The sequence below is a fragment of the Halichoerus grypus genome, chromosome 13 (assembly GCF_964656455.1).
Source record: "Halichoerus grypus chromosome 13, mHalGry1.hap1.1, whole genome shotgun sequence".
NCBI classification, from domain to species: Eukaryota; Metazoa; Chordata; class Mammalia; order Carnivora; family Phocidae; genus Halichoerus; species Halichoerus grypus.
Genome location: NC_135724.1, coordinates 77,585,208 through 77,717,282, shown reverse-complemented (window position 1 = coordinate 77,717,282; position 132,075 = coordinate 77,585,208). Strand labels below are relative to the sequence as shown.

Sequence of the window (132,075 nt, the reverse complement as noted above, 5' to 3'; positions counted from 1 at the left end):
GGCATCTCTGAAACATCCAAACATCTAGACGCCACCATCAACTGACAGATTATTTCTTTACCTGCAGGGTGGGTAATTTACAATAACTAAAGTTGATTTTCTCACCACAATCAGGAAGTAGATGGCGGGGGGAAAACAACCTAGCTGCATTGTAGGCGCTCAACATAAATTTCATTCAACTCTTGTAGCCATGGTAGAGAATTATCAGGCAAGGGGAGTGTGCAAGGGAACAGAGAGAAAGGCGTTCTGCTTTATTCTGGTTCTTTAAAGACTGTAGGATAGTGGTCACTGGTTCAATGCAATTCAACTGAAATCCACAACACTTTTTTTTTTTAATTTTATTTATTTATCTGAGAGAGAGAGAGAGAGAGAGAGCACGCACACATGAGCAGTGGGAGAGGAGCAGAGGGAGAGGGAGAAGCAGACTTCCCACTGAGCAGGGAGCCCGATGCGGGGCTCGATCCCAGGACCCTGAGATCATGACCTGAGCCGAAGGCAGACGTTCAACTGACTGAGCCACCCAGGCGTCCCTGCAACACTTACTGAGTACCTGTTATATGGCAGGTTTACTGGTGAGCATTGGAATTCTGTCTTTCCCTCAGTGCCTCCCTGGAGAAGACTCAGAAGCCATCCCTACGTGGTCGGGAGTGGAGAGACCTTATGTTTGAACAGAGGCAAAGACAAAAAAAAAAAAAAGCTGATCAAGACAAGTAATCAAAGCTAAATTAAATCCACATGCTAAGGAGGAGCTCCACCGCCTCTGCCAAGTGATTAGGATTGAATAGAAATATCTGTTTTCTTTTGCCCTCTCTTCAACCTTTTTCCAGTGTTGTTTTTTTTCCCCCTCTGAAAGTAAAGAGAAGTCTTAACAAGCGCCTCAGTGAATGATGTGGAGTTCTCTTGGAGTTTTCAATTTGGCTGTATTGATTTATAAGGTCTTTTCAATTACTGAATTCTTCTTGGTGGCAGTGCATAGGGCCCAAGTACGTGAGAATCATGCTCTATTGATCCCAGGTACTTAGAAAGACAGCATTTATGTGTCCGCTTTAGATTGATGAAGTTGCAAATAATGAAGCTTCCCACACAACATTTATTAAATGAAAATCTAGAATTCATTAACACCAGAACTTGTCTTGTATTAGAAAGGAAGTGGGGGGGGGTGTTAAGAAAAAATAGGGACTACAGTAGTTATCATGAACATAATATATGAAGCAATTTGAATTCAAGGAAGGCAATTTGGAATCTTATTAAATTTTCTTCTCTCCTTTTATTGTGCAGGCACGGTTGGGTGGCTTCTGGGGAGTCATCGATCAAAACACAGGTACATGGGGAGGTGGGGACTGGAAAAAGAGACCAGTTACCAAATCCTTGCTCTAGTTAAAATGGGGTTGCTATTCCGTACCTAGTATCTGGCCCAAGTCAGGAACTCAAGAAATATGAATGCTCAATGATGAGCGAATGAATGGATCAGGATTGGGAGAGAACGTTGAACATTAGCTGTGGTTGCCAAAGAGGCTAGCACAGGTGTTTAGCTAAGCCCTGTCAGACTCCTTCTCCAATTCATTTCACTCATTCTCTCACACACTCACTCAACAAACATTTATCGAGAATCGACCATGGGCAAGGTACGATGTTAGCACTCTCTTAGTTTCCTAGGGCTGTGCTAACAATCACCCCAAACTAGGTGGCTTGGAACAACAGAAATTTATTTCCTTACAGTTCTGGAGGCCAGAAGTCAAAAATTGAGGTGGTGATAGGGCCACGCCCCCCTCTGAAGGCTTGAAGGTAGGGTCCTTCCTTGCCTCTTCCAGCTTCTGGTGGCGCTGGCGTTCCTTGGTTTGTGACCACATCCCTCCAGTCTCGGCCTCTGTCTTTCTTGTCCGTCTGTGTCCCTGCATCTCCCTTTCCTTATAAAGACATCAATTGTTGGATTTGGGGCCCACTGTAACCTAGCGTGACCTCATCTTAACTCTGCAGCATCTGCAAAGACCCCATGTCCAAATAAGGTCACACATTCACAGGTGCTGGGTAGACAGGACATTCGGGGGACACTATTCAACCCAAGACAAGCACTATCAGGAAACCACTGTGTGGATTGGTGCCTGCTCCTCGGGGGCTAGCAGCAAGTAGGGGAGATAAGAGAAACAAATATATTCAGCATATAAACACAAATATATAGGCGCCTCCCACCTTATAGCATATGCGGCTGGTGAGCTGATACAGCCCCTGAATCCTCCCTGCCACTTGCTGACGTAGGGAGGATGGTGCTCATTTTTAGAGATGAGGAAGCAGAGGTTCAGAAAGTGGAAGTCATGCATCTGGGTAAATGGTGCAGCCAGACCTGGCTGGTTCCTTTTACATGCTTGCTGTGGGGACGTGAGAAACTGCAGCGTAAAGAAGAAAAAGTTATAATCCAACCACACATAGGTAAAACACTGTTAAGTTTTGGTGTGTAAGTCTTCTGGAATTTTCAGTGGGTTTTTTTTTTTTTTTTTTTGGTCTGCCAAGTGGTACCATTCCCATCCTAGCAACTGGCCATCTTCCTATCCATGTTGCTCCACAGCAGGCTCCCGGAAGCTCTGCCTGGGGAGCATGACCCCAGTCCCGGCTGTGATGGATTAAGTTAGGCGTGGGCACCTGACCCACACCGAGTCAGTGCCTTGCCTGGGAACATGGAATAGAGGTCAAGCAGTTCCAGCCTCAAACTGGCCAGTCCCTGAGGTGGAGCAGGTGCGTGTCTAGAATGGGCAAAGGTGCACTGTGGTGTAGGCTTGGAAGCTGAGGAGAGTGGTCTGCAGTGAGAGAGTAGAGGAGATGACTCAGATAATCCAGCCTATCGTGCCCTTGTGTTCTCTGACTATCCTGATGACAAACCTACCTTTTTTAGTGCTTGAAAGGGTTTCTGTTACTTGCAGCCAAGAATCCTGCAGCAAGGGGCAGGAAAAAACAAACAAACAAACAACCCAGACATCTAACAGTAACTTAAAACATAAAGACATTTATTTATTTACCCAGAGGGCTGGGGGAAAGTAATTCTGGGATGGTTCATTGCCATTAAAGGCATAGGTATTTACTATATTTTTTCCTGCCTTCCCTGGAGTATGGGCAGTAACTCCCCTCATGGTCACAAGATGGCTGTGGCAGCTCCAAGAATCACATCTTCAGACGATAGTGTCCTAACCCAGGACGAGCAGACAACTAGAGCAGGAAAGGAGTTTTTCTCACATGTACCTCTCTTATTGGGAGGCAGAGGGAGGATTACTTCCTGAAAGCCTCTCAGCAGATTTCCCTTATGTCTGATTGGTCAGATCTGGGCGACCTGCCCACGTCCAGACCAATCGCTGGAAGAGGGGGAATGGGCATGCTGTGATTGGTTTAGACAAATCTTATCTCATCCTCTGGAGCCGAACATACTTGTTCAATAGTGCGAAATCAGAGTAAGGAAGGAAGGAGTAGGGAAGAAGGGGATGGATGGAATGGTACTGGGAAGGTCACAAACTACTCCATGAATCCTAACTAATAAACTATCCATGGCGTTTTTTTCAACCTATGATAAGCCTCAGTTTCTTAAAATATTGCGACCATCTTTCTCTTTTGATAAGTATACAAAGTGCAGAATTTTCCCCATCACGCTATAGAACAGTGATTCTCAACATAGGTGGCACAGCCAGTGATGTCTGCTGTCTGATGCCCTGTTGCCCTGGCAACAGCCCATCCTCTGACCCAGGTGTCAAGGACAATTGTGTCTCTGTCTTCCTTTTCCACTTCTTTGTTAGAGACTACTTTTCTCGCTCAGATAAGACTCAAGTTTCCAGAGAGAATCCTCTGCTTCCTCCCTCCTCACAATACCCCCTCCTAACCATTTCTGAGGCCCCTGAGGAGGGACAGCCAACACCAAAGTCTTGGCCAGGGGAGTCGGGGACCACGGAGAGGGAGGATGCATGGGGCTTTGGCGGGGGGGAACCTAAACCTGGTGACACTGGGTACTGATTAGGGGATCCTTGGCCTTAAAGTGACTGAAGTAAGTGCCTAGCACAAGCTGACCAGAGCATTGCTCCTTTGAACTCCGTGTTCCTGCCAGCCTCGGGAAGGCAGTATGACATCATGGTTGAGCACAGACTTTGGACTTGGGATGATCTAGGTTTGAATCCTGCTCTGCTGCGTAGAAGCAGGTTGCTTAAACTCCAAGATTCTCCGTTTCCTCGCTTGTAGAATGGGTGTGATCATGTCTGTTCCCCAGGGTATGGTGCAGATGGAGACGATGTACGTAAAGTGATTGGTAGAGAGGCTGGCACGTGGAAGGTGGCCACGAAAGGCTACTGCTGCTTGTGTTGTAAGAGTTAAAGCCTAAAGACGTTCTCCCAGTGACTGGTTCCTCTCCTCACCCCTGATTCTCTGTGTGGGGGAAGGATGATAGACAACTGCCCTTCAACTTCCTTGTCTGTAAGGAGGAAAAATAAGCACACGGGACAGTGTATGGGAAACATCCAGCACGTTGTAAGTACTTGGTAAACAGGAGCAATTATAATTAGTATTACCACTACCTGCACTAGTCTGATGTTTCTGTTTTTTTAAGATTTTATTTATTTAGAGAGAGAGCGCGTGCTTGCGAGTAGGAGAGGGGCAGGCGGAGAGGGAGAGAGAGAATCTCAAGCTGACTCTGCGCTGAGATCATGACCTGAGCCGAAATTAAGAGACGTTTAACTGACTGGCGCCCCTAGTCTGATGGTTCTTTATGCAATGATTTGTTTAGTGCCTCTTAGGAGCCTCACCCCGTGCTTAGTTCTGAGGGTTTAGCAGTGACCCCGACAGGCCACAGGGATGTGCCATCCCAGCTAGGGGCTGAGACATTCACCTCTGACTAGGGCATAGACATCTGTGTGCTAGTCCCTTTACAGAGCTCTCCCTTCAGCACCCTCTGAATTGTGGAGCTGGGAAGGGAGCAAGGATTGGGATGGGTGAGTGGGTAGGAATAATGATTCTGTCAGGAAGAAGCGAGAGCCACCAAATGCAAAGGGATGTCGGGACGTTGAGTTCACGCTGTTGCGGCGGCAGCAAGGAGCAGAAGCTCTTTCGGGCAAGCCTTCCACAGCCCCGAGTGATGGTTAAATGCATCCAGTTCAGTGGGCGAAAGAAGCCCAGGACTGCCCTTCTGAGAATGCAGCTCTTTGGGCCAGGACACGTGAGCAGTGTTCAGAGAACTCTGGAAGCCAGGACCCACCGGAGTCTCCCTGGCTGCCTCACTTGACCAAAATAGGCAGGCCAGGCGGGAAGGATGCCGGAGAAATTCAGGAAAAGAGAGCACTGGATTCTAGCTTAGTCCTCTAAGCATGGCTCTGGAGCCAGAGTGGCTTTGAGTCCCTGCTCCTCCCCTAACCAGCTCTGCAGCCTTAGGAAAACCACTTGACCTCTCTGAGCCTCAGTTTCTTTGCCTGCCAAATGAGGATGAGAATTGTACTTACCTCACAGGGTTACCACAAGGATTAAATGAGGCAATGCACGTGTATACTGGTTATCTCGTTAGATCTGTTCAACAAGCCTACGAGGCAACGCAGGATCTCCATGCCCATTTCACAGATGGGAAAACTGAGGCTCAGAGAACTCCTTAAGGGCAGATGCTGGGTGATTGCTGTCTTTATCTGTCTGGTACCTATTAAGTCTTCAATAAGTGGTGATATCACATATTCTAGGTATGTGACCATTGATTGCATTCATTCAATAAACACTGAAAAATCTTGACTCCAAACCTCATGTTCCATGTGAATGACTCAGTGGAGATGGGGAATGTCAGGTGGGTTAGAAATATGCTTGTCCCTTAAGTGGTGAAGATGCAGGTAAGAATCACTGCTATGGATTGAGCCCTGCTTATGTGCTAGACACTGCACCAAATGTTACATGCATTCTCATGGAATGCTCAAAGTCACCCTATGAATGAGTCTGATTATTTACTACCATTTCATAGATGAATAAACTGAGCCTAGTAAAGGTTAAAGAGCCTGCGCAAGGTCATCCATTTGGTGGTACCAGAGCTGGGATTCCCACTGGTCTTGTTAGGCACCAAAGTCTGAGCACCTGGCTACACCACATTGCCCAGAGAAGGTGAATGACTCATCCAAGGTCACACAGCAAGCAGCGGTGCACTGAGGCAGGACTAGGACTCAGGGTGCCTTCCCTCAGTCCTGACTTCGCCGCCGCTCAGCCCTCCCTTGTGCAGACTGAAGCCCATCTCACTGCGCCTGGAATCCCTTCAAAGCCCCAGGGAAGAACAAAAGGAGGAGTCGGGGTGGGGGTTTCAGCTGTTCCCTTCAGACCCCTGCGGTGGTCGAGTAATCTTCCAGATTGGATCCAATTTCCAGCCAGAGCTGAAATGTGTCAGGCACTCAGCAGCAACAAGCCAAGTCTGACTGCGTGCGGCGGGAATGGAGGGGGTTGATGATTTGCCAGTGGCGTCCAATTACCAACAAATTGTCAGAACATGCCAGCTTTGGAAGGTGGTGTCAATGATGGCTCTATGTCCAGGCCAGATAGCTGGAATGGAGTGTGTGTGGGGGGCATTCCCCTGAAACCCCTTTGATTGCCCCAAGTGGGGACTGGCATGCCTTTCCATCTCAGACACGGAAGGCAGCAAAAGAAATGGGGAAAAAAGGTGCATTTGGTGTCTCTGTGGGCTTGTGGCCCATGGGATCCTGGAACAGAATGATCGTATGCACACACGAGTCAGGAAAAGTCATGGTTAGGAGCGGGGCTTTGGAGGCAGAGCTGGGTTGACGTAGCTGGGCGACCTGAGATTATTTATTTAAAAAATAAGAATTTGTTTCTTTGTGTATAGAATAATAATAATGCTCATCTTTCTTGTAGACTTGTCAGGTAATCTAAACGAGTGAATGCTGATAACAGCCTTAGAAAGGTGCCCAGCGCTGCGTAAATGCTCAATACACAGCAGCCATGGGGGCCTGGGGCCACTTCTGCCCTCTCCCCACTCCCCTCTTGCTCATCCCTGACCCCCCCATTCCTGGCCACTCAACAGATACTTACTGAACAATTTCAACAGGATGGCTATTTAGTTCAGTCTCCCAACAGAAGCTCTTTGAATTACTGAATTGTAACAGAGCTTTGTTGCTTGACTAACTGGGTCCTTATGTTCTTCCCATGTTTTCAAGAGCAATAAAGGGTGGTGGTGAATTCTTCTTCCACCACTTGTAAGCTGCATGTGACCTTGGGCAAGTAACTTGCCTCAGTTTACTGTTTACTCAAAGTAATTCCTCTCCCTAAGGGCTGCTGTGAAGTTTACGTATTTATTTATTCTTAAAGATTTATTCATTTATTTTAGAGAGAGTGTGTGCGCACATGCAGGGGAAGGGGCAGAGGGAGAGGGAGAGAGAATTCTCAAGCAGACTTCCCGCTGAGTGCAGAGCCCGATGTGGGGCTCCATCTCACGACCCTGAGATCATGACCTGAGCTGAAATTAAGAGTCAGCTGCTTAACCAGCTTCGCCACCCAGGTGCCCCCGCTGTGAAGTTTAAATGAAGTTTACACTGATTTAACTGTGTGTGTGTGTGTACACGTATATGTGTACATACATACGTATTCATGGGTACATGTACATACATGTATGTTTATGTGCATGGCGTATAAGTAAATGCAAAAACAGTGCATGGCAGACCGTTCCTACCTAGTGTGGGCTGCTATCATGACAACAGGCCAAAATCTGCTTCCCTGTTTTTCTCACCCACTGGGCTACCCTGCACTGTCTGGACGGAATGAGTGTTCACTTAGTCTACAGTCAACATCCAGCAATAGAGCTGAGTACCTATTGTGTGCTAGACATTGTGCGGGCTTTCCGTGGTCGCTGCAGGGCCTCGCCTCTCAGACCTCCCTCGGAGGGAGCGCCGTTGACCTACAGCCTTCCACTGCTGCGTCTGTGGGTCCTCCATGATGTGTGTGCCAGGCCGTGCTTCTCCCCAGTGCTCCCAGCCAAAGACTGAGCACGCGGGTAATAGAGCCCGGCCAGTCCTGCTCAACATGGGACGCTCTGCATTCATTTCCTGAGGCTGCCAACAAATTGCCACGAACTGGTGGCATCAAACAACCAACATGTATTCCCGCACAATCCTGGAGGTCAGAAGTCCGAAGTCGAGGTGTTGGCTATCCTCCCTCAGGAGGCTCTAGGGGAGAAGCCTTTCTTGCCTCTCTGGTTTCTGATGGCTGTCGGCGTTCCTTGTGCTCACATAACTCCATGCTCTGCCCGCATCTTCACATCTCCGTCTCTTCTTTCTGTGTCTGCTCCTCTTCTGTCTATTTTGAACCTCCCTCTATCTTTCCCTTATAAGGACACTTGTCATTGGATTTCGGGCCCCCCTGGAGATCCAGGATAAGCTCCCCCCCCAGTCTCAAGATCCTGAATCACATTTCCAAAGACCCCTTTTCCAAGTAAGATCATGTTCACAGATTCCAGGGATTTGATGTGGACATTTTTGGGGGGCTGTTTTCCAGTCTCCCACATCCTGCAGGGGGCAACTTTTGCTCAAGGACTCCCCATTTTTTTCTGGCTAAGACGGTTTTGGCACAGGCATCTGCCGATCCAGTCCTTGCTGTCCTGCCTCCTCCGACAGGCACCAGACCTGGAGTTCGGCCAGAAGTCTCTCCTGTCTGCCTTGCTCTCCCTTCCCTCAGCCTTGACAGGCATTTCCTTCAATAATCACACATTGAATCCTTTCTTGGCATCTGCTTCTTGGAAGACCCAAAGCCGAGTGCTTTCTCTTCCACTTCTCATGGGGTCCTGGGACCCCCTGCCCAGAGAGAGAGAGAGAGAGAGATCACTTGCATGGCAGCTTAGCTTGTTGGCTCATTGATTTGGTGACCAGGTAGGATACAGTCAAGATCAGAGGTTTGAGGCCCAACCGGGTACATTAACTTTGTCTGGTTCTTTGGCCATGGTGTCTGCACCCTCTTGTAGCGGACGTTTATTCCTTTGTCCGACTAGCGTTCTTTTTCTCCAGACAGAGGCTTCTGGGGGCTTTTGTTCCTCCTCCTCCCTGACTCCACCCACTGACATGGAGTTGACAAGGGGGAGGTCATCTTCTTCCATCCTCAGCCGATGATCGGTCTGGGAGTGGGCACATGACCCAGGCCAGTGAATCAGAGCTCTTTCCTTGGAACCGGTGTGGGGGGCAGGAAAGGATGAGAAGAACCTAGCCCTCCATGGTTCACAGCCACAGGGGCTGTGCACCCAAGAGCTGCTGGTGGCCTGCTGTGAATGTGATGGAGAGAGCCAGTCCGAGAGAATTCAACTGTCAGTACAGAGGCAATCAGAGATGGAAGGGGGAGGGGGGGGAGAGAGAGAGAGAGAGAGAGTGCGCGTGCGCACTCACGCGCACTGAGCACTGAGCTTCATGAAGGCAGCCCCTCCCCTGCCCTTCCCACCAGAGGGACATATGGGCCAGTTAATTCCCTTAGAGCTTACACTGGTTTTGTGACTTGCTTCCGGAGGAGGCCCTAACCAGTATAGTCTCCTTAGCAATTCCTGTCTTTGACCCCCCCCCCCCAAAGGAGGGGGTGAGAGTGTGGGTATCTCAAGAACAGATTTATTGAGATACAATCGATAATTAATTGCTCATATTTAAGGTGTACAATTTCATGAACTTTGACACTTTTACACCCACAAATCCATCACTACAACCAAGATAGTGAGCCTATCCATCACCCTCAAAAGTGTCTTTGTGCCCCTTTGTCCTCTCTCTTTGCCCTCCCTAAGGAGGGCTCCCCACTTCCTCCCAAGGAGCCACCTGGTTTGCTTTTTGCCACTATTGGCTGATTTGCATTTTCTAGAACGCTGTGTGAATAGAATGATACAGTATGTGCTTCTTTTGTTTGCCTCCTTTCACCCCACGTTAATTATTTGAGATTCACCCATGCTGCTGTGTGTAATAACGCCAACACTCTTTCACAGGGTTTATTTTTGTGAGGTTCAAATGAAGTAAATAGGCATGAAAAATACTTTTTTAAATAAGAAAGGCACATAGTTGCTACACAGGATAATTCTTAAGCTACCTTCTGCCTGAAATATCTATCCCCCTTCCCGGTTCTTTGCCTGGTAAACCCCTTTCCATCGCCTCCCTGGGTATACTCATTCCCAGCCGCTGTGAGTGTTTGCACCTGATGGCTCACAGCTGCCCCATGTTCCAATGAATTACCTTTGTTGGATGAGAGCTGCCTCCCCTGGGAGGTTAGCCTCTGACCATGGAGTCAGCTGGCAGCCAGTCATGAAGTGACCAAGGCGGGACGAAGGCTGTGGTTCAACTCATGCTCTCAGGCTCCCCATGGGATAGCGTGAAGCTAGACCCCAGCTGAGACCACATCTTTGCTTAACTCCCCCGCACCCTGCCCTATGCTGCCTCCCTCACTCCCTTTACTTCCTTAACAAATCCCTTGCACAAACGCCTGGCTCAGGCTCCGCTTCTAAAGAGTCCACTCTAGGATAGTTGGGACTAGAAGTGGCCCTAGGAAACCAATTCTAAGCATGGGATTCTGGACTTGGAGCACTTGCCGCCTTAAGGGACAAGAGGAACCCATCACTGGCGGTAGGAGGAGTATTGATGGTTTCTGGCTTGGTGTCTAGCAAGATAGTTGCCAAGATGCACCTGTGGTGACCTGGGATGGGTTATGGCAGGAGGAGATGCGGTAACTTGTGAAGTTCCCTGGCATTTGAAAGACATGGGGGAGGGGTGCCCGGCTGGCTCAATAGGTAGAACATGTGACTCTTGATCTTGGGGTTGTGAGTTAGAGCCCCATGTTGGGTGTAGGGATTACTTAAAAATAAAATCTTAAAAAAAAAAAAAGACATGGGGAAAATAACTATAAGAATTATAAGGGTGGGTGGCTATTGATAAGTTCCACTGAATCGATGGATTCATGGAACAGAGAAAACAACAGGCTCTGATCTATTCATTGTAATTTAAAGCCAAGCATGAGAGTCAGAGCAGCTCCTTAGGAACATTTAAAAGGACCGAGCTGAAGACCAGGCAAAAGACTCACTCGTGAAAGTTACTGAACCTCAGAGAAAGGTGACCTTTCAGCATTGGCAGGTCTGCGACGCCAAAGTCCGTGCCCTGGTAGGGAGGGTGGGAGACCCTGGGAACTGGGGTGAGGATATTTGGGAAGATGCACTGGAGAGCCTCAAATCCCGATTTTCCTGAGCTCTCTGAGCCTGCAAAAGCAGCCACCTCCCTTTCTTAGAAGATATCAGCTTTCCTTTGCTTGAAAATTATGTAGAACTCAAACAAGACAGATAACTATAGGATAGTGCATTCCCTTCCCAGCATATGCCTGTCCTCCCCATTTGGACATCAGACCTGTAAGAAAGGTTAAGTACCAGCATGGTTTCACCACAAACGTGCTGCTGGATCTGCTGAGGGATGAGAGATAATAAACTCCAATGGAATTGCAGAACCTGGAATTGGGAGAGAGGTTTGGAGCAGCTCCTGAGGGTGCTGGATCAAGGGGGCAAGATAGAGAGTTTGTTAGTATGGGGCATTCTTCCTGGCCTGTTAAATAGAATCTAACTTCCTGTTAAGTGCCTCAGGCGCCAGTCCTGGTTTGCTACTGGGAGGCTTAGAAAACTGGCTTATGTTGAATGAAGTAGAGGTAACAGACTAGAGGAAGGGATCAAGAGGCTCAGAGAAGTGGAAATGCTAGAGGGGATCTATTAAGACCAGAAAGTCACCAGCTGATGAGATTCCTTGGAAGGGTCTGGTGGACCCTCCTTTACCAAGGCCATAAGGAATATGCTGATGAGGGAGCACCGGTGTCATTGGGAAGCTCTGTGGTGGTGGCGTCCTCTAAGAATGGGGCTGGCAGAGATGCTGCCTCAACTGGTATCCTGGTAAAAATGGGAATGATGGGATTTGGGTGTGGCAGAGGCCACATGGCAGCATTTAGCTATCAGACACAAGGAGGGCACAATGACTGTCATGGGCAGCAAGCCAGAATAGCAGCCAGGGTGCCTTGATCTTTTGGGGTCTATGGAGATGGCTGATGGAGCATGGTGTTCCTGGGCAGCACAGAGAGTCAGCCAACAAGTGTGTTGCTATATATTCGTAATCAAAGAAGATCAAGAATGGATGAGCAGAAGACTGAAGTCAGCTATCCCCAAGGAAAACCATGATCCTCATTTCCATGCTTGAAACTGGTTCCCAAACTAGTTCCCATAGACTGAGAAAGAGGACAGAGTCTCTCTGAGAAAGGACATACAACATCATGGCAGTGTGTACAGTAGTGATTTACCTAGTTCTTCGCCAGAAGAATGACCTGTGGCTATTTACTCAGGTATTTGTGTACTGGGATGGTAGGCAGAATAATGGCCTCCCCCAATCCCCCAAAGATGTCCATGCCATAATCCCTGGATCCTAGGAATACATTACATTACATTAAAAAAAGGACTTTAAAGATGTAATTAAGATTCCAGATTTTAAGATAGGGAGATTATCTGGATTATCCAAGTGGGTCCAAACTAATCACATAAACCCTTGAAAGCAGACAACTTTCTCTAGCTGGAGGCAGAAGCGAAGGCAGAAGGAAATGTCAGAGAGATTCAAAGCATGTGGCCCCCTTCTGCCATTGCTAGAAAGGGGCTACATGAAAGCATGAGAAAAAATGTAGGTGGCCTCCAGGAGTGACAAATGACATCCAGCAAGTAAATAGGACCTCAGTTGTACAACCACAAGGAACTGAGTTTGTCCAAAAACTTGAATCAACTTGGAAGCAGATCCATTCCCAGTCTCCAGAAAGAAATCCAGCCCAGCCAACACTTGATTTCACCCTTATGAGACTCTAAGCAGAAGACCTGTTGAATTATACCACACCCAGACTTCTGACCTACAGAACGTAAGAAATACGTGGATGTTATTCCAAGTCATCAAGTTTGTGGCACTTTGTCCTGGCAGTGTTTAATTAATACAGAACATTAATACAGGGCCATTGAGGTTGTTGGATATAGGATATGAGTTGATGCTGATATGCAAAGACCCAAAGCACTGCTCTGCCTCCCATGTTAGAGTGGTGGCATATGAGGGCCAGGTAATACGTGGAGTCCTCTACCAGCTTCATCTCTTAGAGTTTACATAGGAGATGGACCAATGTGATGTCTTACAGACCATCAGTTGGTCATTTCTATTTCCAAAAGTACAATGGGAATGAATGTACTCAATTGTTGGCATGATTCTCACACTCACATTGGTTTTTTGACCAGCGAAATAAGAGCTATTGTAGTAGGAGAGGCCAGGTGAAGGCACCTGAAACTGCTCTCTCCCAGCCAAGAGAGTAAGTAAAAAATATTCCAATCTAGGGGGAAGATGACAATAAATACCACCCCCATGGATTTATAGAAAGCACAAGTGTGGGTCTCATCAATTCTTTTCTAATTAATTAGTCTGGCCCCTGCAAAGACCAGGTAGTCATGGTAGATGACAGTGGATAATCTCAAATGCAATCAAGTAGCAGCCCCAATCTTATTGCTGGGCTGGTTGCAGGATCTTTGCTGGAGGAGAGTATCCCAGCCTCTGCTGTGAAGATGTGCAGCTGTTGATCTGGTGAATGCCTTCTTTTCAATACCTGTCAGGAATGAGAATTCAAAGCAGTCTCCACTTACATGGGACAGATAACAGATAGATTCCTTTCCCTGGGGCTACATTAAGTCTCCAATTATCTGCCTCAATATAGTCCAAAGGGACTCGGAACACCTAGAAATTCTGCAGAACGTCACATTGGTCTACTATATTGATGACTTTGGGTTAGTTCATCTGATCTGATGAACAAAAAGTGGTAAATACCCTGGATGCCTTGGTAAGACAGATTTGCTCCAGAAGGTGGGAGAGAAAGCCTATTAAAATTCAGGAGCTTGCCATATCAGTGAAGCTTTCAGGCAGGGATCCAATGATCCAAGACGGGCCAGTAGTTTCCCTCATAAGTTGAGGACAAGTAATTGCACTTTACACCTTCTACCACTGAAAAAGGAGCACAATGCTTGGTGGGCCTCTTTGGGTATTTGAAGACAGGATATTCTGCCCTTGGAAATAATTCTCCAGCACATTTATTGCATGACATAGAAGGCTGCTAGTTTTTTAGGGGAGTCCAGGGCAAGAAAGGGCTCTGGAGTTGGTCCAGGTTGCTGTATGAGCAACCGTGCTGTTTGAGCCATATGATCTGGCAGATATCATTGAACTACAGGCATCTTTGGTAGAGAAGGATGCTGGAGTGTGGAGTAAGGCCTTGCTATTGGTAGTAGGTTGAACTGGATCCCTCAAAAAGATATGCTGCAGTCCTAAACCCTGGTACCTGTGAATGTGACCTTATTTGGAAATATGAACTTTTCAGAAGTCATCAAGTTAAAATGAGGCCATATTGGACTAGGGTGCACCTTAAATCCAATGACTTGTGTCCCTATAAGGAGAGGCATATTTGGAGGCACCCCCACAAACACACAGGGAGAGAATACCATGTGAAGACAGAGGCAGAAATTGGAGGGATGCATCTACAAGCCTAGGAATACCAGGGACTACTAGCAACCACCAGACACTGGCAGACACATAGGAATGGTTTTTCCCTCAGAGCCTCCAGAAGGAACAAACTGTACTGACACCTTGATTTTGGGTTCCTAGCTTCCAGAACAGTGAAAGAATACATTTCTGCTGTTTGAAGACCCCAGTTTGCAGTACTTTGTTGTGACAGCCCTTGGAAACAAATACACCATCTAAAATCTAGGCCTGTACCCCATCTAAAACATGGAAATGTACACCATTTGCAAAGCAGCACCTAGCATGCTGCTGGGCTCTGGTGACAACCGAGTGTCTGGCCACGTGATACCAAATGACCATGCCGTCAGAAGCTCTAGGCTCATCACGAACTGGGTACTGTCAGACCCACAAGGGCCCAAGGTTAGGTGGATCCAGTAGCAGTTCATTGTAAAGTGGAGGTCGTACATACTGGATTGGGCTCACACAGGTCTAGGGGACACAAGCTGCATGGGCATGTGGCCAGGACTCCCATTTATCCACTACCATTGTACCAGCACCTGTCCCTCAGCTCTTGTCTGTGACCTCATGGAGAGCTTCCAATTGACGGAAGAGGAATAAGCTTAGCTCACAAATGGGTTCACCTAGTCTGTGTGTGCAAGCCAAAAATGGACAGTTGGCAGCATTACTACCATTTTCAGGGTTGGTTCTAAAAGGCCAGTGAGAGGAACTTCTCCCAGTGGGCAATCTTCAGGCATGCACCATGCCATTCACTCTGGGTGGAGACAGAAATGGCCCAAGTGGAGAATATGCATGTGATCATAGAAAATGAGGAATAATTTGGTTGATTGGTCAAGGGCCCAGGAGGAGAAATTTTGGAAAATGGGGTAAAGAGTTTTATGAATAAGGCATGTAGATAGAGGTATGAGAGCAGGCACCAGGCATGAGGGTTCTTATATTGTATGTTGACATTAACTGTTGCAAAAAAGACACTAAAAAAATCATACGGACAGGGTGACTCAGTCAGTAGATGACAGCTCTCCTCAATCCCTGGCCAGCCTGATGCTTGCACAGTGGAATAGTCATGGTGGCAGAGATAGGGATTGCACACAGACCAAATAGCATGGATTCCTCTTGCCAAGGACCTGCCCACAACAGAGAATGATGCTATGTCCCCAGTATAGTATCACCCTTCAGGACATAAACCACATCACTTTGTAACGAAGTGATTATATCAGACCCTTACATCCTGGACGTCATGGTTGGAATTGACATGTATTCTAGGTATGTGTTTGCCTTCCCTGCTCTCAGGACCTCAGCCAGCAGCACTATTTAAGGATTCATATATATGTACCATCATATGATACTCCAAAATAGAACTCTGGGCAAAATGATGCAGCAGTGGGCACAGAATCCACTGGTCTTACCATACTCTACATGACCCGGCAATGGTTGTATCTGTTAGAGCAGTGGAATGGATCTGGAAGGCATAGCTGATATGTCAGTGTGGAGATGATACCCGGCAAGGTTGTCACACTATCCTTAGGATGCAGAATATTTCTTAAATCAATGGCCATTATATGTTGCTATGTCACTAAGAGGTAGAATATATGGGTCTAGAATCAAGAGGTAAAAATAGGAATTGCTTACTCTCCATAACTCCCAGTGATCTACTTGGAGGATTTGTGCATTTGTCCCCGGGTGCGGTGACTCTAGAGGTCCTAGTTTCTCAGCTTCCATCAGGGGACACAGTAAGAGTCTCAATAAACATAAAACAATGCCTGCCACCTGGGCATTTTGGGTAAACCAGAAGGCAAAATCACCATCCCAGCAGAGGTAGTTGACCTGATCTCCATGGGGAGGTAGGGCTGCAGCTACCTAGTGAAGCATATTCTTGTTGCTCGGCTGGATCACCCGGGCCATCTCTTGATGCCCTCATGCCTAACTGTAATTGAAAATGGGCAGTAAGCAGCCACTGCCTGCTAAGGGCTTGGTAACCAGGGGTTCAGACTCTTCAGGGTGAAGGTCTGGTCACCCCATTATGTTGGCCACTTGGCCCAGCAGAAGTGCTAACAGGGGAGGACAACCTAGAATGAGGGGTGGAGGAGAGAGACGATGAGTATTAGCTTGGCCTCAAGACCAGCTTCAGTAGTGGGGGTTCTAGTTCATCCTACTAATCTTACTCTTGTTAAAATTTCTCCCAAATTGTGACCAACCAGAGTTCTATAGAGGCTGTGCCTACATGGAGTGAACTTAATGTGACAAGCAATGAATCAGAACAGTTCAAAGGGGTGGACTGCAATAGGCAGGGTTGCTGTCCATCTCAGATCCTTTTAATGGGCTGGTGAACCCATCTTCCAGGTGCTGTGAGGGCTGGCTGCATGGCTCATGGCCGCCTCATTATCTGGTGAACTGACTCCAGCCAATAGGAACCCCTGTGGCACCTGGGAACAGTTGATAGCTAATGATAGACTGACACAGGGGAATAAAATCCAGGATCGTTGCCTCTAGGCGGGACCATTTCTGTGACATAATTCATGCTCCACAGCACCCTGTGCAATCAGACCATCAGATGGAGGCTAGCCTTGTAGCTGAGACCACATCCTTGCTTAGTTTTTATCCCTGCCCTGCCTCCCTCACGCCCTTTCTCCTGAGAGTACTCACTCAAAAAGTCACTTGTATAGAAATAGCACCAAAAAAGCAAAAGAGGGGCACCTGGGTGGCTCAGTCGGTTAAGCATCTGACTCTTGATTACAGCTCAGGTCATGATCTCAGGGTCATGGGATTGAGTCCCACGTTGGGCTCCGAGCTGAGCGTGGAGCCTGCTTGGGATTCTCTCCTTCTCCCTCTGCCCCTCCCTGCTCGTGCACCCTCTTTTGCTCTCAATCTCTCTCTCAAAAAAAAAAAAAAAAAAAAAAAAAAAAAAAAGGCAAAAGAAATCTAGGAATTAGGGGGCGCCTGGGTGGCTCAGATGGTTAAGCATCTGCCTTCGGCTCAGGTCATGATCTCAGGGTCCTGGGATCGAGTCCCGCATCGGGCTCCCTGCTCAGTGCAGAGCCTGCTTCTCCCTCTCCCTCTGCTTGTGCTCTTCTATCTCTCTGTCAAATAAATAAATGAAATCTTTAAAAAAAAAAAAAAAAAAGAAATCTAGGAATTAGTTTAACCAGAGACATGAAATATCATGATCACATCAATTAATTTTTTAGTATTATCAAAGAATTCCTTATCTCATATAACTTCTTAAAATCATCAAATATCCAGTCCATGTGAAAATTTTCCGAATAATTATAATTCTTAATATATAGTTGACTTTTTGGATCTGTATTAGTTTTTTTTTTTTTATTGCTTCAACTATAACAAATCACCGTAAAGTTGGTGGTTTAACAGTATAAATTAATTATCTCATAGTTCCGGAGGTCAGAAGTTGGACACAGATCTCACAGGGTTAAAATCAAGGCCTTGGCAGAATTGTATTCCTTTCTGGAAGCTCTAGGGGTGAATCTGTTTCCTTGCCTATTTCCATGACCTTTCTCCTGTTTTCACATCTCATTCTGACTATAGCCCGAAAAGACTCCCCTTTCAAAGACTCATGATTAGATGGCACCCACCTGTATAAGCCAGACTACTCTCTCCATCTCAAAGGCTTTAGCCTTAATCACGTCTGCGAAGCCTCTTTTGCTGTATAAGGTAACATATTCACAGGACACAGGGATCAGGGAATGGACATCTTTGGAGGCCATGATTCTGCCACTGCAGGGTCCGAATAAAGTCCATATATTGTGGTTGGTTGATACATCTCTTAAGTCGTTTTAAAACCATAGATCTCTCTGCTATAACTTTTTTTTATCCTTGCAGTTTATTATTGAAGAAACTCAGTTCTTTTTCCTATGGGGTTCTCCCTGTCTTGATTTTGCTGTACTTTTATGGTTCTTTAAAGTATCCTTCTGCTCTCTGTTTTCTCTGTGCATTGGGTGGTTGGATCTAGAGGCTTTATCAGATTTATGTTCATTTCTTTTTGTAAGCCTACTTCATAGCAGTTATGTGTGTGTGTGTGTGTGTGTGTGTGAGAGAGAGAGAGAGAGAGAGAATAGTAGTTATTGGTGCTCAGTACCTAGATATATTAATTCTATAGGGGTTGCAAAAGGGTGATACTCTAATTCTGTAATTCTGTGCCCATTTATTGTCTGGAATATATCTATGGAGTATCATCTGTTATTTGGCTAGTGTGAGGTACAGTTCTTTTAGGAGAAGCGGGATAGATGCTTATTTCTTTCTCTTGATTTTCTGTTTCCACAATGGATAGTTTGTTCACCAGCATTTTCCATCCATAACTGGTGAGTTTCCTTTTGAATATCATTACAAAGTCAAGGATTTAGGCCTATCTGATGTCACAGCTAGATCTACATTCTGGTCTTAGAACACTGGCATCCAAATTTCCTGTCACTAAGAATCCTACTAGTCCATCCCCAAATATTTTGCTCAGTAAATCCACTGCATACAATAAGATTTAATTAGTTGCCCAAATTGTAATAAATTAAGGCCATAAGCAAGAGTCGAATAAGGTTATGATCAGACAGCAAGCGCCAATGCTTGGGGTTGCCAGCATTCCAGCCAAAACAAGAGATTCATTCATCAACCTGCTCTTATTCCGTGCCATTAGCCTCTCTATGTTGAGAATAGCTTGAATAGTCTTGCTCCCACTGTTCGCCCCAAGAATCTCTTGTTTAAAACCATCAGCTTCATCTTAGCAGCCAACCTTATTGAGCTCTTACTATGGGATAGGTAGTGTGCTAAGTACTTGATGGATTGACTCATTTAATTGTTATAATCACCCGAAGAGGTAGGCATTATTACAATCATCTCCATTTTGTGGAAGAGAAAATTGAGTCACAGAAATGTTAGGTGACTAGACTTAGGTCACACAGCTGGGAAGGGATGGAGCTGAGACTGACAGCCCCGGGCCCAGAATGCCCCTTCCCCCCAAGTGGCAATTATTGGCCGATTAGTAGTGATGTCCTCTAGAGGACGCATGGGCCCTTTGGTTTGCTATAGTACCGCCTGGAAGTCCTCATTCAATGCTCTTACTCGCCTGGCCTCTGCTGGCATTTGAGTTTGAGATCTCTGACATGCCTCGCTGCCCCTTCATAAGTCTTGTGATGGCAGGGAGCTTTAATTGGGTTGCTAATAAGAATGGATGCCTCATCTGAACCTGTCCAGGGAATAGAGTTTTATTTGTTCTGGATCCCACGCTGGGCTGGATTTATAAACGCAGAATCCCAATGCCAGATTTAGCAGAGTGAATTATTTTGTTTCCCAAATGTAGGGCACAGCATCTAATTTGAGCTGTAACTTAGTAACTTGTGTGAGCAATTACCCAGCGAGGTGATGGGTGATGGACACATTCAAGATGGGATCTGGAGCACTGGACCAAATAATTTCCTCTTTTCTTTCTCCTGCCACAAGAAACAATTTTCTGTTTGTTGACTGTTGACTGTCTCGGTGGTTTCGGCGCTTCCTTTGGTCCCTAGAGACAACATTGGAGGTGTGGCTCCAAGACCAGCCAGGTAGCAAGAGACCATGAAAGGTAAGCTGTGCACCACAGTTGTTTGCTGTGTGATCTGGGGCTATTTCTTGAGGCTCTCTGGGTCTGGCTTCTTAGCTACATACAGAGCCAGGAGTGTCTCCCTTGTCAAAGACTTTTGATTCTAGGCCGTAAGTGGTGGCTCTGGGACTAGGTAGATTTCATTTCCATACAAGTTATGGTAACTGCCTTTAATCGTGCACTCACGACGTGCAAAGCATTGTAAATACATGATCTCATTTAGAACACACTGCAGTATAACACACACAAACTGAGGCTCAGAGGAGTTAAGTGGTTTGTCCAAAAACACAGCTGGTAAGCAGCAGAGCTGGTCAAAATCCATTAAAGCAGATTCATCGGGAGGCCGAGGACTTGCCACTAGAGGGCTGGACGATGACTTGGCAGGTACTACAGGATTAATCTAGCAGGGAGGGAGCTGGTCAGTAAAACCCCCTCTCCTCACATGCTATGAGTTCAAAGCCCTGGGACAATGGAAGGAAAGCCTTTTTGGCTACTCTACTGCTTTGTTAGGAGGCCCTGGCTTATGAAGTACTAGACACCGTGTCATCGGGCTCCTGGCTAGCTTGGGCAAAAACTGATTGATAGGAAGAACTCATAGAACCAAGCAATAGGTGAGCAGCAGTTTCCAGGAATGAAAAGAGCTTTGAGGGGGCGGCTGGGTGACTCAGCCGTTTGAGCGTCTGACTTGGTTTCAGCTCTGGTTGTGATCTCAGGCTCAAGAGATTGAACCCCACTTTGGGCTCTGTGCTCAGCGGGGATTCTGCTTCTCTCCCGCTCCGTTGACCCCTGTCCCCACTCGCGTGCGTGCACGTTCTCTCTCTCAAATAAAAATAAATAAATCTTTAAAAAATATATTTAAAAAAAAAGAGTTTTGGCACCCAAGGGATCCAGGCAGCAGCAGAAACCAATACAGACAGGGCTTGGTGGTAATTATGTATCAGCTCTACCTTCTTCCAATGTGCCTTCACTCTGCTTCAGATTCAGATCCCTAGGAGAGGGCTGACTGGTCCAGATTGGGTCACATGCCTGCCCCTCAGCCAAGAGAAGATATAGTACTTTGATCTACAGCTCCCAAAGAACTGCATTCACTGGGGATGGGGCAGGGAGAGATCCCGGTATAAAAATGAAGATGCAGGGGCGCCTGGGTGGCTCATTTGATTAAGTGTCCAGCTCTTGATTTCAGTTCAGGTCATGATCTCAGGGTCATGAGATCGAGCCCCACGACAGGCTCCGCGCTCGCTGTGGAGTCTGCTTGAGATTCTCTCTCTTCCTCTGCCCCTCCCCTCCCCCTACCCCACGTACTCTCTCACTCACCCTCAAAATAAATAAATAAAATCTTTTTAAAAAATGAAGATGCTGGTAGTAGATGAAGAGGAAAGGTGCCACCTGGGCAAAACCCAGCAGAAGTCCACCATAGAGGCCTTCCTGGGATGGACAGGATGCCCTGGGGGTCTGGGGCAGCTATTTTAGGAGCGTGGGTAGTGATTGCTGATTCTCCCCATCTGCAGAATGACCATGTTAGAGTACATAGACTCTGTCCCATCCCCGACTCTTGCCACTAAGGCCCTCTGGCTCCTTCACGGAATGCTCCACACCCCACGGAGGAGTGCTGGTTTTCTGGACTTCTGCCAGGGGTAGTCCTGGGAAACATGGCTACAGCTGTCACCTAGGACTTCCCCTCTCCCTTTGTTTCCTAAACATCTTGATGAGATGCAGGAAGAGGATCTTTAACATTGGGCATTTAGTGACTATAATTATATGCCCATAGAAATCCTCCTCCCAATTTCCCTCCATTATTACATCCCCATCTTAATCCTTGTCAGGCTCCATTATGCACAGATAATAAAGAGACGTTGGGATTATACAATGATGATGTTGATGAGCCCGGGAGAGTGGCTTCTGGAATCAGGCTGGGCTGGCAACTGCCTTTTTGGCCACATTACACCTCTCTCGTGTTGGCTGCCTCTCTGCTGGGTTCTTTGGCCCTTTGTACCTTCTCCGTGAGCAGTCAGAGCCCAGGCTGTAAGCCAACGATGCTCTTCCTCGGCTGCAAATTGGAAATGCTTTGGGGAGCTTAAAATACTGAGATCTGGGGTCCCTCCCCCAGAGATTCCAATTTAATTGGTCTGTGGTCAGCTTGGGGCATTGATATGTTTAAAAGTCCCCTCAAGTAATTATAATGTGCAGCCAGGAATGAAAACCCCGGACAGGTTAGCACTTGAGGCTACTGGGTCCCCCCTCCACATACTAAAATGGAAGATTCCAGGAGAGAAACCTTATCATGGGCCTTTGGAAGACTTTCACAGTGGGGTATGCATATAGAGCTCGGAGACAGCTTGGGGTTCAAATCTCGGATCTTCCTCTCACTAGCCGTGTGCCTTTGGGCAAATGTCTTAAACTCCCTGAGGTGTAGCTTCTTTGTGTATAAAGTCAGGTTCATAATAGAACCTCCCTTATGAGGGTGCCATTAGGATTAAAGCAGCTAGGGATTATGAAGCGCTTGGCATGATGCCTGGTACAGAATAAGCCTCCAATAAATGTTAGTTGTGGTCGATGTTATCAGGAATATTATCCAGGAAGTAACCTCCAGATAATCCCCTCTTCCCACTCTAGGGGAAGGGGAAGGTGGCTACTCTGCATTCCCCCCCTTCCTTCTGCACTCTTTCCAGCTGGAGTGGGAACGTGCCAATTAGAGGCACTCCCAGCAGTTCTGCTCCAGTGTCGTACAGAAATGGCTTGATTATGATGATCTTCTCTCCTCCCCATAAAGCTAATAGACATTCACATCCAGGCTTGATCCTCACGAGCGTGCAGGCTGAGTGGGTGTGAGAGCTGACAAGAGCACAGCAGAGATGGAACAGAAGTGCTCCCCAAAGCCCAAGTGCAGTCGTGTCTCCACCGATCTTTAAGCAAAGAATAACAACCTCAGGCCATTTCAGCAGAAGGGCTAAAGAGTCCTTTAAAGTACAGGGAGTATGTATAGTGAGTGGTCCCAGCTCCTTCAAAGGGGGCTAACATTATAAGCAGAACCCATACCAGATGAAAACAGTGGAAGAGACAAAACAAAACAAAACAAAAACCCCAAACCAAAAAAAAAAAAAAAAACCTATGCCAGGTGGTAGAAGGAGTTGGGGGCCATGAGGAGCAGTGCCCTGTCCCCTGCTGTTAGGAGGAAAGCACATGATCCTGAGCAGAGCAGTGAAGTAGATGGATCTTGATGAGGAGGAGGTTGCTGGGCATCATGTGAGTTCTTTATGAGTACCATCCTATTGCATTATCTAGACCTGTACCTTTCAATATGGCAGCCATTAGCCACATGTGGCTCTTTAAATTTAGGATTATATTAACTAAAATTAAAATTAAGTACTACAATTACTCTAGTCACATTTCAAGTTTTCAATAGCTACGTGTGGCTAGTGGCTACCATATTGGACAGTGAAGAAATAGCATGTTCTTACCAATGCAGAACATTCTGTTGGACAGTGCAGGTTTAGACCCTGTCCACTCAAAGTGTGGACAGACCATCACTATCAACTAGGAGATATTTTCTGTTAGAAAGACAGAATCTCAGCTCTTTCTATAGCTCTACTGAATCACCCATTTGGGAAGATTTTGGACATTATTTCGTCAAAATCTTCCCAAATGGGTGATTCAGTAGAGCTATAGAAAGAGCTGAGATTCTGTCATATATATATATATATATATTTTTTTTTTTTTTTTTCCTGCCTTAATTTCTCTTTCTTTTCCTTCTGGGATTCCAATTACCCTTATTTTAAATCTTTTCATTTTGTTCTACTGGCCCCTGAGGGCTGTTCATTTTCTTTCTATCTTTTTTTCCTCTTCTTAAGATGGATAATTTCTGTTTATCTATCTTCAAATTCACTGCCTCTTTTTTGTGTATTCCAGTTTTTACATTTCCTTTTGGTTCTTTCTCATATTTTCTACTTCTCCACTGAGATCCCCCAACTTTTCATTCATTATGAGCATATTTTTCTTTACATGCGAGTACCTAGTTATAATAATTGCTTTAACTCCTTGTCACATCATTATTTGGGTCATCTCAGGGCTGGTTTTTATTGATTATCTCTTTCCTTGAAAATGGGTCACATCTTCTTGGTTCTCTGCACGTCGAATCATTTTGGATTTTACCCTGCATGTTGTGAATATTTTGTTGTGAGATTATGGATTCTGTTATATTGCTCCAAAGAGTGTTGCTGTTTTTGTTTTAGCAGGTAAGTAAGTGTGTTACGCAGCAAACTATCTCACCTGTGTGGGCAGCAGTTAAAATCTTAGTTGAGGTCTTTAATCTTTAGCTATAAGCTGCTATCAGTCTCTCTTGTGCATGCATAGTCTGGGGGTCTGCTAGAGATTTGGACTGAGCCTATACTCAGAACTTGGGGTTCCCCTTCTCTGCTCTCTCCTTTCTAGCATTGTCCCTCATTATGACTATGGCTGCTTTGTCCTGCATCTGCCAGTTCCTCAGGTCAGAAAATTGGCAAGATTTCTATGAGAGTTTTAGCTCCCCTGCAGTGGACCACAGCTGTGGCCTACCTTCAGACAAGAATAGCAAAAATGAGAAACTCATCCAATGCTAGTCCCTTTTTTCCCCAGGATTTGACTTCCCTCTGAAATCTACCTGTTTTCCCCCTACTCTCCAGAGACCTAAGGTAATTGCTTTTTGTATTTGGTTCAGAGTTTATAGTTGTTGTTTGTGGCATGGTTAGATCTAGCTCTGCCACACCAGAAATAGAGCTCTGGGCTTATTGAATTAGAATCTTCATTTAACAAGGTCCCCAAATGATTCAGGTGCAGTTGAGAAATACCACTCTATACCCCCAGAGAGGAAGGTACTTCTCTCTCTTATTCTCATTTTATGGATGAGGAAACTGAGGCTTAAGAAAGTTTCTTAAAATGGCTAAGGCCACAGAGTGAGTGAGGAGAGATGGGACTCAAACCCGTCAGGAGTCTGACTCCAGAGCTTACCCACAATGTTGTAAACCTTCTCCTCCCTGGATACAGGTGGGCTTCATACCACTTTGAAGTGTGGTGGGAATTGAGAGATCAAAGAGGCAACAAGGAGGCTATAAGTTACTGTCTCTGGTCATGCACTGGGAGACAGATGACCCATCGCAAAATTGGAATGAGACTGATCTCATTCACTCATCAATCTTTGCTTGGTCCTGGATTATTGGCATTTGGTATTTTTGAGTCACAAAAACAGGCATAAGGCAATATCAGTCCTGGGATCTTGAAAACCTTGAGTTGGAGATCTACTTCATTTATTAGTTGATGCAAGTGACTCGCTCACAAAATAGAACATTAAGCACTAATTGAACTGAATTAAGCTGCATTCTCATCATTTCAAGAAACTCTAACATGACCCCTGCCTTCCAATCTAAGAGGACTTTTGTATTCTAGATGATCCCCCTCTTCTTTTGCATTCCACATCCTGACTGTCAGCCGTAAAGAGGGCTTGTTGTTCGCAGTTTTCTGTGTAGTGGGCCAATCCATCAGCCAAAGAATGTTTAGAGGGCATGAAATATATGTCAGCAGCCATGTTATCTCTTTTCTCCAGCCCTACTCGAAGTTTCTTTCCTCAACAGAAGGGCAATATTTACAGGCCATCTGCATTGGTATTTAAGTAACTTCTAGAATTTATGGAAAAAGACAAGTTGTAGAACTGGCCTGGCAATGACTTTAGAAAGTATCTGCTCCAACCCCATCTCAATTTGTAGATGAGGCATGGAGGCCAAGAGAAGGTAAATGTCTTCATTCAGATCACACAGCCATTGATGGGTAGAGCCAGATGTTCAATCCAGGTCCTGATCCAACCAACATAAATTGGATGAATCAGAGCTTAGAAGAAGATGTGGTGGTTTGGGTGAGGGTCAGAACTAATTCTTGCTGTTGGCAGGAAGACTCCATTGCTATGGGTTTTAGAGCAAATGACCTAGCAAAGGGTAGGAAATGGGCATCTGAGTGGTTTCCAGCAGCTGAGGAAAAAGTCAGGAGCATCTGGAGAAACCTGGAAATGATCTTCCCCCTAGAAGGCTCCAGGACACAGACCTGGCCGTATGGATAGTGCCAGGGATCATTCGGACCACAGAGAACAGATGGACATTTGGTCTGGAGACTGCTGTTAAAACAGACCAAGACCCCTAATGTCAGTGGCTCCTTGTGTTCATGTGTGTGGCAAATGTATCCTCTAGATGGAGCTTTCCTTGGGGACTCAGATACCCCATGGACTCAAGGGGTCTTAGTTCTTCTTAGTCTCCTTATTGAGGGTGGTGGTCTATAGTCTGGGGCTTCCTCCTCACTTATTTCCCTTGGTGTCTTACAAAGCGCTAAATTGTGTGCAGATTTCTCAATCTCTTCCAGAGGTCAGAATTGTGCATTTCAGGTTTTCTCAAACATATGCTCTCATGAACTTACTTCCCATTATTCACAGTAGTTATGTTCTGTAAGTCATTACGAACACTCAGACACTGAACCATCGCTCCTGGAGGAAATACAGGATTAGGTTCCTGCAAGCCCCTGGTCACAAAATTTTCATTAATCAGTTAGTACATAACCTTCTCTTATGTGTATTTCTGTTTAATGATACCTCATTTAATATATGTTGTTAATTCATTCACATTGAACTCATGACCAACAACACTATAACTCACACCTGAGCGAAGCTTATCTAACACGTGTGTTTCTTCCTGGGGCACATCACACCTTCTTGCACTGAGGCACGCTGCCCAGCACTTCAACACTACACTTGAGGGCCATTCGGAACAGCAAAATCACCAACAAAAAGCACAATGCAAAAATGTCACAGTAAACAGACTGTGAAAAGGATACTTGTTTGCAACACAAGACCTGAAACAAGAAGGCAGAGTGTCGCCTTGTTCAACTCAGCTGGCGACATGCATGCATGTTGGGTGACTCAATTTTTTTGCTACTCTGCATGCCCACAGAAGCACTGCAAATATTGATTTTAGGGCTACAAATACATTTTAGCAAGTAGGCAAATTCTCAAATACAGAATCTATGAATAATGAGGATCCACTATGATAGTGCTTGGCATAATTAAGTACTCAATAAAGGTTTCTTATAATTATTAACAGCTGGAAAGTAGATGGCTCATGGGGCTCATGAACGAGTGTCTCCGTGGGAAGAGAAATGGCAAAGTGGAGAAAACCTCACCCCACACTTCCCAACACCCTGAGGGAGGTGTTCCTCCATGACTTTTACTGGAGTCACCCCATATATTTAACCTTCAGAAATTCAACTCTTCATATGGACAGGCTAGGCATCTTGATTACGGGAGACAGAAGTTGATGTTTGTTACCTTAAACAGAAAATAAATTTATTGGAAGGGCATTGGGCTGCTCCCTGAATTGGTGGGAAGGTTGCAGGTCCAGACGAGAAGAGAGACAGTGGACAGCCAAAGATCAGCTACTGAGATGACCTGTTTGGGGGTGCCCACACGTGGCACAAATACCATGGATACACGATGCCAACCAATGGGCTCTTGACCCAACTGCCTCTTGGGACAGTTGTGCCTCTCTCCCAAGATTCAAAGCCGAGGCAAGGCCAGATGATCCGTCAAGTCAAGTCCCGAGGCCATGCTCTAGGTGTCCTGAGGCCATGCTCTAGGTGTGTGCTGGTGGGAGGGGAACTGTCCTCCATCTGTAAGTTTTTATAGTGGGAGGTATGGCTCAGCCACCGCTTCTTGGTGTTTCCTCAAACAGGAATAGTGCCTAGACGCCTGGATGGCACGTGCTCATTACGTGTGGATTGGGGTGAGGAGGGAGAAAGGAAGGGAGGGAGAGAAGGAGATGAGGGAGAGAGGGAGACAGACATAGAGACAGAGAAAGAAATCGAAATCCACTCACAGAGCAAATGCTCCATGGTGAGGAAGGGATGGAGATAGGGCATGGCTGTTCCTTCAGGCCCTATGATACTCTCAGAGTAAGAGCTCACCTTGTGAGCAGATAATTAAGTTCACACTCCAACCAGTTCCCTTATTGGGCTTCATGCCCTGGGGTTACCATGCACCTGCCCTGATCATGCCAGGGCCAGGTACCAGACAACTAGGGACCACCTCTATGCCCCAGAGCCCACAAAATTACTCAAATCAGACAACCCACAGGGAGCCTGGAAACTAGCTACCTTCAACCCTCCTTGCTACACATACGCTCCTATAGCTCCAGCCTACTGTTACCCTGCCTCTGGGTGCAACTCCCCACGTAGCCCTATGTGACAGCTTCTCCCCATTTGGAGATGTAGTAACAAAGACTTCTGCCTTTCATCTATCCGACCGTCAGTGTGTTGTGCACCCCCCCCCATCCAAAAGACCTTTAAATCTTAGAAAACAGTGACATACTCCACCCTCCAACTTGCTGGTTACTGGAGTGAGCACAGTCTAAACAGAGTGATCAGAGATAGGTTATCAACTGAAGACGCTCCTCTCTAGCTCATGGGCTGTGCACAGAGGTGCTGTGTCTGTCCTCATCACCGTTGTTCACCCAGCACCCAGGACAGTACCTGCTCCCTAAATACCAGTTTAACTGAATTGACTTCAGTGAGTATTTGCTGCCTACCTGGGGCTGTGTTAGATGCATAGATGCCGTCACGGTCGTGTCTGAGCTGACAATACCATGAGGCAATAGCCCATGTATAAGAACTGTAAAGATGTGATGGGTGCCTGGGTGGCTTAGTCGGTGAAGCATCTGACTCTTGATTTCCGCTCAGGTCATGATCTCAGGGTTATGAGATCAAGCCCCGTGTTGGGCTCCACGCTCAGCAGGGAGTCTGCTTGAATTGTCTCTCTCCCTCTCCCTCTGCCCCTCCCCCTTGCTCTCTCTAAAATCAATCAATCAATCTTAAAAAAAAAAATTTAAAAAGAACCGTAAAGACAGAGCAGCACCGAGCATTACCCATGGGCTCCCATGCATCTGGCTTTGCTTGACCTCGGGATTCATTCTATAGTAACTCCAGGTCCATGGCAACTTGTCATCACTGTGTTTTGTGACAAATTCCACATGCTCTCCCCAAATGTTAATATTTTCCCATACTAGCTTTATCACTCTCTCTCTAAAGGTATACATGTATATGTAAATATACACATATGTACAGTATTACTTTACTTTTTTTTTAAAGGCCCCAACGCAGGGCCTGAACTCATGACCATGAGATCAAGACCTGAGCTGAGATCAAGAGTCAGACACTTAACCAAGCGAGCCACGCAGGTGCCCCTATGTACAATATTACTTTCCTGATGCTTCTTTGGGCTCCTTCAGTCTGGTACGGTTTCTCAGTCTTTCACTGTCTTTCATGACCTTGACATTTTGGAAGATTTCAGGCCAATTACTTTGCAAAATGTCCCTCCGGGTGGATTTGTCTGTTGTTTCCTTGTGATTAGATTCAAGTTGTTGTACGTTTTGGGGGAAAATATCATAGAATGACATTGTATCCTTCTCAGTACATCGTATCAGGACGTACATGATGCTGACTTGTCCCTAAATTAATGTTGAGCACTTGGTGTCTGCAAAGTACACAGAAGTGCTAGGTGCTATTTTTGCAATTGTTATGTATGTCTGGAATTATTATTTTTCTAAACTTAAAACAGTAATATAATAGTCAAAAAACTGTGAGTCATAGCTGGACATTTCCTTTGTAAAAGCTGTTTTCTTTTTTTTTATTCTTATTACATTCCAGGCCCTGGGCTAGCACTTTCTGTACCTCTTCTCCTTCTGTTCTCACAGAAGCTCCTTGGAGTGGGCACTATTGTCCCATTTCACAGACAAAAAGACTAAGGACCAAAGACTTCAAGAACTTGCCTGGAGTCACTCAGCTTGTGGGCAGCAGATCTAGGATTCCACCTGGCATCGCAGGGTTTGGGGGTGGGGGTCAGTCCCTTCCTGATGGGGAGGGAAGGAGGGGTCAGCAGCAGTACGTTAGAATAGTGGTTCCCAAAATGTGGTTCCTGGACCAGCAGCAGTATCAACACCACCTGGGAACTGGTTAGAACTGTGACTTTTTGAGTGTCACCCCAGACTTCCTGAATGGACACCCTGAAGGTGTCATCATAAGAAATTCTACAGGCGATTCCCACACTCAAGTTTGAGAACCCCTGCTCCAAGGGCCAGGACTTGTTTGCTGCCTGGTGGCAAGCATCAACTCTGCTTGTCATCTTCTGCATTATTTATGAGGTTTTATTAATATGCAAATGTCTGCCAGTTGATTGGCTTGCCTGGTATGGTTCCATGCATCTCATAAATCAGAGGCTGCTGTGCTTTCTTGTTTAGTAATTCTCCAACTGTGGACCATTCTGTAGCTGCAATGAGATCAATAAACCCTCCACTCAGAGGGAAATGAGCCAAGCTGACTCACATATGCCCAGAATTCCTGCTGCCTTGAACTTCCTCTGGGGCCCATGGAATTGCACAGGGGCCCTGTAACCTTGGGCTCTGGAGTCAGTGACTTGAGGTTAGCATTTCAGCTTTGCCAATTACTGGCTGTGTGAGGAGAACAAGTCATGGGACCTCGCAGCCCAATTCCTCATTTGTGAGATGGAGATGGTAGAGTCTTAAGATACAGTAGTATAAAAGTGCTTGCTTCTTGCTTTCTCCCAGTCTTGGCCTCTGAGAAGTCCAGTGACATGACCAAGGTCACACAACTCTTTTGGGGTGGAATCAGGCTAGAAGCCAGGTGTCCTGGGTCCTCGTCCAGCTTTCTTTCTCCCATACAAGGGCTCCTGACCCTTCATTAATCCATCGGAGGCTGGTGCTGTATGGAGCATTGCCAATTCATTTGTGTTGTCATTGCTGCTGGCTGTCTGGGGAGAGGGGTCAGTTTCAGGATTCTGGACACATGGCCACTAGCATGGCCCTCTTTGGAGGCTGAGGGACAGGGCAGGCAGGAGACAAAGCTAGTTGATGAATGTAACTACTGCCCCTACCTTGAAATACAAGCCCTGGTCATCTGCCTTGTTCTCAGCTTGTCTACAAATCACCTAGTTGGAGGGGGGTAGTCAAAACCCCGCCTCTGCCCTCCCTATTTTGTCTAGGGAGATGCTTCTGAGCTGGTGAATTGGCAGTTAAAGAGCACATGTGTTGAAGTCAGGCAGAATAGAGTCATAGGTGTCTCTGTGTGTGCTTGGGGAAATTGCTTCTCATCTCAGACTCAGCTTCCTCCTCTGTAAAGTAGGACTAATCATAGTACCCACCTCACAGAGTGGTAGTCAGAAGGGACTGAGACAACCCTTGGCACAGGGCCCTGCACAGACTGCCCACTTATAACATTCAGATGGGGGCCCACCCTCTCAAGTATTTTCCAAGGGGCAGGATATACTCCACAGGTGGGAGGAGTTGAGACGCAGAGGCAAATATTCAGTCACACAGAGTATCTGTCAGGGTTCAACCAGGGAAACAGCCAGTGGGAGATCTCCAACAAGGGCTTTATTGCAACGAATTGGTCATGTGATTGTGGGGACTGGCTAGGTGAGTCTGAACTCCATAGAGCAGGCCATTGGGAAGAGCAGGCTGGAACCCTCCAGAAAGAGCTGAAGCTGCCATCCATGGGTAGAATTTCTTCTTCTGGGAAACCTCAGTTTTCCTCTGAAAACCTTTCAGTTCATTCAATCAGGCCCACCTAGACTATGTAGGCTAATCCCCTTTACTTAAAATCAACTGACTATGAACTTCAGTGACATCTACAAAATACCTTCCTAGCAACAGGCTGAGCTTGGGACACCTGCCACCCTGGAGCCTAGGGAGGGGAAGGTCTCTTAATTGACACGCTCCCCACAGGATCCAAAATGGGGAGAACCATTTTGAAAAACAAAGGCTGACACGGGGTTCCACATAAGATTAAATTTGGAGCAACAAACAAATAAAAAAGAGTTCTGCTGCTAAAAGAAAAAATTTTATTCTCAGAGCCCTTATTTTGTTATGGATAAATAGAGTAAGGAGAAAAATAAAACAAACAAGCAAATGCCTTCACAAGAGCACCTAGATTGCTGCCAGGTTTGGTTTTGAATAACAAGGTAGTGTAGCCTGGCCAAACTGACCCAGAAAACTGCTCTTGTATATCACAATATTGTATATGTATAGATTATGTGCACACACATATGTAATGGATTTACTGTATTGTCAGACAACTTGCCTTCATAAAAAAAATCAACAACGCGGTTTGGCCGTATCTCCTCATTCTTTCCACACCAGCACCACCTTGTTCTTTCTACAGCAGAGTCCTCTTCCTTGAGAAAGTGACCTATCCTCACTGAGCCTCGGTATTCTCATCTGCAAAATGGGGATAATGACAGGTCCTGTCTGAAAGTTTTGCTGTGATCTTGCTGTTGTTACTGCTATTCCATTGTTCAGACACCAAGGTGTTTGTTTGTCCCCCGTGGGCGGATTTCTAGATTGTCTCCACTCTTTGCCAGTACAGGTCCAAATCCCTTATCCAAACCCTCCGGGGCTACCCGTGCTTTGGGACTCAGGAGTTTTGGATTTCAGACAAATTACAGGGTACATATAGCACACACACTACGTGATACCACTAGCAGGGCTCGGGGCGGCACCTTAAAATCAAACACACTAATAAATTCTTCAGTGAAACCCATAAATATCCCCACTAAGTGGGACACAGTGAGCACCGTAGATGGCCTCCCGTTAGTTCAGGGCCTATTTCGCTGTCAAGCAAGTGTTGGCTCCAAACTTTCGGAAACACGTTCAGTTTTCAAAGCCTCTTGGATTTTTGAGTTACAGATACATGATTGTACAAGGGCAAATATTTCTGTGAGAGACATTTCTGGAAAAGATGTTCCTGGGATGAGGAGCTTGCACATTTCTAAACCGTTTATAATTGTTTCTCAATTCCTGTCCCAAATTGTCCTCTGAGCAGCATTAGTTCTGAACTAGGTCTGCAGAGGAAGTGGCGGCTGTGGTTCCTGGATCTTGGGGCGGATGGAGGTCTGCGGGGTAGGGTGGGGGGAGGGCAGCGGGGCCTTGTCCACATCCTGAAGTCCTTGGAGAAAGAGCTGAGTCGAGGCTTCTCCGTGCACCTGCCAGGGAGATGGTGCTGTGCCAGCAAAAGGAGGAGCCGGGCTTGGAGCAATCAGAGCTCAAGGAAATGAAATCTGAGCTCCCATGGCCTGCAGAGAGGCAGGAAAAGTCTCCAGGGAGCTGGCCTTGGAACCTGGAGCCCAAGTGAGGCAGCTGGTGTTGGAATTAGCTCTGGCTCTCCTCCCATCCCAGAGCCATGAGCTCCAGGGTGGGGGCTGGGCTATGTTTCCTTCCAAGTCTCTCCATCTGTTTTCATCAGAGGGAAAAATGATCCCAGACTGGAGACGGAAGGCCTGCTGTGGCCACAGCTGTTGGAGCGGGTGGCACGGGGCTGGCATTAGGTGGGAGTCCTGGGTGAGTTTGGCAGGTGCAGGGTACCCCCTGTATTCGGGGCACAATGCAGGGACATGAAAGAAGCAGGTGATGTTCAGTGATCTTCCTCCAGTGATGGGGCTGGAATCGGCACAGTGCCTAGCGCTTAGTGGGGATTTTGTATGCCATTAGATGGAAGGAAGAACACAAAGAAAAAGAAAGAAGCCAAGTGATTTTAGCAGGTCAGAGCTAAAATGGTCTTTGATGATCACCCTATGTCCGCATTTTACAGATAGGGAAGTGGAGGCCCAGAGGGGTCAAGGAGCTTGCCCAAGGCCACCCAGTTGGTGTGGCCCCTCCAAATCCTCCCATCCTGAGTCAGCCTATCTCTTTGGCCTCAGGTTCTTCATCTGTCAAATGTGTGTCCTGCTCCGGACCTTCTGTTTCTGCTGGGTTGGGTAAGAATCAAAGTTGGTTACATCCCTCCCTTGCTGAAAACCCTTCTGTGGCTCCCTATTGCTCTCAGAATAAAGACATATGTCCCTGACACAACCCACACATCCTGAGTGGTCTGGCCCCAACTTCCACCAGCTCTCCTCCTAGCATCAGCTTGTATCCTGCCCCTCCCCCCATCTCTGCCCTCCAGTCCCCTGCCTCCTGGCAGTTCTTCTACCACTCACCCTCCTTCCCACCGTAGGGCCTTTGTACAGCCCTCTGCCAGGTGGTGACTAGGCATCTGGATACTAGAGCCGGAGCATCGGCTTCAAATCCTAGCTCTGCCACTTCCCTGCTAGGTGACCTTGAGGAAGTCACTTCCTCTCTCTGGGCCTCAATTTCCTCATCTGCAAAATGGAACTGCCAATAATAAAACCTGCCACATGGGGTTGTTGTAATGATTAAATGAGTTAAAATGTGTGCATACTAGGCACTCGGTCTCCTCCTCACGGCCCTGGGAAATCTCCCTTGCCGCTTGGCCATGATTATTTCATCTCGTGTGTGATCCTTTGGCTGTGACGTCTGTCACTCTGCTAGAATGTAATCTCCAGGAGGGCAGAGACAAGTCTGTCTTACAGCTGTGTCCCCAGGGCCAGGCATAGTGCCTGGCCCCTAGTGGGAGCTCTGGAAAGACTCCGTAGATCTTGGTGAACTATGGTATGACTTTGTAACTGAGTCCGTGGAAATCTGATTTCTCTCTGTTGCATGTGCCCAACAAACCCCAGCCACCCTACCCCTGCCTCTTTCAAGAAAGACAATTATCTTGGCAGAGGTTGGTCTGCCTTGTGCTTGGGTACCCAGGCATCCAGCTGTGGCCTCGGTCTGCCGGGCCAGTCCATTTAGCACAATTGCTGCTTGTCTAATTAGATCCATCGAGATGAAAACAGAGCAGCAGCTCATCCCATGTGCTCTCAATTAACTCAGGAGCACCTCCAGCCGCTGGGGCTGCCCCGCCTCTGGGTCTTCCTCATCTGGGTCGGCTGCCTTGGGGAGCAGATGAATGCAATTATTTCCTGGCCATGTGGCTGGAGAGAGTTGGGTGACCCAGGCCAGCCTGTCCCCTGGGCCTCTCCAGGTAGAGCCCTGGGAGGAGGGGGAACACAAGAAAATCGACATAAGGCCAAAGTCCCCAATTCCAACCTCCCCTTTACTTATGCTTTCATTTATAAAAACAATTACAGCGAAGAATTTTTTTTTTTTTAAAGGTTTTATTTATTTGACAGAGAGAAAGACAACCAGAGAGGGAACACAAGCAGGGGGAGTGGTAGAGGGAGAAGCAGGCTTCCCGCGGAGCAGGGAGCCTGATGCGGGGCTCGATCCCAGGACCCTGGGATCATGACCTGAGCTGAAGGCAGATGCTTAATGACTGAGCCACCCAGGTGCCCCTACAGCCAAGAATTTAATTGATTCTCCCTCTATGGCTGTTGAAGGCAGGATCCTCTGTCCACCTTGCCATACCATTCCAGCCATTCACCCTTCCAAGCTGACCACATTTACCTGGTCATGCTGGGTCTATACTGTTCTCCCCCACCCCCAACCATGCTCCACACTGCCACCAGTGTGGCCTTCCTAAGATGCGCATCTATCTCTCCTCTGTTTAGTCTCTTCCATGGCTCCCCACTGCCCTGGATAAAGCCCAGACTTCTGCTAAAGGTCTACGAGGCCCTTCAGGATCTGGCTCCTCCTCTCTCCACCTCTGTGCAACCCCTTATGCTCTCTGATTCAGGCAGAGTGTCTTCACTTTCACTAAGCTTTGCCCACTGTCACCTCAAGGTTTTTGCACATGCTGTTCCCTCTGCCAGGAACAGTGTTAATGATTTGATGAGTGAGTGCATGCAAGAATAAATGATAAGTCAGAGGGAAGGGGGTGCTTCTTATATAGTAGCAGAGAGTTTAGTATGATGCTTTCCCCTGGGGTAACACGGAAATTGGATAATGTATGTAATCTACTGGGTGATCTAGATAAGGAGATTTCCAGGCAGAATGTTGCAGATGACATCTATTTCTTCTTGACACTTATAGTGATGTGCAAGAGGAGAATGATTCGTCTTGTATTGTTCGAGGGCAAAGCTCCTTTCTAGTAATAATAACATTGGGTATTTATTTTATTAAGCCTCAGTTTGTTCCAAGAAATGAGTTACATGCTTTGGGAAATTTGTATTAGTTCTCTATTGTCACTCCATAAATTATCCCAAAACTTAGCCTTAAAATGATGATAAACATTGGGGCACCTGGGTGGGTCAGTAGGTTAAGTGTCTGACTTTGGCTCAGGTCATGATCTCAGGGTCCTGAGATTGAGCCCCATGTTGGACTCCCTGCTTAGTGGGGAGTCTGCTTGTCTCCCTCTCCCTCTGCCCCTCCCCCACTCATGCTCTCTCACTCAAAAAAATAAATAAAATCTTTTAAAAAATGATGATAAACATTTATTATCTTGCAGCTTCTGTGGGTTGGAAATTTAGGAGCAGTTTAGCTGGGTGGTTCTGGATTGGGGTCTCTCATGAAGTTGCAGTCATGATGTCAGCTGGGGCTGGCAGTCATCTGAAGGCTTGACTGGGGCAGGAGGGTTTAGTTCCAAAATGGCTCATTCATGTCCCTGGCAAGTTGGTGTTGGCAGTTTGCAGAAGACCTCAGCTCCTTGCCATCTGTACTTCTCCACAGGATTGCCTCAGGACCCTTACCACAGAATAGCTTGCCTTCCCCCAAGAGTGATCTAGGAGAGAGCAAGGTGGAAACTGCATTTTTTAAAATGGCCTAACCTTAGAACTCACACATTGTCATTTCTGCAGTATCCTGGTAGTTACACAGGTCAGCCCTATTCAGCACAGGAGAGGACTACACAAGAGCCATCTTGGAGAGTGGCTAGCACAGTTTGCCACTGGGGGAAGAGACAAAGATCCAGGCAGGAAAACTAAATTATGTGGTCATATATCCTCAGGAAATTATTATTTTGCCTTTCCTTCCCCACACCCTACCATCTTACTAAGTTACAAGATGCTCTCAAACGCTTACTAACAACTTAGGATCTACGGCAAGATATATGCTTAAGGGTGGGCAAACCTTGTTCCCCGGATGTTGTGGAATGTGCTGCATCTCCTTGATCTAGAAATATGGGGACCTTTCATAAGTGGTAGAAACACTACTAGTGGGGCATCTGGGTGGCTCAGTCAGTTAAATGTCTGCTTTCGGCTCAGTTCATGATCTCAGGGTCCTGGGATCAAGCCCTGTGTCAGGCTCCCTGCTCAGTGGGGAGCCTGCTTCTCCCTTTCCTGCTCCCCCTGCTTGTGTTCTCTCTCTCTCTGTCAAATAAATAAATAAAATCTTTTAAAAGAAAAAAAGAAACACTGCTAGTTTTCGGAAGAGAAGAGGGGGAATAAAAGCCTGAAGAGCAGTCCAACAGATATCGGCCTCACCTTCAGCTGCAAATGTGGGCTGGGCCTACAGCTCTTGTGGCTGTCCACAGTGGAGAAAGCCTGAGGTTTATGTCTATGAGTTTTAGGACACAGGGGCAGGTGGGGGAGCCTTTCATTAGAAACTTAGGTTTTTTCCCAAGGATTTAGTTTAAAATACAACCTGCTTGCCAAGACTCTGAATGGTCAGATCCTTGTCTCCTGCTCATGCCTCATTACCTCCTATTCCCCTCACCTCACACTGCTCCAACCACACTGGCCTCCTTACAATTTCTCAAACAGGACAGGCTCTTTCCAACATCTGAGCTGTTGGTTTTTCTGTTTCCTCTGCCTGGAATGCACTTCTCCACATAGTCCTACAGGTGGTTCCTTCTCATCCTTCAGATGTCAGTTCAGGTGTCACCTCCTCAGAGAAGCCCCTCCCAACCACCTTATTTAAAGTGATACATGTTCTCCCATTATCTTTTTCTTTCTCATGATAACTTTAAGGATCTACTCTCTTAGCAACTTTTGAACACACAATACAGTTTTATTAACTATAGTCACTATGCTGTATATCACATCCCCATGACTTTATTTCATGACTGGGAGTTTGTACATTTTGACCCCCTGTATTCACTCATTTCTCCTACCACCCTCCACCCCCCATCTCTGGCAATCACCCATCTATTCTCTGTATCCATGAACTTATTTTTTATTTTGTTTTTAGACTCCATATATAAGTGAGACCACACAATGTTTGTCATTCTGTGTCTCTTAGTATTATACCCTCACTTAGTATTATACCCCCAAGGTCCATCATGCTGTCGCAAATGGCAAGATTTCATTCTTTTAATGGCTGAATAATAATTTATTTTATTTATACATAAAAAATTTTCTTATCCACACTTTATTATCTATTCATCCATTGATGGACCCTTAGGTTATTTCCATGTCTTGGCTCTTGTAAATAATGCTGCAATGAACATGGGGGTGTGTATATCTTTTCAAGTTAGTGTTTTCACTTTCTTCGGATAAATACCCAGAAGTGGAATTGCTGGGTCATATGGTAGCTCTTTTTAATTTTTTTGAGGAACCTCCAGACTGTTTTCCGCAGTGGCTGCACCAGGTTGCTTTCCCACCGACAGTGTAAGAGGCTTCCCTTGTCTAATGCACATGTTCTCTCATTATCTTTTGATCACATCCCCTGTTTTTTTTTTTTTCATGGCACTTATTACAGTCTTTATTTTATTTACTTATTTTACTTGCTTACCTGTTTTTTAACCCATTTACCGCTTCCTACCAGAAGAGAGAAGAGGGCTCTTTAAGTCCTGTTTGAGGCAGTTTGAGGATTGGGACTATGAGTGTAGTCTCAGATGTACATGGATGTACGCTGTACAACTCCAGGGAGTGCTATTCACTTAGATCAGTGGTTCTCAAGAAGGGATGAGTTTGTCCCCTTGTGGACATCAGGCAATGGCTGGTGATATTTTTTATTGTCACAACTTGGGGGTGGAGTGGGTAGAGCCCAGGGATGCTTCTAAACACCCTACATTGTGCAGGACAGCCCTCCACAATTATCTGGCCCAAAATGTCAATAGTGCCAAGGTTGGGGAAGCCTGACTTAGACTACAATGTGAATGTTACTATTATATATACCTTGGTCCTCACACAGATTCAAAGAATTTTACCCCAGAGAAGCACTGCTGCTTGGCGCTGTCTGTGGTGCTGAAGTGGACCTGCCCTCCTAGCTCGGTCCTACAGCTTGTCCAAATTCCAGCCTTTCTTGATCCCATTTTGAGCCCTGTTCCTGATTTCACCTCAGACTGTTGTAATTAGCATTATACAACATCAGAGTGGGAAGATCAAACTGAGGCCCAGAGCTCAGGTTTGCCGTTGTAATAAAAGATGACCTTGCAACAGAACATCATTTACCTGCAACTTATGAGGTGCAGGTGTTATTTACCTGGGGCCCTCCCTGCCCAGGAAAACATGGCCAATGACGTTTTGCCATCTGAGGATTGTTAATGGAGTTGCCCCCTGATTGAAAAGCTCTGTGACGCATCTTGTCCTTAATCACGCCGGCACTAGAAAGAGAAGGACTTAGAAGATTTGCTCCCACGGCGCTCAGGGCAATTGGGGTGGGCAGGCCCTCGCTGGGTGCCCTGGGGTTAGACGGCCTGTCTGCCAGGGAGTTAATTGATTCTTTAGGTTAACACTATTTTGTGTGCACAGACAAATCTGGGCATCCGTTCTGCTTAGTGTGATGTCGGAGAGTTTCCTGTGAGTTCTGCAGTCCCTGGCTCTCACTTCTGACTTCATGGAACATTGCTCTGTGAAACCATTGGTTCAGAAAAATGGATTCCAGGAGGGTATTTTGTTGGTGGTGGTCTTCATTGAAAGCATTATTTTTAATCTATCTTGGAGGGGGCGCCTGGGTGGCTCAGTCGATTGAACGTCCAACTCTTGATTTCAGCGCGGGTCATGCTCTCAGGGTTGTGAAATTGAACCCCGTGTCCGGCTCTGCGCTGGAGTGTGAAATCTGCTTAAGATTCTCTCTCTCCCTCTACCCCTCCCCCCACCCCCGATTCATGCTCTCTCTAAAAAAAAAAAAATCTATCTTGAGGAAACTGTCACCTGGGGTGTCCTTCTATTGAGGGCCTACTAAGTATCAGTGTTTATTGCCCCTGATCTTAACTCTGCCAAGTGGACATTATTTACCCCATTTTAAAATGAAGAAACTGGGTCTCAGAGAGGCCCAGGAGATCGTGTGAGGTCACACTGCCAGGAAATGGCAAGGCTATAATTTTAACTCCGTTTTTCTTGTCTTTCATCCACATTTGTTGTTCTCAAAGTGGGGTCACCAGAGCAGCAACATCACTAGGAACTTGTTGGAAATGCACATTTTCAGGTACTTCCCCACACTTATTGAATCAGAAACTCTGAGGTGGACCCGGCAATCTGTGTTTTACAAAGCCCTCCATGCGATTCTGATGTTTATTTAAGTTTGAGAACCATTGATCTAGAGCTTCCTTCCTTTTACTCCTCACCAGAACTTTCTGCTAGGGAGAGGAGGAGCTAGTAATGAGGAATTATCTGGTATTTCCCGAGGAGGGAGGGTTTGATCATTCTGGACTCTTTCTTCCCAGGAGATCATTGGGAGTCTTAGCTTTCTCCACCTTGTCCTGAGAGAGAAGCCTTAGAGCCACTGAGCTGCCTTGGTTTCCCCAAAGTGATTAGCTTCTTCTTTTTTTAAAGATTTACTTTATTTATTTTAGAGAGAGAGCATGAGCAGGGGGTGGGGAGGAGCAGAAGGAGAGGGACAAGCAGACTTCTCGCTGAGCGCAGAGCCCAATACGGGGCTCATTCCCAGGACCCTGAGATCATGGATCATGACCTGAGCCAAAATCAAGTCAGACACTTAACCTTCTGAGCCACTCAGGCACCCCAAAGTGATTAGCTTCTGAACAAAAGAAACCCATGCCTGAGCCCCGTGGTGGCTGGGAACTTCCTTGTCTAACTTGTCCTGGGTCTGGCTCACCCTCAATGTTCAATAAGTAGCTAATGGATACAGGGGGAATAGACCAGCCCTGGGGGCTCAGGGGGCTGCAACCACAAGGATATTTGTCCCCTATCAGAATAGCTTCTGACTCAGAAATCCTGAAAGTGCCACCCAGTGCATTATCCACTCATGTGACCCATTGCCAGGACTGGGTGAGCATCCCTCAGGCCCTTGCAGTGTTGCATAAATCAAGAAGTTCCCTACTGTTTTCCACCTGCAAAGAGCCCAGAGGGTTGGTGTTGGTAGCTCACCCCTTCCTGGAGGTCACAAATCTTTTCTAGGTTGGGGAGAAGGGAGCTGGGCGGACCTCCCTATTTCTCAGGCCAGCTCTTCATCTTCCAAGATCCTTTGCAAACATGATGGTGGCAGACAGGAATTTCTGGGAGTGATGCTAATGGCAGCCCTTATTCAGGTGCCTGGCCCTGGGCTCAGGCCCTTTCCTATATTACCTCATGGGATCCTCAGCACCACCCTATGAGGTTGGGACTATGAGTCCCCCATTTTACAGATGGGGAAACTGAGGCTCAGAGAAGTCAGCATGTCCAAGGTTCTGCAGCTGGTAAGTGGCAGTCTAGGGTCACTCTCTGTCACCCAAATTTGCTCTTGATCCCCATGTAATTGATCATTTCATCCTATTTCACAGCCCAGAAAGCTGAGGTGAAGGACCCTGTTCCAGTCACACAACTGGGGAGTGGCAGATGGGGGATTTGAATCCAGGTCATTCTTTTGAAAGGAAAGTCTGTATTTGGGGGTTCTGTTTGGCCTATAGGCTATGGGACTCAGTCTCAACAGCTTCATAAAGGGAGCGGAGGTGGGTCTGAGGACAGAGCAGTGTCTTTTTTTTAATCTCCTTTTTATTTTTTAAAATTTATTTATTTATTATTTTTATTTATTTATTTTAAAGATTTTATTTATTTATTTGAGAGAGAGAGCATGAGCAGGGACAGAGGGAGAAGGAGTAGCAGGCTCGCCGCTGAGCAGGGAGCCTGACATGGGGCTCGATCCCAGGGCCCTGGGATCATGACCTGAGCCAAAGACAGACGATTAATCAACTGAACCACCCAGGCGCCCTAGTGTCTTTTTTTTTTTTTAAGATATTAATGAATTAATTTATTTATCTGAAAAAGAGAGAGAGAGAGCGGGGTGGGGAGGGGCAGAGGGAGAGAGAATCTTAAACAGACTCCCCGTTGAGCACAGAGCCCAATGTGGGGCTCGATCGCATGACCTTAAGATCATGACCTGAACTCAGAGTCGGGTGTTGAACCAACTGAGCCACCCAGACGCCCCCTGAGCAGTGTCTTTCAGGTTAATGTGTATGGCCTTGGGCAAGCCACTTTACCTGTCTGTGCCTCAGTCTCCTCAACTATGATTACACAGTGCCATCAACCCCATGTGTTTGTTGTCTTACTCAAACCAGATAATGACCCTGAGAGATATTTTAATAATAACAATAGCAGAAGATATGTTTTCCTGAGCACCTCCTGCATGCCAGGGATCTGTGAGATCTATCTCCTCAAATCCTCATCCTATGAGATAGGTGCTTTGATTTCTTGGGAAAAGCTCTGGGCCTCAGTTCTTTCATCTGTATGATGGGGGCGATGTCATACTACATAGGGATGTTTGAGTATTAAATGAGTTAATATATGTAAGTGATCAGGACAGGACTGGGCACAAAGTAAGTACCATGTAAATGTCCTATCCTCATGACATCTTGTAGCCAGAGAAACTGAGGCTCACAGACGTGAATGACTTGCTCAGGACCACCCAGCTGAGAAGTGGCTCACCCAGATCTTAAGCCTTGCGACTCCAGTGCCCACTCTTTCTCCCCACTGTTTAGAGGCCCCCCACTTGGCCTCACCCCTGCTTTGGGTCTATTGTCCTGCCCCAGACATGAGGGTGGGATACCCCAGCTCTATGGCTTTGGCCCATCCTCTCTTGATCCACGGAAGTCCCATGCCCACTCTCTGAGCCTCCAGGAGCATGAAAATAAACTGCAGAGCCTGAGAAATAAAAAAATTTAGCTTCACGCTCCCAGTGTCCAGAGGCGTTGAATTATTCAGGCTGTTTGGGTGTGAGCTGTTAGTTTTCTGCTGTTCTTGCCTTGACGGCCGCCCTGACAGATTGATGGATGAGCCAGTAAAACACTCAGAGGCCAGGAGGAAAATTCTTAATCATAAGTCACTGACGGGAGCGAGTGTTTTTTTCTGCACTGGCACTCCAGAGGCTCAGCCCGGCCTGGGCCTTCCCTCCCCTTCCCCTAATGAGGCCGGAGACCCCAGCTGCAGTCATCCTTGGCGGCCAGCTCAGGGCTTGAAGCAGAGCTTTTAAGAATCGAGCTCCTCATTCGTATTATTTTATATTTTTAGAAGGTGTGTACTTTACATAAAAGGCACAAAATCTTAAGTGTATGAATTTTTACCTTTGTGAGCATGGTGTGACCAATCACTCAGATCAAGATATGAAACATTCCTAATCTGGAAGTTTTCCCTTCATTTCCCTTTCCAGCCAGTACCATCTCTGCTCCCAGTCAATGCCTATCCTGACCTCCAGCATCGTGGATTAGTTGTGTCTTCCCCAGAGTTTCCCATAGATGGAATCATCCAGTTGGTGTCTGGCTTCTTCCAGGAGCATTCTTCGTTTTTTGAGATTCATCCGCGTTGTCGCATGTGTTAATCATTTGTTCATTTTTATGGTTGAGTAGTGTCCCGTTGAATATGAATATGCCACCATTTCTTTATCCATTCCCCTGCTGAGGGACATCTGGGATGTCTCCAGTCTCTGTCTAGTATAAACAGAGCCGCAACAAACGTTTGCGTACCAGTCTTCATGTGGACGTGTTTTTATATTTCTTGAGTATATACCTAAGAGAGCGACGGCTGCACCTTAGAGGAACTGCTTGATTAGTTTGATAAGAAACAGACCGATATTTTCGCAAAGTGGTTGTACCATTCTCACAACTCCCAGCAGGAGTGGATAAGAGTTCCAGTCATCCCACGTCCTCACTAACACTTGGCATTATCAGCCTGCTCCGCTTTAGCCATTCTGGCGGGTAGGCCATGTTCTCTCATTGTGGTTTTATTGGTGTGTGGCTAATGCTGTTGAGCATCTTTCACGTATTCGTTGGCCCTTTGTCCATCCTCTTTTGTGGTATCTTTTCCATTCCACCTGCAGCCCATGCAACTCTGCTCTTCTGAGTGAGATCTTCCTCCCAGACTTGGGAGCTTGCAGGTGCAGTCTGGAGGTGTGAGAGAGTTAACACCCCAGGGGCACCCCTCAAACAAGGGAGATGGAATTGAGTAGATAAATGACATAGCTTCTTATTCATTCCTCCAGTGCGTTGACTCTGAGGTAAGTTTCCCAAGGATTCTCAGAAAAGCTCCAGTGGGACTGAGCCTAGTTGCCCGTCAAGGTCACTCACACACCCTTTCTTAGCTTGTATCCCTTCCCCATCTCACTTCCCCACTCCCTCCCCTACTTGTTTTCCGGAACCACCTCCCAAATAAACTGCATACACCCCAGTCTTTGTTTCAGGATCTGCCTTGAGGGTAACCCAAACAAAGACAGGAGACACCCCAGAGATTAGCAAGAGCAGGAAGCTGCTATCTCCCCCCCGGGGCTGGAGAAACAAGGGAGGGTGTGGTGTTACGAGCACCCTGGGGCCTGGGGGCACCTGGCAGAAGTTGGAATTACAGTGGGCTTATCCAGGAGAAACTGATGCCACCAAGGAGTCCAACACTGTCAAACTCACACCCAGATCAGAGGACCGGGGAGAAATGCCCTGGCTCCTCCCTTTCCCCCACATCTGCAAATCTCCTGCCCAAGCTCTCATTGGTGGAATCCAGACAGAATCCAGCTGACCCAGAAGCCTGGGAAACATAGCCCCTGAGACGCAGAGCTGAGGCAGGGAAGGAAGAGGCACTGTTATGAGGACAGACAGGCCCAGTGGGAAGCAAGACAGCAGGAGGTTCTTCCCAGGTACCTAGGGATGACCCACCCTCCTCCTCCAGTGGGCAGACAGACGGGATCCAGGAACTGCCCTCTCTGCTTCTGCTTCTCCCCACCCCCAGAGGCTCTGTGTGGGATGTTCTGTCTCTCAGTCACTTGGATCCTGAGCATGACAGCCCCTTTGTGCCCAGGCACAGAGCATAGCCCTCAGCCCCTTCTTCCTGGGCCACTTTGAGCTTTTGTTTTCCCCAGGGTGGTGGGATGCTTAGATATCTGTTGTCTGCAAGATTAAAACCCACCCAGGTGGAAAATGGCAGGTGGAATGCCAAGCAAAAGGATTCCTTCCCACCATAGTGGGAAGGCAGCCCTTTGAGCTGGTGCCAGAGATGCCAGATGCCTCTGGCTGGCAAGCCCCCTCCTGGCAGATGGAATTTACAGACCTCTGTGCCCTGCAAGGGAACAGTTAACACAGGATAAAGAGATCCAGACTGGGGCCTGCGTGCTCATTCCAGCGCATCCACTAACAGGTCAAGTGGCCTTGGACAAATTGTCTCCACGTCCCCAGCCTCTGCTTGGCCATCTGTGAAATGGGATTCTGATACTGTTTTTTAACTTTTTTTATGGGGTGTTGAGTAGATTCATGTACAAAGAACCTGTTAACAGGACAAAGGTAAAAAACTTAAAGATTTGCCCCTTGTGTGTTCTCCTGCTCAGAAAAGGCGACACTGAGGAGGTGGACCAGAAAGTCCAGTTTGTCTTTAGGACAGTCCCTTGGGTGGCCCCCAGTGATTATTGACCAATTAAGTAGGTACTTAACAAATGTTTGTTAAACGCATGACTATATCAACATCAGCCTCTTACCACTTATTAAATCAGATCTAAATTAATATTTGGTAGTCAAAACTCTTACGTCCTGTCCCAGCCCTGCTCACCTAATCTCCTTTCCCACTGCTCTCCAAGATGCAGCTTACACCCTACTGATGTCTGTCTGCTTGCTGTTCTGCTGGGTGGTGGCTTGGCCAGCAGCAGGGCTGTTCCACAGTCCGCTCTGAGTTCTGTGACCAGTTCCCCCACACCCCCGACTTCTTCAGGTCTTGCCCAGGCCAACTCACGCCTCTGATTCCGTTTATTCCATCCTTGGTGCCTGATCACTGGGCGGGATTTGGCTAAGTGGAAAGATTAAAGGGAGCATTCTAGAAAGGGGGCACAGCATGAGCGAGGGCCCAGGGGTGGGGGTGAGTCGGGCCTAAACAGAGAGCAGGGAGAAAATGAACCTGATTTAGGGTAGGCTGGGGTAGGTTCCTAAGACCTGTTCTGTGCCTGGCAATGTGGTAAGCAGGTTGCACACAGTCTCATTTAAGCTGCTCATGTGGTTGTAACGGCTCCCGAGTCACAGTAGCTAAGATCCTCGGCTCTGGAGTCAGACAGCCTGGGCTCAGATCCTAGCTCTTCCAAGTCCTGGGAGAGTGACCTCTTGAGAACTTAATCTCGTTGTGCCTCAGTGTCTCCAGAGAGAAAAAAGGTGATATAGTACCTACTCATGGGGTTCTTACACAAAACTAGGAGTTAACAATACATGGATGTGCTTAGGATAGGCTCTGCCGCATAGTCATTGCTCCATGAACGTTAGTTATCAGGGTCTCTAGACTTGTGATCTCCAATGTGGCAGCCAACTAGCCACGTGCCACTATGTAAATGTAAATGAACTCAAATCCAGCAAAACCCAGAATTTAGTTCTTCATCCCATTAACCACATTTCAAATGCTCAGTAGCCAGGGTTTTGGAGATTGCAGGTGTGGAACGTCTCCATCACTGGAAAGTTCCATTTGGGCTGCTGGAGAGGGATGCATAAGAAACTGGTAAGGGTGGTTACATCTGGGGAGGAGAATGTGGAAGATGGTGAGGACAGGGGTTCGAGAAAGGCTTTCCTCTTCTGTATGTTTGGAACTTTTTTTTTTTTTAAATCATGAGCGTTTATGACTTAGCAGAACATGAAAACAAGCACACCTTGCTTGACATTTTTATAGAGGAGAACAGGCTCAGAGAAGTTCCAAGGTCATAGTGCTGGAAACTGGGGGGGGCCTGAGGCTGAAACCTCCTGCCTGACCCGGAGTATGAGCTCTCCACCACCGGGCAGCTGAGACAGGGGCTCGAATGGGAATGGGGAGCCCCAAAGGCAGGGTATGTTTCAAAGGGTTCAGGCCCTGGAGACTACCAAGGCTTACTTTCCTCATTTAGTCCTGACCACAGACCATCTTGTACCTCCCCTAAGGAAGGGTCAGTCAGGTTCGTGGAGCACCTATTATAGGGACTGTGGTGAAGAGTTCAGGCTCTGGTGTCAGACAGTGCTGGTTCAAGTCCAGGCTCCTCCACTAAATTGCTATGGGATCTTGTGCCTCAGCTTTCTCATCTGCAAAATGGGGATAATAACCGTTTCATTCTCATAGGGCTGATGCCAAGATGAAGTGAGATGAATGAAGGGCTTGGCTCTTAGGGAGCCCCCAATATAGGTGACTTAATGTATTATTATTATTAATTTATTAAATCTTTAAAGCTGGTCTCAGAAGAAATTGACCTGTGGCCCCCCTGAAGTATCTTCTCTTCCCACATCCCTGGGAAGGACAAATGGAGAGGGGAGGAGGGAGGAGACTGAAATTCCTCTTAACTATACAATCGGGCCTATCCACTGGCCTGTTCCCCTTAGCCTTGCAAAGCACGGGCAGGAAAATACTGCATTCTGATCACAAAAGGTGTAGCACAAGGCAGGAGTGACCTCGAGGAATATTTATAGGACTGTCACACAGGTGTCTCCAGATTTCCCTGACTGTCCCAAAGTGAAGAAGCAATTTTGTATTTGCCATTAATCTTGCAAATAAATGCACAGAGTGGCCCCAGCTGGGAGTTTTCCTATTAACTGATAGAGGCCTCAGATCTGAGTTGAGAGCTCATTAGACAGGGCTGCGAGCCATGGACCCACTGTGCTGGTTTTGTGGTGGTGGTCATCTTGTGGCACGTGTAGCCTGCTGCGCCTGGCCTGATGATGGGGGATGCTCGGGGCTCCCCACTGGCACCTGGATGGGCATCCAGAACCCCAAGGGGAGGGAGAAGGAGCCGTGGGGGTGGAGAAGGGCAGGCTGTGGAGGACCCGTTATGGTTCCAATACCCGAGCGATCTTGGGGCTGTGAAAGAGTGTGGTGCTTGTCCTTGGGGGGCAGGGTTCAAGTCTGGGCCCCCCACTCTCCACCTGTTGGAACTTAGGTCACTGCCCCTCTCTGAGTCTCAGGTTCTTCATCTTTGAAATGGAGATTATAGTGATGCTTAGTATGGAAGTTTACCATGAGGGTTACATGACCTATACCATTATCTTTCATCTGAGTAAGTGCTGTTCATGAGATGTGACCACCGAGTCCTAGAAGAATCTTTCCTTCCAATCCCAATGCCATCTGCTGTAGGATGGCTGAAATACTCCCATGAATGCTCCTTCTCTCAAAAATATATATATTCAAACACACTGAGCTGTTACCCATCACCGATACCACAGGGTAGTAAAGGATTGAAGAGCAGGGTTGCTTGGGGGTAAAGAGGTGGAGGGGGTGGAGGAAACCAGGGGGCACTGGGAGCCCTGAGAGAGTGGAAGGGGCCCGCTGACCTGTGTACTGGGCTTTACAGTTTATATAGGGCACTCATATTCATTGGCTCAGCCACTCACCTCCCAGGTCAAGAAGTGGACAAACCAGCTCTGGAGACAGCAACTTCGCTACTTTTACTGAGGTCTGTGAGTGCATCTCACTCTTCCCTCCATGTCTCGCCATCTGCTTGGTGCCTTTTCCATCAGATATGCGCCTCATGTCTCAGAGCCTTCTCCAAAACACTACTGTAGGCGATCACTAATGCAACCACTCACTCATTTGTTCAACCAGACAGTTAAGAAACAATGAACCATGTAATTGACTAGCTAGCCAGTCAGTGAACTGACCATCCAACTAGCCAACTAACCGCTCAGTCAAGTAACTGAATACCAACTAACCATGAACCAACCAACTAACCAACTAATAATCCAACTAGCCAGCTAATCTACTACCCAGTCAACCAGCCAAATAACTACTCAACCATTCAGTGAGCAACTAATAAATCACCCAACCAAAACACAGACCAACTAACCAATCAAATAACCACGAACTAACAAAGCAACCGAAATATACTGGTTTGGGGGCAAATCCACAGAAGCAGATTCTGACTTGGCTGAGGGAAAGGGCTGTCTGCCTCCTGTTTGGGCTTTCAGCAGCCCTCCTGGAAGGGCCTCACCCTTGCACTATGTCCTTGGGTAACCCTGGCCATGCATTTTCCCTTCTGGGCCCATTTCCCCATCTGACTAAGCAGTGGTTTACAAACTGGGTTCCTTGAGGCCCAGGGTTCTGTGGCAGGCCCTGGGGCTGCCTTGGGAGGCAAGAGGCAGACAGGTGGGTGGGGACTGGGATAGTCATCAACTGTGTTCTCCCTTTATCTATTCTGCATAATTGGGAATTTGAGTAAGATTTTGTTTGAAGAAAGGCTTTGATGTCTTAAAAACCATTTTTAAATATTGAAAATCCATCACACTGGGTCATCTTTTTAGCTCTAAGGACCAATGATTTTGCCCTTATGGGAGGCATGAAGGAGACCCTGGGCTCTGGGCAGAGTGTTGTGAAAGCTCAGAGGTGGCTATCTGTGTCTCCTAGGACATGGGACCCCTGACTTCTGAGGCAGAGCCGTCGGGAGCCTAATATGCTTAGAAGCTCTCAGAGACCCCACGTCAGTGAAAGGCCCAGTATAAGTAGTCCCTAACTGCAATTCCTCACCTCTGTCCAAGCAGAGCCTGCTTCCCATGACCCAGGGTCGGCTAGAATTTCCCAACAGCTCCTGGCAGGGCGTGGGTTGTCCTTAGATATGGTACCCACTAGAAACTGACTCCAAAGGATTTTCAGCCTGGCCTGGGGCTGCCCACCTGCCTGTTTCTCGGAGTTGCCAAAGGGGATGGAATGCAGAGCCTGGGGGTGTGTAGGAAGACCACGGTCCTCACACCATCCCACTGCCGCTGGCTCTCAGAGGCACCCGGATGCGGGGTGCAGCTGGGCTCTCCTTGTGGGTTTCAGCTCCCCAAAGTGGAAAGGCAGTCAGATAGGACCCAGGGTTCCCACTGCAGGAAAGAAGGCCCAGAGTTGGGGGGTGAGGCCTTGGACTGAACCCCTATTCTCTACAAGACCTCTCAGGCAAGTCACTTCACTGTTTTGAGCCTATTTCCTTTTCTGTATGAAATGGGGCCAGAAAAGGAAATAGGGTCCAAAAAGTGCAAGGTCAAGAGTAGGACATGTTGGGGCACCTGGCTGGCCCAGTTGGTTAAGTGTCTGACTCTTGATCTCAGCTCAGGTCTTGATCTCAGGGTCATGAGTTCAAGCCCTGCATTACTGAGCTCCACGCTGGACATAGCGCTTACTTAAAAAAAAAAAAAAAAAAAAAGGAGTAGGACATGTCCCGATTTACTGGGATCCCCATTTTATAGATGGGAAAACTGGCCAAGCAGGGGATTTTCAAAAGAGCAGGGATTCTTTTTTAAAGATTTTTTTTTTTTTCCACTTGACACAGAGAGAGAGAGACACAGTGAGAGAGGGAACATAAACAGAGGGAGAGGGAGAAGCAGGCTTCCTGCCAAGCAGAGAGCCCACAGAGAGACCGATGTGGGGCTTGATCCCAGGACCCCGGGATCATGACCTGAGCCAAAGGCAGATGCTTAACCACAGAGCCACCCAGGAGCCCCTAAAAGAGCAGGGATTCTAATTGAGGTTTGGCATCTCTTTAACCCTGGGACATCTTTTCTCCCCTCTCTCTGGAGGACGTTTTCCTTTCAGGCAAGACAGAGCCAGCTCTGACTGGAAAGGCTAAGGTCTGGTTCTGCCCAAACACCCAGGGGTGACTCTGGGGGCTTCTTGATCTCACCACACTCCCTGTCTTCTCTGCAATGTCTCCCCACCCAAGCAGGATGCAGGTTTAAATCTCTCCCAAGACACCTTAAACATCCTCAGCCCACCTGCCCACCGATCTGAGGGACTACCATTTATTCAGAAGCATCACCGAGAGCTTCTGATTTATTGGTGATGGGTCAGCTATGTTCTCTAGGCAGCTTCTGGTCGTGCCACTAAATTTGCAGAGATTAAGAGCATGATGGGGAAGGTAAATGGAGTGATTCTGGAAATCCTGGGGGAGCAGCTCCCGGGAGGTGCCCCATACCCTTCCATGCTCTCACCTGGCAAGAAGCGAGCTCCTCTCTGCTGCTTTGCGCCATGGAAAGCATCCCAGAATGAGGAGATTTGCCCCCGGAACGGGAGGATGTCCATTCCTGGAGTCACAGGCTATTCTCATGCTGGAATCATAGAATATGTGAACTGGAGAGTCACAGAGTTAGACGGGTTCTTGAAATCCTGCAGAGCAGCCCTCTCAACCTCCCGACTGAGAAATTAGGCCCAGAGAAATGACCTCATCAGGGGCACTCAGCCCAAGGCCACATCCTGACTCTCTTTCCAGTGCTCATTTTGTGGCTCCAGGATGCCTTTCTTTCTCTCTCTCTCTCTTTTTTTTTTAAGATTTTATTTATTTATTTGAGAGAGAGAGTGGGGCCGGGGGGAGAGAGCACAAAGAGGGGGAGGAGCAGAAGGAGAGGGAGAAGCAGACTCTCCGCTGAGCAGGGAACCTGACGTGGGGCTCGATCCCAGGACCCTGGGATCAAGACCTGAGCTGAAGGCAGACGCTTAACCAACTGAGCCACCCAGGAGCCCCATCCAGGATGCCTTTCAGCTAGAGGTGGGGATTAGGACTTTGCAGGCGATCTTGCATCTTCATACAAGAGAAAGAGGTTGAGGTTCAGAGAGGACACCTGACCTCCTGACGGTCTCACAGGGATTTCACAGGGACCCCTCAGCTTTGCGCTGATTCTCTAGCACCCACGTCAGTGTTGAGAACATAACACATGCAATACATATTTGTCGAATGAATGAATGAATGTTTATCAGCAGATCCGGAACTTAAACCAGGTGACTTCAAGCCGGCATTCGGCTCAGCCGCCAGTGTCCGCTGTTACCAGAACTGTCTGCTGAGCCTGTCCCGTTTCGTGAGCTTCCCACAGGGTAACAAGGAGCCGGTGGGAACTGGAATTCCCACAGGGTAACGAGTTCTGCCTTCCAGACAGTGGGAATTTTCTTCTAGGGGCTTTACAAGTCCCAGGACAGGGAAAGGTTAAACAGTCCCCCACAGGGCTTAGCTTTGGGGGGATAACCCTGTCCTCCCCTTCCAGGTGCACCGCATTGCATGAGATGGTCCTCTGAGGACTGTAACACTAAGACAGGTTCTGAAATAGGTCCCAGGAGGGACGCATGAGCCGGAGAGCTGGGCGAGGACGGAAGGCAACCAGACAGACAAAAGCCGGAAGCTGCAGAGTCCCGGGAGGAAGGGGAGCAGGGGCTGGGGGCTCCTCCTCTTTGTAGACAGTGCCTGGGTGATTTAGCGTTGAACACGATGATGAGGACATTACCTGGGTGAGGACGCAGCCCCAGCGGAAACCATGAGTCAGTTCTTGAAAGAGCACCCCAAATCGGTTGAAATCATAGCATCAGATTCTGGTGGATCTAATTCACAGAGGCTTTGTTTCAACATAGCAGACATTTCCAGAGCACCTGCTCTGTGCCGTGGGAATTAAGGCATTGTGGGAATTAAGAGAGGCAGGGCTGCATGCATTGTGGGCATTGTGGGAATTAAGGCATTGTGGGAATTAAGAGAGGCAGGGCTGCATGCAATGAAGAGAATGGGTTCTGGAGCCAGACTGCCCAGGTCAGTTTCCTCATCTGTAAAGCTGGGGTAACAGGGTAATAGTAACACCCCACAGGGTTGTTGCAAGGATGAAATGAGTTAATACACATAAAGCACTTAGCACAGTACCAGCATATAATACATGCTCAGTAAGTGCTATTAAGATGTAATGGGAGTGAATGCCTCTGGCATTATATACATGGGGCTGCAGGGACACGCTCTTGCCCTAATTACAAAGGCTGTCAGCCCCTACTTGTAGGACCTACTCCCCTTTTAATATCTTCCCCTGGGATTTCCAGAGGGCTTCAGGGACACCTCCCTTGTGTTCAGGAAGTTGTCTACCCATGTTCTCCTCCTCTAGGCCCCTGAGGAAGTCCCTGCCCACAGGCCATTTAATTTTCCAGGTCATTCCTCCAGTCCAGTCTCTATTTCAGACCTCACAGATTGGCAGCCTGTGCTGCATACGTGGTTCTCAGACAGATTTTAATGGATGGCATGGCGTTTCAAAACAATTTGAGCTGACTTCTGTAAGCCAGGAGATTTCATATTTAAAGAACTCATATCTGCAGGCATTTCCAAGCTTTGTTTGTTTGTTTAGAGCACAAGTTGGAGGGGCAGAGGGAGATGGGGAGAGAATCTCAAGCGGACTCTCTGCTGAGCATAGAGCTCAATCTCACCACCCTGAGGTCACTATCCCAAGATCACCACCTGAGCCGAAACCAAGATTTGGATGCCCAACCAACTGTGCCATCGAGGCACCCCCTTTTCAGGCAAAACAAAAAGGAAGATCTGGCAAATCTTCCAGAAATGCAGAAACGGGTCTGCATTTCTGCTGGGCAGTGAGGGAGTAGGAGTGACCAGTCGCCACCCTGTGGGGTCAGAGCACACAGTCTCCGTTTGGCCCCAGTCCCCCGGGCTTCCTCTGCTAACCCCCACCCCGCTCATCAGTTCCTGTGAGCAGCCTGGCCTCTGCAAGCGTTCGTGTCTCCTGATCTGTTCTCTTCCTGACCCTGCTGAACAGGTCAGGGCTGACCTAAGCGTCCCCTCCCCAAGAATTCACCGCCCTGAGCGTCAGCTCCAAAGACTTTCTTGCTTCCAGCTGCCACCCTATCCCTTGCCCTGGGAGCACAGATTTTAACACAGGCGCAATTGATTTGCCAAGGATGAGTGATTAATTAGAAGTGAAGACTCGCTGCAGGAGAGCCTCAGAGGCCTTTTTGATCTCTGATGCCTCTTGAATTTTGCTGCCTTTGTTCTGGCCCCAGATGGGGGACTCCTTAGGCAGCGGGGGCGTGCAGATGGTTTGCTATTTATGACAACCACCTACTCAGCACCCCATCTTCCATCCCAGCCCCTTCGCTTTCTTCCTGAGATCTGCTCCATGCTCTATGGGTGTGTGTAGGGTGGGAACGGAGCGCTGCCCTGGGGCTTTGGAGCCTGGAGGAAACACAGGTGCACACCTGGCTGGCTGCCAGGGTGCATTTTGTTCTTTCCTTACACTTTGTTATCACGTCCAGGCGATGCTCGGGACTGTCAGAGGGGTGGGGAAATGGTGGGAAGAAGCAGCCCTGGTCTGAGAGGTTTCCTGCAGAACCTTGCCATCCCATGCAAATCTTGGCCCTGCATTGACACTGGGAGCTTGTTAGAAATGCAGACTCTTTAGTATCCATGCAGACCTGCTGAGATCCCCCAGGCAATTCATGGGACCGAAGCACTTTTCATCTTTACCTGGGCTCCAATACATTCACTGAGAGCAGGTGCAGCCTTCTGCAGTGATTCTTAAATGATGGTGGGATCTTATGCTCACCACCCCTGCCCCCAGCCTGCTGCCTGGCACAGAGTAGGTGCTCAGTAAGTTTTTGTAGACTTGACTCTTCCATCAAGGTTAGAGTCCCTATGTAGTTCCCAGCCTTGGCCATACATTGCACTCCTCTGAGGAGCTTTAAACATTACTAGTCACCGGCCCCACCTCCAGAGAGCCTAACTTAATGGTTGGTTGTGGTCTTGGTGCAGCCTGGACACTGAGGCTCGAAAGCTCCCCAGAGTCCTAAGTGTGGTCCCTGGCTGAGGACCTCTACGTTGGTGCCTATGACAAAAGCTAATGGTCAAAATCGGTCTTTCAAATCCCACGGGAGGCTGATGTTGGAGACCCCCCACCATCTGTTTTCCCTCAGTGTTGGGATTGGATAGCTATATACCCATTGAAGAATGGATACCCGTGCTGGCTTGCATTTAGGGACCAAGACATATGAAATACGTAGTTTTGAATGCAAAGATCACACTTGGGGGATGGCACCAGGGTGGCTCACTTTATGAGAGGTGCACGAGACATGAGAGCCCATCTACCTAGGTGGATGTCCCTGCCTTTTTACTTCCTCCTCTCCCACCTCCTCTGCTTAATTCCTTTTATTTCTTTAGCTCTCAAACTTGATGGTCACTTCCTCCGGGAAGCTTTCTCTGACCACCCCCAGGTAGGCAGGTTGCTTTGTTAGGAGTTTTCAAAGAATGGTGCTCTTTCCAGAGCCCAGTTGGCAGGCAATTGGCCATGAGGTTGGGCATGATGTCTGGCGCCCCCTTCTGGACTGGAGGCCAGCCGGAGTCCATTGTATTTCCAGTGCACGTGACCGTGCTCAATAAAATAAACATCGTGAGGAATGATTGAATGAGTGAACGGATGAATATATGCAATTCTGCATTCACATGTGGTTGAGGGTGCCACAGGTGGGGAAAGGTTCTTCCTTTCCACACGTCTTCTGTGTAGACGTGGTTTATCCAATTACCGTGAGGTGTTCTGTCAGCCCTGTAGTGCGCAGTGAAGCATAGCTGTATTTCTTAGGTCTGTAATTTTCCAATAATTAGATCTTCAGGCACGTATGTCTTGCGGTTCAAATATGATTCAGTTATATCTCTGTTGCTAAAGTAACTGCATACGTAAACCCTCAAAAATGTGCTTTAATAGCGATGGTCTACTGTGAATGTGTGCTCTTTAGGTAACTTGCAATATACTTCCAGGACAATATAATTACATGGCTGGGTTATTTTTAATTTCATCGGGCAGCATTTCTCAAGGCTTGGTCATTCCAGCGCCACTTTTTTTTTTTTTTTGCCCTGCTTATATACCACCTCTATGGTGTCATGAATTTAACATTTTTCTTGAAATCTACTCATTAAAAGTGTCAGTAAATGTACTCCTTAAATATCAGTAAATGTAGCTCAGAAGGGAAATCTACATGACCACAGTAAATAGGAAATCAATTTTCACTTTCCTCAAATAGAATATACCCACCAAACACCACTCTCAATAAACAATGAAAATAAACAATGTTACTAAATATTAGCCGGATGCTGTTAGCTAGATACCAAGGCTCTGAGCCTGATGCTTGCTCTTTCTTTGTTATAAAGGAAGATCTGCAAGTATTGGAGAACATGGTAAAGATCTGTTAGCACCAAATCAAGACCTTTTCTTGGGTGTAATTATAAGGATTGGGAAAAAAATTGAAAAGAGAATAATTTTCTCATGTTATGACTCATTACATAATAGTGTCTTGTCCATATTAAAGGGTATTGTTTTATCATATAAATTCATTTGTATGAGCTCATAGTTTGCTCTTATAAAGTCAATGTCAAGTTTGATGTTTCAGTATCAAGTTTACAACAACTTAATTTTGTTTTTCTACAGTTCTTTCTTACAGACAAATCAAAAAGGGTAGAAATTGGGTGGATCTTGAGGTCTTTTGTTATGTCTAAACTGTAAAGTTAAGAACCACTGACAAATCACAGGTGACTTGGAAGAGTCACTGATGGGGTCTGGAATCCCGATTTTACCACTTGTTTGCTCTGTGACCTTGGGTACCTACTTCTCTTAGTCTACAATTTCTCAGCTGTAAAATGTGAATAATGGCATCAGCCTTAAAGTACTGATGTGTGGCTTATAAAAAAGTAACGTAGGGGCGCCTGGGTGGCTCAGTCGGTTAAGCATCTGCCTTCGTTCGGCTCAGGTCATGATCCCAGGGTCCTGGGATCAAGCCCCGTGTCAGGCTCCCTACTCAGCGGGGAGCCTGCTTCTCCCTCTCCCACTGCCACATACCCCCACTCGTGCGTGCTCTCTCTCTCTCTCTCAAATAAACAAAATCTTTTTTTTTAAAAAAGTAGTGTATGTGAATTCCCCCTGTCAAACAGGACAGGTGGTCTGTATTAGTAGTTATTGTTGATCCCGTAAGCTCCGAGAAAGCAGGACGGTGTCTTACTTGTACCACAATATGAGTGGCTGGTCCCTGGTCAATGCTCAGTAAATATCCTCACGCTCAACCAGGTTCAGGGGTGCAGAGGTTGGGGAATGCTGTTTGCTCACGCTGCCTTCTTCAGAAAGTCTTCTCTGATTAGGTGGGTCGAAAAGTGTCACATGTCAATTTAGACATTACTTTTGGGCAGAATGGCTCTTGAGATTCTGGGGGCCGGGGCTGTGTTGGCGGTCAGTATGAAGAGCTACAAACTGTTACATGGATGGTGGAAACAAAAGCAGCAGATGTGAGATCACAGAATCAAAAACCATCAGAAATAGAAGGACCGAGTGCCCTCATTTCGGAGGGGGAAACTAAGGCCTGAGAAAGGGTGTGATTTGACTAAGGTCATCCTGCTGGCTGGGAGCAAAGCAGAGGCTTGAGCCCACGTCTCCTGATGCCCACCCAGTCCAGAGCCCTATCCCCCATGTCATATCCAGCCCTTATTCGCTGTTGTCATATAGTGATGATCTGCTTGTCTTTCTTCCTGCAACTTTGCAAAGCCTCTGGCCTCATCGCCCCTCTGGGGATAAATCTACATTCTCCACCAGCACCCACAGAAAGCAGGGGATGCTGGGAGCCTCCGTGTGCACACATGTCCTTCCACTTAGGGCCCAGCTGTGATCCCAGGGGCGTGAGCATGCTCACACCACAGGGAGGGCCGCGCTAAGTCATCTCCAGAAAAACATTGCCCGATGTCTTCCCTCCTGGCTCTCCTCTTTTGGACCAAAAAATGTTTATTCTTTAATATTATGCAACATTCTTTAAAAATATGGAAAAGGAAAAAAAGCATCAGAAATTTAAAAAAAATCACAATCCCACAACCTAAAGATAACTACTGATAATCTCTTGGCATATATCTCTTTAGTCTTTTTGCTCTGGGTATATATGTAATTTCCTTTCCTTGCCCCCACCCACCCCCTGGTAGACTCACATCCTGCAAACAGAGCTTTATACCTGCTTATCATTATGTTATATTCACTTACTATTATGTTATGGCCATTTCCCCTAGTTAGTAAATATTTTTTTTCTTTTTTCTTCTTTTTTCTTAGAGTATCAATTTAATTCATGGATTTGGAGAAAATAAATCTTTTTATATTAAAATTAACATGGCCGTATTTTGAAATGGAAGGCAAAATGTGCCTGAGTTTTGTAACTAAAGCATGAAGCTTCAAAGAAAAATGTTGCTCATGATTTAGGCTCCATCCCAGACCCTCAGAGTTACGCATTCATTCTTTACCATTTAGTGGGTAGGTATGAGAAGTATTAGTCTGTTTTGAGAGATTTTTAAAATATAATACTCATTGGGCATCATTTATTATATAGATCTATTCTATATAACATATATGATAGTATATATACACAATGTATATAACATGTTACATATATCTATACTTAATATATACATATATTTATATTATATAATGTATTTATATATAATATACTTAATATGTAACATTTGTTTTATAATAATATATATATAATAGCTTTATTGACATATAATTTACACCATACAATTCACCTATTTAAAGTGTACATTTCCCTGGCTTTTAATATGTTCTCAAAAGTGTGCAACTATCAGCACAACCAATTTTAGAGCATTTTCTTTGCCTCAAAAATAAATCCTGTATGCATCAGCAGCCACTCTTTGTTTCCTTCCAACCCCGGACAAGCACGAATCTATTTTCTGTCTCTGTAGATTTGCTGCTTCTTGATCTTCCATATAAATGGAATTACACAATATGTGGTCTTTTGTGTCTGGCTTCTCTCACTTAGCATCATGTTTTCAAGGTTCATCCTTGTAGTTTGTGTCAGTACTTCTTTTCTTTTTTTTTTTAAGATTTTATGTATTTATTTGAGAGAGAGTGAGAGAGCGAGAGAGAGAGAGAGAGAGCACAAGCTGGGGGAGAGGTGGAGGGAGAGGGAGAAGCAGGCTTCCCACTGAGCAGGGAGCCTGATGCGGGGCTCGATTCCACGACCCCGAGATCATGACTTGAGCCGAAGGCAAATGCTTAACTGACTGAGCCACCCAGGTGCCCTTCTTTTCTTTTCTATAGCCAAATAATCTGTTACATGACTGTACCAAATTTTGTTTATTCTACTTCTCGGCCATTATGAGTAATGGTGCTGTGAACATTGGCGTATACGTTTTTGCGTGGACGTGTATTTTCATTTCTCTCGGGTGTGTACTCAGAGTGGAATGCTGGGTCATATGGTAACTCTGTTTGCTTCTTTTGAGGAACTGCCAGACTGTTTTTCCAGAGTGGCTGCGTCATTTTACATTCCCGCCAGCAGTGTATAAGGGCTCTTATTGCTCCACATTCTCTCCGACACTTGCTATTACAGCTGTCCTAGTAGGTGTGAAGTGTATTTCACTGTGGTTTTGATTTGCATTTCCCTAATGACAAATGATGTTGAGCATCTTTTCATGTGCTTATTGGCCATGTGTATATCTTCTTTGGAGAAATGTCTGTTTAGATCATTTGCCTGCTTTAAAAAATTTTTTTTAATTTTTTTAAAGATTTATTTATTTATTTGAGAGAGAGAGAAAGAGAGCATGAGCAGGGGGAGGGGCAGAGGGAGAGGGAGAGGGAGAGGGAGAGAGAGAATACTCAAGCAGACTCCCCATTGAGCATGGAGCCCAACATGGGGCTCGATCCCAGGACTCTGAGATCATGACCTGAGCCGAAATCGAGTCAGATGCTTAACCAACTGAGCCACCGAGGTGCCCCTCATTTGCCCACTTTTTTTTTTTTGTCATTTGCCTACTTTTAAATGAGTTATTGAATTGCTTTTTTTATATTGAGTTACAAAAGTTCTTTTTATATTCTAGATACAAGCCCCTCATCAGATATGTGACTTGCAAATCTTTTCTCCCATTCTATGGGTGTCTTTTCACTTTCTTAATGATACCCTTTGAAGCACAAACGTTTTTAAATGTTTATGAAGTCTTTTTTTTTTTATGAAGACTATCTTCAAGGAATGATTTTATGGTATGATTTAATGTTTCATATGGGTGTGCCATGAATTTCTTACCTAATACCTGTTGTTGAACCCTCGAAATGTTTTCAGCTTCTTTGCTATTATCCATCATGTGAAGCTATATATCTGTAGGAATAAATCTTTGTGCATAATTCTTATGGTCTCCTTAGAACAGACTTCTAGAAGTGTAACTACTCTGCACAAGTGAGTGCTTTTATGACTCTTGGGCAGTTTGCTTTCCAAAAACTCCTGCCCCCTCGTGCCCTCCTCTCCCCACTACCCTCTCCTATAGTGCATTTAAGTGCCTGTTCACTGTGTCCTCTGGTACTATTATTTACGAAGGAAAACTCCTTTACTGAAGTCAACGAATGTCACTGAATTGTGAGATGTGTGTGTTTTCTAGCTGGTCTGGGCTCTGCTATGCTTGTCTGGGGAGAGCATTTTAAGGTCTGTGAGCAGGAAGTCCAGGTAGAAGGAATCCCAGAATATCTTCCAGGAAAAGCAGTTTCAGTCCTTTTGGGTACAGACAACAGCGGTATGGGAGAAGAAAACCTCTCCTCTGTGCGGTTCCTTGGGGAGGCTGCTTCAGTGCCCACAGCAGGAAAGGCCACTGCTGGCCAGTGTGGACACCCTCCACGGCCGGCGGCCGCTCATTCTTGTTTGTACCATTCATGTACCACTCCCTTCCTGCTGACAAAAAAAAAAAGAATCCATTCACGTTATCCCCAAATTCCAGATGAGTGCGTTTCAGCCGTCCAGGAAAGCTGATCATCAGGCAGCTTGGTGGTTTGTAGCTTCAAATTCAGTGATCGATTCATCCAGCAAACCTTTCTTGAGAACCTCTCACGCACCCACCATTGTATTAGGCATTGGGGACGCAGATAGGGTTCAGATTTGGGGTCTCATGTTTATAAACCATTTGCGGTTCTGGAGGTCATCTGATGAAAATGTTGGACCCCCTCCCCAGAAAACCTTGTGCGCTCACATCTATAATGTCCTGTGTTTATAGCCTCCTCACAAACCATCAGTGGATTTCCCGGGGGCGGGGGGCTCAGAATCATTGCATATTCTAACAAATGAAAGAAAGATGCCATCCTCATGTTCGCGTCATTACAATTGCATAACACCTTGGAGCTCGACTCCTAACAGGATTTCCTTCCTCCCACAGCCGCATTTGTAGACTTAGACGTTTGCGCATCACTTCCTATGTGTGGGCTGTTTGGAGATTTGCAGCTTCAGCAGAGACCCTGACAGGCCTGGTCTCAGCCCTCACGGAGCTCGCAATCCAGGGAGGAACTGCTGTTCTCACCTGATCCGGCCTGGATCTCCCTGACGGCGTGTCGGGAAGAAACAAGAGTGAACGAACTGAAGAGACAGGGCAGGCGGTGGTGATGTCAGGGTCCCTGGACGTCACCAGTCAAGACAGGGACTGCGGGTGGCTGAGTCCAGCCTGGTCTTTCAGGGGACGTCAAGGCCCAATTCGGGTTTTGGGAACCAATACTCCTGGAATAGTGGAAACCATGGGACAAAGCCAAGGAGCATGGCCACCAGGATCCTTAGAATCTGGGAGGTCCACAAATACCTTTTTGTGCTGTGTTGCATCCCCACAACCCAAATCCCATTAGGCCAATAAGCCAGGGCAGATTCTCCTGCCGAAGGAGGGAGAGAACCAGATGGGAAGACATCTTTCTGGGGTGGATAATTCACAGGTTTCCTTTGCTGAATTCCCGATAAGCTCTTGGGCACACCCCCACGCCCATGGCCTTTCTCTCGCCCCAACATCACACAAAAAGAATGTGAAGCGTCCCGCACCAGGAGGCAGCCAGCTGCTGGGCGTGGGTGCTAAAGCAGCACGGAGAGAAAGCTCATCAATGACCCCTCGGTGTCTGGGGGCCCTGGAGTGCGACTGTCTGAGAGAACCAGCAAGCCCAGGAAAACGGTGGAGGGCACTGATTTGGATGCAGGCCTGCTCCTCCAGGGTTTATGCTCCTGCGCTTGTGGACTTCTCGTGGGTCACGGGTGCCTCTGGGAAGCCAAGGAAGGCTACAGACCCCCTCTCCGCACACTACTGTTGTGAATCATTTGAGGAAGCTTTGGGACCATTGGAGCTCAACTGTGGGTTGCTAGGGCTTCCTGGAAAGCAAATCTTAACTTGTGTGGTCTCCTGAGGGAGATGAAATGTCCCTGTACTGCAATTATTGCCATTAAAGGTCAAAATGATAAAAACCAGGCAAACTTTCTCTTCAAAGGCCAGATAGTCAATATTTTAGGCTTTGCGCGCCACACAGTGACTCATCAAAACTCCTCAGCCCTGCTGTTGTAGCAAGAAAGCAGTCATGGCCAATACGTAAATGAATGGGCATGGCTGTGTTCCAATAAAACTTTATTTACAAAAACAAGCAGTGGGCCAGATTTGGCTCATGGGCTATCGTTTTCCGACCCCTGGTAATAATAACAGTCAGTGTTTAGGAACACTTACCACGAGCCCTGAGCTGAGCTATGTGTTTGTATTATTATCCTCATTTTACAGATGAGAAATCAGCATGAGGGACGTTTTGTAACTTGCCCAAGGTCACTCAGCTGGTAACTGATGGAACCTGGATTCTGATTTCATTGTTTTGATTGCATAAGATGGTCACCAAAAGTGTTACGAAGGATTGGGGATAGGAGATGATGATAAACCTTTATTGAGGGGCGCCTGGGTGGCTCAGATGGTTAAGCATCTGCCTTCGGCTCAGGTCATGATCCCAGGGTCCCGGGATCGAGCTTCACATCTGGCTCCTGACTCGGCGGGGAGCCTGCTTCTCCCTCGCCCTCTGCCTCTCCCCTGCTCATGCTCTCGCTCTCTCTCTGTATCTCTCTGTTTCAAATGAATAAATAAAATCTTTAAAAAAAAAAAATAAATAAATAAATAAATAAATAAACCTTTATTGAGATTCTGCTCTGGGCCAGGGGCTATCAGAAGTGCCTCATATGGGTTAACACTCGTCATGCCCACCACAACTCATGGTTACTAATAATACTTATGAGAGGGAGCTGAGGCACAGAGAGGTTAAGGCGCTTGCCTTAGGTCATACAGCTGGTAAGTGGTGGGGCAGGATTCGAACCCACACTGTGCTCTCAAAACCACCCCCACCACAGCCACCTCCAGCTGCTATGTTGAAGCCCACGGGCTGCGGTAACATCCCCTTTACCATCTGACAGGACGTCCCCGATTAGGAAGCAGTCCTGAGTCAGACTCCTGGGCCCCCTACTTGTCGGTTGTTACTCCATTAGCCCCTGGATCATGGCATGGTCCTAGGAGAGAGTCTTGTTTAGCTGGGGTTTACCAGCTGGTTAGATATTTACAGAGCTGGTCTGAGTGCCCCAGCGGGGCCCCTATAAGGTGGGGCTGTTCTGCAGAGGCACGTCGGGTGGGAATATGTGGGTGAGCACAGAGTGGGTGGCCCGCGTGGTGACCAGAAACGCCAGGGGCACCAGGGTGCCTGGAGGACATTTCAGTTGAGGGGAATCAGAAGCTTGGGGCCCTTGGGCATCACCTGCCCTCATCTGGGGCCATGACCCCCATGCCTCCTGTCTCTCCTCAGGGGCGGCTGACTGAGTTCTGGGCTCGCCTCTGAGTCAGAGGCCCCAGCAGGAAAATAAACTTTCTGTACTAAGACGAGGAGAGACCAGCTCACTTTTCAAAAATAGGAGAGGCAGCTCTGTTGCTATGACGAATTTCTTGTGTTGCTCCGTGTTTTTGAAATTTTTTTACATTTTTTTTATGACCCACATAAAAAGGTACATACAGCCTCCTTATAAAAATACATGGAAAAATCTCCATCTTATGCCTGATCTGAGTGAGATTCAAGGGGCTTTGGGGCCAAGAGAGCTTGTCGTAAAGCCTTTGAAGGCTCCGGGATCTCTGACATTTGGGGGACCCCACCCCACATCGTGGCAAACCTCAAAATGTCCCTACAGATCCCATTACACATATGCATTTCTTATAAAAATATCTGAAAAGGTTTTAAAAGAATTCATACAACCAGGGTTTTTTTTTTTTTTTGAAGAATAAATTATTCAGCGTGTTCTTGTGATTTGGGCTTTTCTATTTCTAAACACACGAGCACTGTGGACTAGCAGCTGACTCACCAGTGTACTGTAGACAGTTCATCAGACATTTATTTATTTTGAGTTTTCAGCTGCCTTTCCATGTTCTGGGGTCGGTTTGCTTGCGATTTCAGGTTCCAAATATCTCCAGAGGCCTTTGACGAACTTGTGGACTACAGGTTCTGGGCCTCAGTTTTCCTGTATGCAAAATGGGAGCGGTTTAGGAAGAGGCGTGCAGAAAGGGGAGGGGCGGAGAGGAAGAGGATGATAGAGCAAATGGGACAAAATAGCAATAATCAGTGACTTTGGGCGAAGGTTTAAGAAGTTCCTTGTCCTATGGTTGCTACCTTTCTGTGAGTTTAAAATGATATCAAAATGAAAAAAGAAAACGTTCTCCCTCCATCTAAGGTAGTGGTGGTGGGTGAGGGGTCAGTGGATTAATGGGAAGTTTGCCGAGCCTGGGAGGGGCAGCAGGGGCACCAGGGGCTTAAGGGGTGTGGCACCGTGTTCCCTTGTCCTCTCTAGATGAGCAGGTGCTTTTTCATATGCCTTTATATTTGGGGGATCCCTACAGATCCTTCTGGAAGAAAGGGGGCTTCTAAAAAGGAAGCTAAAGACCTGTGGCCATGGAATCTGAAGACTCTGAGTCCATTGATCTTGGAGGCCTTGGGTTTTTCTAACAGCGAAGGCAAAAGAGGCCAAGTCCCTGGTTGTAAATTGGTGGGTGGGGCAGTGGGAGGAGAAAGAGGGCGGAGGAAGAAGTGGCCCAGATGGCGAATTCGAGTCTTCCGATGAGCACCTTGCAAGCCAGCACTCAGCATTTGCCCCCTGCTGCCCTCGGAGCTTTACAAGCACGAACGCTAATTCTATGATACCCTGCCGGGCAGGTGCTGTTGCTATCGGCATGCTACAGAGGAAGAAACGGAAACTCAGAGAAGTGAAGTCGCTTTCTCGAGGTCACACAGCCAGCGCGGTGGCAGAGCTGGGATGCCCATCTGGGCACCTGGTTAGTGGGGCTTAACTTACTCCGTGTTAACAACGCAGCCAGAACAGGGACTTCGGTGAATGATGCAGGGCCAGAGCCAGGAGGCAGGGTGGGGAGCGATGGGCTTTCAGAAATGACTCACAGAGTTAGGGCAACACCGTATATAAAGCACTTACTCTGAGCCTTGTGTCATACACCCCACATGCATCATCTCAGAGAATCCTGCAAAGCAGCTCTGCAAGGTTGAAATTAGCATCTCCATTTTGCAGAAAGGGTAAGGGAAGCCCAGAGAGGGCAAGTATCTTACTCAAGGTCACACAGCAAGGAAGTGGCAGGGCTGGGATTCAAACCCAGGTTTTTCTGACCTTGAAAGTCTGTGTTGTTGTTGTTGTTGTTTTAAGATTTTATTTATTTATTTGAGAGAGAGAGAGAGAGAGAGAGCACACACGAGCCAGGAAAAATGGGCAGAGGGAGAGGGAGAAGCAGACTCCCCGCTGAGCAGGGAGCCCAATGCGGGGCTCGATCCCAGGACCCAGGGATCATGACCTGAGCCAAAGGCAGATGTAAACGTCTGTGTTCTTGACCATTAGGCTACACTGCCCTAAAATGCAATGGCTTTGGTGCTTCTGATCTGTTTCCAGGAGTTCACAGTAACAGTTGGCCCTGGGAAGGGAGATGCAGGCATGAAGCCTGGCTCAGTTCGTCCAACTTTTCCAGTATGGGTCAGGTCCAGTGCTGGTAGCTGGTACAACAGCAGTCCAGGGGTGGAGACAGATGTGTGCGTGACAAAATGAAGAGGCAGTGTGATTTGAGAAAGGATGAATGTGTTGGCCAAGTACAGACCCCCACCCCAGGCAGATCAACCTTCCCAGGAAGGTGGGAAGAGGACGGGCAGCCCTGGGAGACTGACTGGAGGAGAGGACGTCTGCATTTGAAAGATGACCAGGTTACTGTGGCTGGATGCACGGTGGCGAGACAGGGTATTCCTGGCAGAGAGGGCAGCTCGAGCAAAGGCGCAGAGATTTGAAACCACATGATGGGGTCAGAGTAGAAGGAGGGGAAGGGGTGGGCCATGTAGCTGGAGAGATGGGCAGGGCAAGGCCACTGAATACATCTGTGTGTGTGTGTGTGTGTGTGTGTAGCAGGAGTGGAGGAGTTCTCTGAGAACTGGAAGGATTGGCTGCTCAGGACTTGCTGTGTGGCTTTGAGCAGCTGCTAACCCTCTCTGGGCCTCTGTTCTGGAACATGGAAGCTTTCCCAGACCCAGGAACAGCTAGCTTGGGTTTGAGAAGGGGTCTCAAACATGCTCCAAGCTCCTCCCATCCCCATCCTGGAACAATGGGCTGGAACAACCCTGCTGGTACCCCCCACTCCTCTCAGGCATCCAGGGTGGTCTCCCCCTACCCCTGCAAATCTCTCTGTTCCAGTGGGAGGAGCTGGGCTGGATGGGCAGGGTCCTGCTCACGGGAGGGGGTGGTAATCAATGGGCCTCATCCACCCCCACCAGGAAGCCCCATCCCCTGTTAGGGCTTCCTCACTCCTGGTCGCACCCTCCCAACACTCCCTCTCAGTGCTGTTAACCCTTCCCAGCCGGGACCAGAGGCCAGGGGCCTGGATTCTTGCCAAGCAGACAAAATTGACTGGGCTGTCAGCACCCTCCTACCTCCTACCTCTTCCTTCTCAGTCCCCAAAAGTTGACTTCTCACCTCTGTACTCCTTCCCTCCACCTTGGACCTCCAGGAGCACGAGGAATCCTCCTTCCCCTCCCTCCCTGAGCCTGGTCTGCAGGACGGTGGGGGGGTGGAATTAAGTCCCCCCGCTACCTGAACACATACCGCACAGACACACATCATGTTTCCAATAACATTTTTGGCTGCAGGAGTTACAAATGTCTGATGACGCTTGGCACAGTGTTCCATTCTCCCATCTTGGTAACCCCGCAGGCCCCTCCGTGAAGAGCGGTGAAGAGCGAGAACTTGGCCATCAGGAAGAAGTCTTTGGGAACATGGCCCAGCTGGTCCGAGGAGGTTGGTCATCCATCTGTTCATTCATTTAACAAATATTTATGGAACAGGTACTATGGGCCTAGCAGCAGTCCCAACCCCCGGGGAGCTTTATGTGTGGATACGGGATGGATGGTATATTCACAATACGAATGATCATTGCATTACAATTGAGGTTGGTGCTGTAGCGCAGGAAGGGGTGCCGTGGGGATGAATGACAGGGGCACTGACCTAGCTTGGGAGTGCAAAGAGAGTGACATTTTAATCAACCTGGGAGGGTTTGGGTCCTCCAGCCCTCTTTCAGCTTTGCCATCCATTTAATTTTTTCCTTCCTGGGAGATGAGGTTATGTACTAGGGAGCCATGGAATGTTGTTGAGCAGTGGTGTGACCTTGAACAAAGTGGAACATCAGGAAGGTGGCTCAAGTAGTGCCCCGGGGATGGTTAGAGGGCCTGCATTGGGGAATGCCAACCTTCTAGTGCCCAACAGGACAGGAAAGTGATCCAACATTCATTGAGTGCAGTGTGTCAGACTCTGTTCTGAGCACGTCGTGGGTATCAACTTCTTTCATCTTTCCAACGGTCTGAGGTAGGTCTTTTATTACTGCCGTGTGCGGAGGAGAAAGAAAGTCTCCCTCTCTGAGACTCAGAGAGGTTAGGAAATTGTGCAAGGTCACACAGCTAGCAGGGGAAGCAGGGACTCAAACCCAGATGTGTCCGCCACCAAGGTCAGTGTTCTGGTCTCTAGAACAGCCCTTGTGTTAATTTCCTACTTCTGCTCTACAAATCACAAATATTGTGGCTTAAAACAATACATACTTACAGTCCTACAGTTCTGGAGCTGAGAAGTCCAAAATGAGTCTGAAGGGGCTAACATCAGGATGTCGTCGGCAGGGCTGGTTCCTGTTGGAGGCTTCAGGGGGAATCCACTCCTTGCACCTTCCAAGGGTGGGGGCTGTTTGTCTTCCTTGACTTGTGGCCACATCACAAATGTCTGCTTCCTTCCTCATCCTACTGCCTTCTCCCCCCAACGCCCCCGAGTCCTTGCCTTCCGCTTCTGAGGACCCTTGGATTACCCTGGGCTCACCTGGATAATCCGGGATAATTTCCCCATCTCAAGAGGCACAGTTTCATCACATCCATAACTTAATCACACAAGCATCAAATGAACCAGAGATGAGAAATGACTTGCCAAGGCCACACAGCCAGTCAGCGGCTGACATGAAGCTCTCATTCCAGTGCGGTCTGTCCACATCTTAAACAAAGTCCGAAGCGGGCACAGTTTGGATTTATAGGGAATCCTTCATGTCACAGAAAGTATCTTCCCAGGCTTCCTGTGGTTTGAGAGCCTCTCTGGTGAACCTAGTTTCGCAACTGATAATCAGGGAGAATGAGGAAACCATTTGCTTTAACTAGAGTGTTGGGGATCCATGAACACTAATATGCATATACCATATATATCCAGACATATACCAAGGGGTGTGGGAGTTAAGATATAAGTTTATCTACACTAGGGTTGGCCAATCCATGGGACAGGATGAAGCAGAGCCAGCCCCCCAGCCTCCTAGGCCAATGGGTTGGACTTTTGTTGGAGGACAGAGTGGGATGAGAGAGGCAAGGCTCCTCCTTTAGGTCCAAGGCAGGCATTGCTCATGGGTCACTGTGCTCTTTCCAGCCTGACCTGGATGTGGCCTCAGATTTCCTTTAACACAGAGCTCCAGGGTTCCAGAGCCAACCAACTAGATTTGGGTATAAGAGAAAGCTTGGTCCGCCATCTTGAAACTACATAGCATTCTCGAGGGAATAAACAGAGTCTTCTTTGCCACCACCTCTCTTGCGGGTCCCAATACCCCAATGTTAGGCCTCGGGTTTCAGAATCCTATTTGAAAACAACAACAAACAACCCCCCCACCCTACCTGCAACCCTTTTTATTCCAAGGAAGAAAAAGCCAAACTTCTCAGCCATGTTCAGAATGGTGACCAAAGACCTCTGGCTTTTGATTGGCCAGGGCAGCCGGATTCTTGCTCTTCCTCACTGGGGGTCCAGGTGGGGTTGTGTGCTCTGACCTCTACCTTGGGCATCCAGGGGCCCTGCTGGCCTGGGCCTGGAGTCCTCACTCTGTCAGATCTCCTAGCCGATAAAACCCAACAATCATTACAGTCTTGGGTTGGCTTTGGAGGCTGGGAGTGGGGTGGGGGGCCTCCAGGAGACCTGCATTAATGGTATCCAACAGTCAATGAAGGAGGAAGAGGAAATTTCCATAAATCCATCTAGACGCTGGATTTACCCTGCTAGGCTCCCCTTGCAGGATATCCTGAGTGTGCAAGATCTTCCTCAGAGCTTACCTCTCTGTCTCCTCTCCCACCTCCTCCTCTTCCCCTCCCCCTCCATCTCTTTCTCCTTCCCCCCTCCTCCCCTCCTCTTCCTTCTCCCTCATCCCCTCCCCCCTCCTCCCTCCCTCTTCTCTTTCCCCTCCCCACTACAGTCCCCCTCAGTCTCCAGCAGATAAGGAAACTGGCTCAGAGAGGTGAGAGGACTTGCTCAGTCACACAGCTCACAGTAGGGGAAACAGGGATTCAGTCAAATCTACTCTGTCTGATGTCAGAGCCCCCAGCTCTTGACCACTATTCCGTGGACTGACAAGGTAACTTGTTCCAGGATCCAGGATTTATTCCTAATGGAAATGTCTGTATCTGTGGTTTTCAAACTTGAGCGAGCATCAGAATCCCCTGGCGACTTTTGAACACACAGCTCACTGGGCCCCGCCTACAGAGGTCTGGTTCCCAAGGTCTGCAGACGGACCTGGCTTAAGAGCTTGAATTTCTAACAAGCTCCCCAGCAAGATGTCAGCGGCTGGTCCAGAACCCGCACTTTGAGAACCACTAGTCTCAATTAATGACAGACATCTAGATGGTGATGTTCATGATGCACAGGGTTTCTATCGCATTGTGGAAATATCCTCACCTTTGGACCAGGATGCTCTGGGGCTGCTGCCCGGCTGCTAACGGTACCCTGGGATGTCCCTTGCCTTCTCTGGGTCCAGTGTTCCCGTCTGTACAGTAAGGGCATGGATGAGATGCTCTTGGTCCCCTGGGCAAGCCTGCCAGAGCGGGGAGGAGAGGGGTTTAGAGTCAGGCTGGTCTGACTTCTGACTCTAGGGAGCTGTGTGACCTTGGACAGTGACTTAACCTCTCTGTGCTTCCAGTTAGTATCTAGGAAATGAAAGAGATGATAGTTTCTAAGTGTCCATCTCACTGGACTAAGAGTTGAGGATGGTGGGGAAAAGAAGGAGAGGCTCTAAGGCTGGTCAGATGGTGAAGGACATGTTCCCACACCCACCCAAGCCCTTAGGTCTAAAGAAGAGCAAGTGACCCTCCCTCCCATCCCCTCTCCATTTGCCCTTCTCCCTTCTTTGCCCACCCTCGTCTCTCTCTCTCTCTCTCTTTCCTATCCCCTCTCCCCCCTCCCTCCCTCTCTCCTCTCTCTTGCTCTCACCTTCTTCATCCCCCCTTCTTCCTTTCTACACAAGTTAGTGTTGGCAGCCTTAGCTTCGGAATGAGCCAGACGTGGGTTCAGTCAGGCCTCTGTCGGCCCCATCTGGGTGCCCTCGGCAAAAGAACTTCTCCCCTCATCTGTAGAACAGGTGAAGGACACCTCCTCCGGTGTGGGGGGAGGGTCACGTGACTCATTCCGTGGGAAGCCCCCCCACCCCGGGCACAGGGCGATGCACACAGTGGGCCCTTCTGTTAGTTCTTCTGTCTGGAGGCCGAGGGCTGGGCTCTGGAGCCAGATAGTCTGGGTGGAATCCCAGCCCTCCTGCCTATGGGCTGTGTGGCCCACGGCAAGTGACTTGACCTTTCTGGGTCCCAATTTCCTTATTGGTACAATGAGGGCAGAAATAGTACTGACTTCGCAGAAATTGTACCTCCTGAGGGTGAAGGAGCGAGTGGCCGGCCGGCACCCTGTCTGGGTGTCTGCTTTTGTGTTTATTCTGCCGGTGATGCAATCGCGCGGACGAGCCAGGCACCGTGCTTCGCCCCGGGGCCAGAGCAGGGGACAGAATACAGTCCCTTCCCCAGCTGAGTTTCCAGGGTAAGGGAGAGAGAGAGACTCTTAACAGGAAGGGACGCCCCTGCCGCTATGATGGTAGGGGAACCCTGGGGCGATCCGAGAGCAGTCCCCCCTCCAGCGGCGGGGTGGGGGGGGGAAGGCTTCTGGAGAGGTGGTCCCCAAGCTGAGACTTGAAAAGGGAGCAGGCGACCCTCTGAATAATAAAACATATGTTCATAGGAATTTTGTATAAGAAAATAGTTGGACAGAAAAAAAAAATAATTGGACGAGCGTGAAATGGGGTGTTTATTATAGTCAAAAATTTGAAAAGAACCCAACAAGTCACCCAGAAAGTGTCGATTCAATAAACCAGTCCTTGCTGCCTATGTAAGTAATAAACTGCATCCATTAGGGAAACAAAAGTTCAATAAATAAATAAACAAACAAACCACTGCATCAATTCAATGAAATAATGAGCAGCTGTTAAAACAGGGTAGGGTGTGTGTATACACACACACACACACACACACACACACACACACACACACCTATCACTGAATGAAAAAGCAGGTTACAGTATGGGACGCGTGCGGAGTATGACTGAGCCATTTTCCATCTAGATATAGAATATATATGTGTGTGTATGTTCATACCAAAGTGTTAATGATATTTCTCTCTGGGGAGCAGGGTTTGGGATGAAAGCAGGATTTATATTTAAACAACACAGGGCCTGAATGTAGTTAAAGGTTTTGATGTATTTTGTCAGCTCTCCAGAAATGGTCTATCAATGTATATTCCAATTATGCAGAAGATTTTTGCTTCCCGGTGACATTTACTAAAACCAAACATTATGAAACATTTTCATCTTTGTTCATTTGATACTTTATTAAAAAAATCTCATTGCTGTTTTAATTTGCAAAAAAATAAGATAAAATCAGGAAAAGGGAGCACAACTAGGGGGCCAGGAAGGGCACCCCGGTGGAGAGAGGTGGCCCAGGCTGGTGGGATACCCGGCAGCTCCTGAGGCCCTTGCAGGGAGCGGCCGCCCTTGCCACAGCTGCCTGGGGCTCGCACGTGCTCCTGGTTTGCGCTCAGAGGGTGGGCACAGCTCCCAGCTGGGCTCTGGCCGCCAGAGGGGCGGGTCGTCCCCGGCGGGCCTTGCCACCAGCCACCAGCCACCACCCACAAGCCGGGTCCCCGGCTGGCAGGCAGGGGCAGCCTCCTCTGGCGGCCCCCACTCCACGCAGCTGGCCGCCCCCGCCCTTGGCCAGCCCAGTTTCCTGCCCCTCCCTCCCCCCCCCCCCCCCCCCGCCCTCTCTCTCTCTCTCCTCCCTCATGCTCTCTCCTCCCTCCAGCTGTTTCTCTGGCAGAGTTCTGTCCCATTCAGGACAGCAGCCCCAGCGAGCGAGGAGCTCAGGACAGCACGAGGTCTCCCGGAGAGCCTCCTGAGGGCTGAGGCTGTTCTGCGGGGGAGGCTGCAATCCGGGGGGTTCCGGAGCATCTTGAACGAATGGACAGACTGCCTTCTGGGCACACAGCCAGAGCACAGTGTGGCCGAGAGAAAGAAGCGGGGCCACACGGGTCCCCTGCACAGCCTCCAGTGGCCTGAAGTCCAGGGGAACCCTTGGGAAGACCCAGGCGGAGACCAGCCACAAGGTATCACGCTTGGCTTTGACATCGTCTGGAGGGGCCAGGAAAGGGGGATACTCGTAGAGAGAGGAGGCCTGTGGTTCTGCGTAACATTTAATGTTGGTCATAATGAAAACATGATTTTTCAGATTTCCGAAGTAATGCATGCTAATTGTAAAAAACAGCAGGGTCACCCTATTTTTAAAAAGCAGCGAGCTCCGTGTTTTCCTTCATGACTCCACCCGCGCTCACAGCTACGAGGCAGGTGTTGCCCTCTCACAGGTGTCCTCGTTTTACAGGGGAGTGAACCAGGGCTCAGAGAGGGGAAGGCAGTGCTCAGAGCTGCAGAGACAGTGAGCCGGGGGTTGGGGGGGGCGGTGAGGGGAGGCTGAGATTGGAACGAAGCCCACAGCCCACTGCTTTGGCCCCTGGGCTGTATCTCTGTACAGAGACTCAGGAGGAGGTCCTCACCCAGAGGTGGCCTTTCGGGGGGCTCTCTCCGTCGCCCCCACACTTGCTCGCCCACCAGTTTATCTCTGATGTTTCTTGAGTGCCTACAGATGGAGAAGACACATCTAAGTATGTAGGTGTGGACTCACGCTTCCAGCATCTTGTTCGGCAGCCTCCCTTGTCTTGCACTGCAGACTGTGAACTCCCATCTATGTTCCTCCAGGATACATTTTAATGGCTGCATGGAAAGGCCATCTTGGGATTTATGTAACCATTCCTCATTGTGGTTGCTTCCTTCTTCCTCTTCTTCTTTTCTCCCCCATGATTACAAATGTGCTGTGATGACCCGCTCTTGTACATTATCTTCACATGTCCGACCTATGGATACTTTTCCAAAGGCCAAATCGCGGGGTCAAAAGTGTGCCTGTTCTTAAGGTTTGTGAGGCTTCTGGCTGCTTCCCTCTGCATTTCTTTATTAATGCTGATCATCCCTTGCAAGCTCGTTGTTCGTTTTTCTTTTATGATTCTACTGTTCAAATCCACTCCCACGTTTTTTCTGTCGGCATGTTTATCTTTTGTTGATTTTTAAGAGTTCTTTATATAGGAAGGATGGGAACCCTTTGGCAGTGCTAGCTGTTGAACCTACCCCGCGCTCCCCTCTGCTTCCGGCTAGCACCTGGGCGCTGTGCTACGGTTTAAATGAGTACACCGTAAAGGCTAGCCTTGAGCGAAGTTATACACAGCACATCATAATCCAGTAACTGCTGCTTGAGATAAGTCTGATCACTCAGACCAGCCTGTGGTTCAGATAGGCCAGTGAGGAGGTGGCCAGGTTTGGGGTCTGTCTTCTTTTTCCAGTAAGAGGCCTGATCCCCAGCCTCCCTATTGGCAGCCCCTGCTTCCTTTCGAAGAGCGATCTTCCCTGTGGTTCTTGCTGTCTCTCTTCCTTCCTCCAAACTCCAGTGGTGGGAGGAGGGCTACTTGGCATTTTCTCAAGAAAGAAGGCTTAACTTAAACCAGGGATGCTCAGGCGGTGGGGTGTCAGGCACTGAGAAGCCCACGGGAAGAGTTCTTTCTTGGTACCCAGGGACCTTCTCTGGACTCTGCCAAAACTTCAGGGAATAGGTAAAGTTGACTTTGGGCAAGTCACTCCCCTCTCTGGCTTGACCCCTTCTGAGAGGTCCCTGTCTCCGTGCCCAGTCTCGTCTGTCTCTCCTGCTGGCCTGGGAGCTCCTTGAGGCTAGACTTGGGGTACTTACTCTCCTCTCTGTATCCTCAGTGGGTGCTCGGTAAATGTTCATTGAATAAATAATCAGGCCTCGGTTTTGCCATCTGTAAAATGGGATGGGTGAGTCGGGCAAAGTCTCATCCCTTCGATGTTTCCTTAATTAACTCCTCTCAGTTGGCAAACCACTTTACTGCCATGATTTTCTTGAATCCTCACCATGGCTGCATGATAAAGATATTATTAACATGCCCATTTTACAGATGAGGAGACTGAGGCCCGGGGAGGGGTTCTGAAGTTAGACGTCCACGAGAGGCACTAGACCATCGTGGCTGCAGAGTGAGTTCGTTTAGGTAAGTTTGAACCCGGTCTGCCCCCTGCCAGCTGAGTGACATGGAACAAGGTATCTGTATGCTCCAGTTTCCTCATCTGTAAAATGGGAATATCATAAAGACTAAATGAGATCTCGCACGTGGAACACTTAGCAGAGGGCCTGTCATGTCGTAAGGAGCTCCAGAAACATTAGCTGTGATTCTATGATCATTTCTATACCACCTGCCATCTATACCATTGACACCCATCCGAGCCAAATAGAAATTATTATTAATTTCTTTACCAGTGGGTTATTAATGCTCAGGTTCCCATCAGGGTACAAAAAAACCCTCAGCGCCTGTCTCACTCGCTTTGAGCTACACTGCATGAGCGTGGTTATCACTGCCAGTAATCCCTGCCAGTTTCAAGGCTGCAGAGTAGACTTGGGGCTTCTCAAAGTGCGATCGTGGGAATGCTGGCATCGGAACGATCATGAATAATATCATTCATGCCGAATAATCATGAGTATTTCCTAAGGCTTCAGTTTGTGCCATGAGAATCCCTGAGGGCGAGGTGTGCGAGTCTGCATGTGGCGCCAGCTCCCCAGATGATTCGGATGCACCCCAAAACTTGAGGGCCGCTGAGCTAGAGGATGTGAACATCTTTTCTGTTTGCCTTTTGTCCAGGTTTCTGGGTTGCTTATTGCACACAGAGGTTGATTTTTTTCCTTTCTAAGCAAATATCTATGTACTTCTGTCAGTCTGCATGTCCTGTGTCAGCAGTTGAGGCCAGGAGGTCTGGTGCAGAAGTGAAACTTTATCTTGTAGCACCACAGAAAGTCAGAGTGCGCTAGCCGTCACCCAGTGTGTGGGCTTTGGAATTATTTTAAGAAGCAGAACTCTTTTGTCCAATGAAAATATAGGGAGAATGGTGATTGGAAAACGGATATAAGGCATGTTATTCTAGTTGAAACAGAGGTGGAGGACTCTGGGCTGCCGTTCATGGAACGTCACTCTTAGAGCTCGGTGGGGCAAGTTGAAAATGGCAGATCTACTCCAGACTGATAAGAGACCAAACTTTTGGAGCTTTGTGGAGTTTGCTACGTGAGCTTAGGCAAGGTGTTCTCACTCTGTGGCCATAAACATCTCATTTGTGAACAAGGAGATTGAAGGTTGTATTAGTCAGGGTAGTAGCTGCAGTAACAAATAGCCCCAAACATGTATAATGGCTCAAACAAAACAGACGTTTAGGGGAAGGCAGGTGTTTCTGCATGGGGGGAGGTCCTCTTCCATGTGTGTCCCTACTGTCCCCTTGGACATCGCTCCTAATGAAAGAAAGAATGGAAGTGTGGCACGTTTGCTTCTTCACTGCCCTCTGCCACATGGGAGAACTAGTCCTGTGGCCAGTCTAGTCACAAAGGAGGCTGGGAAATGGAGTTCTTGGCCGGGTGGCTCTTTCCCAATGTCTGCTATATGCTGTGGAAGGGGAGAATGGATTTTTGTGGACAGCTAGTTGTCTCTGCCACAAATTTGGTATCCTCTTGGGTCTCTCCCCTTCTCTTGATTTTAAGTCTAAATTTTCATTAACATGGTGTTAACAAGGTGATGTTGGATCCACAAATACTTTCCTATCCTCAAGATAATTCCCATCAGATATACTGAGTAAATGCCCATGCTCCAGACCCATCACCGTGGGTTTCCCTGGAACTTAGGCAACTGCCATTCTCTTTCCCTCCTGGAACAAGCATAACAATTTTATTGAGCACGGCACACTTCCTGGAGCCCAAGGCTTTCATATCCAGTATCGCCCTACAGCCCTACAGCCCTACCTAGAAAGGCTCCATGATTATCATCCCCATTTCATAGGTGAAGAGAATGAGGATCAGAGAGGTAAAGGGACTTGCCCAAGGTCACATATCTCATAAGCAAAAGAGCTGGGATTTGAACTCAGAAAATCCTACTCCTGTCCTAGGGTGGCATCGCACGTTGGATGTGTGTGTGCAAGCCCATATGTGTGCATGTGTGTGCATGCGTGCATGCGTGTATGCATGTGCATGTGTGTGGTTAGGGTAGGGGATTTCCTTGGGCTGTATTCCCCCAGGGCTGGGCATGAGGAAGTAGAGGTGCAGGAATCATTGTCCATACCCTTAGCATGGGCCGAGCTTGCCGGTCATAAGGCAGCTTGGTGGTTGTCCTAGCCTGGGGGAGCTCAGTATATCTAAGTATGACAGCCACTGACCAGAAAAAAGGGAAGGGGAGTAGGACCTGGGCTCCTAGTTCTCAGTCCAGAACTCATCCTTGTTCCCCTGGGCCAGGTCTGGGATGCAGGGAAGGCGCCCTCTGGGTTGGCAGTCACTTTGTGCTGCCTGTGGACATCAGGACAGGCTGGTTTCCGGCAAAATTAGGAAACCCGTTAATTTACTTCTCTTTTGGAACTTCTGGAGTTTTGCAGTGATGGGCACAACAGGATTGAGAAAGTAGAATTTCTTGCCCTGCTGGGTGGAATGGAGAGGTGGTAATTCTACCCAGTGCTGTCCAAGAAGGAAAGAATACGTGGTCACAGACTCCACAGCCAGTTGCTCTAGAGTTTAGAGCCCATCTCTGCCCCCTAATCTCCTGTCACCTCGTGTCCTCTTCTGTAAGGTGGGTGTACTCTTAATGCCTCCTTCACGGCATCATTAGGGAATAACATGAGTTAATATACATACAGCATGGCACGGCACGTGGTCAGCTCAGTGAAGACATTTCTATTTTTATTCTTAGGAAAGCAGGCATGGAAGTCTGCCTTTGCACATCTGGGTCCCTATGGCAGTCTGGCACCTCATGATTTTGGGGTCCCAGGCGGGGAAAGGTCATTTTGGCGCGTCTCTTGGCTTCATGCTTTGCCCCATGGAGAGTCCTGGGCTGGGGGTGGTGGGGGAGGCTCAGGCCTTGTCCCATCCCTCATGGCCACTCTGCAAGCTTGGAAGTACCAGCAGCTGACTCAGCAGGGGGGTTAGTGGCTATGCAAGCAGCATGTCAGAATCAGTTCTGCTTTCTTGAGGTTCATGACTCGGGTCCTCTGATCCTAGCCCTGAGGGCGGCTCTTATGCAAGGAGATGGTTGGGCAGGGCAATTGGGGCAAGAGACCATGGCTAGCATGTTCAGGTTTTCCCTCTGGGAGCCTGGGGCCGGAAGACAAGAGAGCTGGGTTTGGCGCCAGCCACCTGGGTGAGCTCAGGTCAGTCCATACCTCTTGAGCCTCAGTTGCTCCCTGTCTCAGCGTTGTGGAGAGCCCATCTGCAGCGCTCAGGAAATGATCAGGGGTGACGATGACGGGCGGGGGAACGTTCAACACACACCCATCCCTTGTTATCTGGATTTGTTTGAACGGTTGTCAGAATCTATGAATTCTTGAGTATGAGCCTCCTTTCAGAGGCTCCAGGGGAGAATCCACCCCCTCGCCTTTTCCAGCTTCAAAAGCCTGTTCAGGGGCACCTGGGTGGCTCAGTCGTTAAGTGTCTGCCTTCGGCTCAGGTCATAATCCCAGGGTCCTGGGATCGAGCCCCGCATCGGGCTCCCTGCTCAACAGGAAGCCTGCTTCTCCCTCTCCCACTCCCCCTGCTTGTGTTCCCTCTCTCGCTGTGTCTCTCTCTGTCAAATAAATAAATAAAATCTTTAAAAAAAAAAAAAAGGCTGTTCACACTGCTGGATCCACGGTCCCTTTCTCCATCTCCAAAGCCAGCAGCAGTGTGATGAGTCCTTCTCACATGGGATCGCTCTGACTTTTCCTGGCTTCCTCTTTCATTGACAAGGACCCATGTGAGGACGCTGGGCCCACCTGGATAATCTGCGATAATATCCCCCGTCTCAAGACCCTTGACTCAATCCCAGCTGCAGAGTCCCTTTTGCCATGTCAGGTAACGTATTCTCAGGTTCTGGGGGTTAGGACATGGGCAGGCATTATTCTGCCTACCACAGTAGGGGACATCTCGAACACTGATCTATGTCTGTTTCCTGAATTTGAAAATTGAGAGTTGAGATGGCCGCCGTTGTAGTGACAGCTGGCTCAGCAGGGCACTGACCAGTCAGAACCAATGTGAGCGTGAGCCACTCACGAGGATGTCCTGGGGTATATGGGTGACCATCAAGCCTGACCGAGTCTCCGGGCTTTGGCGTCATTCGGGCTGCATTCAAATTCCTGCTCCACTACCTACAAACCCTGTGGCTCTGAGCAAGTGAGTCTTCTCATCTGTGAAATGGGATGGCACTCTGCCTTTGATAAGGGTGGTGGTTAGGAAGAAATGAAGGTGCCCAAGTTGAGTGTAGAGCATGGTGTCTAGAACCTGGTAAAGGACTCAACATGAACTAGTGATCTTCCTGGTGACTGGGCCTCTACATCAGGCCCTGGTGATTTCTAGACAGGAGAACCCTTCTGTTTCTGCCCCGTGCTGGGGAGAAGTGCTAGCCTGGCTCATGGGCTGTGGGTACCCTCAAAGAAAGGGGGTTCATTGTTGGGAATGTGTGTGCCAACTCACACTTGAGTTGTGGGAGGGTGGTACCAGATGCCCAGCCAGGCTTGTGTTCAACTAGAAGGTTCTCAGGCTCTGAGATGGCTTCAGGGAGGGGCTATCTCATCCCCTCACTGCAAGACCCTGCAGCTCCCTGTTCTGTTGTTCTACCCATGGGGCTGTTCCCTTCAATTCTGTCTCTTTCTGAGTTTCTGTTTCTAGCTCTGCTCCTGATTGCTCCACCCTCTCTGAATTGTCTTTTGAAACAGCCCAAGTGGGCCCACTGGATTCATTTAGTCCTAGTGGGGTTCTGCTTTCTTCTGATAGATTAATCCCCTCTCAGTCTGGTACCTTCCTATCCAGTAGACCCAAGAAAAATCTTGAATTGACATTGAATCGAATTGACATTGAACTTGACATTGTCTAGTCCAGGGATGGAGCTCTACACTTCTCACTCACAAGCCACGGCAGACAGGAATCTGTTTCAAATATTTATCTCTGTGGTTCAAACCACTCCAAAATGTGGTGGCTTGAAATGACTTCTTTGTTCACATTTCTGTAGCTGGGCAGAGTTCTGCAGGGATAGTCCATGTTTGTTCCACATGGTATCCGTCGGATCCCTCGTGGGCTGCATTCAGCAGGGAGCTTGACCAGGGCGGGGCCAGTTAAGATGGCCTCATGTCCTGCTGGGACGCATGCTGCCTCTCCCCACATGGCAGCACTCCCTGGACTTCTCTACCTGGAGGCCCAGGGCTCTGGGAGAGTGACCAGGCCTCTTGAGATCTAGGCCTGGGGTTAGCAAGCATCACTTCTGCCACATCCCATTGGTCACAGCACGTCACCAGCCCGGCCCAGACTCAAAGGGAAAAGCAAGAGAGTCCACCTCTTGATGGGGGGAGTGACGTGCATCTGTGGGAAGGGGGTGATATTAGGGCCCATCGGTGATGACAAGCTATCAACCACATTTGACCTTAAAATTCGATGGATGACAGTGGTCATCTGAGATAATCATGTGTCATTCCTGAGTGTCTTAGTCTGTTGGGGCTGCTCTCACAAACTACCAGAGACTGGGTGGCTTGTAAACGGCAGAAACTCATCATTCATAGTTCTGGAGGCTGGAAGTCCAGGGTCAGGGTGCAGACATGGTCAGGTACTTCCAGGCTGCAGATGGCTGACCTCTCGCTGTGTCTTCACAACAGTGGAAGAGGTTAGGGAGCTCTCTGGGGTCTCTTTTATAAGAGCACTAATCCCGCTCGTGAAGGCTCCACCCTCATGACCTCACCTCCCAAAGACCCCGCCTCCCAACACTGTCACATTGGGGGTTAGGACATCAACATATGAATTGGGGTGTGCGGGGGGGCACAAACATTCAGACCATAGCCCTGAGTATGGGTTAGTCCACCCTTTCACTTCTCAGATAGAGAAACAAGCTTGAGAAAAGGAGAGGGACTTGTCTAAAGGAGCCCATGAAGGTAGTGAAAGAGTCAAGACAGAGCCTCCGTGCCCCCCCACCAGGATTTACTGAGCACCTACTGTGTGCCAGGAGCGTGGGATCCAGGGAGAGACCAGCCCTGCCCTCAGGGGGCTCCCAGTCACGCGGGAAGACAAGTATGTCAACAGAGTGAGGTCCCTCTAGCTGGAAGGTTGGCTTTAATGGCCGGGCACATGGGGCCAGTTGCTTCTGGGTCATGATCACCCATGACATTTTCCTCCATCATCTGTTCGATACAGTAGGTGAACCCTGGCCATTTGATTGAAAGCATATTGTCGGGGGTTTTCTGTTTTTTGTGTTTTTACAAATTTTATGTATCTTTTTGAGAGAGAGCACTAACGGGGAGAGGAACAGAGGGAGAGGGACAAGCAGACTCTGCGCTGAGCACGGAGCCTGACTTGGGGCTCGATCCCACAACCTGAGCCGATACCAAGAGTTGAGCACTCAACCAACTGAGCCACCCAGGCGCCCTGAAAGTGTATCGTTAAATACATTCAGTGTGCAAAGTACTACAGGGGCAAAGAGCTTTGCTGGGGGTATCTTTGCTGGGGAAGTCCGGAAATAGCACCTCGAGAAGAAAGTGCGGATTTGAGCTGGCTCCAAGGATGAGTTGGCTTTGGACGAGGCCTCTAGTTGGCTGGAGCAGAAGTTGGCCAGAAATAAAAGATATTTCAGGTGGGGAGAGCAGCATGAGCAGAGATTTGGAGGCTTGATGAGCCAGGGGTGTCTGGTGTGGTGGGCAGAAGCAGGGAGTGGCCGGAGGGAGTCTGGACGCTCTGCAGGGTCTTGAAGATCCCACTCAATTTTCTGGGTGGTCCAAGGCTGCCCTATTTCACCAGAGCAGCATCCTGTTGTCCTGAGGCTCACTCTCTCCAAACTCAGTTGCTTTAAGCTCAAACGTTAGAACAATTGAAAATTCCAGACAATCCCAAACTAATTGAGTTTGAGATTCCAGCTTGGCAGAGGGCCTGTCGGTTTGTGGCTCTAATCTCCTGGGTTGTCTGGTCCAGAAACCAGCTCGGAGAAGAGAATATTTCTTTGCACTGGTGGCTTTTGTGACTGAATGATGGGTCCCCTCTCCTCCCATGCCTAGGACTTGCTGACAGATGTAGGCACGGAGCTTGGGGGAAAACGAGGTGTTTCCTCCAGGGCTGAAGAAAGTTGATTTAGGCTGGCACCTGTGGTCAGCCTGGGACTTGTTTACCGCAGGGAGACTTTGCCAATGCCCTGTTGGAGCCAGACTGAGCCGGGCTGGGCACTGAAGGGTCCACGGGCCTCCCAGTGGCAGGGGAGGTGGAGCTGACTGGCGTCAAGAGAGAGTCTTCGGGGAGTGCCGGCAATTTGCAGTCTCTTTTATGGCAGAATTGACTCACAGGGGGCTTCTCCAACTGTCAGGGATTTGGGTCATGAAGAAAAAGGGCGTCCCTTGAGTCAGAATGGGATGGCCACCTGATGGGTAGAAGCAGAAACTCTGCCCGCTCACAGACCTGTTTTGAAACCCATTTCTGCTGCTCGTTGGCCATGAAACCCAGAAAAGATCACTTAACTGCTCCGTGCCTCAGTTTCCCCCACTGTAAATTGGGGATCACCGGGGTGTTATGCGGCTTACGTGAGATCATGTGTGGCCCAGAGGTGGGGCTGAAAAGCACTGTGGCCTCTGCGTGAGGGGGCCTGGCTCCAGTGGCGCAGAATGGTGTGGGGTGGGGGGGACCGGAAGTCCCAAGCCAGGAGGGGCCGGTGCGGACTGTGCCAGGGTCATGCTTTGCCCCACACTTTCCCCTCCGCTTCCTGCCTTGGCCCGAAAACATGGCAACACTGGGTGGGGACCTTGAATCGTCAGCCTCTCTTCTCCCGGGGGATGTGGGGCCTGTCTGGCCTCAATGGGCCTTTCTTTTTCTGGTTCCCCCTCCCCCACCTGTGAAAAACCTCAGCCATGAAGGAAATCAGGAACAGGGCTCTGGGGAAGGGCAGTGCGGCTGCCCGGAGCCTGGCTGGGCGATGCCCCTCACCTCGCCCTCAACGATTCCTGGCGGGCCTGGTGGTGAGGCCGCTGCACAGGCTGGGGCCCTGGGCCTCCTCCCCGTCCAGCCCAGCCGGCCCCGGCTCCACGCTCTCTGTTCGCTCCACATTCTCGGCCCTCTCCCAGAGCCGGCATCTCCCATTTCTGGGGAAGCCAACATCACCCAAAGTTCCTCCTTCTAAGAGTTTCCTGGGCTGTGTCCCCTGCCCTAAGGGACAGGTGGCTTCCACTGGCTGAGTCCCTGCTGGGCTTCTGCCCTGTCCCACTTCCTGTCTTTCAGAGTGTCTTCTGGGGCCAGTAGGCAACCCCCAGCCTGTTTGCAGCCATACTTTCCCGTCCAGGGTGAGGCTCAGTGAGGTTGGTCGGCTGCCTGAGGTCACAGAGCTGCTAGCCAAGGGAGATGGGCCCCTGACGCCACCTCCTCTGCCTGCCTGTACCCGTGACTGCACCCCACATGGCTCTTCCTATTTTCCTGGCCCCTTTGTCCAGTCTACATACCCTCCTCGTCTGTGATTTCTAGGCCTTTCTGCCTTACCTCTGCCGCAGACCCTCCCTATTCCAATTAGGCCTGTCTCTTCTCTCTTCTTCCTTTTTTTTTTTTTTTAAATCAAATGCCCTGTTCCATCAGAAGCCGGTTTTCGTCCAGATGCCCAGTTGAAAACCAAAGCAATCAACTCTTTCACACTGAGATATTTGCAACTGATGACAGCTGGCGAGAGTGGGGCTTTGTGAGCACGATGGCTTAAATCAGCAGAGAATGTCTGTGCTGGTGGACACCCAGGCGCTGTGCACACCAGGTGAGGGGAGCTTCTCGGCCAGGGGTTTTCCCGGAGGCAAGCCAGCGGCGGGCCCGTCCTGCTCCAGAGACCCGAGGACAGGCGGTTAGAGTCAATTCCATAGAAGTGTGTATTTCCAACTTCCTCACACCTCCACCAGAGAGGGCTTCTCCGTTCTTCTTTTTCTTGTAGATGGAGTGGTTGGAATTGAGTTGATTTTTTTTTTTTTTTTTTTAATGTGACGATGCTGCACTTTAGCATAGCTTGGAGAAACAGGACCGGCCTGGGAGCCGTGGGGACAAGCATCGCAATCTTGGCACACCCCGTATCTACCAGAGCCTGGGGGCAGAGGTGCTTGCCACGGCCGTGTCCTGGGTCCTGGATGAGGAGCCTGGTGTCCCTGTCACCCTTCACTGAACTAGGAAAACTGTCTTCCCCTGTGCGGGCATTGGTGGGGAGCGGGGAGAGGCCGGGTGGTGCCGGCTGGGCCGGTGTAGGGCGAAGCCTGTGTGGTCCACGTGTGTCTGGAGAGGCAGAGGGGCCTGGCCAGTGGCATTTCTGGAATCCTTTCCTTATCTGTAAAATGGGGGCGAGGATGACACTGCCTCATAGGGTTTTTGGGGTGGGGAGATGGATGTAGGGGAGGACACTTTTGTGTTTTATCTTTTTTTTTTTTTTTTTTTTTTTTGCTATTTGCCACAGTCAGCTGTTTAAAGGCAAGAATCTGGAATGGGGCGTCCACACACTGGGTGCACGCAGCTCTGGGGCCCGGTGCTCACTACATGCACAGTATTTGCAATTTTGCCACTAGCGATCCGGTCCGGTCCAGTCTGTGTCCCTAGTGATGGGGGGCTTTGGTAAGAAGCTCTGCCCCTTTCTGCTTTCTTGCGGAGGGGCTTTGGGCAAGTTGCTTCACCTCGTTGAAAGCCATGTTCTCAAAAACTCGGGGTGCGTTGCAAGGGGCGTTGCGAGGGTGCAGGGGTGAAGTCGAAAGAGCTCCTGGCTCCAGGGCAGCGATATGCTTCTGGAACCATCTGAAACCATCTCTCTGGGCATCATCTGGCTCCTCCGGGGTGGTGGGGGCCGGCTACTTTCTCCCCTCGATGTCATATGGAAATGCTGCAGGCATCTCGGGACATTCAAGTTCCTGAGGGGGCTCTGAAACTCTTGGGGTTCTGGGCTCTGTCCCCAGACGTGCGGTGCAGAGCCAGGCTACTGTAAGGAGCTGGGTCAAAGTCTGGCTGGCTCCTGTCTTCTCAGTGTACATTCCTTCTCGCTCTCCCTCCTCCCCTCTTCTCTTCCCCTCCCCCTGCCCTCTTCCCTTCTTCCTCCCCTCCTCCCCTCCCCTTCCCCTCCTCCCCCCTCCTCCCCTCTCCTCTCTCCTTTCTTCTGTAGCCGGTGTTCTAAGTCTTCCAGAGGTTGAGTGGAGCATGTTTGAGCAAAAGCAAGCGCTTACCTCGAGGTGAGGGAGGGTCCCCGAGGTTCCGGGTGCCCGCTGGGCTCTCGGTGGCTTCTTCTCTCTGGGAGTTGGCTGAGATAAGATGCCATGAAAAAAAGGTGTGGGCCTCAGTTGTCCAGGAAACCTGCCCCGGGCACCCCGCAGCCCTGCACCCTGCACATCGTGGGCACCCCACAGCTGTTAGTGAGGGGATGCCCAGGCGAGCCCCAAGAGCAGAGGGGCACGCCCGCACACTCTGAGGACCAGGATCTGGAGCATGTCCTGAAGACCCCTTCCTTCCCTTAGGGAAAACTGAACCCTCACTGAAGTTATTTTGAGGTTGTGTGCCTATTTTTAAAACGTAAAATTATTTTGAGGGCGTATGCTTTGTTTAAAAAAGAAAAAAAGCATGGGAATTTTTGCATTCAGTGCCGTAATATTCCCCTGCATTTAAAGACAGAAATTGCGGCCCTCAGAAATCTTTGGGTCAGTTCCGCGGAGGGGACCTTCAATCTGTGCTCTGGTTTTCTGTCTCTGTGGCTCATTCAGAGAAATTTGGGGTAGGAAATGCATGGACTGTCAGGTTTGAGGGGGACACTGACAGACAATTGAGTCTTCTTCCCCACCCCCCCATCTCTCCCCTGTGTATTGAAGAAAAAGGCACAGAGAGGTTAAGTGACCTGCTCAGAGTCACACAGCTGGTAAGCAGCAGAGCTGGAGTTCGAAGCCAGAAGCCATACAGCTTTAACTGCAACGCTTGCAAAGATGCCACTTGGGTGAGTCCTGTTCCCCTCCACCCTGCTGCAGCTGGGGCTGGGCAGCTGGGGCAGTTTCCTGGACAACTGAGACCCACTTCCTTCCAGGGCATCACCTCTGGTCACACTAAGCTCACCTCTGGTCACACTAAGCTCCCAGACGGAAGAACCACTAAGAACCCAGCTAGCACCTGGGCCGCGAGGACCCTCCCACCGGGCACAGGGAAGGTTTTGCACAAAGATGCAAACTTTAGGATTCCCCAGCTGGAGTCCTGGACCTCTGGCCTGGGCTGGGTCCCTCTAGAGGAAATAGCCTGTGTGCCTTTCGTCTGAGGCACTTGGCCAGCCTCTCTCTCCAGGTGGTTTGGCTTTTGCCAAGTGTCTAGCCCTTGGCTCTGGTGCCCCTCTCTGTGAGCCAACTGTGAGTTGGCAAGGATCTGAGAACTCATTTCCAGAAGAGGAAACTGAGGCCCAAACATGGTGTCAGAGAAAGAAGCCTGGTGTCCGGTCCTGTTTCTCCAGCCGTGTTGGCTCATTTGCTCAGGCAGGACCTATGCCCTGAACCCAGCTTGGGCTGAGTCTTCCCGGCTGGGCCAGAGGGTGCCTTCTAGCTCAGGGTCGCCTGGAAGATCCACATGCTCGTGGCTCGGAGAGAGAAAGAGATTTGTGTAGGTTCTCAGAAATTTAGGAGCAGAGTGGGTCTGGAAGCCATGTCGCCTACCTCCCCCAGCACCTTGTTCATTCCTCAGTTTCCCCAAGGCAACATTCAAGGCTCAGGGTTTGGACGGGAAGGACAGAGCGGCTCTTTGAAAGGTCCCAGTTTCCCCTGATGTCCAACAGAGAGATTGACAACCCTAGCCCACTGGAACCTGTATGTGGTCAAGATTTTTGTTTTTGTTTTTGTTTTTAAAGATTTATTTGAGAGAGAGAGGTAGGCACAGGTGGGGCTGAGGAGGTCACACGGTTGGAAAACACTGGGCCCTGGGCATGGAGGGGAAAGTTCCAGCAGCTAGAGCCAGGGCGGGACTGCAGAGCAGGGAATGCACCTGGCACATTGTAGTTGCCCATGATTACTCAGCACACAACTCGGAGTCAGGGCAGCGGGAGGGGAGAGAGAAGACTGGGTTCTGAGTTGGATATCTGTTTCCCCAAAGCAGAGCCTGAGGCAAGGATTTAGGTAAATGTGAGGTACTGAGTAAGTTCTCTCAGGCAGGGTTGAGATTAGGGGGAGGTGAGTGAGGCAGGTCATGCAAGTTCAAAGTTGGGGTCCATCTTTATTTGAAATTGTGATATTTTGTTCATCATGCATTTTATGCATTAGTTTCAATTTTTAAAAAAATATGGAATTAGGCACGCCTGGGTGGCTCAGTCTGTTAAGCATCTGACCTTTGGTTTTGGCTCAGGTCATGATCTCGGGATTGTGAGATGGAGCCCTGCGTCGGGCTCTGAGCTGATCTGGGCGTGGAGCCTGCTTGGGATTTTCTCTCTCCTCTCCCTTTGCCCGCCCCCCACCACTTGCATGCACTCTCTCTCTCCCTCTAAAACAAACAAACAAACAAATAAATTTTTAAAATATGGAACTAAAATATTATTTATTTTGATTAGTGAATTTGGGAGCACAATCTTAAATTTGCATTCAAGGACAGAGCAGGGGAGGAACTCAGCAAGGAGGTGGTCTCAGGTGGAGACTAGTTTCAGCCTGGTCCCATGGGGGACTCTGGAGCCTGAATTGTACTCCATGTCAGCTGGGGAGAGGCAGCCCCTGCTTAGCTCGGGGCAGTTCTCAGAAAGGACCAGCTGTGAGCTGTGAGCATCTGGTATTCTCTGTAGCTGTGGGACGGGTGCCCTCAGCCAGGAAAGGGGATCTGAGCTGGGCACCAACATCCACCACAATACTCTGTTTTTCTTTGAGGGATGGCAGTAAAAAAATTGAATCATTTATAAGTGCTTTTGGCTGTTGGACTGTGTTTCTTTGGCTATGAGTATGCTGAAGCTTCCAGGACCCAGTTCTATTCCTGTTATAGACTGGATGAATGTGTGAATGCTCTGGAGCAGGGAGTGTGTCCTGGGTTGGGGATGGGAAGGTGGGTGGAGCTGGTGTGGATGTGGGCATGGCCCATCTCAGCTGCTGGCTCCTTTCCTGGGAGGGTGGGAGCAGGGGACAGGAAAGGCCAAGTGGGTTAAGTCTCTGTGATTCTGGCCAAGGAAGGAAAAGCAGAGGGAGGAGGAAGAAGAAAGGAGGAAGGAGAGGGCTTTGCCCCCGGATAGCCAGGCATGTAGTGACGGTCTTGGGAGGTGGCCTGGCTCTTCCTAAACTGGAAAGCTGAAAGCGTGGTAAGCTCTTGAGGCCTGGGATATTTAGTCCTGAGTCCCAGGGCCCTGGAGATGGCTGGGCTTCTTGGTGGAACTCAGGAGAAAGTACCACCAACCAAGTGTGACATGCATCCCAGGGCTCAGGGCGAGAGGCACGGGGTTGGCTCCCTGACCACACCTTCCCTTTGGGATTTTAAGGTGACACCAGGGTCCATATGTTCTTGCTCAAATTCGGCTTCTGCTGCACACAAGGCCTGCATGTACACCGTCAAAGTTTTAAATCTGAACTCAATCTGCACCCGCCTACTCCAGCTGTGTTCCTTGAACGTGCAGAACTCTGTCCCGCTGAGCCTTGACATCTGCTCTGCTCCGGCCAACCTCACTCATCCTTCCAGGTTCTCTTCTCCCAGGTAGCCTTGCCTGACTTGGCAGCTGCAGTGGGAAACATGCCCGCGTGTTCTCCCAGCACGCGGGGCTCGCTGCCTTGTGCTTTCCTCACTGTGTGCCTCCCCTGCCTGGCTGCTCGGGGTTTCTTAGGAGTGGGAACTGTATCTTTGTATCCCCAGCTCTTTGCCTGGTGCCTGGCAGATCAAGCGTGCTCAGTAAGGTTTACTGAATGTATAAAAGAGAAATGTGTCATCTGTCCTCGATATTTATACCTTAGCGTGAAAGAAGCTCTGGGAGGAGTTTTGTTTTGTTTTGTTTTTTTATCATCAGACTCCCTTATGACTATACCACGTTCAGATCTGGGGCGGTATAATCATATGTCATGTAATCATAAGATCATAATCCTATTCAATAACATACTCCTTCTCTTATTTAATCCTCATACCGCCACTATGAGGTATGTACTATTACTGCTCCATTTTACAGGTAGGGAAAGTGAGGCACGGGCCATTTAAGCCACGAAGAGTTCTCATGTGTGGTGAGTGGCAGAGCTGGAATTTGAACTCCAGAGCCTGCTCCCTTCCCCATGGCGTGTGGAGCATGGGTTTGGGTTCAAGTCCTGGCTCCTCCATATTGTAGCTGTGTGACCTTAGGCAAGTTGCTTGGCCCCTCTGAGCTTCTGTTCCCTCAGCTGTGAGATGGGGGTGGGAATCAGGGCCGTTGGAAGGCGGGAACAAAGGAAAGGATGGGAAGGATCCTGAGGGCTGACTGGTGGTTCCCACGGCTTGCTTGTGGCTATGCACTGTGGGGGCCCTTGGAAACCAGCACTGGTGGAGACGTTGCCAGGGTTCTTGGTCGACGGGTGAGGAAGCAAGGAGCAGGGAGACCAAGACCCCTCTGTCAGCCACTTGGGGCCCTCCCTCTGGGAGGTAAGTTGGGAAGAAGTGAGAGCTCCACAGAGGGAAATGAGGACTCCAGCCTGTAAGTGGGACGGGTACCATGTTGCCTGCCAGGGTTTGTTCTTCATGAGCAATGGGTGGAAAATTACCTTGGATTCTTTCCTGAGGGGACAGGAAGGCTAGGGCCAGTCCATGGAGGGGAGAGGTTTCTCCACACCCCAGGAATGTGATCACTGATTTATTTTAAAATGGAATAAAAACAGAAAACCACTTTCAGTAGATTGTGGCTTGGGGCTGCTCATGGCTGCCCAGCCAGGTCCAGAACATGACTCCTCAGGAGCTCAGGCTCTAGCCTCTGAGATGGAGACAGCTCTGGAAAAAGTGCCAGTTGGCTTGTCACTGCCCGGTTCTCTGTGGAACCTGCCTCCTCCAGCCTGACTGGCTCCTTCTCTGGGAACCCACAGGGTCCAGATCTACCCTCTGGAGTTGGCAAGGGGGCTTTGGGCATACATCTGTCTCTCTCATACCGTGGAGAGTTTCATACATCTGCAGACCCGTTCCCGATCCCTGACCCCTACGATGGCCCTGTGCATGATTGCTCTCTCCCTCTGATATATCTGGAAACTGAGGACCAGAAGCTGGAACAGCTGGGATGGTTGGGATAAAAACCAAGACTTCCCGACTTCCTGTGACACCTCATACCGCAGACATGGCTTGGGCTCTCTGCAGACTGACAGTCTAAGTGGCTCTGAAGCATTTTCTTGACGGATTAAAACACAGCCCAGCCAGTGCAAAGGGAGGGCTGCAGACTTGTTTGCTCATCATAAAAGACAAGGGCTGGAGAACCCCAGACAGTATTAGGAATAAGTAGGAAATGATACACACACAACGTGATTGATTATAATATTGTAACATGTATACAATAATGAACTATAGTAGTAAGAGACTAGAAACAAGTCAAATGCTCAAGCCCGGGAGACTGGATCGGTAAATGATGGTAAAAAAAAAAAAAAAAAAAAAAAAATATATATATATATATATACACACACACACACATATATATATATATATATATCTATCCCAAAATGGAATACTACACAGCCATCAAAAAGGATAGGTGCTTTTTCTACATACTGATGTGAAATGATCTCCAAGGCGTATTGTCAGGTAAGAAAGACAAATTGCAAAGTAGTGTGTGTAGTTTACTACCTTTTATGCAAAACGGGAGAGAAATTAGAATATACGTTCGTATTTACCCAAAGAAACCCTGGAAGGGGATATGAGAAACAAAGAAAAGCTGATAGGTACAGAGGGGACTGGGCAGATGGTGGCAGGGTGGGAGCAAGGATTTGCATCCTAACTTTTTAATAATTTTAGATGGTTTTGAATGTCACCAATTAGATGGGAGTTGTGTTGACAAGTCAAAAATTTAAGTTACAAAATCCAAGTGGGAATCGTGCACAAATGCCCATTAGACTAATAATGAGTTATTATGAAGTATTATTTAAACTGTAATGCTGGTGACTCTTTACCACCATTATCCCCTTGACCATCATATGAACACATTTGGGGTTTTAAACCTAGCTTTACCGACTCCAGCTTCCTCAGTGTCACAGGGAGAGGGTTCTTCTGGCTCACTTTGAACCTAGCCTGAGAGGGTCCTATTTGGGTTTTATGCAGGGCCCACCCTTCCCTCTAACATCCACGTCATCTTGGTGGCCCCCTGTGGCCGTGGGTGGTCGAGTCAGGAGACTTGCTTGTCTCATGCCAAGAGAACCCTTGAACTCTTAAAACCCTTGGTGAAATGTTTATAGGAAAAAATGTGTCCTTGTGGGCTCTCCCTGATGCTAATATCCAATGGACAGAGAGACTCTCTAGAGAAGATAATGACTGAAAACCCCTATACTCAGTTGAGAAAACAACCTGATAGGGCTTTTAGCCAGTCTTTTCTCTGCCAGGACCTCCCCAAACACCGCTCCCACCCCACCACCAAACAGCCTGTGTGTTAAATGATACTTGCTGTTTCCTGGTAAAATTGGCCAAAGACACGGACGAGCTCCCATTGCATATTCTGATCAGCATGTGGTCCCCAGTTGCCAAGTGGCTCCAGCTTTCCATCCCAGAGCAGAGGCCCCTCATGTTTCTATGGGGCTCACACCTTGCTCCTAGCTCTCCGATCTTTGGGAATTTTGGAAATAGCCCAAGGCTGCCCTTATTATACTCTTAAGCAGGTGCCTAAATACAACAGAAAACACCCGCATGGCCTCTACTCTCCAAGCTGCTTTGGACCACCCCCCAGAAGGATGGCTGTTCGTGGGGCCCCTCCTCGGCCCACTCTGGGTCGGGGGGGGGCTGCCTGTAGGGCCTTCCTGGACCTTCTCAGAAGTTGGGCAGAGAGGTGGCTTTCAGCCTATTCCCCTTCTGTCTGACTCTGAATCTCTGTATTTGCTCTGTCTTAGTCTTTCTCCCTGCTCTCACCTTTTAGCTGCTTCCATTACCCTCTCTGTCAATTCTCTGTCTCCCCATTCCTGTCTCTCCCTGTCTGCCGCCTCCCTGTTCCTCTGTGTCCTCTTCCCTCTGGGTATACTTGGCTGCCCTGCCCTCCTCCCATCTCCTTCTGTGTCCACGACGGTATCATCCCCTGCTCCCTCCTCCCCACTGAGATTGCCCACCCCACCAAACCCCTGCCCTGCTGGGCCTGCAGTGGAGAGGACTCTTCTCGCACCCCTGCCCCCAGAGCAGAAGGGCAGGGCCAGCTTCATGGGTGGGCCACCAGGGCAGCCACAGAGGCCTCAGAAGGGCCTGAGCTTGGTTTAACACCCCGAAGTTGCCATCTTAAAATCCTTAGTCCTTTCTGAATAAGGGGCCTGTGTGCTCACTTTGCACAGGGCCCCGCAAGGTACACGGCCTGTGCTGAGGGGCGTGGCCTTCCTGGGAGGGTCCAGTTTCTGGGCGTGCGCCGCTGCTCCTTATCTGCCCGCTAGTAACCACACCCAGATGTGCCCACAGCTTCCAAGGCGCTCCCCTCAAGCGGTTGCCCTGCAACAATGGAAGGTAGTTGCCAGATTCATTTCCATTTTGCAGAGGAGATAAGCCAGGGCTCAGAGAGGCCAAGTTCCTTGCCCCGGGGCCCACAGCTTGAGAGCCTGCACTGAAGAGAGCTGCCTCTCAAATCCAGGCTTTCAGGCTGAGACTGCAGGGCCCCCGGCAGGCCCCCTTCTGTCTCTGAGCCAAGCCTCAGTCTCTACATCTGTGGAGGTGGTGTGAGTAGCCGTCCCTGTGCAGAGCCAATGGGTACCTAAACCCCGGAATATTCTGGATACAGGTGCCTGGCACGTACCTTTTTACATGGTAGCCCCAGCCTCTTCGAACCTCTGTTTTCTCGTCTGCCAAGTGGGGATCATGGGAATGTGAGGACCCAGGTAAGTGCACAGGGCCAGCACAGGTGGGCGGGCAAGGTCAGCATTCAGAAGCTCTGGTCCTCCTCTCTCTGGGGCAGGGGGTGATTTGTGAGTAGGAAATCCACATTGTCCAAACTGGGGCACTTTGAGAGTAAAAGTAGCACTCTTAATAAGCCTGTTGAGATAAGAGGCACAAGCCAGGATGTAGGGACACTACGCAGGCTTCGCGAGTGTCTTTGTCAGCATCCTGGGCATGGTAACAGGCAAGCAAGCATCGGGGAGTGAGCAGAATCACACCCCGGGCCTGCCTCCAGCTGGTAGGGAGCATGGCTGGGGTCTAGCGTTTTCTCCCTGGGAGAAACAGGATCAGGGAGGATGCCTTGAAGGCCACAGAGGTCAGGCCTCCTCCCAAATATTCTAGAAATGTCTTCAGAGGAAGCCAGCAATGCGTAAACCTGGATGTCTAGACACTCCTTCCCAGGCCCGGCCGGGGAAAGGGGCTCTTACCGAACTGCACTTTGGGGCAGGGCCACCAGCTTAGAGGGAGGGCGCCGTATTCAGGCCGTAAGCATTTGGATGCCTATCCTAAAATGCGCAGAACCTCGAGGCTGTGTCCACGGTCAGGGTGTCCATGAGGACAGTGATCACCATATCACACCTTGTCCTCTCTGCAGGTACCTCTGGAGAAAGTCCTTCTGCCCCCTGGCCGCAGGAAGGCTTGCCATCCCCTGGAGTGGATTTGTTTTTAGCCAGGCGCACGTGACCGCTGGGACCAGTTTTCCTTTCCGAGACTGTAAGTCTGGGAGCCCGCGGTATGGCCCACCCAAGCTAAGCATGTAGGACATTACTTATCGTCTGCATTTTTCCCCTCAGCCCTGGCTCTGCTTTCTGTCTCCACCCACGTTCCCTTCCTCCTTACACTCTCACTTTTAATTTATGTTCCCCTGTATACGTGAGTCTTCTGAGATGTTTTTTTTTCCCTCCCTTCTGGACCAAGTCAAAATATAAGCAAACAAACAGACAAACCTGCGAGCGAAAACATCCTGCGGCACTCCTCCTTCTGCCTGGAGAGAGAACGGTCCCAGCTGGCGGGGGCCAGAAGGCAAGGGGTTAAGAACGATGCAGAGGAAGTACTGGCCCACATTATAAGTGAGGAAGTGGCCCTTGTTGGGGAAGTGGTGGGAAGGAGGTGGCCAGCTTATCCTGTGTGACCCTGGGGGGCTGAACCAGGCTTGAGGTGAATATGGCAGGTTGTTCAGAGTTCAGTTTAGTCAAAAAAGGCAGAGTTTTCTAATGACTTGATGGGTTTTTCTAGAAGGTCTGCCAGGGGGTGGGGGTGGGGGTGGGGAGGAGAAAGAGGAGTGACCAGCTCTGGAACATGGCAGAACCCAGGGCGGGTTTATTTCTGATTCTTTTATTCCTGAGCGTGGACCTGAGGGCCCAGGGGATGCCTGAGGGGAGGTCTCAGGGGCAGGCTCTCCCCATTTCTGGGCAATGCTAAGACTTAGGCAATGTGACCGGCCGCAGGGCACCCCTTCACGACGTTGCCTGCGTGCTGGTTCCTTCTGCCCCTCTTGTCGCCCCGCGAGGTGAGCTCTGCCAGACACGAGTCTTTGCGCCCCTTGCTCTCTGCGCCATTCCCACACCTAGCCCGGCGCCCGGCACACCGCAGATTTGTCACAGTAATCGAATGAAGAAAACAGCTTCTGGTGGTGGGGCTAGAATTCCAACTCAGTATTATCTGCCTCCAGAAGTAGCTCTCTGTAAACAGAACAGCCCAGGGGCACGTGTGTTGGAGCGAGGATCTCTACCTACGGAGGCGGACAGACCCATCCCGATTTGCCTGGAATGTTTTGGAAGTCCCCTCTACACCCTGCACTGGAGATCCCACGTAGTTTTTACATCGACAGACCTTGCAGATGAGGAGATGGCTCCATGGCCCAAGGTTGCAGGGCAGGCGCGGGGCCAGGCTGGCCTGGGCATCTGGCTTTGCTGCCCCCCGGTGGGGCTTAAGCCATAACCTGAGGGTGGCAGACCCCTCTATCCTAAAGCCTCTCCAGCAACGGCTTTGGAGAGCCTGGAATTTCCTCTGGGCTTTAACCAGCTGTTTTTTCCGTTGAGGGTGGAGGGGCAGTTTTCCCAGCAAGACCCTTCCTTAGGGCAAGGCTTGAGCTTTGCCTTGGGAAAGGTGACAGCGCAGTGACGGGGTCGAGGGGGAGGGCAGCCCGTTCCTCCTCCCCCCACGCCTGGGAACAGGGTGGGATCTCATACTCCACCGTCCTGGCCGCTGGCAGCCGTGCCTGGGCTGGAGCCAGGGAATTCCAAGGGGCCAGAACCTGCCTAGATGCCCCAGGGCCCCTGTGTCCGGGGCTGGCAGCCTGGGCAGGGTGCCACTGGGCGGCTCAGGGCTCCGGGATCTCGCAGGGCGCCACCCGGCTGGACGGGCCTCTCCAGCCCCTGCCTGCCCAGGAACCTGGTGAGTGGCAACTGTTGTCCAGAGGTGGGTGAGTCCTGTCACCGAGGGCTCTTGGAGGTGGGATTGGGGACGTGTGAGATGCGGTGACCCTGCCAGCCCTGGGCCCGGGGTCGGGGGGGGGGGGCGGTCAGCAGGCATAAGAACACAGGGTTCTGTGCCCAGAGGAGTCTCCAACAGGCAAGTCATACAACGGCAGGGACAGTCACAGGGACCCAAAATGTGAGCCTCGTGTCAGGGCAGCCCAAGTTCAAATCCCATCTCTGTCCCTTCCTCGCTATGGGATCTTGGGCGAGTGGTCTTGCTTCTTATTACCTCAGTTTTCCGTATCTGCAAGATGGGAATGAAAAAGCCCACCTGGACGGGTTGTTCTGAGTGGAGGTACTGGGTACCCGGTCGGCACCTGAGACGTGGGAGTTAATGATGTCACGCCAGCCTCTCGGTTTCTGTTACTCTTGGCCCAGGGCTGCGCCCCGAGACCCGGAGACAGGAGAGGGCTTCTGAGTCCCCGCGGAGAAGCTTGCTAGTGAGGTGTGAGGGAAGTCGGATGGACAGGAAGCCCTGCAGTGGAAGGGCCGTCTGCCCCTCCGGATGCTTGGACATGCTGTGACAGGACAGAGGGACATGTTAACCAGCCTTGTGGATTGCTGCCGGGGTCCGTTAGAACAGACCCGAGTTTCAGGTGCGGCTGGTGATCCTGATCCGGTTCCTTTCAGAGTCCCAGTTTCAACACCTGTTAAGTGGGGATAGTAATCCCCGCGCCCCCACCCCCACCCCGGGGGCCTTGTATGGAGACGGGGAGATAAGGAGGGCCAGGCCCAGCCAGACGCCTGGCTGTCCCAGCATGAGTGTTCTCTTCTCGTTATCACTGCTGGCTGTTCTGCCCGGATTCCTACAGAGTGCCCAGTGGGGCTGGGAGGAGCAGAGGGAACGAGACAGGGCCACCCCAGGCAGAGGGATCCGCCTGGGTAAGGGCCCCAGAGGCCTTGAACACCATGCCAGGGGGCACTGGGCTCCTGGTGTACAAGGGAGCGGGTGGGTTTGGAAGGACTTGGGCTCCGCGATCCCTCCCCGCTCCCCCGGTAGCCCTCCTTGACCCTGGGCCCTGCAGCCCTGTCCTGGGTCAGTGACCCTAGGTTGCTGACATTGCCCAGGCTGGCCAAGGGGAACAGATGCCAGTCTCACATTCAGGGGCCCTCTCTTCCTCTCTTTGTGGCTTTGCTGCACCTGGTCTCCTGTCCTGTGCTGCCAGGCCCCCTCGGCATCCCCTCCCTGGAGCTTTGTAAGGTCAGCACTCCCTGCCGGCGGAGCTCCCACGTCTCCCTGGGTCCCGCCTCCCTGCCTTCCCTCCTGCTGTCCCCTGGACAGCCTTCTGTGATTTCCCCCTCCGCTGGAAGTGCTCCTTACAGATGTCTGCCGCAAGCCCTGTAAGGTCCAAACTGCCCCCATTCTAATCCCACTTCTGCAGCTTCCTGGCTGGGCAGCCTCAGGCAAGTCACTTAACCTCACTGAGCTTCTCCTTCTTCATCTGTAAATGGGGCTAATCATAGTTCTAACCTCCCGAGACTGATGTGGAGACTGAGCTAGGGACAGGTAAATGCCACACACGTTAAGAAGCCTTCAAATTTATTGAACAAAATTTTTATGGAGCGCCCACCATGTGTCGCACACGATTCAAGGGGTTGGGGTGCAGCAGTGACCAGAACAGGCCACAGCCTCCGCCCTCGGTAAATGTCAGCTCTGATTTAGGGATCTATTTGCATGACTGCTTTGCCCACCTCCCCGCAAGGATGGGGATGGTGTCTAATTCTCTGCGCGTCACGCACCCAGCTCAGGGCCTGGTCTTGCTGGTGAAGGGAAGGGCAGCTCTCCGATTTGGGGATTCCCTTGGCGTTCCTGATTTCCCTGGAGAGTTTATTGCACCTGAGGGAGCCCCTTCCTTCAGCAGTGGACCTTGTAGGGTCAGGCAAGCAAGTCTGTGAGGCCTCAGCCTCCCTCTCTCTCTCCCAAGCTGCTGCCAGTTTGGATGGCCCCGAGCACTGTTGCAGTGAGGTCCCTCCTCAACGTTGGGATATCAGAGCTGGAACAGCTGCGTGTGAGGCAGGGTTCCCTCGGTTGCAGGGGACAGGATCCCTACTCAAACTGGCTAAAGCAGGAAAGGAAATTCATTGGCTGGGGGGGACTCATCTGTCCAGCAAGGGTTTCAGGCATGGTTGGTCTCACTCCATCTTTGAGGTCTGCTGCCTTCCTGTTGGTCTCGTTCTCTGTTAGAATCTGCCCAAGTGGTGGCAAGAGTCTCAGGGAAGGCTCTCATTGGCCCACTTCAGGCCCCTGTGCCCAATTCCTGAAGCGGTCATTGGTGGCCAGGGGGATGGGGTATTTTCATTGGCCAGGCTCAGAGCAGGGGCGAGGTCATCTCCTTCTAAGCCCCGCAGCCTGACGAGGGTGGGGAGGGTTGGCTTTCCACAAAGAAGAGATGTTCAGGCCACTCCCCAGAGGGACACATGAACGCGCCCCACCTGGGAGCAAGTGGAAGTCCAGAAGGTGTCTCTGGATTCCAGGGGCTGCTCATGGAAAGCTTGGGGTTTGCGGAAGGCTACCAGGAAGGGGTGCTTCTGGAGAGAAGGCCAGCATTTCTGTTGTTAAGGGAGTGATTTATATTTGGATTCCTTTCTGGGATCATACACCAGGAAGGAAGAAGGGAACAGACGTTGCTGGGCCCCTATTCTGTGCCACACACTGGACTAAGCTCTGTGTGCTTCATAACGCCAAAAGCAAGCATGGGTTTTGGAAGGAAACTCCAGAGAGGTAAGCAAGGAGGAAGAGAGTGGATGCCCACATTCCAATCCTGTTCCGCCCCTTCCTAACTACATGGCCTCAGGCAGCTTGCTTGACCTCTCTGTGCCTCAGCTTCTTCATCTTAAAATGGGAGCAGTAATACCCACTGTGCTGTTACGGTCTAGATTATATGAGCTAATGGGTTGAAGTATTTTGAACAACGTCTGGTGCATTGTAAACTTCCAGTGAATGTTAGTCATTGTTTTAGTCTGTCCTGGTAGCTCTAACAAAAATATAAACTGGGTGGCTTATAAACAACAGAAATGGACTTCTCGCAGTTCTGGAGGCTGGGAAGTCCAAGATCAGGGTGCTGGCAGATGTGCTGGTGAGGGCCTGCCGCCTGGTTCACCGACGGCTGTCTTCTCGTCATGTTTCTGCAGACGGTGGAGCTGGGGATCTCTCTGTGGGGTCTCTTATGAAAGTACTCATCCCATTCATGGGGCTCCACCCTCAAGACCTAATCACTTCCCAAAGGCCCTGCTTTCTCATACACTCACATTAGGAATGAGGCTCCAACATATGAATTTGAGGGGGGACACAGTTTGCGCCACTCGTTATCATTACTACTTTTACTGCAATTAATTGGGGGAAGGGGATAGAAAGTAGAACTCTTATGGTGGAATTCAAGGCATAGCAGCAGGGTTTACCAGGCATCAGTTTGGGGAGGTAGGGGATGCCTTTCTGGAATCCAAAAATCAGACCCAGAGGCTGCTCCTTGAGCTGCATCCCTGCTCATCTCCTGGGGGTCTTCAGACTTACCTGCCTCGCACACCTGTCCTAGGATGTGCATATTTTATAAGTTGCTGGTTCTGGCTGCCACTTGGCATTGCCCCTCTCTCTCTCAGTCGTATGAGTTAGAACTGGGGTCATTTCAGAAAGATGGACACCCCTCTGCTCAAAAACCATCCATGGCTCCCTATTGCCCCCAGAGGAAAGTCGGTACCTTGCAGGGGTCTTCTTAACAGCCCTGTCTCCTGCCATCCCATTCCACACACTCTCTCACCACACTTGATCAAGCTCTGTGCCTTTGCACACAGTTCTCTCTGCATGGATGCCTCCTCCTTCCATGGCTCCACTTAGCAAAGGCTTTGCACCCTCCAAGGCTCAGCCCAAATGTCACCTCCACCAAGAAGCTTCCCCTGATATCGCCAACCAGCTTCTCTTTGCTTTGTACAGAGCCAGGGTCACAAACTCGGCTGCCAGTGACCAGGAAGGGGACACAGTGAGTAATGTAGGGACTATGTCGTCACTTCTGCAAAGAGATCTGCACTCTCTCATTACAGCTAAAAGTGAGAATGACTTGGCCCATCTTTCTTACCAGGTCGCTCTGATTTCTACACCAGCAGGACCCAGGGCACGTTCTGTGGTGAACTGCCACTGACTCATGGCCCCACAGTCAAGGGAGTATTAGGGAGAGGTGGAGACGGCAGATAACCCCATCCTGTTTGTAATGCAGGCCAATATGGTTGGTTCGCTGGAAGTCTGGACTTTAGGTGCTCTGAGGAGGTGCCCCTCCTGGGTGCCCCTGCACCCACCTCCCCTACATGAGGGCAGAGACTGGGCCATCTCACACCCACAGCTTCTAGCAGGGAGTGTGGCACTTAGAAGGTGTTTGCTAGCAGCGTTCTGAATAGATGTTTGAATGCACAGATCTGTGCTGTTTCCTGAACCTGTCAAACATGCTCCTGCCACAGGGCCTTTGCACTTGCTGTCCATGCTGCCTTCAATCAGATAGTCACATGTCTCCCTCTTCCTATATTCAAGTTTCTGCTGAAAGGTCACCTTCTTAGAGAGCCCTTCTCTGAGCACTCAACCTAAACTAATACCCTCTCCCCCATCTCTATGCCCCGTTCCTCTTTATATTTTATCTGTAGCACATCCCACCACCTGCCACTGTAATCATTCTATTTTCCCGGCATTTACATAGTGCTTCCAATGAACCGGGCATGCTCCTAAAACATCAGCAATGTGAACTCATTTAATCCTTCGAACAACCCTGTGAGGGAGGAGCTCCTGTCCCTGCTGGTTTTCAGATGAGGAAGCTGAAGCACAGAGAGGTGTGGTGACTTGCCTGAGGTCACATAGCTGGTGAGTGGCAGCGCAGGGACTCAGACTCAGGCTGTCTGGCTCCAGGGGTGATGGCCTTATTCGTCCCGCCTTTCTTTATCTGTTTGTTCCTATCTCCCCCCAGCCCTGGAGAATTCCAGCCCCCTCAGTTCCCAGATCCAGGCCTGGGGCCTAATAGATGTGTAATAAATATTTCTTGGAAGGATAGAGCAAAGGAGATGGGAGGATCGGAGAACTGGAGGGAAGAATCCCTGGCCTTCAGGGCTTTCCGTTAGCCCCATGTCCAGGCCATCTTGCCGGAAGTTTCTCAGCCTCCCTGAGGGTTTGAGTCAGCCTGTCTGGGAGAGGCCCCCGCCCAGCCTCTCTCACCCTCCCTCGCCCTCCCTCACCCTCCAATAGGGCCTCTGTCTACTGACCTCTCCCAGGCAAAGGTGCCAAAACCGCACTCCTGGAACCCCAGGCCCATGCTGAGCACACTTCCTCCTGTGACAGGACCACGGAGGAGAACGTTCCAGGCCGGAGGCAGGAAGTCTCGGAAACAAGGTGGCCTGGAGCGGACGGGGCTGTTGGGCGGCCAGGGAGGGGCCGGGCAGGGCTGTCCTCGGCCAGATGTGCTGAGAGCCTCAGTGCGGCTCAGGGGGACAAGCAGACAGGACATGAGGAACAGGCTGGAGAGGGGCCCGGCTTCCGACGCTGCGGCCTGCCCGTGCCTGCGAAGTAGCCAGCACTCCCCATCATCTGACCCTGTTCTGAGGGGTCCAGAGAAGGCCCGCGCCCTGCCAACTTCTCCGTGGACCCTCAGATAGTAGTTCTGCCGAGGGAGCAGTGGGAATGCATTTCCTAGGCTCTCCCTTGCCGGTAATATTCGTAAGTCGCCGTGATTGGGACAGGCACTCTGCCCAGGGCCTCGCCAACCGTGTTTCACTGAACGCTCACAGCCCCTGGAGGCGGATGCTAGGGATGAGGAGCCTGAGGCTCAGAGAGGTGAAGTAACCCGTACCAGGTCCCACAGCCTGCAAGTGCGGGAGCTGGGATTCAATCCTAGCTCTAAGTGGTAGGGAACCGGGTTCCGGGAAAAATCAGAAGAGAAGCCGAATTCTACCCTTGGCTCACTTGTGGGGGTAACCTGGGGAAAGATCATGAAACTGGTTTGAATTTCAGTTTTCCCATCTGTCAAGTGGGAATAAGGGGGAATTGGCATCGTGTGAGACCCTTCGAGGGGCTGGCTGTTTTGCTAGGTGCATCCGGTCGGTCCTTCTTGATCTTAATAGCCCGCTGGGCAATCCCCACGTCCCAGAAGCAGAAATGGAGGGTCAGAGATGTGGGGAGTGGGTCCGAGCCCTCACAGCCGGGGCCACCTCCTGGTGACGCCGTGCGGCTCTGTGTGGACGGAGGCGGGACCACAGCCTGAGTTCAGCTGAGGGATTTCACTAAGTGGAAAACTGCTTTGCAAAGGCTCCTACGGAGGATGTGGGGATGCGGGAAGGGAGATGGGGCCGAGCTGAGGGCAGGCATGGCAGTGGCCAGGGCAGCGTCTGGTCTGGGAGGAGGAGGCTCCAAGGAACCCCTGGCTGCAGCCTGGCTTCCATCCCTCCTCTGCCCCCAGACACATTCCAGGCTCGTCTTCGAGTTCCGTTGGTTTCTGGAAGCACGGCTCTTTGCTTTGGTACAGAATCTGCTAGCTGGATGCCACCCAGCTTTCTCCTCACCCGGGACAGGGATGCTGCTGGTTCTCCCAGATAAGTCACCATCAACGTTTGCTGAGCACCTACTGTGCGGGGGGCACTGTGTCCTCCCACGTCATTGCTTCGTGACCTGCTCATGAGAACTCTAGGAGGGAGGTCATAATAACAGCCCCATTTTACAGATGGAAACACTGAGCCTTGGAAAAGAGAGAATTTGTTCCTGGTTGCTTAACTAGGAAGGGCCTTTGAACCTGGTGGCTTAGCCGCTGGGTGGCTTGGAGTGGGGCAACGAGCCTGAGACCACCTTATCACAGTCAAGAAGGACCCCAGACTTGCTCACGGGTTGCAGGGTGAGAGGCCTCTACATCAACCTTCAATCCCTGGGCCAGAAATCTTAGAACTGCAAGGGGTCCCAAGAGATCACTTTATCCAGACTCCCTGATTTTCTGAAGGGAAGGTTTTATTTTATTTTTGTTTTTAAGATTTATTTATTTGAGAGAGAGAAAGAGAGAGAATGTGGTGGGGAGGGGCAGAGGGAGAGGGAGAGAGTCTTAAGCAGACTCCGTGCTGAACGCAGAGCTGGACGCGGGGCTCGATCCCACAACCCTGAGATCAGGGCCTGAACCGAAACGAAGTCACACACTTAACCGACTGCACCACCCAGGCGCCCCTGAAGGGAAGGTTTTAGTATTGCCCTTTCATAGGCACCTCAACCACGGCTCCTCAGAGAGGTAAAGTGATTTGCTCATGGTCACACAGCATGGAGCTGAGCCACACTGTCTTTTTGCTGGTACAAGACTGGCAATAGACACATGGCCCGTTCAACTATGGCATTTTTTTTTAAGTTGGAAGGGAGGCTTTGACACCATCAACTCCAACCTCCTTGTTTTTACAGATGGGGAAACTAAGGCCCCCAAAGTGTCCGGGATTTATCTAAGGACATGTGCCAAGCAGAGCCTGTGAAAGCATAAAGACCTCTGCCTCTCAGTAGCCCTGTGACCTTGGGTAAGACTCAACCTCGATGGGCCTCTGCTTCTTCAACTCTAAAATGGCCATAATAATGCCCGCCATCCCCTGGGGTTTGTGTGAGGGGATGTACGTAAGTGCTTCTCAGCACCCTGGCACACATAGGTGCTCAATAAAATATCATTGTTTTGATGATGATTATTAATACTATTTAATAATAGCCCTGACGGGGGCACCTGGGTGGCTCAGTCATTAAGCGTCTGCCTTCGGCTCAGGTCATGATCCCAGGGTCCTGGGATCGAGCCCCACGTCAGGCTCCCTGCTCTATGGGAAGCCTGCTTCTCCCTCTCCCACTCCCCCTGCTTGTGTTCCCTCTCTCGCTGTGTCTCTGTCAAATAAATAAATAAAAATCTTAAAAAAAAAAAAAATAAAAAAATAATAGCCCTGACGTTCTGGGCTCCAGAGCTCCTTACCAGGATGGTCTGCTGGTCTCAGATATCTGGCCTGGGGCTCTGGTGTGAGTTTCAGGGGCCTGGTAAGGTCCAGTTCTCATGCATCCAATGGAGCTATAAAGAAGGAAGGAGGGACCAGAGCCTGGGGGTTGAAAACAAGGGCTCTAGAAGCAGGAGCCTGGGGCTCAGCTTGCTTGTTCTTCTCTCCCACAGCAGGTTGGGGCCCTGCTGATGGAGAAAGTTCCTTTGGCTGCCAGCTCCCAGGGGTCTCAAGGAGGCAGGGGAGAAGCTATGCTTGGGGCTGATGCAGCCTGGCCCTCGGGGCTGAAGGTGAGCTGTGCTGGCCTGGACTAGGGGCAGGGGTTGAGGGGGCAGGGGCTGAGACGATGACTTCTTGAGGAGCACCCAGGAGCCCCTGGGAGTCTAGGCTCCAAGCCCACACTGTGAGCAGGACCCTGAGCATATGTCACCGGCCGGCGCCTGGCCTGGGGAGACGGCGACCACCGTTGGCAGCCCTCTCAGACCACATCCTGAGCAGCTCACGTCAACGCCCCCAGAGCTGCCGCCTTCCGGATAAGCTATGTACATAGCTCGGGGATTGCTTGCGTGAGCAGACTCAAGGCTGACTTTAGGGGATTAGGCAGGTCGGGTGCTGGGCCTCGGAGTCTCGGGGGCCCTAAGCAGGGGAGAATTTGTGTACAGGCCACCTCCAGGGGCTGGGGCAGTGTTTATGGGAAGAGGCACAGGCTATCTGCCTGGGGGCTTTGGACACGAGCTGAGTGCTTGGGAGGACACGCAGTGTTTGTGCATCGGACACACTAATGCGGCCAGAGTGGCTTCTTTTTTTTTTTTTTTTTTTAAGATTTTTTATTTATTTATTTGAGAGAGACAGAATGAGAGAGAGCAAGCACATGAGAGGGGGGAGGGTCAGAGGGAGAAGCAGACTCCCTGCCGAGCAGGGAGCCCGATGCGGGACTCGATCCAGGGACTCCAGGATCATGACCTGAGCCGAAGGCAGTCGCTTAACCAACTGAGCCACCCAGGCGCCCCAGAGTGGCTTCTGAGCTTGGAAAGAAGGACGTCCACCCAAACGCTCTCACTAGGGGCCTTATGCGGCCGGGCACCGCCGCTGGGTCTGCCATACAAGAGTGGGGCCGGGTTTGCAAGGAAGTGTCCATGCTCTCCCTGGGCCCCAGAACCTGATACCAAGCCAGGCTCTCATCTGGGGCTAGGGATCCAGCCCAGGCTCAGTCCCAGGGTAGGCAGGGGACTGGGGGACTTCCGGGAAGGACTTGGTGCTGCTTTTAAGGAGGGCTTTTAAGCAGAGAGTGTTGCGATATGGTTTGAGTTTGAAGAGCTCTCTCTGGCTACCAGGTGGAAAATGAAATCACAGCTGAGACAGGAGGCTGGTGAGGCAGTGACCACACTTCATCCGGCCAGGGCGGCGTCTGGTGGGCAGAAGCCCTGGGCAGATGCAGGAGCTCTTTGGGAACAAAATGGGTAAGATCTGACAGACGTGGGAGGCAGGCAGGGAGGAGAGTCTGGTTAGGGTCGTAGCAGGAAACGGATGACCAGCTCAAACAGGGAGACTGAGGACAGCCTGGGCAGGGAGGGCTTCGGGGGGTGGGGGTGGGGGACAGTATAAGGGACTCGCAGCAGACCAAGGTGCAGCCCTGCCAGGGGACCTCGTTACCCCAGGCCGGGGGTCAGAGGAGGGATCTGTACTTCCATCCACGTTGCATAGCTGTGGCTTACTCAGGAGACGCTGCAGGGAGGGAGCTTGACCCCCCTCTCTTCCCTCTTCCCCCAGCTGGGTCTCTCGTGGCTCAAACTCAACTAGAGGTCCGAGGGCAAAGAGCCTTGTGATGTCGAGGGGGACCCTAGGACACAGAGCAGGGAGGGGAGTGGATCTGGGGACAGACAGAGCACGCTGGGGAGGAAAGGGGGGCACTCCAATGGGGGGGGATACCAGGCAGCGGGGTGGATATTTTGGGGGTCTCCTACTTCTGGGCCCTCATCACTGTTGGAGGTTTCCCGGGGCCTCTGGTCTCTGAGTAAGGGGCTCGTCCAGGTCCAGGGCTGTAAGCTCCACGCTGTGGCCCGCTCCTACAGGTTCCTAAGCTCAAACAGGGCCCCATCCAAACCAAAAGAAAATGGGACAGGCTGTTAGGCAGCCAGCACTTTCTAGCTTCATTGCAGTGACTCAGTGTGAGCTCCTAAGTGTGGGCGTGGGACTAGGGAGGAAATTCTCTCCCGACACAGCTAATTCTGTCCCGGGGCTGGCGGCCAGCCTGCGGTGGGAATATCTGCAGTGCAGTGTGGTTTCGAGGTTCCTGAGTCCCTCCGAGCTGGGGATCCAGGGATTGTAACCCCTAAGGTGTCTCTCGGAGAGCGATCTGTCGGGCGGTGGGCAACTGGCGGGCGGGGGCTCTGCGGCAGACAGACGTCAGAACCTACAGAGGCTGTCGGGGCCGGTGGGAGGCGAGCATGCGGCTGAGGAGGGCCTTTTGTGAAGGAGGAGTGGTGCGTGGAAGGCCTCTTTACACTTCAATTGCGGGCCAAGGCTGTGATCTTGGGCAAGGAGAAATAGCACAGATTTGGGGGTCAGAGCATCCTCGGTTCAAATCCTAGGCTGAGGCTTAAAGGCCACGGGAGCCCTGCTCGGCCACTTCACCTCTCTGAGTGAGCCTCCGTTCGCAGATCTCTGCAGGGAGGCTCCAGAGGGGTGAGGCGGGAGGGGGGTGTGACGGGCCAGGCAGAGGTCTGGGCTCTGGGGACACGCTACACACAGGACAGACTGAGCCCCTCTTCTTCTCTGTGGCTTAGGGAGGGTCACTTGCTCCGTCTGGACCCCAGTTTCTCCAGCCACAAAACGGGGTGCCCGCTGAGGGAGAGGCATCCCCCTTCCCGAGGTTGCAGGGAGCTGGAGGAGAGGCCTCCGGGGCTGCCGTCTGGCCTGTCAGTGTGGGCCGTGGGGGAGGTGGCAGAGGAGGACGTCAGCCAGGCCAGACCTCCCCCTTGAAGGGAAGCGCTTCCTGCCTTGGGCCCGTGGCCAGGAGGTTAGTGGCAGGCCGGCCGTGGCTGGAGAGGCAGCTGGGTGGGAGAGCGAGGGGCCACTGGTAGCGGGGGGCTGGGTCGGCGCAGAGGTGAGTGAGGGCAGGCGAGGGGCCGGCTGAGCCTCTCACGGGGGAGGACGGGGACTGGGGGCGGGGAGACAGAAGACAGGGAGACTACACAGAGGAGAGCGAGACACGGAGACGCACACGCAGAGCTGAGGAGAAAGAGAGAGAGGGGCTGAAGGACGAGAAGCAGGGAGAGGCCCCGACCGACAGACAGACGGAAAGGGAGCTGAGTTCTTTGCAGCCTTAGGGCACCCGTTTAGCCGAGGGGCATGAACAAAGACACAGAGGGGAAGCCGGAGGCACACGGCTGCTGCCCAGATGCCTCCCAGCCCTGCTGTCCCCTGAGCCCGTGGGGACACAGGCCAGCAGGCAGTAGCTGGGGAAGGTGGGGCCTTGGACGCAGACAGACCAGACTCAAATCCCTGCACTGCTGCTCGCCAGATGTGTGACTTCAGGCAAGCAACCCCACCCCCACCCCCTCTGGCCTCAGCCGTTCCCTTGAGAAAGCAGGATTGGTGACAGCCACCCTCGCAGTGTTAGGGGGAGGTCCGGGTGGGGAAAGGCCCCCGTGGTGCATCCCAGCCTCCAAGCCCGGGCCGGGGGCAGCAGGCTCCACGCATGCCTGCAGGATGGATGCACGAATGCGCCCCCATCTCGAAAAGACTTTTCCTGCAGCACCTGGGATCATGACACATTCCCGTTCGGACCATTCACTAGAGGAAGGGGGGCCCAGCACAAAACTCGTGGGGAACCTGGAACCTCGTTTTGCCCCATCTATAAAATGCACACCATGAACCCTGCCAGATTGACCCTGGTGGGGGGCTCTTAGGTGGTTCCATTGGAGCAAAGACCAGAGAATTCCAGAATGTTCTGGGCGGGCGAGGTGGTAGACAAGGAAAGAGAGTGGGTTTGGCAGTTCGGCAGGCTGAGTTTGAAGCCCAACATGACACCTACCTGCCTGGAGCTTCCTCCTCCATCCACAGTGCTTGATTTGACCTACCTTGCTTACCTGAGCGATCTGTGTGACCTTGCGCACATTACTCACCCTCTCTGGGCCTCAGTTTCCTCTTCGTAATAGTGCCTAGAATGGTGCCTAGAATGTAGTGAGGGCTAAATACGTGTTTGTTGAATAAAAATGAAGCCAGTAACATCCGCCTGAGGTTTTTGCTCTCTGTGGCAGGAGGAATCAGATGTGAACTTGAGCCCCCATCCGTCCTGGGCAGGAGCTGGGCTCACCAAGGAGGTACGAGGCCTCGGGTGCCACGGAGCCAGCTTACTCTGGGCCAGGGCTTCCAGTGGCGCATCCAAGTTCATTCCCAGTCTGAGAGGAGGCTTCGGGGTGGGGCACCGAAGGGCCCGGGGCAGGGCCAAGGCTGCTCGCTTGGTCCTCAGCCGGCCAAGCGTGGCTTCATCGGGGATTCAGGGATGCAGGCGTGGACTGAGCCCTGCCCGAACATGAACACCAGCCAAGGATTCGGGGTGTCTGTCTGTTTGCTCTGGGTTTTCCTGGACCTCAGGAGATGAGAGGGGGCTGACACAATGACACCCCTGCATCCATCCTCATTCACATCGCCGGCCTCCGGAAGCCCCCACACTTGACCTCTCTTTCTTCACGGTGCTCATTTCCTCTTAGCCGCATTTTCTGTCCTTCTCCCTCCCACCGCTGCTCCCACGGGGCCATTGTAATCTGTTCAGTGTGCATCTTGTTATTTGGCAGTGTTCTTGCAAAACGTTTGTTACTGTTTTGTGTGCATCGCTGCTTTTGCGTGTGTGTTTTCAATGCACTTAAGGGCTGTTTTGGTTAGGTGGTTTTAAGACGCTCCGAATACCGCTGCTGTGTATACACTGGATGATCTGTTGCTTTTACCAGCTGCACAGCATTCACTGGTTCCCTCTCCCACAATGGACATTCAGGGGCCTCCAGCTTCCAGCCATCAGTGGACGCCTCTGTGTGCTTGCCCCCCCTCCCAGCCCCCCGGAATCTTGATTGTTTTTGTGCACACAGTCTCCCCGTGGTCTCTTGCCCCTGACAGCCAGACCTTCACTCTTTGTTGGAGGATTGACCTCAGGGGCTGGGAGTGCCTGGGAATGCACATGGGCAGGGCAGAGGGATACAAATACTCAGCCTCCTGGACCGTGACCTCCATTGTTCCCTGAGCACAAGCAAGAGCCAAGAGCACCTTCTGCACCCTTGCCCAGCCTCCTCCCCTTCCGGATCCTATTTCTCCACTCCCTTACTGATTTTTCCTGGAACATTTCCTTGATAAATCACTTTTGCAGGGATCCTCACTTGAGGTTTGCTTCTGGAGAGCTAAAGCTAAGTCATGCCCCCCCCCACACACACACAAATACTGCACATGAGCATCCTGGTGTTTGGTGCCTCCCGGGGCTGGAAGGTGCACAGGGGTTCACGGGTACCCACAGTGTGGCATGAGAGCCCATGCACCCCCACCCTGCCAGCCTGAGGGGTAGACATGCCAGCTTTGTATTCGTGCCATAGTCCAGTGGGCACAAAGTGTTATCTGGCTGTGGTTCTCATTTGCATGTCTTCGAGCAAGAATTTGTCATATGCTGACATTTGGAGGTTTCCCTCTGGTAAATTACCTGTTCATATCATTTGACCTTTGTTCTGTTGGGATTGCTCTCTTTTTGGATTTGAAGGAAGGAGTTTCTTGTACATTGTAGATGACAATCCGTTGATGGGTTTGGAGATTATAAATATCTGGGAGGCCGGCAGCCCTGGAGGCAGGGCCTCTGTGTGTGTGTGTGTGTGTGTGTGTGTGTGTGTAACCCATTGTAAGGATGGGACTTAGGCCCCAGCATGGGTGAGGCCATGGGGCAGAGAGCTGGGGATAAGACCCCCCACACTCAGTGTGAGCCATCTGGAGGAACCACAAATAGCAGTGCTAGGTTATAACAATAATGCCAACGTGTAGGTGTTATAGACTGAATTGTATCCCCCCCACCAAATTTGTATCTTGACGTCCTAACCTCCAATATCTCAGCATGTGACTGTATTTGGAGACAGGGCCTCTGAAGAGGTGGTTAGGGTAAAATGAGGTCATTAGGGTGGACCCCAATCCCTCCTGACTGGGCTCCTTATAAGAAGAGATCGGGATGCAGACCCACACAGAGCGAAGACCATATAGGACGCAGGGAGGAGGTAGCTGTGTATGAGCCAGGGAGAGGGACCCTCGGAGAAACCAATCCTGCCAACACCTCGATCCTGGGCTTAGAGCCCCCAGAACTGTAAGAAAATCAACATCTCTTGTTTGAACCGTCCAGCCTGGGGTCCTTCGTTACAGCAGCCTGAGCTGACTGCTATGGTAGGCAAGACGTGCCATGTTCCCAAAGCCTCGGGGGAGAAGGGCACCTGCCTCCTTGCAGGACTGTTGCCCGTGACAGCATTTCTAACGGGCTTGGCCCCTGCCACACAGAAGTGTCCGGTAAATGGCGAAGCCGGGAATGAATACCACACGTACCTCTTCAGCACTTGGGCTGTGCCAGGCACTAGAGCTGGGGACTGGTGAAGAATGAGCGTCTGCCGTCCGGCAGGCCTTTTCGGGGTGCTGGGGGGGCAGCGGGTAGGACGTGGTCAGCATCGCAGGGAGAGGACTGGGCGCTGGCCAGAGTGGAGATGAAGGGACCAGTGGGGTCAGAAGCGGGTACCGATAGAAAACTCTAGAGGATGCTGATTCTGGCCACCCCCACCCCCACCCCACAAACACCAGCAACAGTGACAAAGACTACAGTGGCCTTAGGCTCTACAGGGTGTGGGTACAGTGCTTCACAGACCTTACTTTGCCTCCCTGTGCCTCCGTGTCCCCATCTCTAAATGGGTACACTCATGTCCCGGCCCCAGAGGGCTGTCGTAAGGGGGGTGTGAAGTGTGTGGCCTGCTGTCCAGCACACGGGAGGTGCTCTGTTAGTTACAATGGTGAGCTTTCGTGCCCCAGGCAGCGCCCAAGTGCCCCCAAACACACCCCACCTACTCAAGCCTCGCAGCAGCCTGGGGGTTAGTCCTCGGATCGGCCCCGCTGCGCTGGGATCGCAGTGGAGCCCCCGAGAGGGCTCAGCCCCCGTCCAGGCTGCTGTAGCAGGATGCCCGAGACTGTGGGGCTGAAGCAACAAACCTTCATTCTCACAGTCCTGGAGGCTGCGAGGTCCAAGACCACACCCGAACAAGTTGCTTCTCCTCTCTGGGCCTCTGTTTTGGGACCTGCCAAATGGGGATGATAAGAACACTTGTCCTGCCTGCTTCTCAGGGCTGCTGGGAGGGTGAGCTGAGGCCATAAAGGAAAAGAAAGCCATCCTTTCCTTCGTGCGCTTCCTGTAGGTCTCCGGGAGGGGACGCCAGGGAGGAGGGGGCGCCGAGGCAGGGCGCTGTCTCCGTGGCCTGGGCACTGTCCTAGCGGCCTCAGAGCAGCCCAGCTCAAGGCCCCGTTCCAAATGGGTGTAAGCTCAGGGTCACTGGTCCTGAGAACTGGGGAAGGTGGACTCCTTGAGGGGCTAGGAAAAGGAGAGCAATGCGTAGGTGCCCGGGAAGATGGAGCTGGACGCCCTAGCGCATGAGGAGGGGTGAGAACAGATGTAGCAAGAGGTGCTCCGCCTTCTGGAAAGCACAGTGGTTAAGAGCAGGGCTCAAGGTCTGATCATCCTGGGTGTGAATTGGTCACCAGCCTCGACAATAGCCTCGCTCCCTTGCCTTCACATGGGGGGCGGTCACAGCAGCACCACTCCCGGGGCTTCCTGGGGACGTGTGAGCTAGTGCAGTGAAAGTATTTATATAGTGTTTGGGCTCTTGTGTGCACCCAATCAATCATTATTTATCACCCGGAAACCAGTGGAAAGTGTAACTCGCTGCAGACCTAAGAAGCAGCCGGAACCAGTGCAGAAGGCTGAGGGGGGGCAGCAGGGTGGACGCTGTTGCTGCCTTTGACCTGCAAATGTGACTCTGAGCTTCCTTGTGGCCACGTCAAAAAGGGAAATGTGATCAGTTGTTGAACTTGAATTATTAAGAATGAGGAAACAGCCCAGTGCCTCAGGGGAAGCAATGTTGTTCTTTACCCTGAATTCTCCTGGGCATTTCCCACTGAGCAGGGGCCTTCACAAAGGGCACCCGAGAGAGGCAGTGGGTGGGCCATGGCTCACAGACCGGGATACACATGGCATTGCAGGTATGATTTTCACGTGGAGCCGAGTCTAAGCATCTTGAAGGAAAGACGAAGGGGAACCTGGCAAGGTGGCTCAGGGAAGGCAGCTCTGTAGGAGGATCAAGAATGTGACGAAGGTCTGAGCTCTCAGGCTTCAAAGCTAAGGCTTAAAGAGCTCCAAGGGGTGAGTGGCGGGACTGGGGACAGCTTAATCCCTCAGGGAAGCAGGGGGAGCCCAAGACACTGTTCACTTGGGGTCCTTGGAGGTCCGAACTTCCCACCTGTGTGGCCTTGGGCAAGTTGCTTCACCTCTCTGAACCTCCATTTTTTGCACCTGCAAGTTAGAGTTACCCCTATTTGAGAGGCGAAGAGATTAGAGGAGCTTAGAGAAGCAAAATCCTTGCCTGTGTCACCCTTGATCCGCTCTTGAACCCAGAAGTGGGGAGATAAGTGGGCAGGACTCACTGGTCCTGTGGCCTTCCCGGCCCCTCCTCCCTTCCCAAGTTCATTTTAGGAGGACCTTAAGAGTAGAATCCTGGGGCATAGCAAAAACGGGAACAGCATAGTGCTTGCCCTGTTCTAAGAACTTTACACGTGACTTTCAAGCCTCACAGCCATCCCATGAGTTAGAGACTGTGAGGATCACACCCATTTTACAGATAAGACAACTGAGGTGCAGAGAAGCTAACTGACTTGCCCGTGCTCACAGGAGGTTCGTGCAGACCCAGGATTTGGGAGCTGGCAGCCTGGCCAGGCCCCAGCGTCTGTGTCCTCTACCCCTCCGCTGTACTGCGCAGAAACGGGCTCAGGCGGGAGGGATGTGGGTCGGGACAGGCCGAGGGCGGGCGTGTGATGAAACGCTCTCCCGGGAGGGCCGAGGGGCTCAGGGGGAGGGCACAAGCCAACTGGGGACACTGACTCACTTGATTCCTAGTCGGCTGAGGGGGTGGATGGATGGACACACCCAGAGGATGTCAGGGCCACCTTGTGCCGCCTCACCCTGCCCACCCCCCGCCCTGCTCACAGATGAGAAGACATGGCCTCTGACCCTGAGCTGCTCCCGGCCCAGCCAGAGAGCCAGACGTGACGTTATCTGTGTCCAGGGCATCTCTGCAGACGCTGTGCAAAGTGCTGGATCCCCACTCCTCTTCACTCTCCTCTTGGGGCTCAGACACCCCCCCACCCCGCCGCCGCCGGCCAATGAAGGAGGCATGCTGGGCCCAGGGAGACTATCCTGCCTGCCCCAAGAAGTGTAGGACTGATGCCCAGGCTGGGGGACACCCCCCTCCAGCCTGCTTCGGGCTTCCTGGCCTTGCTCCGGCCCCAGCACACCTCTGTCCTGTGCCTTGTGACTGTCTGTGAGCTCCTGTGGGAAGGGACCCTAGGGAAGCCATTTCCTCATCCCTGCGGCCAGCACGGCCCAGTGTAGGGAATAAGGACATGGTCATTTTGTTCTCAAGGAGATGCTTGGTGCCTGTCATCGGACCATGATTTCAGGGGCAGCACGTAGGGATGGTGAGAGCCCTTGTTCAGCAGACCTGGTCATGACCACCAGTCATATTCCCCCCCAGTTATGGGGGTGGGGCATGCTGTTCCCATGTGCTCTCTGCATTCCAGGGGCCACAGGAAGCCCCGGGGGACCCCTCACTGGGCACGTTGGGACTATCTTCCCAGCCTGCAGAAGTAGGATGATACCCAAGTGGGGTGACACTTGAATTCTGAGTCCCTTGAACCCAGAATGATGCTCAAGGTGCTTGTCCAAGTGGCTTTTATTTAATAAAAGCGAAAGATGACTTTTCTGCCATAAAATACAACCTCAAGCCCATTAAGGACCAGCAGTGCATTTCCACAGTGGAAGTTGAGTTATTTATAATGAAGCATTGATTGGCAATCTCGAGAGCTGAACATCTGGTTTGGAGCCCATGTGTCAGGATGGGAAGAGCTTGGGTGGTGGAAGGTGCCTGGGCGTAGGGCTGTCAGAGCCCCGTGTTCAAATCCCATCTTGGAATTCAGTGGTTTCCGCCCCCCCCCCCAACCCGGGCCCTAACGGAATCACTAATACTTTTTGAGGGTTTATTATGCGCCAGCACGGAACCGATGCGCCATATTGCCAGGGCCTGCGATTTTTACATCCATTCTCTGAAGGAGTGAGTATCCCCATTTTATTGATGAGGAAGCAAAGGCTCAGAAGGAGTCATTGATCCAAAGCCATATAGCTGGCAGATGGTCGAGGTTGGGTTTGAACCATGCCCGCGGGCGTGCCTCCAAGACCTCCCAAGCTTGCCAACTCCCCGGAATCTCAGTGCGTTCCTCCTTAGATTGGGAAAATCCCCAACAAGGTGGTTCTGGGAATTGGCCCAAGTACCACTTAAGTTGCCTGGCACATGGTAGGTGCTCAGTGAATGTATTCGTGTCCGTCTCCTCCCCAGGCGGTCGCGCCGGCGGGTCTGCATGTGATCCACAGCCCCCACGGGGCCCGGGCAACGCCCAGGGGGAAGGAGGCTTCTCTCTCTGGGCCTCGGTTCCCCAGATCCAAAACGGGAGTCACCACGCCTGCCTCAAAGAGGCCCTGGGAAGACAAAACGAGGGGCGTGGTGGGTGTTCAGGGCCATTCCTCTTCTGTCTTCCCAGTAACTGGAATGGTGCTTTCTGGGGCTGTCCTGGCAGCAGACTCGCATGGAGCTATCCACACACTCCCCCCCACCCGCACCCCCCTCCCCCCGTGCCTTCCTCTGCCCCTGCCCCTGCAGGCCCTCTGGATGTGCTTGGGTGGGGCGGGGGTTGGGATGAAGGCACCGGCAGTTCATCTGGGTTCGAGGGGCTCCACCACTCCCCAGCCTCCGCCCTTGGGCATCACTGAGGCTTTCTGAGCCTCTGCTTCCTCCTCTGTAAACTGGGAGCGGTGACAACAGATCCGATCTCTGGCTCTATCCCTGGATCCAACCGCTACCTCTCTATCCTTTCCTGCAGGTGTTTCTAGCTGTGCCCAGGGACTGACTGGCCAAGGACCCCCATCGGAGAGCCTTGGACACCCTAACAGTGAACGGTGAGGGGCTTCTGTGGTCTGAACAAATGTCTCCAAAGGGCACTGGTGGGGGACCTGTGACGAGGTGGGAGCACTTGGAGAATGCCAGCACGGGGTTTGGGAAACATGGCCAGAACCAAGTTCCCAGCACTACCGCACCCCTCCTTCATTGCACCGAGCATCACTGCGATTTTACCACGAGTTGAGGAATCTGACGAATGTTCGTTTCCCTCACTAGACTATAAGGGGAAGGGGGGGGGTCCCAGAGAGTTAGCAAAACAGGGTTGTCAGGAGAACAGACTCTGAAGGAGGGCTGTGGCTCCCGGCTCCGCCTCTTCTCCGTTGTATAACCTCGGGCAAGTGACTTAGGCTCTCTCCACCTCAGCTTCCCCGTCTGTAAAATGGGGTTTGTAGTTAAGTAAGTACTTAAGCCGTCAAGATACCAAACTGGCCTGGCTCAGAGTCCGGCAGAACCCTGTCGGCCTTGCTGGTGTTGGCCAAGCTCTTAGAGCCAGTCCCCTCACGCTTCCCCTACTGACCCCTGTCTCCCTTCGCAGAGAATGGGCGACGAGGATTACAACACCTCCCTCGCCTACGATGACTACTCGGATGATTTTGACCCCATCATGGTCTTGGAGGAGTCTTCTCCCCTGGAAGGCAAGGTGGCCAGGATCTTCCTGGTGGTGGTCTACAGCATCGTCTGCTTCCTCGGGATCCTGGGCAACGGGCTGGTGATCATCATCGCCACCTTCAAGATGAAGAAGACGGTGAACACTGTCTGGTTCCTCAACCTGGCCGTGGCGGACTTCCTGTTCAACGTCTTCCTCCCGATCCACATCGCCTACGCCGCCATGGACTACCACTGGGTCTTCGGGACGGCCATGTGCAAGATCAGCAACTTCCTGCTCATCCACAACATGTACACCAGCGTCTTCCTGCTGACTGTCATCAGCTTCGACCGCTGCATCTCTGTGCTCCTCCCCGTCTGGTCGCAGAACCACCGCAGTGTGCGGCTGGCCTACGTGGCCTGTGTGGTCATCTGGGTCCTGGCTTTCTTCCTGAGCTCTCCGTCCCTGGTCTTCCGGGACACGGCCCGCGTGCATGGGAAAATATCCTGCTTTAACAACTTCAGCCTGTCCGCGGCCGCCTCTGCCCCGTGGCCCGCTCACACCCGCCTGGACCCCGTGGGCTTCGGCCGGCACGTGGTGGTGACCGTCACCCGCTTCCTCTGTGGATTCCTGGTCCCCGTGCTCATCATCACGGCCTGCTATTTCACCATCGTCTGCAAGCTGCGGCGCAACCGCCTGGCCAAGACCAAGAAGCCCTTCAAGATCATCGTGACCATCATCATCACCTTCTTCCTCTGCTGGTGCCCCTACCACACGCTCTACCTGCTGGAGCTCCACCACGCCGCCGTGCCCGGCTCCGTCTTCAGCCTGGGTCTGCCCCTGGCCACTGCCATCGCCATCGCCAACAGCTGCATGAACCCCATTCTGTACGTCTTCATGGGCCAGGACTTCAGAAAGTTCAAGGTGGCCCTCTTTTCCCGCCTGGTCAACGCTCTGAGCGAGGACACGGGCCACTCCTCCTACCCCAGCCACAGGAGCTTTACCAAGATGTCGTCGATGAACGAGAGGGAGACCAGCATGCTTTGAGGCCCATCTGGGAAGCCCGATGGACAGACACTCTGGCCTTGGAGGCCCCGAGCTCTGCCTTCTCAAGACCGCGGCAGAAACCTCTTCAGGACCCACGGATGCCCGCTGTAGTCTGCCCGGGGCTGACCCGTGTTTTGAGCTGGGAGTCCAGGGCCTGGAACTCCTTTCTTCGAGTGGCCCGGTGGACAGGGCATGCTGTGTCCTCTCAACCTTGGACTCTCTCTGTGAGGACCTGGGGCCTGGGAGAGGCGGGGGAGGGAGGAGAGCTAAGGCCCTCAAAGGAGGCAGCCTGAAGGTGCTCACCCTCGAACTTCCCAGGGTGACGGTGCTTTGGGGGCGGCGGCTATTTGGGGGATGGGGGTGGTGCCAGCCCCTCGCCCCACGCCCCCGCTCTCCCCTTGCCTTTGTTGCCTGGGGTCTGGGTCATGGCGGGCAGCGTCACCCACAGCCTCCACCCCGTCCCCGGGGACTGTCCCTTCCTTCCCTGGTCCACCGGCTCTGACTGCCAGTGCTCAGAATTAAGCACGCCAGGTCAGGGGGCCAGGGAAGGAGGGCCTGTCCTCCTCCTCAGCTTCCTCAAAGCCTTGCCAAAATCAGCTTCAGGAAGCAACCTGGGAGCGGCCTGCAGGTTGAAGAGAAGGTCCAAGGGCTCGGTCACTGAGCTCAGCAGAGCCTGCAGCCTGGGCCCTTGTCGCGTGCCGCTGAGATGCGGGCCGTGGGGACGCCACAGGCGTGGAGCCCCTCCACGTGCAGCCCTGTTGCCTTTTCTCGACGAGGACTGACACCTTCCTGGGCTGCAGTGTCATTGTCCCACTTAGAGATGACAAAGCCGGGGCTCCGTGGGGGTGGGGCGGGGAGTAAGTCACCCAGCGCCGCGCGGTTAGCCAGAAGCAGAGTTAAGATGTGAACCCTGTTCTGTCTGGCGCCAGATCCTCTGTTTTTTTAATGACGAATGTATCCATTGAGAATATTCTAGACTCTCATGATAGCCTGCATTTATTAGCACCCCCTACCCTAAACACTGCCCATGTATTATCTCGTGTATTCCCCCTGGCAGGCCTGAGTTCAGCACAGTTAGTACTGCCCTTCTACATATGAGGGATAGCTGAAGCTCAGAGAGGTTAAGTAAGTTCCCTGAGGGCGTCCAGCAGGCCTCTGCCAGAACCTGGCTTTGAAACTAGGTCTGCCTGGCTCAAAGAAAGCTGCAGAATCAGGGTTTCGAGAGAGGCTTGGGGTTTTGACCATAAATATTGATTCCTCGGCAGATTAATATAAACCTCTTACTAGCCCATAAGCCAGCCTTGCAAATAGTTTTCCAAAATGACCCAACATGGCAGAGAAAGTACACTTGGCCTCCAGTCCCCTGATGCCCGTCCACTCGTGCCCACCATGTTTCCCATCTGCTGCCCCCCCCCGAGGCCTCCAGGGAAGGCGGTGGGGGGACAGAGGCCGTCACTGGTGGGCCCGAGGCCCTCTGGCCTCCGAGCGTCCACATTCTCTTGTCTTCCAAGTGTTGTTGTGAAGCCAATTCCGTGACAAGATGCAATGAACAGATGTAATGTCTACACAGCGCTGGGCACGTTCCCGAGGCCATGGGCTGTTTGGAAATCACACCTCATTAAGAGACAGACTGTTCCTTCCCTCCGTGGGTCATTGTGCTTATGATGAGGCAGCTCGGAATTGACCCCAAGTCTGGGCGTCCAGTGGCTTCAGGAAATCTAAACTTGGGCCGTCGGAGAGCAAAAAACGGAGCTTGAAAGAGCCTTGTCACCTCCCACCACAGCGGCACAGGTGAAGTGGCTAAGGCACGAGACTGCGTGGGACGTCAGGCCCCAGAGACGGTCCTCAGCCACCCGGGCTCTGACCCCCAGGTGCTGCTCGCTCGGGCTCGGGCCCTCGCTCCTCCTGGGCTGCGTGCCGGCCGGGTCGGGCCGGGGAGCCAGGAAATCATTTTGTCCTTGGAAAAGCTGATGAACAGGAGTAAAATTCAAACCAGCTGTTTCCTCCTTAGGGTCAGGCCTCTTCCTGGCTGCCCCACCAGGAGTTTCTCATTAAATACTGAAATGCAAACATGACATCCTCCTGAATCTTGTCCCTGCAGCTTCTTTAGAGGATCTCCCAGGTCACACATACAAAGGTCCCGTGGGTCACAAAGAGTGTGCACCTGCATTACTCCACAGGCAGCCAATGTGCTTTGTGCCTGAGAGGCCCCCCCCCCCCTTCGGGGCCAGGACCTGGCCGGTGGGGCGTCCAAGTGCTGCTTCCTGGGTGGGGTGGGTGGGCCGAGGGCAGACGGGGAAGCGGGCCCAGGGACAAGCAGAGAAGGTGGGGTTTGAGAGGGAGCGGGGAGGGAAGCACAGAGGAAATGCAGAATAGAGATAAAGCAAAGGGGTCTGGCATTTATTAAGCAAGTGCTATGTGTTAGGCTCACGATCCCATCAGACCCTCAAAATGAGAAGGGGACCATCAGAGCTGCACGGGTGATGCAGAAGGAGGTTCTGATTGCAGACCCCACCTGCTCTGGGTCACACAGCCAGTAAATGGTGGAGCTGGGCTTTGAACCTGGTCTGCTGCCCGAGCTCCTAGCTTCTTCAGCCTATGGGAGGAAGGAGAGAGAGAGAGGGAGGGGAAAGGGGGAGGGGGGGCAGCAAGGGGACAAGGGGGAGGGGCTCAGGAGGGGACAGTGACCCAGATGAGGAATGAGGAAGGAGTGGCTTAAGCCTGCCCCAGAGTTGGCTCTGGCAGGGTTAGGGGCCAGGCTGGGTGGGAGAGGAGAGAACCCAACAGTGAGAGCCATGAGGGCCGTTCCCATTTTACAGATGAGGGAGCTGAGAGCGGCCCTTCGGGGCAAACGGACTCGGTATTTGCTTGGATGGAAGTGATCCGTGGTTCCCTGGCCCTCCTCTCTCCTATTCCTCCCTAGCATGTGGTGCTCTGGGGGAGCTGGGGTGCCCGGGGCCTGTGGTTGCCAAACCCTGAATTTGGAAAATTGCTGCTGGGGCATGGTATCCAGGACCAGGAGGAACCGGGAAGCCGCCTGTCCAACCACGAAATAATTCAGGAGGGGGGCTTGCTTGCTTTCTCCCTTTAAGGACAAAGTTGCTTTTGAATAAAGAGACTGAGGTGAGAGTGGGGCGCTGAACTGGACGTTCCTGCCCCCTAAAACCCCTTTGCCTTCTTCCACCTCACAGAACAGCAGGCCAGGCTCAGAGAAGTGCAGCGTGCTGTCCAAAGTCACACAGCAGTGCTGGGAGGCAGCAGCAGGAGGAAGCCCGAAACTCCCTACCAGTCCCCAAATTTAGGACTTCAAAGAATCTGCATTTTGAAAAGCATTCCCTCCACTTATTTCAATTTCTTAGCAGCCAAGGACAGTAGGTTGTTAGTAACTGACTCAAGATAGACCCCACCCATCCACCCCAACATCCATCTACCCACCCGCCCATCCAGCCATTTCCATAACCATTTCTATGCCCACCCATTCATCCATTCCATAAAAATCTATTTACTACCTTCTCTTTGCCACTGCTGTGGTCGGCGCCGGGAATGCAAGGGTGAGCAGGGCATACACGGCCTCTGTCCTCGGGAGCTCCTTCATTGGTTACTGGGAGACGCAGCCAATAGTTTTTTAAGAACCACACCCTCAATAGAAAACTGCCGCACTAAGCGCTACACACCTATTATAGAGAGATCTGAGCCTGTCCAAAGACCAGGGAAACCTCCTCGGGGAAGAGACGCTTGAGTTGAGATGTGTAGGATGGGTAGGTGCTGATTCTGTGGCAGGAGGGAGGGGGGGAGCGGGAGAGGGTGCTCCAGGTGGTGGGAACAGCGTGGGAGGAGAGAGTGATGGCGAGGGACTGAAGGGGATGAGGGCTGCGGCCGAGGGAGTAGAATGAGCCCACAACAGATAGGATGGAGAGGAGAGCAGGGGGGGCCATGGGCAGGGCAGGCCACGCTCTGATTGGCATCTTGCCGTGATGCCCAATGCCCGGGGCTGCTCTGGGCAGGGCAGGATGGGAAGGGCCGAAGGGGAAGCCGGGAGGATGGGAGCAGAGGTAGAGCTCGAGAGAAGTGGACTATTCAAGAGATACTTAAAAGCTACCCAAGCTTTCTCAGGGGAGCGGTTAGCGGGAAGCCAACCCAGGGCCCATTTCAGCTGCACAGAGGCCTCGGTGCGTTGCTTTATTGATGGAAATTAATTGTAAATATTATTCAAATTTACCTCCCAGTGCACAATTACATTTCTCAGGGGAGCCCTCTGAGCACATAATAAAGCCCTATAAATAATACATATATTAACCTAAGAGGAACGGAGGCATATTAATGTGCACTTGTGGGCGGCGGTGGGGGGAGTTTATGCAGACAAGACGCTAAGTGCCTGGACTAGGGTTTGACTTTGGAGGTCACCTGAGCTCTGTCCCGGGGAGCTTCCAGAAGTCTCTCCCCCCGGGGGGCAGCCAGTTACTGCCCAAAGGCCTGGTCAACGGGCAGGTGTGGGCAAGGAGACAGGTAGTCAAGGGTGGAGGAAGCACAGGTGCACTGGACGCTTATCTTGGGCCCAAAGCCTCAAGAAAGCACGACCCATAATAATAGTAGGTGGTATTAATTGAGCATGCCCGGGGCTTGGGTACCCTCCATGTGCTTTGGTTTCATTATCTCGTTGAATCCTTAGGACGAACTTTGTGGTAGCAGCCATCCCTGTCCCCATTCCCCATGAGGAAATGAAGGTTCAGAGAGGTTCAGTGTCTTGCCCGGTGTCACACAGCTAATAAGTGACAGAGCTAGGATTCCAACCCAAGTGTGTTTGACTCGAAAGCAACTTGGAAACACAGACTGTCCTCTAACGAGACTCCTCCCTGGAGAGAGGCAAGCATACGCTCTCTGTCCGGTGTCAGATTTTAAGGAGGTGGGAACCAGGGGTGGGGGGGATCTGACGGATTGCTTTTTCCTCTCGGAGGAAGGAAACAGTGTCTGGATGGGCTTGTCATTTCCTCACAGCCCTAGGAATCTTAAAAACCACATCCCTTCCCATCCCCCCCTCCTTTTACAGACGGTGAAACTGAGGTTCTTTGCAGATCAGAATGGGACCTCCCACCTCCCTGACTGTTGGGACATGAGATGCATGGGAAAATGCCCATGTGAGCGACTTTTCCGAGCATCGCTGTTCTAGAACAGACCTGGGCGTTCACCGAGCTGCCAGTTTGTCAGTAAGGGCTTTGGTACTGAGCTGCCCCGGAGGACCCCTGTCCGGGATCTGGGGGGGGGGGTCGTCATTGGGGCATTTCCAGCGGAATCCTATAAAGGGAAAGCAGGGGACCTTGGAAACCCTGGTACAGGGCAGAGACAGGCCGTGTTTGTTATCCCTCACAGTTGTCCTGCAGAGGGGAGACGATGCGCTCTATCTGGATCTAGGTGGTAGGTACGCGGCTATCTTCATCAAACCATCCATCATCTGTCTATACGTATATGATTATTGCACTTTATACTGTAGTAAGTTAGGCCTCAATAAAAGTATTTTGAAAAATAAATTTTAAAATGTAAAATTTATGAACTAATTCATGGTGCTTGCAGGAGGGACTCCCCACTCCCTTTGGCACTCTGAACAGAATCAGATTCAAGAGAGCAAGTCAGGGGGAGATTATGTAGTCTCAGCAGGGTCCATCCAGGGAGGCAGCATCTCAGGAAGGACTGAGCCTTCCCAGGGGTCACCCCAGCCCTGTCCTCGTAGCCTTTGATGGCTACGACAGGGTCATGTGGGCTCAGGTGTCAGAAGGCTTGGGCTTGAATCCCAGTTCCACCATTGACATCGGCTAGGGTTAGGGCTTCAGTTAAGGCTCTATGACTTGGACAAGCAGCTCATCATCTCCAAAGCTTCAGTTTTCTCATCTGTAAAATGGGTATAAGAAGAATCTGCAGCTCACGGGGTTGCCGTGAGGATTCAAGATGTCACACATAAGCACTTAGCAGGTGCCGGGCTCGCATACATCACCCACTTTCATCTGGAAGTACGTCAGCCTCCTCCCTGGTCTCCGTGCTCCCAGCCTTGCCCCCCACAATCCACCCTCCACGAAGCAGCGGGAGTGAGCTTCCATCACGGAGCCCAGCAATCCAAACCCCTTGAGCCTGTCCAAAGACCAGGGAAACATCCTTGGGGAAGAGACGCTTGAGTTGAGATGTGTAGGATGGGGCTTGCGAAGTCCTAGAGGATCGGCACTGCCTCCTCCATCTTCAGCTCGTGCTGCTCCCCATCCAGGCGTCCCTCCCTGCCTTTGTATTTGCTGTTCCCAGACCGCTGATGGCATGACCGGGCCCCCCTCCTCTTTCCAGTCCCAGCCTCTCCTGAGTGAGGCCCTTCCTGACCCCTCTGACCCCTCCCTGCAGATAAAGCAGCCCCATCCCTATTCACTGTCTATCAGATCTCCTGTTTTCCATCCCTGACACTACTTCCTGCCATCTGGAAGAAGTTTGTGTATTTGTGTTTAGCTGCCTTCAGTCTGTCCCTCTGCTGGGCGGAGGAGCCCTCGTCTGTCTGGTGCACCTCTGAATCCTCGGCACCCAGAGCGGAGCTCAGCCCAGGAAACGTGCTCATGATCCTTTGCTGTACAAATGGAGAAATAACCATAAACGGACGTTCCTTTGATTGAATCATCACCATCATCGAGTTTCAAGACGATCGCTATTACAATACACCGTTTCCAAAGTGTTTTCACTTTTTTTTTTTTTCCTATCCCGAGGAAACTTGCGGGAGGGGACTATCGCCCATTTCACAGACGTGGATACTGAGCCCTCCCCGCCCCAACCCGGGCTCGCTTGCTTCAGAAGCAGAGAACCCAGCGCGGAGGTCTTGCCCCGGTACCATCAGGAGCGCTCCCAAACCGAGGAGGTTTCCATTCAGTGCTTTTATCTCCCCTGGCCTTTTCCTTTCCCCTTTGTCTGATTAATTGCAGCCTGAAAATAAAGGAACCAGATGCCTCCCGTCCCACCCACCACACCCCGCCCCCCGCATTGTTTTGTAGTTCTTTTCCGGACCAGGACTCTGTTAAGGATTTGGCTGGTACAACCGCGACCACAAACTTCCTGTGTTTATCCTTCCACTTAGAAATCATGGATGGAGCAATCAGCCGGGCGCCAGGTCTGTGGTGGGCACTGGGCGAAGCCACGGCAGAAAGTCCAGCTAGACACCTGATGCTCGAGGACCCTTGGAGCCCAGAGGTGGACCCCAGGATTTTCTTTTCCCCGGTTTCCACCATGCAGCTGTTTGGTGCCCGTGCAGCAAATATCGGGATGATTGACTGAGTTTCTGGTTGGCGCCCAGACGTTGGAGCTGTGGAGGAAGGACACACACACACATGGGGAGGTGGGAAAGGGGGCTCTCCGCTGTGGCTGGTGGGTGGTAATAGCTGGCGAGCCCCTGGTTGATGGCAGGCAGCTTACTATGATGCCCAGGCCATGGCCGAGACCCTAGTGCTTGACTGGGAAGGACTGACTTGTGATGGCATTTCAGGCACTGTGACAAGCAGCCAGACGCAACGCCACATCCATCATCTCGTCTCATCCTCATTAAAAACCTGCTGGCAAAAACCACCTTCCCTTCAGAGATGAAGATGCTGAAGTTCAAAGGGGTCAAGGACATTTCCCAGAACCACACTGATAGCCACCCACTGATTTTTTGTTGAGCACCTACTATGTGCCCCGGACTGTGCTGGGCTCTGGGGACACCTCAGCAGGCACCGCCCTAACGTTCGTGAATCTCGCGTTAGTATGTACAAAAGCTGGGATTTGAACCCACGTCTGGAGAGCTTTGTGGCTTCTTCTACTCCTCCACTAGGCATGCTGCTTCTTGAGTTACAGAACCTAGGTACAGAGGAATCGGTACGGAATGGAGAGAAAAGCTTCCTGTTGCAACGCCTCAAACCTCTCGGGAGTTAGAGAGAGAAAACTCACATCTTGGCTGGGAACTGAGATCGATTCTGGGAACCAGGAAGCCGCTGTCAGCAACTGCTCTCCGCTCCCTGACTCCTCAGAATAGGACAGTGATTGATCCCCCAGCTCTTTCCCTCCTTTGAAAGACCAGCAGGGAGATGGCACTGCTTAACCCAAGAGAATGGCATGCTTGAGCTGGACTTGCAGGAGCTGGGGCAGACCGACAGAACATGAAATTGGGAATGGAATGGCTTCCACGGTCCCCTTCCAGACTCACTCTAGGATCAATAGGGTTTTCACCTGAAATGTCACCTTTTCTAGATCCCGGATTGTAAGCCTCGTCCTGATCCCCTGGCCGCAGCATCGTCAAGGATGCAGATAGATCGATGGAAATGGCTTGTTCAATCTTAATATGTCAGATGACCAGGTCCTTATGGTCAGTCGAGTCAGAGCCCCGTCCAGGGGAGGGAGGTTAGTCCCACAATCCATCAGGGTGAGCCAGGACAGGAACCCAGAGGTCCCCATGCCCAGTGATCTTGTTCCCAGCTCTTGCATGTGATCATTGGTGCCCTTCAATGGCTCGGTCTTTTGTCACAGTCTGGTTCAGACACATCAATCCGTGTAAACTTGAGAAGCAGAGAAACAGACAATCAGTGTATCTTCCAAGGCCGGCAATATAAATAACACAAATAAAAGTCCTAATAATCCATGCTGGCTGGCATTCATCTTCGGACTCACCGTGTGAAATAAACCAGGTGAAGGCTGAAAGAAGTAAGATTACAGCAATCAGGATGCATTTGGCTGCAAGTGACAGAAACCACAACTCAATGTCTGACGCAACAAGGAAAGCGCATTCCTTCACGCGATGAAAACCTGTAGGTTGGGAATTCAGCAGCTGGGTGATGACATCAAGGGCCCAGAGTGTTCTCTTCTCTCTGCTCTGTCATCTTCAGAGGTTAGGGTTTGTCCCCGGGACGGCATCCCTCCTGGTCATAAGATAGTTTCCACGTATGTGAATCAGGCGGAAGGGAGAGATGGTTTCAGAATGTTGCAAGAGTCCCCAGCATGCTCCCCCTGCATCTCATTGGCCAGAACTGGGTCACATGCTACCGCTGAACCAATCGCTGGCAGGCAAAGGAGATGGCTTAGACCAATCAGGATCCACCCAGGAACCACCAGCGCGAGGAGTGGACATTCAGACACAACCAGGGCTCTACCCCGAAGAAGGGGTGGGGGTTAGGGACAGGCGTCCCGTGGTGTCTCCTACGGAGGAGGCCGGAGATGTAAGTTGATCAGCCTGCAGATTTGCCTTCTTGTCCTGGGAAAACAGAAATTCTCAGATTGGAGCGTTTTAAAACTACAGAGGGGCCTGGGCGGGGGGGCGGGGGGGTGGCGGGGGACAGCTCTTAGAAATTAAGAACTTATTTCCTAGGAAAGAGCATGCTTTATCCCTTGAGAGTAATGATTCCTTCCTGTTCTTTATATTAAGTAAAGCATAATCTTTGGCAAAAAAAACTTAAAATATATGAACGAGCAAAAATCAAAGGAAAATCACTTACGATCCCAGAGATCACCCAGGTATCATCATTACTAGCATCTACAGTCTAGTCTGTTTTTCTTTATCTTACAATATCTATCAGTCTAGCAAAAAAAGATTTGTATATATATTCTCTTCTATAACATTTTTGTCCTTTTTTTTTTTTAAATCAGGTCATCCAATGTTCCCTAGCATTGCTTATTCAAGTCGCCAGGCAGATCTGGTAGTCCCACAGTTAATTTAGCCAACCTCCTCTTGATGGACATTTAGGTGGTTTCCTTTTTAGAAGTATGATTTTTGTTGTTTTTGTCATCCCCTGATGGGTTTTCCCAGGAGAAGCTACTACAGAACCCAAGCCCTGGGTGGCCCCCAGATCTAAGCTGAGCTTTCTGCCCACCAGCCCAGCCTCTGGGGTCCCTGCCCTCTCATCTCCCCTCAGAGTGGAGGGAAGAGTTCTTGAGGCTTTAAGAAGAGGTCAGCTGGCTCAGGAAAGACGGGTCGGCGGGGTGGGCAGTGACCTCACATACAGGCTCTGGACTCGGGCCAGGTTGATCGGGACAAATAACTGTTGCTCTCTGAGCCCCCGTTTACCCATCTGTGAGATCAGGAGTGTAATAGAAAAAGCCTTGTAGGGCTGCAGGAGGATTCAATAAAATAATCCATTTAAAGAGCTTATCACGGCACCTGGAAAATATTATGTGCTTAAAAAGTTGCTAGAGCTCGCTTTTGTAATGTTCGATTCCAGTTTTCCCTCTTACCAGGGCTACAAGACTGCATTTGTTTTGTTATCTCGGGGGGCCATGCTTAATCCAGGCCAGTGATTCGGGAGACTGTGCAAATCTGCCTAAATTATATATTGGGGTTGCACATTGAATGCCTGCTACAATTTGGCTGTGTGAAGAAAATGTAATTTCTTTGTAGCCCTCGTGGTCTGACTTATGACGTCTCTCCCAGCCCCTCCCACCCCCCACCCCACATTGGCAGAAAACAAAACAAAAACCAGAAAACAAAAAATTAAGCTTCACCCATGGTATGGGTCGAATTGGGCCCCCCTAAAATTCATGTGTTGATGTCCTCACTCCCAGCACCTCAGAATGTGACCTGCTTTGGAGACAGACCCTTTACAGACGTCATCGAGTTAAAATCGGGTCATTAGAGTGGGTCCTAATCCAGTATGACGGGTGTCCTTAGAAAAGGGGGATATTTGAGTGCAGACACGTAGAGGGAGGTGATATGAAGAGATACTGGCAGAAGAAGGCCATCGACAAGCCAAGGAGAGGAGCCTGAGAAGGAGCCAACCCTGCCGGCACCTTGACCTTGGACTCCCAGCCTCCAGAACTGTGAGACCTTACGTTCCTGTTGTTTGAGCCCTCCGGTGCCCTCCGGTCTGTGGTGCTTTGCTATAGCGGCCCTAGCAAACGAAAATAGCCAGTTCGAGCATTTTAGTTCAAATGTTAGTTTTACAGGTTCCTGAGCGAAGTCTCCCTTGGATAAACATAGTCATTCTCTCCCAGTCGCCGCCCTCGCCTGCCTTTCTCCTGGGCTTGTTGGGGCACGTGGCGGGCAGGGTTTGCTCTGATGTCTCCGGAGCCTGGCAGAGCACAGAGGTCCCCAGGGTCCTCTGCCTCCTGGTGCAGAGAGGTGTCCCGCACATGCAGGTGGAAACTCGTGGAAAGAGGATCTGGCTCTGGGCGTGGCTGACTAGTTTCCCCTTGGATCCCCTCTACCCCTGCCCATGCAAACGCCCCACCCCTGATGCCCCGGGGCTCTGCCATCCTCCCAGCTGGGATGGGGATGAGCATCCTCCGTGTACCAGGAGCAAAGCAAACGCCTGGCCAATCCTCTCTCCAGAATCCCTCTCCCCTTCTACAAATCCTGGTTCTGGGAAAGAAGCAGCTTTTCTTCTCCTCTGCCTGCGCTCTGCGTTCCCATCATCCGGTGGTCAGCCTCTGAGTTGTACAGGGAAGGGGGTCAGCTGCTTGCCTGGGCAGAATCCGGGAGCTGGGCTTCCAGGCACGGCTTTTGTGTGTCGGAGAAGGGGAATAAAGGAAATTGGAAAATCCTCCCTCGAGACAGTGGCCTGACTTCAGTCCATAGCTTTGCGGCACGACCCCTTGTAGCCCCCCCAGCGCAGAGCATCCCCCTCCCCCATCCTCCCTCTTCTGTAACAGAGCCTGCCCTCCTCCCCTGCACACGGGCTCATCAGAACACTAACAAGAACAGCTTCTTCGTAATTTCCAGAAAAGCCACCCATTACCATTACTTCTCGATACCTTCTGCTGTTCCCAAGAGGCTTTGGGGCTTAAAAATTGGAATGAGAGGGACCCCTGGGTGGCTCAGTTGTTAAGCGTCTGCCTTCGACCCGGGTCATGATCCCAGGGTCCTGGGATCGAGCCCCGCATCGGGCTCCCTGCTCAGCGGGAAGCCTGCTTCTCCCTCTACCACTCCCCCTGCTTGTGTTCCCTCTCTCGCTGTCTCTCTCTCTCTCTCTCTCTGTCAAATAAATAAATAAAATCTTTAAAAAAAAAAAATTGGAATGAGAAAGTCAGAATGATACTATTACGATGAGGATTAACAACCCTTCAGTGGTTACTGATGAGGATTCCATGCCTCGCAGATGGGGAGGAGGTGAGTCACCCGCCTAAGGTGACCCGGCTGGGACCTGCGGTGGAGACGGGCGTGGAAGCCAGCTTTGACTTCAGAGGGCTTCTCTTTGCACATCGAAGGCTGTGCCGTGGCAGCCCGGCGGGGCGTCGGCCCGGCTGTGAGCAGCTCCTGTGCCCTGTTCCTGCTCGCTGATGTCGAGTTGCTCACCAGACTTCTGGGAAGCTGGGGATGGGCCAGCAACGGGGTTGGAAAAGCTCCGTGGGGAGGGTGGTGCTTCGTGCAATCCCCTAAGGTTCATAATGTATCTGTAATAGGATTAGGGTTGCCTGGAATCCTGGGCGTCTGCCCTCCCTTCCTGAGCGGCCTGTGGCCCCTGGGTCTGAGGGTTGCCAGGAATGAGGAACCCACCCGGGGCCGTTGCAGCTACAAGAACAGATGCGCAAGCCATCCTCTAAACATTCCGTGTGCAGAGCTGCCTACAGGCAGTTGCGTTGTCTACCACGGGGCTTTCACACCACCTCTTGACCTCACACCACCCCGGAGGTCCACTGGGACGGCCTGATGGGCCCCGCTTTTAAAGAGGAGGAACCAGAGGCTCAGGGAGGTCAAGGTATGTGCCCAAGCAATGCTGAAGAACAGTGGGTGCCAAGACCTGAGTCCGGGGCCCGGTGGCTGTGGAGCTCCTGTGCTCAGCACCCTACTGGGTGACCTTGGCCACTGAGTGCCCACTGCTCTGTGTGCCTCAGTTGTCTCATCTGCAAAATGGAGAGGCAGTTCAGGATCTGAAATGAGATGCCAAATCGGGGGGCAAGAGACTCGTGTTTGAGTCCCAGCTCTGTTACGGGGTCTCTGTGTAACCTTGAGGTCTCCTTCCCTTTCTGGGTCTCCGCCTTCCCTTTGGAAGAGTGGGAGATGATGGGTTTTGACAAGAGTGCAGTTATCAGAAGTTAGCATGTAACAAGTACCTACTAAGTGCCTAAGGTGCTTAAGACACAGCATTTCACAGACCCCCTCCCAAAGCCCTGGTCGGCCGGCCGGCATGGTTCTGCACATTTTACAGGTGCAGAAACTCAGGTCTGTGTGTTTGCAGAGCCTTGCTCTCGGACAGGACAGCCTCTGAGGACCCCATAAGATCTGGCTTTCCGAGATTCCAGGCAGAGGGTTTAGACAGATCAGGGTTCAAATCCTGCCTCTGCCACTTCCCAGCTGTGTGACGTTCCGGACAAATTGCCTCTCTGAGCCTCAGTTCGTTCATCTGCAAAATGGGTCCATTGGGTCCACCTTGCAGAGTTACTGGGATAATTATATGATCTGCTACAAGTCCACTCTCAGGCTCACAGTTAGGTGGTGGCTCTTTCTGCCCTTTCCCTGCCCACATTTGAGGGGATGCTTGAGAGGAGCCACATAAGCCAGGAGGCCAGAAGAGTTCTTCTCTCCCAGCAAAATCCTGGCCGCCCCTCCCTCATTTCTGTTCTGCTCTGCCACGCTCCAGCTCCAGCAGCTGCATTTAATTGGATTTAACTTAATAGTTTTATTGATGCCTTTTGGTTCAGGGGACAAAGAGGCTTCTGGGTAATTTGCACGTTTCTAACAAACCAAATAAAGAGCTGATAAGCATAAACAAGTCCATTTTAATTGGATTAAGGGAAGCCTTGGCTTGGGGACTGCTAAACCATGGAGGAGCTAGAGAAAAAAGGACTCAGATTTCAGATTTTCTGCTTCCTTGGACCTCCCGAGCACTCTGCACAAGGCGCTGATTTCCTTCTCAGGAACTGTGGGCTGGCGTGTTTGCGTCCGTCCATGCCTTGTTCCATACTTTGCACAGGGCCTCCCCTCCGCCACCCATCCTTCCCCACCTGCTGTGTGCCCTGTGACAGGTGGCGCCACCCTCCGGCTTGGTCTCAGACGCCCTGAAGTTCAAGTCCTGCCCTGCCTGTTCCATGTTCATCTTGAGCAATGCATTGAATCCTGTCAGCCCCATTTCCTCAGTTGTAAGAGGGGATCGTGGTGGTTTCTATCCTGCAGGGTTAGTGTGAGAATTACACGCTGGTAGATGACCTGCTACTGAAAAGGTTCACCAAAGTGGTAGCCTCTGATAACCAGAGTCAGAATGAGGGAGGGATCACAGTCCCTGCTGTCACCGGGGTCCCAGCCAAGGAAAGAAGCGGCTGCCCGAGGGTATGACACTTGCTAAATAGAGGGCCACCTAACCCAGCCTAGGGGATCCAGGGGACAGCTTTGTGGACTGAGAGAAGAGACAGAGCTGAAGCAAAAAAGCATTTATTTGGGGTCTCACAGTTGGGATTCGGGGAGCGCAGATTTGGGCAGGAACCCAAATAGTGTTTCTCTCCACCCACCTCCAGAACAAGTCAAGGCTTTTTAAAGATAAAAGAGAACACTGGTTTTTGTGTATGTTGTTCACAAAGAATTCTGATTGGTGTTGGTGGTGGAAAACTCATCTTGGCTGAATATAATCGGTTTTAAAGCAAAGTCTCTTAAGCTGTAGCAAGTTGCAGGTGTTGTGGTTTGGCCTGGTTCATGGTTCCACCGGGGGAGGACGTGCATGAGGCCCACCTCCTTATGGCCTCCCAGCTCTGTTTTAAAATCCCTTGACATAAGTGACCCCACTTTATTTCACTTTTCACGGCTTCCAGGTGGGTCTTGAGGAATGAATAGGAGTCGCCTGCAGTCTCGCATCTCAGACTTGACTGCACGTGCAAATCCCGGGCGATTTTCTTGTTAGAATGTAGATTCTGATTCCATGGGTCGGAGGTGGAGCCTGAGACTGAGTTCACGTTTCTGATCGGCTCCCAGGTGATGCTAGGAGGCTGTTTAGAGGACCACGCCTTGAATAGCAAGAGGCCAGAGGGTTGATGGGGCCCAGCTCTGGGGCCAGTCTGACCTCAAAACCTGCCTTCTCGTGAGCCCACCAGGAGGACGGGGTGCAGGTATGTGGGGGCGTCTGGCAGGGGAGGTGGGCCAGGGATGCTTGTAGTTTGGCATTGCTTTATTTTATCTTGAACCTCTATGGCTGATTTGCATTTGACTCTGCGCTGCGTTCGAGCCTTTTATGATATAAAAAAGAACCGTGTTCTGTGTTTTCACTGCAAGCATGTATATATATATTTTGCCATGTAACTAATTGGCCGTAGCTCAATTTTGACGTAAAAGATAAAATCACGAGAAATAAAAGGGCATTCATTAAGAAGGACATCATAAAACATAAAAAATGAATAACAAAATTAAAACGGCTCTTGCAAAATAACAAAATATGTGAGTGCATTTTAAGTGGGTGTAGATTCACGGCAATGCTATGGAAACAGTGGATTTTATTTGGGGGGCTGTACTTAAGCCCTTGACTTCAAAGTCTTTCATAGTATTATACTTTTTTTTTTTCTTGGTTCATCTCGTTCCACATCACACTTTTTCTTTTTTCACTAAAATTTCTTCCTTTGTTAAGAGAGGTATCTATCCCCTTCCAAATACCAGGATGCGTATTTGTAACTGAGCTTCATTTGCGTTGTGAAAGCCATCTAGACCGTTGTTTGTTCTTGGCACATTGTCCCATGTCCCCTGATAGACCCTGTAAAGTTCCGTGAGAAATGTGGGTTCCAAACTCTGCACCAGTGTGTAGACCATTAGGAGGGCTGAGATTTATAGAATATACAAATGGGAGCACTGTGTCGGTGGAGAAATGAAATCAACAAACTGTCAACCAGATTTTTTTTTTAAACTTTTTACAGCTGAATTGCCTTACCACTGAGGAGATACGTAATGAAAATGTTTATGGCAAAGATGCATTTGGCAAAACTATCTAGAACCAAAAATCACAGTCCCCTCCCTGAAGAGTCTTCTTATATTCTAGTAAAATGGATGCTCCAGGAAGCAGCGACT

At 50.5% G+C, this 132,075-nt stretch overlaps 1 protein-coding gene across 5 annotated transcripts; it reads left to right on the top strand.

Annotated features, from left to right (window-relative positions):
* Positions 1-72,431: 72,431 nt before the first annotated feature.
* CMKLR1 (chemerin chemokine-like receptor 1) lies at positions 72,432-121,642 on the top strand. 5 transcript variants are annotated; one of them, XR_013443488.1, is made up of 5 exons: positions 72,432-72,751; positions 93,356-93,474; positions 114,408-114,483; positions 115,020-117,908; positions 121,165-121,642. XR_013443488.1 is itself a non-coding variant. In XM_036116711.2 (4 exons), the coding sequence occupies exon 4, from the start codon at positions 115,023-115,025 to the stop codon at positions 116,115-116,117; it is 1,095 nt and encodes a 364-aa protein (XP_035972604.2). In that variant the 5' UTR covers positions 72,432-72,751; positions 93,356-93,474; positions 114,408-114,483; positions 115,020-115,022; the 3' UTR covers positions 116,118-118,194. The 5 variants fall into 5 exon arrangements, 4 of the variants coding, with proteins under 4 accessions (XP_035972604.2, XP_035972601.2, XP_035972605.2 ...); XM_036116711.2 differs by lacking the exon at positions 121,165-121,642 and having other exon boundaries at positions 115,020-118,194; XM_036116712.2 differs by lacking the exons at positions 72,432-72,751; positions 121,165-121,642 and adding an exon at positions 92,295-92,702 and having other exon boundaries at positions 115,020-118,194.
* The last annotated feature ends 10,433 nt before the right edge of the window (positions 121,643-132,075 follow it).

Bases quoted from the DNA above. Each gene is read 5' to 3' on its own strand.
- CMKLR1 (XM_036116708.2), top strand. From the start codon at position 115,023: ATGGGCGACGAGGATTACAACACCTCCCTCGCCTACGATGACTACTCG.